The following is a 139,261-nucleotide window of genomic DNA, read 5'->3' on the forward strand; positions in this document are numbered from 1 at the left end:
TTAACGACTGCTCACTTTTTAAAAGTTAAAAGAAAAAGCTTAAAATCCCCCCCCCCCCCCCACACACACCCAAGGATCTTGTAAGATCTTTTGGTGTTAATTTCATAGGCTCAAGGACCTGAGATGCCTCCTTGTGGCCCTCTTTATTTTTCTTTGCCCTTTTGGGTGCCTCACCTAGCACAGTGTCCGGGATTCACACACACATTTATTTATTTGACAGAGAGAGACACAGCGAGAGAGGGAACACAAGCAGGGGGAGTGGAAGAGGGAGAAGCAGGCCTCCCACCGAGCAGAGAGCCTGATGCGGGGCTAGATCCCAGGACCCTGGGATCATGACCCGAGCGGAAGGCAGACGCTTAACGACTGAGCCACCCAGGTGCCCCCAAACACAACAAATATTTATTGAGCACCTCCCCTGTGTCAGGCACTGTGCTATATGCTGAGAAAACGGTGGTAAACAAGATGGATAATGTCTCCCTCCTTTTGGAGTTCACAGTATAGTGGAGAAGACAAGGAATAAACAACCTAGTATGTCCTATTGAGGACAAGTAAGAGAACCTGTCTTGGGAATGGTCAGGGAGGGAGTCCTTGAGGTAGTGATTTTGAGCTGGGATCTGAAGGCTGATGAGTTACCTAAGTAGGGAGAGCATATCAGGCAGCAGGATCCACGAGTTCAAGGGTCCTGAGAAGAGAGGAAGTACAACGTGTGAAGAAGATCACTGTAATTACAGCCCAGAAAGAGAAGAGGGCCCTAAGGTAAGTCTAGAGTTTTGGCAAGGGCAAGACCTTTATCTTAAGAGCAATATGAACCATCAAACACTTTTAAATAGGGGAGAGACGTGGTAAACTTTCTGACTTAGAAACATTACTCTGACAGCAGGGAGGAAAGATTGAAGGGGAGCCAGGGAGGATGTGAAAAGTCCTTGGATCACTACTGCAGCAGTCCAAGCACACCGTGTAAGCTCAATGGAATGAAAGGACTACAGACTTCTTTCCTTAGATGACACTAGTATGCCTGACCAGTATGCAATCCGTTTACAATACACTGGCTCATCTTCTATCTAACGTGATGCTCTTGACAGACTCTATAACTCCCATTTTACAGATGGAAAAGCTGAGGTTCAGAGACAGAGAAAGTTACCTAGCAATCAGGAGTGAAAGCCAGTTCTGAACCCAGGCCTATATGAGAAATATCAATTCCAGTGCTGGGGAGGCGTCCCTACATTTGGGGAAGGAGAGGAGCCACATTCCCTTAAGCTCGCTAGGATGATGGTGATGGGAAAAAGTAGAGAGGGACTTACAGGCAAATAATAAAAAAAAGGCTACCGGTTATCTTTATCACCATTAACGTTATTAGACTCTATGTGTCAGGCACTGTGCCAAGTGCTTTCCACGTCTTCCCTCATTTCGTCTCTGCAAACACTACTATTATCCCCATATTTCAGATACGTACACTGAGGCTTCAGAGGGCTCCTATAGGGCCGCGCACTGACTCCGAAGAGGAGCCAAGAGCTATTAATGATATTACAGCTCCAGAGACGGAGACTCTCCCAAAACCGACACTAAGCTCTGCGCCCAAATGAGCGGGCGCGCGCTCCGCCTCGCGCTCTCGGAGACGTTTGGCCACGTGATCAGGGCCCGCCCCCGCCCGCCCCGCCCCCTCCCGCGCTCCCACCCTCTCTCCCTCCCTCCCCCTCCCTCCCCGGCCCGGTCCGGCCCATCCCCCTCCCCACCGGCTCCCTGAGGCCCTGCCGGGTCGGGCTGCGGGCGGCCGGGCGACGGCCGGACTGACGGACGCACGCGAGGACTGACTGACGGACACACGGAGGGCGGCGGGCACGCACGGCCCGGGCCGCTGCTCCAAGGCCCGCCCGGGAGGGCTGGGGCCGCGCTCAGGTGAGGTGACGGCGACGCGGGCCCGTAAGGGGTGGGCCCGCCGGGCGTCTGGGGTCCCGGCCCCGCTGGCTCCGCGGGAAGGAGGCGCCGCCCGGGCCCGGCGCGGGAAAATGGCGCCGGCCGGCAGTGGAACACGGCTCCTGTGCGGGCCCGGCCCGGAGCCGCCCCGCCCGCCGCGCTCGTGTCCCCGTCGCCATGTTGGGGAGCGGGCCCCGGGCCTGCGGGCGGGGGTGCTGGAGGGAGCGGGGGCCGGCCGGGGTTAGGGAGGGTGCGAGACGCGGGGTCTGGGGCGTTGAGGGAGTGCAGGGCCGGCCGGGGTCTGCACAGGGTGGCGCTCCAGGCCCGAGGAACCGGCGGGAGCCGACCGTAGGGTCGTGGCCGGGGGTCGAGAAGGGACACTGAGTCCAAACGGAACTGGGGTCAGGGTCCGTGAGACTGGAGGCCGGGACTGGAGTTTGGTTAGGCTATTCGTGTTCAGGACCCCAGGGCAGTCAGGACCCGGAGGGCATGGGGTCTAAGCTCAGGCTGTCAGAGCCGAGACAGTTCTTTGTAGAGGGTGGGGGGATGGGGGGAGGCTATTGATTAGAAATATTAGAAATGGGGGCTCTTTGGATGCAGGAGCGAGTATCAGATTGGGCAGTTCTCAGAGTCGCGGCGCCGAATTGCAAAGCCTTATAATTCCGCAGAGACTGAGGGCATATGTTCCCCTAGCATATTCTACTCCCTATTGGGAAGAGCAACAGAAAATAAGAAGATTTTGATGAGAAGGTGGGAAAAGGGGGACCGAAGTTTGGGTGCCGGAGCTGGCCAGCAAATGGGATGTATGGAGTGGAACTGGTTGGCAAGAAGAAAGAACCTCCATCAACTTAGGGAGTTTGTGTGTATCTTTAAAAGGAGGGACCGGGCTGTTTGTGGGCGGTGACCCAAGGTGTCTTCCCAGGAAGGGGACAGCCCACTGTTTTAAGAGCGGGGTCACCTGGGGAGGTCATCAGAAAGGCGTTTTTTGAAGCCAGTAAGAATGGTGAAGAGAAATGAATGTGTAAAAACTACAAGGGTCTTAGAGATCATGTAACAATTTCAGATCATGTAGTGATTTTAGCTGAGACATAGAAAGATAAAGATGACTCCTCAAGATCTCACACGTTCCTGGCTAAGGAGGTCCTCTGCCTCCTCATTCAACACACTGCCTTAGAGGAATTTGTTAGCTGTGAGAAAAGTGTTAAAGTGAGCTCCGCAGCATATATCAATGAACTGTTAATTAATCTCTTTTGTTTTGGTAATTGGTTTGTCAGTAGAAAAACTGAAGGGGGATACCAAAAAAGTGCAAGTAACCAGCTATTTGATCATTTCCAGCCTACCTCCATTTGTGCAAAGAAGTTATCTTCAGGACCCTCTTGACTTCTAACTTCCTAGAGTTTTAAGAGGTGCTCCTTCTGTTTTAGGTGTTTACTGTACAGCAAGGGGACACAGAAAGCCAAAAAAGATAACTGTGAACAGTGAATGGTACACACCCAGGATCTCTATCATGACCAAACTTCAGTTAAAAGTTTGATCAAGATAGGGAAGAGTTTGGGGTGCCTGGGTGGCTCAGCGGGTCACCATCTCAGGGTCCTGGGAGGCTCTTTGCTCAGCAGGGAGCCTGCTTCTCCCTCCCCCTCTGCCTGCCTCTCTGCCTTCTTGTGATCTCTCTCACTCTCTGTCAAATAAATAAATAAAATCTTTAAAAAAAAATAGGGAAGAGTGCAAAGTTCATATGGGTTATGGAAGAATTCTGAGGGAAACTATGCAAATCAATCATGAAATGGTAGTTCCAGGGCTCCCATAAAAGCAACAAGGACTTTCAACAAAAGGTTATGAAGATGCCCATAGCAAGTAAGATTTTCTGTGTATCTTCGATGCGTATATACCACACATACATATATAAGGCATCAAGATTCATTTGTTCTGGGATAATGCTGGAAGGCCTTTGTGCAGTGGGCCCCTCTGGCATCTAGTGAAGCTGCTCAGAAAAATAGTAACCCCTCTCAGAATAACATTTTTAATTGAGTAAAACAAAATACTGTGTTATAGAGAAAACCATTATATTGAAATACCAAAATACACAAATTATAAAATAGCAATATAGATACTTTATCAATATATTAAGAAATCAGATCTCGTGATGGGTCTGATAATTACAGTTTTGAACACATGAACATAAGTAATACTTTTAGATATCAGTAACAACTGTAATATGATGTAAAGATATCTGTGATAACTGTGACAGTCACAGATAACCACCAATACTAGAGTGGTTTGTTGCCTATAACTCATATTTGAAGAAAATGGTAACTTTCAGTTAGAGGTTAGTGAATATAAAGAGATAGTTTTGTTCTGGTTTTTTCCTATCCAAGTTCATAGACCCCTCTGAATTCTATCTGTGGATTTCCATCTGTGAACCCCAGGTTAAGAAACCCTACTTCTACCATCAAGCATGTCTTCCATTCAGCGGATATTTACTGTGCGCTAAGATATGTCAAGCATTATGCCGGGCTATGAGGATTCAAAGGTCTTTAAGACAGGGTCTTTTCACATTAGATATTCAGTCTCATAAGAGAAATGAGCATATTAGCAATGATAGTTCAGGATGAATACCAAAGCAGTATCAAAGGTTGAAAAAACACAGAAGTGGGCACAACTCAGGTCTAGGAGTCAGGAAAGGTTTTGTGAAAGGGTGATACTTGAGACATGTCCTGAAAGGTGGAGGAGTTTGCCAGATGGAGAGTTGGAGAAAAGAGCTTTACCGGTAAAGGCATGCACTTTCAGGAGATACAGTTGAATGTGGCGGGAGCATAATATGTGTGCAGAAAAAATGGTCAGAGATGAGCTGGAACTGTTGTTCAGAACCTGGCTGCAAAGGACTTTGCTAAGGAGTTTGGACTGAGTCTTTAGCTGATAGGGAGGCATGCTGTCCAAGGAAGAAGAGTGTATGATTTGGTTTAATTTTTAGGAAATAAATGGATGTTCTTTGAATGGAGGGTGGACTGGAGAGCAGGGAAGGAGTAATGAAGGCCTAGTCAAGACAGAGGCTGTGAGCTTTGAACAAAGTTAGAATTTCAGATGTTGATAATTGACATTGCACGTGGTAAGAGAAAAGGAATATTTTAGATTATTGATTTGGGATGGTGGCTGTCAAAGAGGTTATAAAACAGGTGAAAGGAAAATGAAGCGATAATTGTCACAAATCAGGGAGAAGTGTTTTGGGTTTAGAGTAGTAGACTTGGAAACCATTCCAAAGCTGTCAAGCATGGTGTAGTTTTCACTTAAGGAAATCAGAGGTAAGTGTCAGCAGATATAAAAAGCAGGGAAAGGGGTGCCCGGTTGGCTCAGTAGTTTAAGAGATTAAACGTCTGCCTTTGACTCAGGTCATGATCTCAGGGTCCTGGGATTGTGCCCCATGCCAGCTCCCTGCTCAGTGGGAGTATGCTTCTCCCTCTCCTCCTGCTTGTGCTCACTCTCACTTACTCTCTCTCAAATAAATAAAATCTTTAAAAAAAGAAAATTTCCAATTAAAAAAATAAAAAGTAGGGGAAGTAGGGAATGTAGAAAAATTACAGCTATCTGTGTCAGAGGTCAGCAAACTCTGGGCCATGTCAAATTTGGCCCACCACCTATTCAGGTAAAAAAAGTTTTATTGCAACATAGGCACAGTTACTCATTTATGTATTGTCTTTAGCTGCTTTCACACCATCAGTGGCAGAGTTGAGTAGTTTTAGAGAGAAGATATACAGTCCACAAAGCTGAAAATATTTACTGTCTGGCCCTTTACTAAAGATGCTTGCCAATCTGATCAGTGTCTGAGGATTAGATGTTCAGCTTCTGGTTTGCCATCTAGTTCCTATAAAATGGAGAATAAGCATCTTGGCTTTGTCCTTCTGGCTGGGTCCCCCATGCTCTGTGTATCTGCAGTATGACATAGAGCCCTGAATATTTTATATTGGTCAGCGATGCCAGGGTCTGTTCTGGGGTCTGCTGTGTGGCAGCTGTGGTAGTAACAGGTTTTCGCAGCTTAGACCATGCTGGGGCTTTTTTTTTTTTTTGCCATTTTTCTGTTGAGTTGTCTTTTTCAAAAGATGTCCTTATGTTTTCTGATTTGTAATCCTTTGTTGGTTATGTGTATTATAGATATAATTTCCCAGGTTGTTAATCTTTTAAATCTCTTTTTCTCTTGCTAAAAGAAGTTGTGAATTTTAACAAAGTCAAATCTATCAATCTTTTCCTCCCCCAAGATTTTGCAATTATTCTTACCTTCTTGAATCTCTACTGTTCTGCCTTTGATGTTTAGATCTCTAATTAATATGTCATGTGAGGTATGGTCCAGTTTCATTTTCTTCGTGTGTATAACCAATTATCCCAGCACCGTTTATTGAATGGCACTTTGTTTTCAAATTATGTGCTCTTTTGGTGGAGTCTGACTAGGGTCCTAATTCTAGCTCTGCTGCTTGCTAATTATGTGACCTGGGACAACTGTGGAACCTCTTTGTGGCTCAGGTTCCTTGGCTTTTATTTTATGTATGTATGTATGTATGAATATATGTATTATGTACCTGTGTATGTATGTATGTAGTTAGCTCGCCAGCCAGCCCAACATGGGACTTGAACTCACCACTACAAGATCAAGAGTCGCATGCTCTACCTACTGAGACAGCCAGATGTCCCAGGTTTCCTCAGCTTTTAAAATAAGGATAATAGTATTTATCTCATAGGGTTGTGAGGAGTAAGTGAGTTAATTCATGTTACGTGTCGAACAGTGTGGCACCTAGGAGATGCTGAATGCTGTTAGCTTATATTTAGCACTATTGTTCATTTCCGATATCCAGCACCTGGCACAGTGTAGGGGCTCGACATACTCAACACAATTGTCTGTTTAATTTGGTTTTCAGATCAAAACAGAATGGTTGCGAGAGCTAAACTGAGTGTTGCAGGAGGTGCTTCCAGTTGCTGCAGTTTTAGCTGCTGCTTCAGGCTTTCTGCTGGAATGGAACTCCTCTTACCCCATCACTTCTTTTGCAGAGAACTTCTGTAACAGAGGCTGCAAACCAGCAGTCTGTGGTTGGATTTGTTCTTTTTATTTTTTTTGAAGATTTTATTTATTTATTTGTCAGAGAGAGAGAGCGCACGAGAGCGAGCACAGGCAGACAGAGTGGCAGGCAGAGACAGAGAGAGAAGCAGGCTCCCTGCCGAGCAAGGAGCCCGATGTGGGACTCGATCCCAGGACCCTGGGATTGTGACCTGAGCCGAAGGCAGCCACTTAACCAACTGAGCCACCCAGGCATCCCTGTGGTTGGATTTGACCTGCAGACATGTTTTGTTTGGCTCAAATGTCCACAGATTTCTGACTTACCTTGAAAATTTGGAAGATCTATCAACACCAAACTCATATTCTCTCATAGCAACAGAGTAAAAGCTAAAGCTTTTAGGTATGATGGGTGTTTGTTTCCTAATGCTCTGCGGTCCTCATTACTTTCTTGTTTTGCTCATTTACTTTTATTACTCTGTAGGCATTTGATTTTCTGGTTCTTACCTCACTGAGGTTTTAAATATTATTTCTTCTAAACCAACAAATGATATGTTGGGATAAGGGTCAGATTGGCAGAAATTGGCAGATGAGTTTGTGGGCAAGTAAAAACCAAAGGCTGTTTCTAAGGATGAGTCATTCTTGATCATAATGAATAAAATGATAATTGAAATTAAAAGATGAGATGAAATTCATTTCAAATCACTGAATATTTAGGCATCTACTATGTTCTGGGTACATTAGAAATTACCACATTGGTGGTAGAAAAGAAAACTAGCTGGCCAGCTTTATGAAACATTTCAGAAGAGATCTTTTTAATTGTGATGTGGAGCTGTTTTCCAAGAGAATGGTTGGATGAGAGGAAGGAAAAACAGGAATTCATTCATTTACGCAGCATTTATTGAGTGCTACCATGTGTATTAGGCTAGAACTCCCCAGGATACAAAGATGATTCTAGTTAAAGTGTCGTGTGGGATAGAGGTAATGTGTTATGGAGCTGAAATATCAGAGAATGGTACCTGAAAGAGGTGGCCTTTAGTGGAGCTGCCAAGAATGGTGTAGAGATGTGTATTTAGGAAATAGTAAAGAGTCTAGTTTGGCTGGAGAACAGGATTTTTACAGGGCTGTGGTTGGAGGTCAGGCTGGAAATGGAGATTGAACAACAATAGCAATAATGATAGTAGTAGCTCACATTTTTTTTGCATGTTTACTATTTGCCAGATAACTTCCCAAGCTTTTTTTTTTTTTTTAATTTTTTATTTCTTTATTTATTTGACACAGAGACAGCGAGTGAGGAAACACAAGCAGGGGAGTAGTAGAAGGAGAATCAGGCTTCCTGCTGAGCAGGGAGCCCGATATGGGGCTCAATCCCGAGACACTGGGATCATGACCTGAGCCGAAGGCAGATACTTAACAACTGAGCCACCCAGGCACCCTTTTCCAAGCATTTAATTAGTATTTCTTTTAATCCTCACAACAACCCTGTGAGATAGGGCACTAATTTTTATACCTTTTTACAGATAAACTGAGGAAAAGAGCTAACATTTGCTGGGGAAAGAATTTGAGTACATGCAGTCTAATTCCAAGGCCTGTATTAGTCTCTGTATGCTATACAAGTGAATCGGGGAAGGCTTTGAATCCTTTTCAGTTCCGGGCTGGGAAGTTTGGACTTGATCGACTAAGTAATGGGAGTCGTCAAAAGTTTTTAGCCATACAGTGGCATAATGAGATCTGTACCTTAAGAAAGTAAGCCTGCTGGTGAATGTAGGAACAGCATGAGGAGAAAGAAGAAATGTGGAACTAGTTTACTCTTTTCCTCCTCGCTAGATTTAGTGCTCCTTCAGAACTGACCCTGTGTCTGTTTGTCCCTCTCTTCCTTCAGCTCCATTATCTACCTATTGTGTTGTCTGGCACATTTATTTTAAAAAATGTAATCTTTTTCTACATCACTTTGTTCTGAAAAGGACTTGAAGTGGCTGCCTAGGAGCTCAGTATTTGCTAATCATTAATAAATCATTAGTAATCATTAATAAATGACTAGAGATATAGGTAGATGTGTACATTAAGGGAGTATTGTGACTTTGTTGGAGGGAGTAACATAGCCCTAGAATTTGGTGAAATGAAGGGGAAATGAAGATCTGATGGTCAAAGCATATAAACTTCCAGTTGTAAGATGAGTAACTTCTGGGGATCTAGAGTACAGGATGGTGACTATAGTTAACAATAATGTATTGAAGACTAGAAAGTTGCTGAAAGAGTAGATTAGATCTTAAATGTTCTTGCTACACACCCAAAAAGAAAAAAAAGTAATTATATGAAGTGATGGATGTGTTAACTAAATTTATTGTGGTGATTTTGCAGTATATATGTGTATCCATCTCATTGTACACTTTAAACTAACACAATGCTGTATGTTGATTATATCTCAATAAAGCCAGGGAAAAAATCTTTGTCGCTAATAATATTAATGATCACCAAATTCAGAGGGCATTCATACTTTAAATAGATATGTAAGTTTGTATTTAACATTAAGCAGCTACAGCCATCACCCCTGCCCCCTCCCAACCCAACATACACAGAAAGGCAACAAAAGCTTCTATTAGCTGGCACTTTTACCAGTATTGAACCTGTTGGATATTAGTTCTATAATACCATTATGTATATTTTCTAAAGACCAGATAGCAGCAGTTTCTCACAGGAGGAAATAGTTGCAAATTTGTGAATCAGATCCTGTTTTGGATTTTACAGAAGGAAATTGTTCATTAGATGAAGTCTCTTGTAATTTTAAATATTATGTGAAAGTAAGACTGTGTCCCTATTATAAAATACAGACTTTAAAAGCTCAAACACGGGGCCCCTGGGTGGCTCAGTCGGTTAAGCGTCTGCCTTCGGCTCAGGTCATGATCCCGGTGTCCTAGGATCGAGTCCCACATGGGGCTCCCTCTTCAGTGGGGAGCCTGCTTCCCCCTCTCCCTCTGCCTGCCTCTCTGCCTACTTGTGCTCTTTCTCCCTCTGTCAAATACATAAATAAAATCTTAAAAAAAAAAAAAAGTTCAAACACTTGGAGAAATCAAAGACATTGTGGTTAACCACCAAATTCTAGTATAGGTGAGAAGATTTTAGGTAAACCAGCATCTGACTAGGCTTAGTAAGAGACTAATCAATAGATCCAAATAATGGATTTGTTAAATAAATATTCTTTCCCATTGTGGATATTAAGTATAATATAAGCAGTATGTGCATCTACATGTATGCACATATCTGTGTGAAATACATTGGTATACCTGGTATAAGTCTGAATCTAGGAATGCTTCCTAAAAAGAATGAGCCTTCAGCTGAGTTCTTTTAGATTGTGTTCAACTCTTTAGTATGTGTGGAGATGACTCATTCAGGAGCATTGCAATCAGAATAATTAAGTGTGGAGGAAAATGTGATTATGATAGTATATATTGACTGCCTACCAGTGTTGAGGGGTATATCCAGTTGGTGAGTAATTAGTTTCTGCCTTCCAGGAAACTAATTCATCTGGGAAAGTGGTAGGAACATAAATGAAAAGGGGGTGGGGGAGCATAAATGTTTTAAATGTGCTGTAAATGCAATGGAAATTAAAGAGAGTTCTGCTACCAGTTGGAGGATCAGGGGAGGCTTCATGGAAATGCTGGTATATTTCCTAGGGCTGCTATAATAAACTACCACAAGCTGGGTGACTTAAAACAACAAAAATTTATTCTCTTAGAGTTATTGACACTGGAACCTAAATTCAGGGTATCAGCAGGGCCATGTTCTCTCTGAGACTTAGGGTAGAATCCTTTCCTTGCCTCTTCCTAGCTTCCATCAGTTCTTGATGTTTCTTTTCTTCTTCTTCTTCTTCTTTTTTTTTTTTTTTAAGATTTTCATTTATTTATTTGAGAGAGAGAGAGCGAGAGCGCACGAGCAGGGCGAGGGGCAGAGGGACAAGCAGACTCCCTGCTATGCGGGGAGAAATGAAGCCAGAGTAGTTTGTTGGGGCCCTAGATGCCAGATCTAGAACATTCAAATGTTGCTGAGTGGGTAGTATGTGGGAACAGGATGGCACTGCAGAATTTTGAAATAAGGTGGGTAACTGATTCAAGCTTTGGATAGCTAATTCAAGCTTTAAGGAGATTTTGTAATCTAGTGATCATGGATAAGTAGACACCCCGAAGAAAAACAGATGGTTGTTGATTTCACACAGTGAGCCTCCCTTATTTGCCAATGCCCGTAACTTTTCACCAGGACTGTCAGGGAATCCCTCTTGTGTAAAAAGCAGCACTTGCAAAAACACCACAACAACAAACTTTGAGGGTTCTTTAGCCTCTTGGTCTGTCATCCATGGACATTGAGATACATCAGTTTTTTAGGATCTCTATTCAGAAGCCTCTCCATGGATTTCAGTATTAATAGTCATGTTGCTCTTCATTTTTTTTCCAAATTTTTCTTCAAAATCACCTCTTTTCCATCCTTTTTTTATCTCTTGATTTTTCTCAGAACTCTCTTCAGTCTTTCCATATCTTTTCTAAACATCTGACTAATGGAAAGAATTGAGGAAGATTGTGTACTGTCCAAGCCAATGCTACACTTTTTTTCTATGTCCTTAAAAAAATTTTTATTTTAAAAAATTTTTCGTAGGCTCCATGTCTAGTATGGGGCTTGAGCTCACAGCCTTGAGATCAAAAACTGCATGCTCCACCAACTAAACCAGCCAGGTGCCCCTTTTCTTCGTCCTTTTAGTAATAGTTATGTTGACTTCTGTCCACAATAGGACTTTATTCAAATTGTGAATGCCCATTCAAACTCTGGTCAACAGTAGAGCTCAGGTGCTTTTTCTTATTTGTCTCTAGGCAGTTCTTCCTGATTGTGTATTTGCATTGTTCATATATTCTCTAAGAACGTGTATCCTCATGAAATTTTTAAAATTGTGTTTAAATATTACAAACAAAAAAACTTTCTAGTCATTAGCATATGGATACAGTCTTTACAAGTTTAATTCATAGTTTTTTTTTTAATAGTTTTTTTGTTTGGCAATATATTGAGGTACTTTTCCGCATGTTTATATACTTACTTTTATTGGATACACAATAACCAAAGTTTAAGTACTCTCTGTTTATTTGGCATTTGGGTGATTTCCATTTTGTTTTTATTTTTGGTTTGCAATTCTCAATTATACTGCTGTAACATGTTATTATAAATGTTTTTTCCCTCAACTTTTTTCTTAGAATATAGTCTCTAAAATGATACAGTTTGGTTTGAGGATAATCACTTTTTAGCTATCTTGTCAGCTTATTATTTAGAATAACTACCAGTTTATATTTCCACTAGCCACTAGTTATTATTGGATTTTTTATATTTTTTCTTCCAGTATAATATGTGGATTTTTAAAATATTTTAAATATTTTATTATGAAAAATTTCAAATATACAAAACAACCCTGAAACTGTAGAATAAACTCCTTTCTACCTACCACCTATATTTAATGTATAGTCATATGCTTAACAAAATACTTATTATGTTAAACCTTTTAAAAATAAAGACATCATGAAACTATGCTTTTAAGCATTTTACCATGCATTTCTTTCAAATACATTCTTCTGCATAATCACAGTACTGTTGTCACACCTAGCAAATTATCAGTAATTCCTTGATATTATCTAACATTAAGTCTTTATTTAAGTTTCCCTCACTGTCTCCAAAATGACTTTTATAGCTGACTTATTCAAGTGGAATCAAATTTAAGGACCGTGCATTGCATTTGCATGTTATTATTTATGTAGTTGTAGTCTTTTTAAAATCTGGAACAGTTCTCAGTCCTTGTCTGCTTTCTTACCTTCTAAAATTCTTTTCATGGGCATTGATTTGTTGAGACTAGAGCAGTTTTAATGTCCTACATTCTGGATTTATCTGATATTTTCTTAGTGATATTTATTTCTTTTTTACTTATATCTGCCTAAACTGGAAGGTTTATTTATTTTTTTTAAATATTTTATTTATTTGACAGAGAGAAATCACAACTAGGCAGAGAAGCAGGCAGAGAGAGAGGAGGAAGCAGGCTCCCTGCTGAGCAGAGAGCCCGATGCGGGGCTCGATCCCAGGACCCTGAGATCATGACCTGAGCCGAAGGCAGAGGCTTTAACCCACTGAGCCACCCAGGCGCCCTAAACTGGAAGGTTTAAAGACTTGATTAGATACTAGCTGAACATTTTGGCAAAAATACTTAAGTATTCCTCACATTACCTCATATCACAGGAACACAGATGTCTAGTTGTCCCACTATTGATGATAACTTTGATCACAGGTTTAAGGTTGTGACTTCTAGATCTGTTGTGAAGTTGCATTTTTTTCTTCTCTGACTAGCAAATATATTTTTTACTTTTATTAAGATGAGTATTTTTTAAATCTTCTTTGAGCTAGTTTTTCATGTAATTTGACCATTTGTTCAGTGTAGATTTGGTATTTTCCTTTTTGCATAGGGTGTTTAAAAATTTTATTTAGTGTAACAGAGCGTTGTTAAAATAGATAAATTTCAAGTTTCAAAATATAGCTGAAATCCAATATAATTTAACCAAAAAAGATATAGATTGTAAATATATAATAGGGGACATTTCTTTGACGAGATTTTGTGATGAGACATGTTTCCTTTTTAAAAAAACATTCTAGGGGCACCTGGGTGGTTCAGTGGGTTAAAGCCTCTGCCTTCAGCTCAGGTCATGATCCCAGGGTCCTGGGATTGAGCCCCGCATCAGGTTCTCTGCTCAGCAGAACCTGCTTCCCTTCCTCTCTCTCTGCCTGCTTCTCTGCCTACTTGTGATCTCTGTCAAATAAACAGATAAAACCTTAAAAAATAAAAAATAAAAAACATTCTAAGCAGAGAAACCTAAAAAACATAAGGCTCTTGTATCAACAATTTCTTTGATTTTTTTTTTTTTTGGAAATGGCGGTAAATCTCAAATTCATAAAAGTTGGATTTACATTTGTTTTACATACCCACCCCAAAAGCACCCAGAATGTATTTTATTTCTTCTTCTTTGAGTGTTTCATTTGGTTGCTTTTATATACCCCCCCTTTTTTTTAAAAAAGATTTTTATTTATTTATTTGACAGACAGAGATCACAAGTAGGCAGAGAGGCAGGCAGAGAGAGAGATTGATTTGGGGCTTGATCCCAGGACCCTGGGATCATGACCTGAGCTGAAGGCAGAGGCTTTAACCCACTGAGCCACCCAGGTGCCCCTGTATACCCATTTTTAAAATAAATTTTAAATAATTCCTTTTTCTGTCATTCCCATTACAGATTTTTTTTCTTATTCCATTTCTTTTCTGTTATCAATTAAGTAGGATTTTCCTTCCGAACCACAAAAGCAAGATAGGCATATTAAAACTATTTGAGCATCATCTGAAGTACATGAAGAAGCCAATCCTCTCCTCCTCTCCAGTGCCTGTCTTCCAACCTACCTAAGTATAATAGCCTAGTGTGGTTCTTTCATATTTTTCTCTATAGTCTTAGAAATAAATTACATACTGATTCATTTTCTCTCTTACAAGATTATCATGATGCCATACAGATTATTCTGCAAATTCTGGGTTTTTTACTTTATAGAATATACATTTCATTCTGTGTCATTAAACAGATATCTAATTTATTTTTTTCTAGCTCCATAATGTTTCATTTATGTAGGTTTCTTTCTTTCTTTCTTTCTTTTTAAGATTTTTGTTTATTTGAGAGAGAGAGCGAGAGCATGGGAGGGGAGAAGGTCAGAGGGAGAAGCAAGCTCCCCGAGGAGCTGGGAGCCGGTTGCATGACTCTATCCAAGGACTCTATCCCGAACTCTGGGATCATGACCTGAGCTGAAGGCAGTGGCTTAAGCAACTTAGCCACTCAGGTGCCCCATTTATGTAAGTTTCTGAAGGAGCATCAAGTTTTTTCTAATTTTATTTTCCCCATCACAAACAGTGGATATCCTTGTGCATATATCTTTAAGAAATGGAGTTTTTATTTCTGTAGGATAAATCCCCAAATATGGGGTAGTAAGCTTATAATGTAAGTATTATGAACTTCCAGGTTATTTTCCATAAAGGTTGCAGTTCTTACTCCCACTTGCACTCGATAACAGTTACCTTTTTAGTTTTTGCCAATCAGCTGAGAAGAGTTTTCTTATTTTTATTTTCATTTCCCGGACCATTAATAAGTTGTATACATTCACTGGACATTTGTATTCCCTATTCTGCAGATTGCCTTTACCAATTCTTTACTTATTTTTCTCTTGGGGTGTTAATTTTTTACTCTTTAATCAACTTGCAGGTGCTTTTGTGTATTTAGGATATTAATCCCTTTTTTGTCATATGGAACAAATATATTATTCCGAAAGTCTATCACATGGCTTTTGACTTTGCGGTTTCTTTTGACATATAGACTGTTTTTATTTTTACCTGATCATGTCTGTCAGTCTTTATTACTTCTGGGTTCATGTCTTGCTCATCATCACCCCACTAATGAGTTTTTATTTTATTTCTATATTTTTGTTTTATTGTTACTAATTTTTTACCTTAATTTTGTTTTCTCTTTTTTGCAGTTTGGGCAGATTTATTTCTTTGTGCTTTTTTTTAGTATAAATAAACTGTTTATCTTGCCATTGAATTTCCTCTTCTGATCAAAATATTCTTTTTATTGTTTGGCGATAAGCATAGTATAGATTTTCTAGTTTTTAAGTAATCTCTTTTGAACTTTGAAGAAATACTTTTTAAATTGTTCCAAGTCATTTTGAATCCTGTATCTTTGTTTGAAAATATTAGCAATAGTGTATTCACCTACTACAGTCTGCCTACAGGTTTCCTAAGTGGACTTATCTGGTTCATCAATAAGGATGAAATGGTAGCTATAGGATTTAAAAGCTGATCTTAGGACTTAAGTGTTTGATTTTAAAAGTGACAATTTTAAGAGCATAAAGCAAAAAAAAAAAGAAAGAAAAGTCTGATAACGCTGTCGTTGTGAATATAAGACAATGGAGAAGAAGAAACACTGGTAAACTCTTAGAATGATGGCCTAGGGACTTCTGTAACTTAGAGCCCAGATCTCATGATTTAACTGCGTTGGAAATTTAATGGAGAGAAAAAAAAAAGCCATTGTGCTTTTTAAAAAGATTTTATTTATTTGACAAAGAGAGAGAGAGCATAAGGAGGGGGAATGGGAGAGGGAGAAGCAGGCTTCCTGCTGACTGGGCTGGATCCCAGAACCCTGGGATCATGACCTGAGCTGAAGGCAGTTGCTTAACCAACTTAACCAACCTTTGAGCCATTGTTCTTTAAAGTTTTTTCCATCTTGTGGTAAGATAATATTTATTATTATTGTTATTATTATTATTAATTATACCATACTTTTCTAGTGCTTTTATTTTTTTTTATTATTTTTATTAACATATAATGCATTATTTGTCCCGTGGTACAGGTCTGTGAATCGTCAGGCTTACACATTTCACAGCACTCACCATATCACATACCCTCCCCAGTGTCCATAACCCAACCACCCTCTCCCCACTCCCCTCCCCCCAGCAATCCTCAGTTTGTTTTGTGAGATTAAGAGTCTCTTATGGTTTGTCTCGCTCCGGATCCCATCTTGTTTCTAGTGCTTTTAAAATGAATTCTTTTGTAAAGAGGTATCACATATGAAATGAAAGTCTTTCCTGCTAATAAGAAGCTTCAAATTATTCACTCAGGCCTCAATTTTTTTCATTAGGATATTAGACCAGATGATTGCCAAGGGCTCTGCTAAGATTCTCAATTTATTTTAGGGAATTTTTTAGTAGTTCTATATTGTAGGATTTGATCAACTTTTCAATGTTATATGTATTTCATATATTTCGAGCATGGATTAAAAGATTGGTACTCCAAACCTGTATTATTATTTTTATTTTTACTGTAGCTTTACACTTGATCTTAGCCAAAAGGCCGAGAAGTGATACTATAGCTTTATTAGGATTAAAAGAACACAGTGGTGTTCATAATTAGAACATGATGTATAAAGTTTTTTATAATACGTATAGTTTTTTCTAAATTTTACTTTACCCACTTTCATGGCATCTAACAATATGGGGAAAATCTCTTTGAGCCTCTGACTCATTTTGTTGGTTTATATTGTGCTTAGTTAAAGTAACTGCATTTGTGTTAGGATGAGTAGTTCTAGGAATCTCATAGTTCATGAATTTATCTTTTGTTTCTTATACTAAAATGTCAGAATTGAAATTTAAAAATTAATGTAATTATTCCCTAATCCCTTAAATTGTCTATTGTTCCTACCAGGAGCAAACCAGTTGTTGCTACAGGATTGAAATGCCAATCTCTCTGACAGGCATTTTGTGGATCCTTTCAGGGTACTAAGTTTCTTTGTTTTTGTTTTTTTTTTCAGGGTACTAAGTTTCTATGATTTGATTAGAGGTTTGCATAAATTTTCTCTTGGGAACCCTGAACTTAGGAACAGGAAGCATGTAATAGTTTTATAAGAGATTGACAAGGTGTAGGGAGGATGGGATTGGATCTTTAGTTGTGCCATGATTTTGACAGTTCTCATTTAACTGTTTATTCACCTTTTTTTTTTTAAAGATTTTATTTATTTATCTGATAGAGAGATAGACAGCACAAGTAGGCAGAGTGACAGGCAGAGGGAGAGGGAGAAGTGGGCTCCCTGCTGAGCAGGGAGCCCGATGTGGGGCTCAATCCGAGGACCCTGGGATCATGACCCGAGCCAAAGTCAGACGCTTAACGACTGAGCCACCCAGATGTCCCTGTTTATTCACTTTTTAAATGCCTTATAAATTATCCTGAAACTTTTAAGTCTATGTGGTTAACAGGCCAACTTATTTTAAGTATTTAAATACTTAAAGTACTTAAGTACTAAGTAATACTTTACTAGTACTTAGTAAGTACTAAATAATATCCAGATTTAGGCATTCATATAAATGTTATTTAAATTTCTCATTCTACAAAATTTTTGTTTCTTATATAGTAACTTCAGGAGCAGGAAAGTACCTGTCCTGCTTGGTACATAATAAGCAGTTGGTAAAGGGTAGTTGAATGAATGCATCCATTGAAAGTATTCTAATTCTGGATTAGAAATTATGAGGGACTTCTCTACACATAATCTCTATTTTTTTAAAAAAAGATGTTATTTATTTATTTAACAGAGAGAGATCGCAAGTAGGCAGAGAGGAAGGGAAGCAGGCTCCCTTCTGAGCAGAGAGCCTGATGTGAGGCTCAATCCCAGTCCCCTGGGATCATGACCTGAGCCGAAAGCAGAGGCTTAACCCACTGAACCACCCAGGCGCCCCCATAATTTTTTATTTAATAAATTAAATAAAATAATTAAATAATTAATATTTAAACAATAACTCATGAAGGTGCCTGGCTGGCTCAGTCGGTGGGGCATGTGACTCTTGATCTCCGGGTTGTGAGTTCAAGCCCCACACGTTGGGTATAGAGATTACTTAAAAATAAAGTCTTTAAAAAAAATAATAATTTATGGTCTGTAAGTTTGAAATGATTTTACTTGATCTTAGCCAAAAGGCTGAGAAGTGATTGAAATGATTTCAAAATATAAAGTTAAAAACTCATGTAGAAGAGTCTCTTGGTAAAGTATTAAGGAAATTATTACTAGCCATCTTTTTTTTTTTTTTTTTAAGATTTTATGTTTAAGTGATCTGTGTACCCAACATAAGGCTTGAACTTAAAACCCCAAGATCAAGAGTCACATGTTGTACTGACTGAGCCAGCCAGGCACTCCTATTACTAGCCATCTTTGAGAAGGAAAGGTTTTACACCCAGATAACAAATCTGGAAGACTTATATTTGGCACAAGCTAAAGATATGCTTTTATTTATGAGGGAGAATCCAGAAGAATTCTAGGATTCTTATTTTACAAAGTTGTTTATTTAAAGTATAGCTGTCACACTAGTGTGACTTTAGTTTCAGATGTACACCATAGTGATTTGACAAGTCTCGTCATTGTGCTGAGTTCACCATAAGTGGCATCTCTCACCCTAAAACTCTATTAGAATATCATTGACTATATTCCTTAAGCTGTACCTTTCATCCCCATGACTTACTCATTACATAACTGGAAGCCTGGGCCTACCTCCCACTCCCCTTTACCCATTTTGCCCATTCCCCACCCCCATTACAAATCTATTTAAAACATTTGAATAGAGATATTCATTGGTTAAAGTGAAAGCAGATAGAATAATAATTAAATTAGGCTTTTTAACTTCTTTATGTAGATAGTATAGCAGCTGCGATAGTGCACAGTTGTGAACGTAGGACATCTGTATTTTCTGTTTACTTGTTTGGTTTTTGCATTGTCATTTGTGATGAAAATTTTTTCAGAGGATAAGTAGGAGAATAAATGTTAAATTAAAAAGTATATTATTATCAGTGCATTTATAGTTTTACAACAGAAAGAGTAGGAAAGTGACAAGAAAAGATTTAGTCTGTAGCTGACTACATACACGATCTAGGGCAAATCATGTAATCTCTGTGCGACTGTTTCTGCTTCATACTTCATTGGAATTCTTCAGGATTTCTGCCCAAGACAGATTTATCTGTTTTTTAGTATTTGTTAACTAAAGTATAACACATACAATGCAAAGTACCCGAATGATACGGATAGTAAATTATAAAATGAACACACTTGTATGACGACTATTGATGTTTTTTAAAAAGCTTTCTTGATTATGAAAACTGTTCTTTTTAAGAAACACTGGATTTGAGACTATAAGTAATCTCATGTCTTTTAACAAGCCTTTTTAGAGTGAAATTAGCAGAAACAGTGGTAGAAAGAAGGAATTTGGCCAGTTACAAAAATTTACTTTGAATAGATTTATTTGGCTTATATATTTAGTCTTTTCTTCTGATGTTTCTCTTCTTCCTCTTTGCCCTTTTCCCTTTCTGTCTAGGTCCTGGATGGAATGGAGAGGGGTCCTACTGAACATCTATTATCTTTTCTGAGAGTGGTCAGAGAGTTCTTAAACAGGTCTGTTGTTTATATAGAATACAAATGCAATCTTGTTTTATTAAAAAAATGGATTTCAATTGGTAAGAAAAGGATTGAATTAGATAGAAAAAGAGTTTACTTTTTAAAAATAAGGCATTTTGTTCTTAGTGTCCATGGGGCATTTTAGTTTGGTAGGCTGCATTTGACATGTAAATGGGACCCAGAGCAACTGAATTAAATGAGATCTGCCTATTAGAAAAGCAGTTTCTTAACAGAAAAGCAAGTGAGCCTTATCTTTTTCAGTTATGTTGAATATATGTAACATGGCAGAATTCTTTATTGGTTTCATGAAAAGTACTAAGAAAAGATTAAAAGGTGAATATCTTATCTGTCTATGACTCTGGAGGGGAATGGAGGCCTGAGTAAATCCAAGAAGGAAAACATATGGCCCTCTTTCTTATGTTTTCAGAATTTATAACATTGGGAAAAAAGGTACTTTGCAATCTCTGATTCAGAGAAAGACAAGTATATATAGTTTTGGCATTGTTCCCCTCCCCCCATTTATCTATGTCTTACTCTGTCACCATGAATGAATTTTGTCATTATTCAATCAGATAGAAACCCTAGCATCAATAATTTGCCAAGTTCAAACTTGTCTTCACCTTGGACTCACCTGTTGAACTTGGCAAATTATTGATGCCTTTGCCTCCCTTCCTTCCCTACTCCTCACTCCTTTGTGATTTAATTGGCCTGGGGATATGACAAGGGTTTCGGAACTTTTTTTTTTTTTGTTTTGTTTTTTTAAGATTTTATTTATTTATTTGACAGAGAGAAAGATCACAAGCAGGCAGGGAGTCAGGCAGAGAGAGAGGAGGAAGTAGGCTCTCTGCTCTGCAGAGAGCCCGATGCGGGGCTCGATCCCAGGACCCTGGGATCATGACCTGAGAACTTTTAAGAGGTCCCCAGGTGATTCTAAAGTACAGACAATTTTGGGAACCACAACTTTAGCTAAAGCAGATCTGACCACTATTGCAGCTTGTGACTTTTTTTCCGTAAATAAGAGGAAAAATATTTTGATTTAAGAACTCCGTGCTTTAGAAATAAGTCAGTCAGAGAAAGACAATTATCATATGATCTCACTGCTATAGAGAATTTAAGAAACAAGGTAGAGGATCATAGGGAAAGAGAGGAAAAAATGAAACAAGATGAAACCAGAGAGGGAGGTAAACCATAGGAGACTCAAACTTAGGAAACAAATTGAGGGTTGCTGGAGGAAGCGGGTGGAGGGATGGGGTGGTTGAGTGATGGACATTGGGGAGGGTATGTGTTGTGGTCCGCGCTGGGTATTATGTAAGACTGACAAATCACAGACCTGTACCCCTGAAACAACATTACATGTTAATTAAAAAAAAAAAAAAAGGAACCCATGCTTTAAACCGAAATTCTTACTAGAATGTAAGCCCTGTAAAAGCAGATACTGTGTCTATATTATTTTTCATCATTGTATCTTTAGCATTTAGAACAATATCTGGCATATACTGCGTGCCTAAATATTTGTTGAATGAGTGAATCGTGCCTAAATATTTGTTGAATGAGTGAATGAACCTGTCAGTCTCCAGTGAGGTGAGAGTATGCTTTTAGTGAATACTCCAGGGGTCTGAGCGAGTGGAGTAGAGAGACCAGCCTCTAGATAGAACCAGACTGCCTGGACTTGAATAATGGCTCTGTCACTTACTAGCAGTATGGTTATAAGCAGGTTATTTCTCTGTGCCTAAGTTCCCTCATTTGAAAAAAAAAGGGGGGTTAATAGAATCTGTTTCATGGGATTGTTGGGCGTACTAATTGAGTTCATAATGCAGAGTGCTTAGAACAGTGCCTGATATATAATAGTGTTCTGTAAGTTGTAGCTACTGAAAAATTCAAAACACCCTGGATTCTCTGCCTTTTGGATAATTTATCTGTAGAATACTGTTTGAAGGCTAAGGCAGAATAATGGAAACAGTTGCATTAGATATAGTTAAGGTTTGACGAAGGTGTTGGGTTTTGTTTTTTTTTTTTTTGTCAACTTAATGAGGTGTAATTTACACACAGGTTATCCATTTTATTTATTTTTTTTTACTTGCATCCTTTTTTTTCTTTTTTTTTCTTTTCTTTTTTTAAAGATTTTACTTATCTATCTGACAGAAAGAGCACACAAGCAGGGGGAGCAGCAGGCAGAAGAAGAGGGAGAAGCAGGCTCCCCGATGAGTTGGGAACCCGATGGGGGGCTCGATCCCAGGATCCTGGGATCATGACCTGAGCCAAAGGCAGTAACTTAACCAACTGAGCCTCCTAGGCACCCCCTGCATCGATTTTAAAGTGAAACATGTTTCGGTGGGTTTTGACAGATGTATTTATTAGTTTATACTGTTTATTATGAAACAACCACTACAACCAAGATACAGAAAATTTCCAACTCCCTGAAGTTTCCTTATACTCTTTTGCAGTCTCTCCATCCCAGCACCCCCACCAATATATTGCTTTGCACTTTCAAGAGTTCTAGAAATTCATACATTATGTTCTCTTTCGTGTCTAGCTTCTTTGCCTCAGCATAGTTTTGATATGTATCCATGTTGTTGGATCTATCAGTAGTTCATTCTTTTTTTAATGCCGAGTAATATCTTGTTGTATGGATATAACATGTTTATCCATTTATCTTTGATGGACATTTGGGTTGGTTCCAGATTGATGATTGTGCATAAAGCTGCTGTAAGCATTTTTACACAAGTCTTTGTGTAGACATATTTTCATTTATTGTTGGGTAAATCCCTAGCAATAGAATTTCTGGGTTGTATGGTATATCTAACTTTTTAAGAAGCTGCCAGTTTTATTTATTTTTAATTTTTAAAAAAGATTTTATTTATTTATTTGACAGAGAGAGAGAGAGATCACAAGTAGACAGAGAGTCAGGCAGTGGCGGGGGGGATGGGGAGCAGGGTCCCTGCCAAACAGAGAGCCTGATGTGGGGCTTGATCCCAAGACCCTGAGATCATGACCTGAGCTGAAGGCAGAGGCCCAACCCACTGAGCCACCCAGGCACCCCTGCCAAACAGTTTTAAAGGAGTGAATGTTCAGCAGGATATCTGTCCATTAGTTATCTATTGTTGCATATAATCAATTACCACAAATTTAACAGCTTAGAACAACACATATTTATGGTGGCAGAATTTCCATGGGTGAGGAATCTGGGTATAGCTTAGGTGAGTCCTCTGTGTTGGAGTCTCTCAGAGGCAGTAGTTAAGCTGTCAGGCAGGGCTGGAGTCTCATTTTAGTGCTTGAATGAGGAAGGAACTGCTTCTGAGATCATTTGGTTGTTGGGAGAATTTACTTCTCAAGGAATGTTGAATTAAGGGCTTTCATTTCTCACTGGCTATCAGCTGGAGGCTACTTACTGTTGGTTCCTTGCCTTGTGGCTTCTCTAGTTTGGCATGCTGAGAAGGCAATAATTAAGGTCTTCTAGGGAAATAGAAGTCACCATCTTTTATAATCTAATCATGGAAGTGACATCCCATCATCAACATCTGTTGGTTATAAGCAAGTCACTAGGCTAGCCCACACTCATGGGGAGGAGATTACACAAGGATGTGAATATGGAATAAATTAGTGGCCATCTTAGAAATACTCCTCCCAAAGAAGGCATGGCTTAATGCCTGGCTAGGTCTAGATAGGACTGGGGGGAAAATAACTTGTGAAATTTTCTTTACCTTTCCTTTGTCAAACTGTATGCCTTTCTTCCTTCTGTCTTTCACATCGGCCTCTCCCCACTTCAAGAACAGAGACATTAAGGTCACACTCACAGTGAGATTTTTATCTTGGGTGTTCTTGTTTTTGAGAGATTCAACTAAGACCTCTTCCTGAATCGTTTAGTGTTTATATATTATTATTTATTAATTTATTTTAAAGATTTTATTTATTTATTTATTTATTTGACAGACAGAGATCACAAGCAGGCAGAGAGGCAGAAAGAGAGAGAGGAAGGGAAGCAGGCTCCCTGCTGAGCAGAGAGCCTGATGCGGGGCTCGATCCCAGGACCCTGGGATCATGACCTGAGCCGAAGGCAGAGGCTTTAACCCACTGAGCCACCCAGGTGCCCCACTGTTTATATATTATTTAAAAAAAAACATTTTATTATGGAAATTGAGACAGATACAAAAGTAGAATACTATTATGAACCTCTATGTACTTTTACCCACCTTCAACAATTTGGTTTTTTTTTAACCAATCTTTTATGTGTAATTTACATATAATAACATGCACTTATTTTATTTTGTATCTACTTTGTATTTTGTCAAATGTATGTATCCTACCAATCAAACTATAGAACATTTTCACTCCAAGTTACCTTGTGCCCCTGTTTAATTAATTTCCACCCCAGTCCCAGGCCAAGTACCCATCTGGTTTCTATTGCTGTTCATTTTGCCTGTTCTAAAATGTCATAGAAATGTTTGCACTCTTTTGATAATCAGTAAGTTTTGAGATTCACCCATATTGCACATACCAATAGTTCAGAGTTTTTCCAGCCTTGGCACTATGGACATATTGGGCTGGATAATTTGTTTTTCAGACTGCCATGTGTCTTGTAGAATATTAGCATCCCTGACGTCTGTCCACTATATGCCAGTAGTACTCCCCTCCCGTCCTTTGATTGTAGCAATCAAAAATGTCTCCACATTGCCACTTGTTGGGGACAAAAATCCCCTTCTTTTACTGGTAGATAATCCTTACGATAGTGTTGCTCCTTTTTATTGTTGGGCAGTATTCCACTGTATGGGTGTACTACAGTTTATCCATTACTAATTGATAGATATTTGGGCTGTGTCCAGTTTACTTTCAGTTTCAGGCTCATATGGATAAAGTTGCTAGTAACTTTCTTAAGAAGTCTTTGTATAGACATGTTTTTATTTATTTGGGATAAATATCTAGGAGTGAGATTGCTGGGTCCTGTGATAAGTAAGTGCTTAACTTTATAAGAAACTGCCAAATTGTTTGTACATTTTTATGTTCCCACCAGTATGAGAGTTCCAGTTGCTCTAGATCCTTGTCAACATTTGATATTATCATTCTTTTAATTTAAGGCATTATTTTAGGTGTGTTATTTCTATGTAGCTTTAATTTCCATTTTCCTGATAACTGATGATGTTGAGCATCTTTTTATGTGCTTGTTATAAAGTGTTCAAATCTTTTGCCTGTTTTTCATTGCGTTGTTTGTCTTATTATGGAGTTTCCTTTGTCTTTGCCCTTATGTGTGCATAAACGTACACAATTAGGGAGTGCCTGGGTGGCTCAGTCATTAAGCATCTGCCTTCGGCTCAGGTCATGATGCCAGGATCTTGGGATCGAGTTGTGCATCAGGCTCCTTGCTCAGCAGGGAGCCGGCTTCTCCCTCTGCTTGCCACTCCCCCTGCTTGTGCACTGCCCCCGCCAATGAATAAATAAAATCTTTAAAAAATAAACATACACAAGTAAGAAAATTGAAATAATATAGTTTTATGTACTTTCATATTTAAGACATTTAAAACATTTCTCATGATGTTAAATATTTTCTTAAGATTTAAGCAGGCTCCCCACTGAGCAAGGAGCCTGATGTGGGACTCGATTCCAGGACCCTGGAATGACGACCTGAGCCAAAGGCAGATGCTTAACTGACTGAGCCACCCAGGCATCCCTCATGGTGTTAAATATTTCTGAAAAGATGAATCTTAATGGAGAAGCAATATCTGGGAGAGGGTCTTCACGAGAATACCACTATGTTGGCACAATTTTCTTGAACTTGTCAGCCTCCAGAGAACTGGGAGAGATAAATTTCTGTTGTTTATAAGCCACCCAGTGTGTGGTACTTAGTTACAGCAGCTCAAACAGACTCAGACAAGTGTGAAATGAGCATTTAATAAATTTTTTTTCCAAATATTTGACCAGTTTGTCCCAAACTACAAAATTATCCTCCCCCACAAAGAAATGTGACACAAAATTCATCAATGAACAATCACAAGTAAGTAAAGAGTCACTAACAGCAACCCACAAAGTGTAAGACAATGTTTGCAATTCATATATCTGATAAGGGATTTGTATATAAATTATATCAAGAACTCAGTGTAACCAGAGACAGAGAAGGAAAGAAGGACACTACATAATCATAAAGGGAACAATCCAACAAGATTGCATCAATAGATAGACCATCTAACCCGAAAATCAACAAGGAAACAGCGGCTTTGAATGACACATTGGACCAGATGGATCCAGCGGATATATTCAGACCATTTCATCCTAAAACAGCCAAATATATAGTCTTTTCAATAGCACAAGGAACATTCTCCAAAATAGATGACATGTCAGGCCACAGAACGAGTCTCAACAAATTAAAAAATGTTGAAGTCATACAGTGCATCTTTTCTGATCACAATGCTATGAAACTAGAAATCAGTCATAAGAAAAAATTGTAGAAAGAACACAAATAATGGAGGTTAAATAACATGGTACTAAACGATGAATGGGTCCACCAAGATACCAAAGAGGAAATAAAAGAAAACATGGAGAGAAATAAAAATGAAAACCCCAAAGTCTTTGGGATGCAGCAAAAGCTGTTCTAAGAGGGAAGTTTATAACAATATAGGCCAGCTGCAAGAAGCAAGAAAAATCTAAAATAAGCAACCTAACCTTACCTCTGAAGGAGCTAGCAAAAGAACAAGTAAAACTCTGGATGAGTAGGAGGAAGGAAATAATAAAGAATAAACAGAAATAAATGAAATAGAAACTGAAAAAAACAATAAAACCAATTAACAAACCAGAGCTGCCTCTTTGAAAAGATCAACAAAATTGATAAACCTTTAGCCAGACTCACAAAGAGAGAGAGAGAACTCAAATAAAATCGGGGATAAAAGAGGAGAAATAACTGACGCCACAGGAACACAAAAGGTTATAAGAGAATATTATGAAAAATTATATGCCAACAGATTGGACATCCTAGAAGAAATGCATAAATTCCTAGAAACATAACCCCCGAAAACTGAATCAGGAAGAAATAGAAAATTTGAACAGAATGATTAACAGCAATAAGTTGAATCAGTAATCAGATAACTCCCAACAAATAAAAGTCTAGGACCCAATGGCTTCACAGGTGAATTTTACTAAACATTTAAAGAAGCGTTAATACCTATTCTTCTCAAACTATTTGAAAACATATAAGAGGAAGAAAAACTTCGAAATTCATTCTATAAAGCCAGCATTACCCTCACCCTAAAACCAGATAAAGACACCACAAAAAAAAGAGGCCAACTACGGGCCAGTATCTCTGATGAACATAATGCAAAGTCCTCTACGGAATATTAGCAGGGATGCCTGGATGGCTCAGTCAGAAGAGCATGTGACTCTTAATCTCAGGGTTGCAGGTTCAAACACCACTTTGGGTGTAGAAATTACTTAAAAATATATTAGCAAAAAAAATTAACAAACCAAATCCAACAATATATTTAAAGAATGATTCACTATGATAAGTGAGATTTATTCCTGGGATGCAAGAGTGACTCAGTATTTGCAAATCAATCAATGTAATACATCACATCAGTAAGAGAAATAATAATGATATATGATCATTTCAGTAGATGCAGAAAAAGCATTTGACAAAGTACAACATCCATTCTTGATAAATACCTTCAACAAAGTGGGATTAGAGGGATTATACCTCAACATTATAAAGGCCATATATGCAGCTAATTCCATAATGGTAAAACTGAGAGCTTTTCCCCTAAGATCAGGAATAAGGCAAAGATGTCTACTCTTACCACTTTTATTCAGCATAGTACTGGAAGTCCTAGCCACAGCAATCAGACTAAGAAAAAGAAATAAAAGGCATCCGTATTGGTAAGGAAGAAGTAAAACTGTCACTATGTGACAGTTTTATATATATTTAAGAAATATATATAAATAAATTTATATATATTTAAGAAAAAGAAATAAAAGGCATCCGTATTGGTAAGGAAGAAGTAAAACTGTCACTATGTGACAGTTTTATATATATTTATGTTTTATATTATATTATATTTATATATATATTTATATATTTTTTTAATATATATGTCATGATATATATAGAAAACCCTGGGATACCTGGCTGCTCAGTCTGTAGAGCATGGGACTCATGCCCCATATTAGGCATGGAGCCTACTTAAAAAGAAACAAAAATAACCCCAAAGACTCCACCAAAAAATGACTAGAACTGAAAAATGAGTTCAGTAAGATTGCAGGATATAAAACTAATATATGGAAATCCATTGCATTTTTAAACACAAATAATGAAGTAGCAGAAAGAGAAATTAAGAAAACAATCCCACTCACAGTTGTACCAAAAAGGATAAAATACCTAGGAGTAAACTTAACCAAGAAGGTGAAAGACCTGTATTCTGAAAACCAGAAAACACTGACGAAAGAAATTGAAGATGACACAAATGGAAAGATATTCTGTGCTCATGTATTGGGAGAACCAGTGTTAAAATGTCCATACTACCCAAAGCAATATACAGTTTTCGTGCATCCCTAGCAAAACAGCACCATTTTTCACAGAACTAGAACAAATAATCCTAAAATGTGTATGGAACTACAAAAGTCTCCAAAGAGCCAAAGCAGTCTTGAAAAAGAAGAATAAAACTTGAGGTATCACAATCCAGATTTCAAGATATACTGTGAAGCTATAGTAATCAAAATAGTGTGGTACTGGCAGAAAAGTAGACACATAAAATAATAGAACAGAATAGAGAGCCCATAAATAAACTCACACTTATGTGGTCAATTATCTATGGCATAGGAGGCAAGAATATGTGATGGAAAAAAGTCCCTTCAACAAATTGTGGTAGGAAGACTGGATAGCTATATGCAAAAGAATGAAACCGGACCACTTTCTTTCACCATACACAAGAATAAACTCAAAATGGATTAAAGACCTAACTGTGAGGGGCGCCTGGGTGACTCAGTGGGTTAAAGCCTCTGCCTTCTGCTCAGGTCATGATCCCAGGGTCCTGGGATCAAGTCCTGCATCCGGCTCTCTGCTCAGCGGGGAGCCTGCTTCCCCTTCTCTCTCTCTGCCTGCCTCTCTGCCTCCTTGTGATAAATAAAATCTTAAAAAAAAAAGAAACAAAAGAACCCCTACATTAAAAAAAAAAGACCTAACTGTGAGACCTGAAACCAAAAAAATGCTAGAAGAGAGTACAGGCAGTAATTTCTTTGACATCAGCTGTGGCAGTGTTTTCCTAGATAATGTCTCCTGAGGCAAGGGAAACAAAAGCAAAAATAAACTATTAGGGTAAATTATTATCAAAAATAAACTATTAGGATAAACTATTATCAAAATAAAAAGCTTCTGCACAGCGAAGGAAAAAATTAACAAAACAAAAAGACAGCCACTGAATGGGAGAAGATAATACAAACAACATATCTGATAAGAGGTTAGTATCCAAAATGTATAAAGAATTTACACAACTCAACACAAAAAAACCCCCAAATAATCCAGTTTAAATAAGGGCAGAAGACATGAACAGACATTTCTGCAAAGAAGACATCCCCATGGCCAACAGACACATGAAAAGATGCTCAACATCACTCATTATCAGGCAAACACAAATCAAAACCACAATGAGATACCACCTCTCACCAGTCAGAATGGCTAAAAACAAAACACAAGAAACAGCAAGTATTGGCAAGGATGTGGAGAAAAAGGAACCCTCTTGCACTAATGGTGAAAATGCAAACTGGTGCAGCCATCTCGGAAAATTAAAAACAGAATTAGTATATGATCTAGTAATGCCACTACCGGGTATTTACCAAATATGAAAACACTAATTCTATAAGATATGTGCACCCCTGTGTTTGTTGTAGCATTATTTACAATAGCTAGATTATGGAAGCAGCCCAAGTATCCATCAATAGATGAATGGATTGGGGCACCTAGGTTACACAGTCTATTAAAGCCTTTGACTCTTGGTTTCGACTCAGGTCATGATCTCAGGGTCATGAGATCGAGCCCTGTGTCGGGCTCTGCTTGGCGTAGAGTCTGCTTAAGAATCTCTCTCCCTCTCCCTGTTGCCCATCCCCTTGGCTTTCTCGCTCTCTTTGTTTTTCTCTCTCAAATAAATCTTTTAAAAAAGTAGATGAATGGGTAAAGGAGATGTGATCTATATACACAACGGAATATTTTCCATAAAAAATGAAATTTTGACATTTGCAACAATATGGATGGATCTAGAGGGTGCAGTGCTAAGTGAAATAAGTCAGTCAGAGAAAAACAAATACCATATGGTTTCACTCAAATGTGGAATTTAAGAAACAAAACAAATGAACAAAGGAAAAAGACAAATAGACTCTTAAATGTAGAGAATATACTGGTAGTCATGGGAATGGGGTCGGGGGATGGATAGATGGCTGAAATAAGTGAAGGGAATTAAGAATACACTTATTTTGATGAGCACTGAGTAATGTATAGAATTAGTGAATCACTATATTGTACACTTGAAACTAATGTAACATTGTATGTTAATTGTACTGGGATAAAAATAAAAGAATGATAAAAAGTTAAAGATTAGGAAAAATATATATCAAGAACTCATATATGGGACTCCTGGGTGGCTCAGTCGGTTAAGCTGCTGCCTTCGGCTCAGGTCATGATCCCAGGATCCTGGGATCGAGTCCCACATGGGGCTCCTTGCTCGGTTGGGAACCTGCTTCTCTCTCTGCCTGCTTGTGCGCGCTCTCTCTCACTCTCTCTCTCTGACAAATAAATAAATAAATAAAATCTTAAAAAGAACATATAACTCAATAATAGTCAAATATCCCAATTTTAAAAAGTTGGCAAAGAATTTGAATAGCTATTTCTCCCAAACAAATCATGCCAGTGTCAAATAAATATGAAAATATGCTCAACACCATTTGGCACTAGGGAAATGTAAATCAAAATCACAGTGAGATACTATTTCATACCCACCAGTATGGCTATAATCAGAAAGGTAATAACAAGTGTTGGTGAGGATGCAGAGAAATTGGAACCCTTGTACACTGCTGGTCAGAATGTAAAATGGTGTAACTGCTTTTGTAAAACAGTTTGGCAATTCCTCCAAAGGTTAAACATAGAACATATGACCCAGTAGTTTCACTCCTAGGGGTGTGTGTGTGTGTGTATATATACATACATACCCAAGAGAAATGAAAACATCCACACAAAAACTTGTATATGGGGGCACCTCGGTGGCTCTGCTGGGTAAGTGGCTGCCTTCGGCTTGGGTCATGATCCTAAGGTCCTGGGATCGAGCCCCATGTCAGGCTCCCTGCTCAGTGGGGAGTCTGCTTCTACCTTTGCCTCTGCCTGCTGCTCCCCCTGCTTGGGCTCTCTCTGTCAAATAAATAAATAAAATCTTTTAAAAAAAAACCATCTTGTATACAAATATTCATAGCAACATTATTCATAATAGTGAAAAGTGGAGGCAAACCAAATGTCTATCAATGAATGAATGGAAATGAATGAATGAATGGAAATGGAAATCTGATATTTTTTGGTGAGGAGTATTGTTTGGTAACTTAAGTAACTGTTACTTACTACAACACTTGAAAATACTATTGCTAAGTGAAAGAAGCTAGTCACAAAATACCAGTTATTATATGGTTTCTATTTTATGAGATATCTAGAACAGACACATGCACCTCGACCCTAGACTAAAACTCTTTACCCTATTATAGGTGGATTTATCCCATTAAATTAACAGCAGAATTGCTGAGCATATTAACATATTAGTTGATAGTACGCAGATGAAGATGATGATTAGTAATAGTTCATCTTTATTTCATATTTTATAGATCTTTTCAATAATTATTTTATAAAAAGTAGCATTTATTCAGTACTATTTATTCAGTAAAAAAGCAACATTGAATAAATTAAAAAGTAATATGGAAAGAAAAAAATTAATCACAATACCAAGTAATTGGTATAGTTAATTGTCAAGGATAAGGAGCATAATATTCCATTCCTTAATAAGGTGATTAAGATAGTATTAGGGTTATGAGTTAGGGATAGGGTTAGTGTTAACCATCGTGCAAAATGGCTGTGAGGGAGTAGACGTGGTAAGTGGCCAATCTCTGATGACTATGTAATGAGAGTAGGAATGATCTTGTACCTTTATAGACACTTCCTGAGTGTTGGGTATCAAAGGCCCAGAATTCACACTCTTTATTTGTGCTCAGAGCTTATCTTCCTATGGAGGCTATGAAGCTGAGTAGGAAAAATACATTTAGCCCTGTGGTTAGAAGGGAATTGAAGGCTGTTAAGTACCTGAACATTTGATAGACTTTTTTGAAATAGAATGGAAGGCAGTAAGAGGTAGCAGAATTCTACCTAAACAATTAGAAGTTTACTGTATGATTAAAAAAAATAGCATTGGTGCTAATCATATTTATAACAATTTTTTAGACTTAGCCCTATGTTTAATCCCTTCTCAAGGTTTTTGCTTTTGGTTATCATTCAGATAATATTTTTATGAAAAGTACTCGATGAAAGTATCTTTATATTAATTTCACACTGAATGATGTCTTGGTCAGGGAGAGGGCAGAATTACTATGTCACATTATTTTCCACTTCTTTGCTATTTTGCCATTGTCTTCTGGTCTTACAAAGAAATCTAAGGCCAACCTGATTTCTGGTTCTCTATGACTTCTCTTTTTCTTTGTCAGTTAATTGTGGGGTGCTTTCTTTATCCTCGAAATCTAAAAGTTTCACCAGAAAAAATCTAGTTGTCACTATCTTTTCAGTAATTTTGCCTGTTTTTTTTTTTTAATTCAATTAGCCAGTATATAGCACCTCATTAGTTTCTGATGTAGTGTTCAGTTATTCATTAGTTGCCTGGTATTTTGTGAGCTCTTTTGAGCGAGAGATGCAGAACATTCTTTGACTTAGGAAAGTATTCATTTTCCTTTTTAAAAATCTTTGATTATTGGGGCTCCTGGCTGGCTCAGTGGGTAGAGCATGCGACTCCACTCGATCGATCGCAGGTTGTGAGTTCAGACCCCATGCTGGGCATGGAGCCTACTTAACAAAAACAACAACAACAACAAAACCAACAACTGTGATTATGGTTTCTGTTCATTTGTTTCAGAGATAACTATTAGTTGAAAGTTATTTCTCTCTTCTCTCCTTATCAGTCTTCTCTCATAGTTTCCATTACTTTGTCCTTTCCATCTCTACTATGGAAATTTTCAAATTTGTCATCCCCATACACTTAATTAAGTATTCTACTCTTCACAACTTCTAGGAAAGATTTGAAATCTGAGTTGGCATATTTACTTTTTAAATTATTTTTCCTTTGCTTTTTTCCTCTCTCTTACTTCCACTTTTGCATTTCAACTACTTCTTTTCATTCCTGTCCATGGACTTTGATTTCTCACTTCAATGTTTTATCAGATTTGTTGAGAATAATGTAGTTGATGTCTAAAATTTAACCTGTTTCTCCTTACATATTCACTTTCTGAATTACAAATGCAGAGTTTCCCTTATGCTGTGGAATGTCACATCCCCTCAGTTATTCTTCTTGAAAAAGGAAAGGGCTATATAGGTCTAGCACCTACCAAATAAACAGGATAGATAGGTACCTCACTGGCTACTTGTTGGTACTGTAAATTGTTCTTTCAGATGTTAAGCTAAAGGACTAATTGGTGCCCATAGTTTTGGAATCCTTGTTGTATCTAGCAGTCATTAATGTGCCTCCTACTTGATTGAGGGGACAGGGCCAAAGGGGGACAGGGGGCCACAAGCATGGGTAATTTGACTTTGGAAAAGAATTTGTTTTTGATAATTTGAAGCCTAAGTTACAAATACCTGTGGTTCCTGAATGTAATGCTCCTAGGGCTTATGCTTGCTCACGTCTTCTGTGTCTGTCTTCAAATTCCAAGATGTGTGTACTACTTTGTGTATTATAGAACCTGAAATAGAGAGGGGAAGCCATGGGCATGTAATAGTGCTGACTATTCTAAGTGGGTCTGTCATGGTAGGGTGGTACATATCACCTCTGCCATTGCTGGCTCTGGGGAGAGCTTTTTTTTTTTTTTTTTTTAAAGAGATTTATTTATTTGAGAGCCAGAGAGAGTGAGCACAGGGGGCAGGGTGGGGCAGAGGGAGAGGGAGGGAGAGAATCCCAAGCGGATTCTGTGCTGAGCAAGGAGCAGATGCAGGGCTCCATCTCACGACCCTGAGATTAGGACCTGAGCTGAAACCAAGAGTCAGACACTCAACTAACTGAGCCACCTAGGTACCTCTGGAGAAAGCTGTTTTTTAGAGCACGTAGTTGGAGGAGGTGGTGCCACATGTGGGGGTTAGAAATCTGTTACCTGCCTACCTAGCTCTTTTGTTGTATTTCAAGCCCCATTCCTGCTTTGGGCAGGAAAATAATGTTTGAGTCCAACAGTTCTTTGAGCTGTACAGTCCTAATTTCCAGCATTGTTAGTATCTTTGACTCTCTCTGTTTCCTTAAGTACAGCAGTGAAAATACCAATGAAAAATTAGGGTGGAGGCAATGATAGAGATGAACCAGGTGTTGTTAGGTAGCCTCTGTTTTAATTTACAGCTTGGATTAAATTTTTGAAAGGAGGAAGCTGAGAGAATAGTGCAGAAAACAGCCACTCATGGAAGAATAAAGAGTTAGAGATCTTGACCAAATGATTTCCAGTTCCTCAGGAAAGTATGATTAATGCTGAAGTCAAATAGCCAAGGATTAAAATAATCATAGTGTCCCTAGATCTGGAAAATGTTGGGCCATTGTTTTCTAAATGACAACATGGAAGCTAAGAAGGGTTTAAGTGACTCCAGGGCCATAGAAAGGACATAGAAAAGGGACTCCAAGGACATAGAAAAAAGCCGAGATGGAATACAGGGTGGTATAGTTCACTTTTAGATTCTATTTAGTGTTTTATTTGATTTTCTCATAAATAATTTGGTCTGTATTATATTAAAAAACAAATTTAAAGAAAATCAAATTTTATAATAAGCAAAAGAAGGAAAAGCTTTCATTTCATCACTTTCTTGGAGCAAATTCTTAAGCTACATTCCCCACCTGACTCGGTTTCTTCATATAAGGTAAATTAAATAATGTCTGAAAAGTGTGGTTCTACACTTTGGCCTCATATTAAAATCACCTGGGTAGTGTTTCAGTGCCCAGAGCTCAGGCCACAGTGCAGACCTAGTATGACTAAGGCATTATTTTTTAAAGTTTCCCAAATAATTATAATGTGTAGCCAAAGTTGAGAACTACTCAAGTTCTTTCAAAGCATATGTTCATTTGATCTCAGATATTCTGAGTTCAGTCATTTTAGAGTAGTTGAGACACTTCTAATTAGTGAGTATTGTCCTGAAATAAATGAGATCACTTGGTTCTGATATTTCTGCCAGTTGTGCACTGTGAGTAGGGTAGAGTAGCCCTGGTAAGAAGAGAGTTTGGTATATGGTGGAAGAAACACTGAACTTGAGGTTGAAAGACAAGACTCATGGCGCTGGATCCCAGGACCTGAGATCATGACCTGAGCCAAAGTCAGATGCTTAACCAACTGAGCCACACAGGCACCCCCATTTTTGTTTTTTAAGATTTTTTTTTAGCATTGTTTGCTCCAGCTCTTTGAAAAATGCCAGTGGAATTTTGATCAGAATGGCATTGAAAGAAAGTATAGATTGCTCTAGGCAGTATAGACATTTTAAAAATGTTTATTTTTCTGATCCATGAGCATGGAATGGTCTTCCCATCTTTTTGTATCTTCTTTGATTTCTTTCATGAGTGTTCTGTAGTTCCTCGAGTATATTCCCAGGTGTGTTATGGTTCTTGGTGCTATAGTAAATGGAATCAATTCTCTAATTTCCCTTTCTGTATTTTCATTGTTAGTGTATAAGAAAGCAACTGATTTCTGTACATTGACTTTGTATCCTGCCACATTACTGAATTGCTGTATGAGTTCTAGTAGTTTGGGGGTGGAGTCTTTTGGGTTTTCCATATAAAGTATCATGTCATCTGCGAAGAGAGAGAGTTTGACTTCTTCATTGCCAATTTGAATACCTTTTATTTCTCTTTGGTGTCTGATTGCTGTTGCTAGGCCTTCTAATACTATGTTGAACAAGAGTGGTGAGAGTGGGCATCCTTCTCAATGGGAAGGCTATGAGCTTTTTCCCATTGAGGGTGATATTTGCTGTGGGTTTTTTGTAGATAGATTTTATGAAGTTGAGGAATGTTCCCTCTGTCCCTATACCGTGAAGCATTTTAATCATGAACAGATGCTGGATTTTGTCAAATGATTTTTCTGCATCAATTGAAAGGACCAAGTGGTTCTTCTCTCTTTTCTTATTGATTTGTTCTGTCACATTGATTGATTTGCCAATGTTGAACCATCCTTGAAACCCAGGGATGAATCCCACCTGGTCATGGTGGATAATCTTTTTAATGTGCTGTTGGATCCTATTAGCTAGGATCTTGTTGAGAATCTTAGCATCCATAGTCATCAGGGATATTGGTCTGAAATTCTCCTTTTTGGTGTCGTCTTTGCCTGGTTTGGGGATCAGGGTAATGCTGGCTTCATAAAAAGAGCCTGGAAGTTTTCCTTCTGCTTCAATTTTTTGAAATAGCCTCAGGAGAATAGGTGTTATTTCTTCTTTGAAAGTTTGGTTGAATTCCCCAGGGAATCCGTCAGGTCCTGGGCTCTTGTTTTTTTGTTTGTTTGTTTTGTTTTTTGTTTTTTTTTTAAATATTTTATTTATTTGACAGAAATCACAACTAGGCAGAGAGGCAGGCAGAGAGAGAGGAGGAAGCAGGCTTCCCGCAGAGCAGAGAGCCCGATGCGGGGCTCAATCCCAGGACCCTGGGATCATGACCTGAGCCGAAGGCTTTAACCCACTGAGCCACCCAGGCGCCCCATGGGCTCTTGTTTTTGGGGAGGTTTTTGATCACTGCTTCAATCTCGTTACTAGATATCGGTCTTTTCAGATTGTCAGTTTCTTTCTCGTTCAATTTTGGAAGTTTATAGTTTTCCAGGAATGCATCCATTTCATCTAGGTTGCTAACTTATTGGCATATAACTGTTGATAATAATGTCTGATGATTGTTTCTGTTTCCTTGGTGTTAGTTGTGATCTCTCCCTTTTCATTCATAATTTTATTAATTTGGGCCTTCTCTCTTTTCTTTTGGATTAGTTTGGCCAATGGTTTATCGATCTTACTGGTTCTTTCAAAAAAAACCAGCTTCTAGTTTCATTGATGCATTCTATAATATCTCTAGTTTCTATCTCATTGATCTCTGCTCTAATCTTGATTATTTCCCTTCTTGTGTGTAGAGTTGGCTTAATTTGTTGTTGATTCTCCAGTTCTTTAAGGTGTAGAGATAGCTGGTGTATTTTGGATTTTTCAGTTTTTTTGAGGGAGGCTTGGATGGCTATGTATTTCCCCCTTAGGACTGCCTTTGCCATATCCCATAGGTTTTGGACCAAAGTGTCTTCATTCTCATTGGTTTCCGTGAATTGTTTAAGTTCTTCTTTGATTTCCTGGTTGATCCAAGCATTCTTAAGCAAGGTGGTCTTTAGCTTCCAGGTGTTTGAATTCCTTCCAAACTTTTCCTTGTGGTTGAGCTCCAGTTTCAAAGCATTGTGATCTGAGAATATGCAGGGGAAAATCTCAGTCTTTTGGTATCATTTGAGCCCTGATTTGTGACCCAGTATGTAGTCTTTTCTGGAGAAGGTTCCATGTGCACTCGAGGAGTATGAGTATTCTGTTGTTTTAGGGTGGAATTTTCTGTACATATCTATGAGGTCCATCTGGTCCAATGTGTCATTCAATGGTCTTGTTTCTTTATTAATTTTCTGCTTGGATGATGATCTGTCTGTTAGGGAGAGTGGCGTGTTAAGATCTCCTACTATTAATGTATTCATATCAGTATGACTCGTTATCTTGATTAACAGTTTTCTTATGTAATTGGCTGCTCCCATATTGGGGGCATAAATATTTACAATTGTTAGATCTTCTTGGTGTATAGTCCCTTTAAGAATTATGTAGTGTCCTGGGACGCCTGGGTGGCTCAGTTGGTTAAGCGGCTGCCTTCGGCTCGGGTCATGATCCCAGCGTCCTGGGATCGAGTCCCACATCGGGCTCCTTGCTCTGCAGGGAGCCTGCTTCTCCCTCTGCCACTCTGTCTGCCTGTGCTCGCACTCTCTCTCTCTCTCTCTCTCTGACAAATAAATAAATAAAAAAAAAAAAAAAAAAAAAAAAGAATTATGTAGTGTCCTTCTGTATCTCTGACTACAGTCTTTAGTTTAAAATCTAATTTATCTGATATGAGAATCACTACCCCAGCCTTCTTTTGAGGCCCATTGGCATGAAAGATGCTTCTCCATCCCTTCACTTTCAGTCTGGATGTATCCTTAGGTTCAAAATGGGTCTCTAATAGACAACATATGGATGGGTCCTGTTATTTTATCCAATCTGCAACCCTGTGTCGTTTTATGGGCGCATTTAGGCCATTCACATTGAGAGTGATTATTGAGAGATATGTTTTTATTGACATTGTGTTACCTGTGAAGTCTTTTGTTTCTATAGATTGTCTCCGTATATTTCTGTTCAATGATATTCTTGGGTTTTTTCCTCTTTTATAGAACTCCCCTTAATATTTCTTGCAGTGGGGCACCTGGGTGGCTCAGTGGGTTAAGCCTCTGCTTTCGGCTTGGGTCGTGATCTCCAGGTCCTGGGATCGAGCCCTGCATCGGGCTCTCTGCTCAGCGGGGAGCCTGCTTCCTCCTCTCTCTCTCTGCCTGCCTCTCTGCGTACTTGTGATCTCTGTCTGTCAAATAAATAAATAAAATCTTTTTTTTTTTTTAAGATTTTATTTATTTATTTGACAGAGAGAGATCACAAGTAGGCAGAGAGGCAGGCAGAGAGAGTGAGAGGGAAGCAGGCTCCCTGCTGAGCAGAGAGCCCGATGCAGGACTTGGTCCCAGGACCCTGAGATCACGACCCGAGCCAAAGGCAGTGGCTTAACCCACTGAGCCACCCAGGCGCCCCCTAAATAAATAAAATCTTTAAAAAAAATGTGATTATTGTTCATTATTGTTCCCATAAAAAAAAAAAAATGTTACTTGCAGTGCCGGCTTGGTGGTCACATACTCTTTTAAACCTTGCCGACCTTGGAAGCTCTTTGTCTGTCCATCCATTTTGAATGTCAGTCTTGCTGGATAAAGTATTCTTGGCTGCATGTTCTTCTCATTTAGTGCCCTGAATACATCTTGCCAGTCATTTCTGGCTTGCCAGGTTTCTGTGGACAGGTCTGACGTTATTCTGATGGGCTTTCCTCTGTATGTAAGGAATTTCTTCCCCCTAGCTGCTCTCAAGAGCTCCTGTCTAAAATTATGATTCATCATTTTCACAATCAGATGTCTCGAGGTCTTTCTAGAGTCTATGCTCTTGGGGGGAGACCTTTCTGCCTCCAGTACACGAACACTGGTTCCATTCGCCAGACTGGGAAAATTTTCATGGAGAATTTGTTCAACTATATCTTCTAGTCCTCTTTCTTTCTCCTCCCCCTCAGGGGTTCCAATAATTATATATTAGCGCCCACATGCACGTGCCCATGTGGGGGAAGGGGCAGAGGAAGAGAATCTCAACCAGACTCCGGGCCAAGTGGGGAGCCCAACAAGGGGAGCCTAACAGGGCGAGCCCAACAGGGGGCTCAATCTTTTGACCCTGAGATCATGATCTGAGCCAAAACCAAGAGCTGGAGGCTAAACCCATCTGAGCCACCCAGGCTCCTCACACCCAAGGATGTTTTTAAGAATATTTTAATATCTTCTAGTACTTCACATTCAGTTTTTCCCACTATCTAAAAAAAGATTTTATGGTTGTTTTCTTCAAAGTGGGTCTAAGTAACATTCATGGATTGTATTTGGTGGTTACATTTCTGAAGTCTTTTAATTGAGAACTGTATCTTCCCCCTCTCTCTTCCCTTAAGATTTTGGGTTTTGAAGAGACCAGATCAGTTTGGTTGTAGCAAGTCCCACATTCTAGATCTGGTTATTTCTTCATGTAATAGAATCCTTCTTGCAATTGTTCTCGTTGCTCTTTCTCCTGAATTTTCTGTAAAGGAGAAATTAGGTTTAAAGATGTGTTTAGACCTAGGTTAGGCATTTTGGGTAATGATACATTGTAGATGATGACTGGCACTTCAGTTACATCACATTAGGAGGCATAAATAAAAGGTCTCACTCTAATTGTTACTGAGTTTGATCACCAGGTTAAGCTGGTGACTGTCGTATCTTTCTTTCCATTGTAAAGTCTTGTTTTCCCTTTGCAATTAGGAAGTAATCTGTGGAATAATCCTTTAGCATCATGGGAATCTTCTGTTTCCCAACAATTTTCACAAGATGATTTTTAGCACCCCTTGATCATCCTTGCCTGAATGAATCACTTATTTCATTGGAGGTTGCACAATGATGATTTAAAAAATTTTTTCCTTCTGCATTTATTAACTAGCATTCTTATGTAAAGAAGAGCTTTCCCTTTCTACCAAGGATTAACCTTTCTTAAAAAAAGTAAATTCTTTGCTTCCTTCTTTTTCTTTATCAGTCTTCAGAGTAAGGAGTTGATGTCATAGTTACTCCTAATGGTGACTTCCTGAGAATTTTTTTTTTAATTCTTTGAGCTATCTATTACTATGTATTTGTGGATTTTTGTTTATTCATGATATTATCATGATTTTTAGTCATTATTCTTTTTAGTTCTCAAATTATCTCAAATTTCCTGGTAGAAACCCCTTAAAACTGGCTTCTGGGTCCTTGTGACATGCTCCCCATTGGTCTGAGTGCTTCTTTGCTTTCTGGTACAATGTGATTTTTAAAAATTTACCATGAAGATAATATTTTCTATTTTTTTAAAATATGTCTTTCTAGCTTATTTTTTTTTAAGGATTTTATTCATTTGTGAGAAAGAGAGAACACAAGCAGAGGGAGGGATAGAGGGAGAAGCAGGCTTACCATTCAGCAAGGAGCCCAATGTGGGACTTGACCCAGCACCCTGGGATCATGATCTGAGCCAAAGGCAGACGCTTAACCTACTGAACTACCCAGGCATCCCTAGAGTATTTTGTTTTGATACTAACATATAAAAAATATTTTTCTCCTCTTTTCTTGCCAGAAGTAGCATACTATAATCAATGTTTTACTCCTTGTTTTTTCTTCTCTCAACAATGTATCTTGGAGATTATTCCATATCAGTGCATAGAGAGCATCCTTATTCATGCTGCATTTCCTTTTTATTAGATGTACTATAATTTAATCAGGTGGACATTTGGGTAATTTCCTATCTTGCTATTGCAAACAATGCTTTAGTAAATAACCTTATATATATGTCATCTACTGTGGGAACAGGTGTACCTGTTGGATTGGATCACTACCCAGAAGTGAGATTGTTGTGTTATGGTATATATAATTATAATGTTGATAGATAATACCTATTTGCTGATGTTAGACTACCACTAGCAATGAATGAGAGTGTCTGTTTTCCTATAACCTTGTCAGAAGAGTGCATTATTAGGTTTTTAGATTTTTGTAATCTGGTGAGTGAAAAAAAATTTTCTTATGTGTGAGGTTGAATATTTTTTCATATGTTTAAAGTTCATTTGTATTTCCTTTTCTGTGAATTTTATGATCATATTCTGTGTCCATTTTTGGACACAATACTTTGTCCAAATTACTTTTCTCTTTATTTTATATATCTATATATGCGCATGTGCACACGCACACACACAAACACACAAACCTATGTTTTTTTCTAAAGTATGTTTATATATGGGAGATTTGTTCTTCAGTGATACAATTGCTAATATATTTTTCTTACTTTGTCATTTTGTTTGTTGGGGTTTTGCTTTGCTTATGGTGTTTTTTGCTCTGCAGAATTCTTTGATTTCTATGTATTCCAATTTATCAGTATTTTTAATGGCTTTGAATTTTGAGTCATGGTTAGAAAATCCTTACCAACTCCAAGGTTATAAAGATTTCTTCTGTATTTTCTTCTAATACTTGTAGGGTTTATTACATTGAAGTTTTGGGTCCATTTGAAGTTCTCTTGATATGAGGTGTAGCTCTAATTTTGTTTTTTCCCTAGGTGGCTACCCGCTCCCATTTAGTGAAAAAATCAAATTTTTACACCTTCATGAGACATTAAAATTCCATGTCCATTTTCATCATTTTGGGGGATTTTAGTCTTCTTTTGGTCTCCCATTAGTTTATCTGCCAATACTACAGAGTTTTAATTATTGAGGCATTGTGTTTTGATATCTGATAGGATTTACCCTTTCACTACTATTATTTTTCAGAGTTTTTTTTTTTTTTTTTTACTCTTTTTCTTTCCATATGAATTTTAAAGTCAACTTGTCCATTAAAAGAAATAAGTTAGCGGGGCATCTGGGTGGCTCAATGGGTTAAGCCTCTGCCTTTGGCTCAGGTCATGATCTCAGGGTCCTGAGATCGAGCCCCGCATCGGTCTCTCTGCTCAGCAGGGAGCCTGCTTCCCCCCTCTCTCTGCCTGCCTCTCTGCCTGCTTGTGATCTCTGTCTGTCAAATAAATAAATAAAATCTTTAAAAAAATAGTAAGTTAGCATTTTTTATTGGGATTATTAAATTCTAAATTATGGTGAATTGCTGTTTAGAAGTCTTTTTTTCTAGGAATTTGGTATGTCATTCCATTTGTTCAGGTCTTTTTTATATTTGGATCTTTCATTAGTGTGTTAAAAATTTCATCTTGTAGTGGCGCCTGGGTGGCTCAGTGGGTTAAAGTCTCTGCTTTCGGCTCAGGTCATGATCCCAGGGTCCTGGGATCGAGCCCTGTATTGGGCTCTCTGCTCATCAGGGAGCCTGCTTCCTCCTCTCTCTCTCTGCCTGCCTCTCCGCCTACTTGTGATATCTCTCTCTCTGTCACATAAATAAATAAAATCTTTAAAAAAAATTTCATCTTGTAGTTCTGCATTTTCTTTTTAGTTTATTCCTAAATATTTTATTTTTTGTTGCTGTTATTAATTAGATTTTCCCCCACCTACTGGTTATTGATTGCATATGTAATAAAAACTGTTGCTTTCTGTATATTTTGTACCATTCTACTTTACTGAATTTTCTTATTTTTCTTGGTTGATTTTCTAAGATGTTCGAGAATACAAATATATATCATCTGCTAATAGTGATAGTTCTATACTCTTCTTCCCATTTTTTTACTATTATTAGTCTTGTTTCATTTCACTGATTTTATACTTTTGGCATAGTGTTTAATAACACATAATGGATATCTATCTTCCCAACTTTTCCCCATTAAGCAAGCTGCTGACTTCAGGGCTAAAAAGATATTTTGTCATGCTAAGGAAGTATTTGTATATTCCTATTTGATTTCTTTAAAAAAAATTTGTTTTAGAGAGAGTGAGCATGTATGTGATCTGGGGGAAGGGGCAGAGGGATAAGGAGGAAGAATCCTCTAGCAGACTCCCTGCTGACCGTGGAGCCGGACACAGGGCTCATTCCCAGGACCCTGAGATCATAACCTGAGCCAAAATCAAGAGCTAGCCACCCAACCAGCTGAGCCACCCAGGTGCCCCTATTTGATTTTTTCTTTTTTTAAATCAGGAAGTGTTGAATTTTGTCAGGTGGCTTTTAATATCTGTGGAGATGATCATATGCCTTTTCCCCTTAGTTTCCTCATAGTGATCCTTCCTTGCATTCCTAGACCAAATTCCACATAATTTTGATGCATTATTCTTCTAATGTATTATTGTATTCTATTTAAAGTTTGATTTAGAATCTTGCATCAATATAAGAGAGATTGATCTATAGCTTTCTGCCTGCAGTTGTATCAGCTTTTTATTTTTTGAAGATTTTATTTATTTATCTGAGAGAAAGAGGGTGCGTGAGCAGGGAACCTGACATGGGGCTCCATCCCAGGACCCTGGGATCACAACCTGAGCAGAAAGCAGACACTTAACTGACTGACCCACTCAGGCACCCAGTATCAGCTTTTGATACTCATGTTATATTTGCTTCATAAAAAGATTTAGGAAGTTTTCTTTTCTTTTCTTTTCTTTTTTTTTTTTGCATGCTCTGGAATAGTTTCAGATCACTAGACTTACCTGCTCTTTAAAGGGTTAATATTTCCATTAAATCTGTGTGTGGTGCTTTTGGGGGGCATACCATATTTATATAGATAAATTGAGCAAAAGCTTGAAGAAAATAGTTTCTAAGGTCCTTTTAATTTCCTTTGTTTTTGTAGTTACTTATCTCATATATTTGGACTTTCTCCCTTTTTACTTACAAGATTAGCTAGTGGTTTAATTATTTTATTGATTTTCCTCCAATGTACCAGTTGTTGGATTGATTTATTCTGCTGTTTTTCTATTTTCTGCTTTTATCTGTGTTTAATTCCTTCATTTTTTTTTAAAGATTTTATTTATTTATTTGACAGACAGAGATCACAAGTAGGCAGAGAGGCAGGCAGAGAGAGAGGAAGGGAAGCAGGCTCCCCACTCAGTAGAGAGCCCAGTGCGGGGCTGGATCCCAGGACCCCAGGATCATGACCCGAGCCAAAGGCAGAGGCTTTAACCCACTGAGCCACCCAGGCGCCCTAATTCCTTCATTTTGATTTCTTTCAGTTCGCCTTCCTGGTTATTTCCCTGTCTTTTTGAGTCAGATATGGAGTCAGATTTCTTTCTTTCTTTTTTTTTTCCCGTTTTCCCTGATGCGTAGGTATTTATGGCTGTGAATTTTCTTCTTTACTGGTTCAGCTATATTCTTTAGGTTCTAATATGTCACATTTTCCTTATTTAGGCATTTTCTAGAAATGTTGCAGTATTGGTTTCGTTTTTAACCAAAGTCCAAGGGTTTTGTTGTTGTTTTAAAGGCCTTCATTGCTTTATTTTATTTTAAGTTTATAATTTCATTAAGTGCATTGTCATCAGGATATTATCCCACTGTTACTTTTGGACTTATCAAGGTTTTTTTTTTTTTTAATTCTGGTATAGTTAACATACAGTGTTATATTTGTTTCAGGTATATAATGTAGTGGTTCAGCAATTCCATGTTATTACTCAGTGCTCATCAAGATAAGTGTACTTTTAATCCCCTACTCTATAGGGATTTTCTTTAGCCTCTCTTAAGGTCAGTTTTTGTTAACGTTCCATGAAGACTTAAAAAGATGGCTTTTTCTTAAAATAAAAAATAATTAAGGCATAGTTTTTTTCTCTAATAATTATTAATATGTAATACATATATCCATCTAAAATTTTGAGATTATAAAGTCAATATTTGGTGATAATGTAAAACCATAACAGCCAAGCCGAGGATGTTGTAGACTGATAATATCTTAAGTGAGAAATTTTTCTGAAGCATGACAAAGTTAGGCAGTATCCATGCAAAATTCTTATGTATACCATAAAGAATACTTAGAAAAACAAAATTTAATGAAAAATATAATGTATCTTATGTATAAAATAGGAAAAAAACTTAAATCTATACTTAGTGGAGTTTAAGATGAATTTTGAAATTATGTTAGAACAAGTGAGTCTTATATTTAGTGTGTATACAAAATATTTTGGTTTTGGCTCCAAGTAGCTGCAAAACAGTGTGACAGATGCTATCAATTCATTTTAATTTGACAGATATAAAAATGGAAGTAAGAGGAGGAGGGCTCTAAGGCTTTGTGTCCCAGTTTCATAATTCTTAAGTGAAGTTGGTATATGTCCTTGAGTTCTGCTTCCATACTCTTTGAGATGCTTGTTGAATAGTGGTTTAATCTCAGAAAAAAGATATATTTTGTAGACTTAATGAAAACTCTGTTTTACTATCCTCTGAAGATGTGTAAGTTGACTTGATGATAACTTGTGATATTTGTATTGACTTCTGTTACAAAGATGTCACTTCTGAAATTTCTAATTTCTATGTAATACTGAAACTTTATTTTCTGTCTCTCACTCTTTTTTAGAATTTTTATTTGGCTGCTGCCTTGAAATACCAACCCTAAAAATGCCAGCTTGTTTGGACTTAGAAGATGACATGGATAAATGATAAAAATTAAAGACCTTTTGGTGAGTGAAATCTTATGTAAAAGAGTGGTTAAGGTTCAGCTTATTCCCATACAACAGAATGACTCTACCAACATTACACTACAAATAAAAAACCTGTTTTCTTCATCGTCTGGCATTTTGTCAAAGGAGAAAATGGTCCTTCAGCCACTTAATAGGCGGCATCTTCATGTTTAATGAAGCCCAAAATTCACTAAGTTTGAGGTTTGAGTACCTTCTGTTCCTCTGGGGTTGAGACCTTGATCTCTTTTTCTTTCTCTTAGAGAGCCCACAGACTTCTCAGGAGGCACATCAAAAATTTTTTTTAAAAGATTATTTATGGGGCACCTGGGTGGCTCAGTGGGTTAAGCCTCTGCTTTCCACTCAGGTCATGATCTCAGGGTCCTGGGATCGAGCCCCGCATCGGGCTCTCTGCTCAGCAGGGAGCCTGCTTCCCCCTTTCTGTCTACTTGTGATCTCTCTCTCTCTGTCAAATAAATGGATAAAATCTTTAAAAAAAAATAAAATAAAAGATTATTTATTTGTGAGTGAGAGAGCACAAGTGGGTAGGGCAGAGGGAGAGAGAATCTCAAGCAAACCCCACACTGAGTGAGGAGTCCCATGCAGGGCTCGATCTCCTGACCCTGAGATCGTGACCTGAGGCAAAATCAAGAGTCAGACACTACTGATGGAGCCACCCAGGCATCCTGGCACATCACAACATGTAAATGCATTTTAAATATCTGGTCTCCTTTAGCACTATACCAAACCCAGCATAGTTTACCCAGACCTAGTGTTGGACTAGTCAGTTATGTGAGTCATAGAAATTGAAAAGTGGTGCCCGAGCCTTATACAGTTAAAATGTTTCATTTAGCCTGCAGAGTATTTTCCAAAAATGTAAAACTGTTTTAAGATCTGGAGACTTCACTGAATAGATTTTAGTCTTTTCCTAAAATTCAGAACATCTGCTAGTGCTGGGCCTGGCACAACGCCTCCCAATCTTCCAAAAAGAAAGTAATAAGCTGGAGCAGAGCAGTGACTACTTAGCATAGATGGTATGTGAATTTTCTGTTGCCCAAATCATTCATACAGTATGTGCAAATGCATTTAATATCCAGTGTTCTTCTCTTATTTTATCTGCCTGACCCTGTGAGTATGTGAGTTTGTGATTTCTGATATAGATCATCTTTTGTTCAGATGACAGCCAAGTTGATAATCTGAATGGCGTGTCACAGTCTTTTCTCATTATTCAACTACCTACACCAGTCCTTTCTCTTCAGATTTAAACGTAAATCTGGTGCATATTAGCTGGTTATATGTGTAATATATATGATATATAAATTTACATACTTACAAGTAAATATAAACTTATACCTTTACAAATATATATGTTTAAATATATTTATTTATTTTTAATCCTACTGTGATTTGGAAGATGTTCTTAAGTAAGCTTCTAAGCCTTCCCGATGTCTGGTAGAGTTTTACCTTGGAGCAGTACTGTATTGCTGGTACGCTTGCTTTTTTCTTTTCTTTCTTTCTTTTTTTTTTTTTAATTTTTATTATGAACAATTTCAAACATTTTATAAAATTATATTACAAACAAAAGTATAAGGAACATCTGTATACCCATCATCTATACTTAACCTTTATTAACCTTTTGCCATATTTGCTTAATCTATTTTTCCCCTCAATTTTTTTTTTAAGATTTTATTTATTTGAGAGAGAAAGAGTGAGAGTGAATGAGAGAGCAGGAGGAGGAGCAGAGGGACAGGGACAAGCAGGCTCCCTGCTAAACATGGATCCAGACATGGGGCTCCATCCAGGACCCTGAGATCATGACCCGAGCTGAAGTCAGACATGTAACTGATGGAGCCACCCAGATGCCCCCCCTCAATTATTTTAAAGTAAATTATAAGCATATGACAAATTACCCCCCAGAGTGCTTCAGTATGCATCTCTTAAACAGTAAAAACATTGTCCATAACACCATTATTGTCACACCTAACAAAATTAGCAGTAATTCCCCAGGGTATCTGGGTGGCTGTGTCAGTTAAGTATCTGAGTCTTGATTTCAGCTCAGGTCATAATCTCAGGGTTGAGAGATTGAGCCCTTTGTCAGGCACTGTGCTCAGTGGGGAATGTACTTGAGATTCTTTCTCTTTCCCTTTCCCTTTGCCACTCCTCCTGCGCTTGCATGCGCTCTTTCCCTCTCTCTCTCAAAGTGAATGAATGGATGGATGGATGGATGGATGGATGAATCTTTTTGATTTTTATTTATTTTTTTTTAAAGATTTTTATTTATTTATTTGACAGAGAGATCACAAGTAGGCAGAGAGGCAGGCAGAGAGAAAGGAAGGGAAGCAGGCTCCCTACTGAGCAGAGAGCCCAATGTGGGGCTGGATTCCAGGACCCTGGGGTCATGACCTGAGCCGAAGGCAGAGACTTTAACCCACTGAGCCACCCAGGCAATCGCAGGACCTCGAGACCAGACCCAAGCTAAAGGCAGAGGCTCAACCCACTGAGCCACCCAGACGTCCCAACATCTTTTTTTTTCAAACCAAAACCTAATAAAGGACCATACACTGCTTTTGATTCTTAAGTCTTTTAAATCTCTTTTAACATAGAATAATTTCACCCACCTTTTTCTTCTTTCATGACCACTTACTTACTGAAGAGGCCAAGCCCATTATGCTCTAGAAATCCTACCCTCTAGATTTGTCTGAATACTTCTTCACAGTGTTATTTAAGTTATTGTCTCTCTCCTGTATAAAGACTTGTTAGAGTCAGGTTAAACATTTTTGGCAGGAATATTTCTTTCTTTTTTTTTTTTTTTTAGATTTTATTTATTTGAGAGAGAGTGAGCATGGGGGGCTGGTCAGAGGGAGAAGCAGACTCTCCGCTGAGCAAAGAGCCTGATGTGAGACTCAATCCTGGGACTCCAGGATCATGACCTGAGCCCAAGGCAGTTGCTTAACCAGCTGAGCCTCCCAGGTGCCCCTGCAGGAATATTTCATAGGTAATACTGTGCAATTAATATTGTACATAGTTTCTGGGTTTTTTTCTGTTAGTGATGTGGTTTGGTCATTGTGTTTAGGTGATGACAGCCAGAGCCTCCCACTGTGAAGTTAGTTTTCCCTTTGCCAAGCAGCAAATCTCTAGAATGATACTTTGACATCATGTGTATATCCAGTTCTCTGTCAACTTTTCACATGTTGTTTTTACTCTTAATTAATGATCCTTTTCTGAATTACTTTATTAGGGATCACAAAATTGTGATTTTTCTAATGCCATTTTTATATTTAAGTTAGCATTCTTTTATAAAAAAGAGCTTTTCTTTATCAACTGGAGCTGTTTGGCTATCCTGAAATATTACCCTGAAATGATTTTTGGGAATCTACTTCATTCTGCCTTGGAAAGGTAGAATAAATAATATGCTTGCTTTTTAAATTTCTCCTGGATATCACATTTATTCTTATGTTCTTTATAAAAGATTAAAAGACCTCCAGTTAGAAATGAAACCAGTAGATAATCTGGAAATCTGTTATGTGGCAAGTGAGCAAATTCACTGGTGGTTAATCTTAACAAACCCAGAGAGGTAGCACACGGCTCTCTTGTAAGTGAGCAAATGAGTTTCAAACTAGTCAACTATAATCTGTTTTCTCTCCCAAGAGCAGGGCACTGAACTGAACTGCATTTTACTTGAAGGTTGGTTAATTATTTTGATTATAAATCTTTTGTTAAAGTCTAGATTTTAAGTGGACAGTATGTCAGTGAATATGTTATCTGGAAGACGCTTCTTTAAAAAGTTTTTGGAGGGGTGCCTGGGTGGCTCAGTGGGTTAAGGCCTCTGCCTTCGGCTCAGGTCATGATCCCAGGGTTATGGGATCTAGCCCCGCATCAGGCTCCCTGCTCTGTGATCGGGCTCCCTGCTCTGTGGGAAGCCTGCTTCTCCCTCTCCCCACCCCCCACCTTGTGTTCCCTCTCTCGCTGTCTCTCTCTCTGTCAAATAAATAAATAAATCTTTAAAAAAAAAAGATTTTATTTATTTATTTGACAGAGAGAGACATAGCGAGAGAGGGAACACAAGCAGGGGAAGTGGGAAAGGGAGAAAGCAAGCTTCCTGCCTGATGTGGGGCTCAATCCCAGGACCCTGGGATCATGACCTGAGCTGAAGGCAGACACTTAATGACTGAGCCACCCAGGCTCCCCTTAAAGTTATTTTAAAGGGTCCTCAAGACTTTAGGATTTTAGGTAGTCCTCTGGATGTTTTTAGTTGGATCAGGTTGTGCTTTTCAGATTAGAGAAAGAGAATGGTTCTAAAAACATTGGCTCCACTGAAACTTTTGTCAGGACAGGAATAAGGAGAGTCTTGGGGAGCCCCTTGATCTCTGGGGTCAGTTAAAAGTTTATATAAATTAATTCTTGGGGTGCCTGGGTGGCTCAGACCGTTATGCATCTGCCTTTGGCTCAGGTCATGATCTCAGGGTCCTGGAATCGAGCCTAGCTTCAGCCTCCCTGCTCAGCTGCGAATCTGCTTCTCTCTCCCCACTTCTGCTCTCTCTCTCTCCATCTCTCACTCTCTCAAATAACTAAATAAAATCTTTTTTAAAAATTGTCAAAATATAACTTGTTTTATTTTCTTGTGATCTCTTGTTCCCTCCTCCTCATATTATAGGCCTACCAAGTGGTAACCTATGACATAATAGACATAAACATTATAATAAAAAGAACTTTCTTTAAAACTGCTAAATTTTTATTTCAGGTATTTCTTTAAAGATTATTTATTTATTTATTTATTTTTGAGAGAGAAGGAGAGAGAGCAAGCACAAGCAGGGGTGAGGGCAGAGGGAGAAGCAGACTCTCTGCTGAGTAGGCGCCCTATTTTTAAGAGTTAATTATTATAGAATATCTTAGTTTATCCTCTCTGTAATTTCTTTATTTATTTTTTTTTAAGATTTTATTTATTTATTTGACAGACAGATCACAAGTAGGCAGAGAGGCAGGCAGAGAGAGAAGGGAGGAAGCAGGCTCCCCGCCGAGCAGAGAGCCCGATGCGGGGCTCGATCCCAGGACGCTGGGATCATGACCTGAGCCGAAGGCAGCGGCTTTAACCCACTGAGCCACCCAGGTGCCCCAATTTCTTTATTTTTTATATGTGCTTTCTTATTACTTGGCAAATAAATTACAGTTTTCACAGAACAGTGGATTATACATTGTTGATTCTATGATTATGTATTGTAATGACCTTTTTCTATCTTCTTTTTTTAAAGGTTTTCTTATTCTCCATTTGGCATATGCTACTGGAATAATATTCACCATGGTTTTGGATGACCTTCCAAACTTAGAAGACATCTATACTTCCTTGTGTTCATCAACAATGGAAGACTCAGAGATGGATTTTGACTCTGGATTAGAAGATGATGACACAAAAAGTGATAGTATTTTGGAGGATTCCACAATCTTTGTGGCCTTCAAAGGAAATATAGATGATAAAGACTTCAAATGGAAATTGGACACAATATTGGAGAATGTGCCCAATTTGTTACACATGGGTAATTTGCTTTATTATTTTCTTCTTTTTGTTATTCTTTTTTAAAAGTGTTTGCTCCTCCATGATTATCTTGAGTCTTATGGAGTAAAACTGCTATACTGGATTGAAAAGCTGATTTTAAGTGCAGGATTTTAAGTAACATATAACATTATATTAGTTTCAGATATACAACATACCATTCCATATTTGTATGTATTATGAAATGATCGCCACAATAAATCTACTAACATCTGTCACCATACATAGTTATAATTTTGTTTTCTTGTGATGAGAACTTTTAAGATATACTCTCTTAGCAATTTACAAATATGGAATAAAGTAACAATAAAGTATTGTTAATCATAGTCACTATGCTGTACATTACATCCCTGTGACAATAACTGGAACTTTGTACCTTTTGACCCCCTTCACCCATTTTACCCACTCCCCTCGCGTCCCCCGACCTCTGTCAACCACCAGTCTGTTCCCTGTATCTATGAGCTTGGTGTTTTTTGTTTTTGTTTTGTTTTGTTTTTTAAGATTCCACATGTTAGTGAGATCATGTTGTATTTGTCTTTGTCTGCTTATTTCACTTAGCATAATGCCCTGAGGGTCCATCCATGTTTGTTTTAAATGGCAATATTCTTATTTATGGCTGAATAATAGTCCATTTTCTATATATACACCACATTTTCTTTGTTCATTGATCCACCCACAGACACTTAAGTTGTTTCCATATCTTTGTTTTTATAAATAATGCTGTAGTGAACATGGGGGTGCAGATGTCTTTTTGAGTTATTGTTTTTGTTTTCTTCAGATAAATATTCAGAAGTAGAATTGCTGGATCATGTGATAGTTTTATTTTTAATTTTTTGAGGAACTTCCATACTGTTTTCCAGAGTAGCAGCACCAGTTTGCATTCTCACCAAAACTCTTTCTCTTCAACCTCACCAACACTTGTTTTGTTTGTTGGTCACTAATAGCCATTCCAACAGATATGAGGTGATATTTCATTGTGGTTTTGATTTGCATTTCCCTAATGATAAGTGATGTTGGTCACCTTCCCTGTACCTGTTAGTTATCTGTATGTATTCTTTGGGAAAAAAGTCTATTCAAATCTTCTGCCCATTTTGTAATTGGATTCTTTGGGGTTTTGCTGTCAAGTTGCCTGATTTCTTTAAATATTTTGGATATTAATTCCTTATCAGATACATGATTTGCTAATATTTTCTCCCATTCAGTAGGTTGTCTTTTCATTTTGTTAATGGTTTTCTTTGCTCTGTGGAAGCTTTTTAGTTTGATGTGGTTCCACTTGTTAGTTTTTGGTTTTATTTCCTTTGCTTTTTTGTGTGCCATTGAAAAAAATTGCCACGACCAATGTCAAGGAACTTACCACCTATGTTTTCTTCTAGTTTAATGTTTCAGATTTTATATCAAGTCTTTAATCCATTTTGAGTTAACTTTTGTGTATGGTGTAAAGGTAGTGGTCCAGTTTCATTCCTTTGCAAATGGCTGTCTAGTTTTCCCAGCAATACTTATTGAAGAGACTGTCCTTTCCCCATTGTGTATTCTTGGCTCCTTTGTTGTAAATTAATTGACCATATACATGTGGGTTTATTTCTGGGCTCTCTGTTTTGTCCCATTGATCTGTGTGTTTTTATGCCAATACTATACCATTTTGATTACTATAACTTTGTAATATAGCTTGAAATCAGAGAGCTAGAATTTTTTTTTTTTTAACAGAAATGCTATTGTGTTTCTTTTAACTACATGGAGAAACTGAACATGGTAAGATACTGCTTAACGTAGTGATCCTTAAATTATCTGCTCTAGTGGATAGGAGTTAATTCTCAAGACTCATATTTATTGTTTTTCCACTCTCTGATCTTCAGTTTCCCTTCCTTCCTTCAATACTGGATCTTGAAGGATCTTAAAGCTTAGAAAGATCTTTTACTTTGTGTTTCTACTTAAAATGTATGTGAAATATGTTTTCTTAAATTTTAGATCAGAGGTTACCAGTTGGCAGGATCCAGCCTGCAACCATGCGTTATGGCTCTACCTTAGTTTCTGTTTGTTTAATGTTTGAATTTCATTACAAGTGCTTTTTAAATTGAAATATTTTACATACAAATATAGACAACTTTGGATTTAGCTCCCAAATGGAAAGATCTGATAACATTGAACTCTCTTTCCCTGATGGTGATGAGGAGCAGCTCCTGTTTGGGGCAGGCCCTCAACTCACACTGCTCCCCTCTGGCCTCTTCATACATTTAGATTACCTGTCTTGGTCTGGTGGGCATTCGTGTTTTTTAATTTTGGTTTAGATATTCTGCATCATTTTGGTTAGCACAGTTTAACCCACTCTCATCAGACATAGTACAAAGTCTAGATTTTATTCCTTCCTTCCTTCCTTTCTCTTTCTTTTGTGTGAGAGAGAGAGAGAGAAGCATGGAAGGTGAGGGAGAGGAAGAAAGGATCTCAAGCAGACTACACCCAGCATAGAACCCAACATGGGGCTCAGTCTCACCACCCTGAGATCACCACCTGCACTGAAACCAAAAGCTGGACACTTAACTTACTCCACCACCAGGCACCCCTGGATTTTATCCTTTTATCACAAATCCTGATGTGATCAAGTGCTGATTAGCTTTTTTAGGCTTGGTGGTGTTTTTTTTCTTCCTTTGAGATTTGATGTCAGGAGGAAGGCTGTCATTTTCTCAACAGCTTTTTTTTTTCCTGTGTGAAGCGTAGTATTAGAGAATTTAATGTGTTAAAAGTTGCAGTTATCCCCATCATTGTCATCATAATCATGGTCACAATATAATATAAGAGCTTTTCCAGGCTACAACAACATACATGTAATTAAATCTATATTATAATCATAATATATCATATTACACAGAGATAAAAAAGTGTCAATGAGCATGAATTTGTTCTTTGCTCTTAATAACCCACATTTTTTCTTGGCTTAGATTGCTGAATCAGGGGCTCTTGGCTAGCTCAGTTGATCTCTGGGTTAAGAGTTCAAGCCCCACAGTGGGGCTTTAATTTTACATTAAAAAAAATAAAATAAAACATACATAGCTAGATAGCTGAATCAGTTTATGGCTTTCAAATAAATTACCAAACCCAGATTTATGGTGTTATCACCATATATAAGATCGTATTCTTGGTCCAAAAATATTTTAAGTCAAATCTTTTCAAATATGATGGAAGTCTAAAAAACGTCTGATAAAATATAACCACGTTATGGGCAAGGAGTTTTTTTGGTAACCATATCACAAATAGATAATACCATAAGCAAATTTGATGTTTGTCTGGACTTTGTATTAGATTCTAGTACTCCTTAGATTGGGAGGAAGCCCTATAGCATCTGTACTCTGTGTAACCAGGATCCCTAGCTTCCTGTGTTTTGCTATTTGGAGGCATAAGTGTTATGGAAAGGAAATTGACATGAGAATCAGGGGTGGATGTTAATGCCATCTCTGATGCTGCTAGGTAACCACAGGATTCGAGGCAGCTCATTTAGCCTTGCTTGACCTGTTTCCTCACCTGTAAAATAGACTTGAACTAAATATTGCCTAATCCTTTCTAAATTTCTTTGTATTCTCTAACTGCTCTTAGCAAGTTGTCTCTTTTTTACACATTAGAACAAGTGAACTTCATGTTTCAGTAAGTTAGAACTTTCAATGTCAGCCACTTTCATAGTGATTTTGGAGCTGGAAGGGGCTTTAAGCAACATATAGGCACTTTCTTCTATCTGTAGATACATCTGATTTTGACAACACATAAACCTGTGTGACCCATTTTCTTTATATTGTAATGTATATCTGAGTAGAGGATACCAAAGACTTCCATTTAGCCAAGTTCATAACAAAAGAGAAAATTACTTTGTCTGGGTTGTTGAAAAAAAGGTTTTTTTATCAGCTAACTGGGCCTACGATTTACTTTCCATCTGTAAAACACAATTACAAGCAACTTTAACCTCCTCAATTAATTTTTCTCTCTTCTTTTAAAAACATGTCCTGAAGTTTGCATTGACTTTTTAGACTTGGTGAAATACAGTGTTTTCATATCCTAACTGAAGCTTTGTTATCAAATTACATTGTTTTTCCCTTCAGTTCAGTATGCTTCAGTGAAAATTATACTCTTATTTAAAGCAGGAAAAACATTTAAAATCAAAGATAAAAATTTAAATTGAAGAACTTAAATTAGAAGAAATGATTTCTCCCTGTCTTTATGAATGTCTTGCACAGATATACTTGTTAATATTTAAAAATGAGTATGAACTGGCATAATCTGCATCCCATATTTTTTATAGAATTTCATTGAAATTTGAGACTTAAATGTTCTCATGATGCCAGTTCACATGCATTGAACTGAATCCAGAAATAGACCTAAGTCTATTCATTTAAACTTATCTCTCTCTTCTCTCTTATATTCCCTACTCCATCTTACTGCTTTCCATGTATTCAGTGCATGATCAGGTCCTGTGCTAGGTTTTTGGCATATATGTTCTCATATAGTACTCACAATGTCATATTGGTTTTAAAGAAGAGAAGGGTTACTTTCAAAAAGGTTTAATAATTTGTTCATAACCACCCAGGTGCTAAGTGGTAAAGCTGGGATTAGATTTGAAATCTAGCTAATGCCAAAGACTAAGCTCTCACAGCTACTCCAAGCCAATGCTCTGTCTTGTTCTTTTATTTTTGGTTTGTTTGTTGTATGTGGTGTGTGTTTGTCCCATTTCTGATGGCGAAAAGACTACTAATATTAATCGCTTTCTTTCATGACCAAGAATCCAGCAAGCTAAAGGTACAGAAGGTGGAGCCCTGGAACAGTGTACGAGTGACATTCAACATCCCCCGGGAAGCAGCGGAGCGGCTCCGGATCCTGGCTCAGAGCAACAACCAGCAGCTTCGGGATCTGGGGATTCTCTCCGTCCAGATTGAAGGTGCCCTTCTGGACCCAAATCATAACAACAGCAGAACGTAGCATGATTTTCTGTGCTGCCTTGTCGGTTCCTCTCATGTTTCAGAATGCCAAGTAACTCATGTAACCTGCACTTCACATTGCAACACCTTAGGATAAAGAGAAATTGAGGCTTTGTCTGGGTCCTGATGCTTCAGCATCCACAGCCTCAGACTCCATTCTCTTGTCTGATTTTGTCTGTCGGTCCGTCAGATTAGGATTTTACTGGCACCCTGACCAGTAACTGATTGGTCTTTTAAAGAATATCTAATTTCATTTGCTTCCTTCTACCAAATAAGCTTTAGTATTTATTTCTTTATTCATCTAACAGAGATTAGAAGGATTTGAATGGTCCTTTTGTAGCAGTATTCATTTTTCAAATATTTTGCCAGAGTGGTCTTTTCAAAATGAAAATATGCTACACACACACACACCCCACCCCACCCCCTCTATGGCTTGCTCTTGTTTACAGAATGAGGACCCCCCCCACACACACACACACATACATGCACCGCACCCCCCGCTATGTCTTGCTCTTGTTTACAGAATGAGGACTAGACTTCTTACCATGAGTGATCTCATGGCCTTGTGTGGACTGACCTCTACCCTTCTTATCCAGTCTTAACTCATACAACTCTCCTCCTTGCTCTCTGTTCATGCCTCTGCAGCTTTCTTCTGGTTCCTTGAAAATGCATTTCTTCCTCCTGCCGCAGGCCCTTTGCATTTATGTTCTCCATATGGAATGTTGTCCCTTAACATTTCCCCTTCCCTTAGTTAACACCTACTCAGCCTTCAAGTGTCAGCTTAAATCTTCTTGAGGATATATTTTCTGAATTCCTTGATGAAGTCAGTGTCCTTTATGTGCTCTCACAAAAGTCTGTTTTTTTCTTTTAGATCATTTATATAATGCTTTCATCAGAAAAATTATTTGACTGTTGTTTTATTCTCCCCTAGACTGCAAGCTCCAGTAGGGCAGAGACCACGTCTGGTTGTTCACTGTTGTAGCTCTGCTTGCCTGGAAGATGTTAGGTTCCTTAGTAAACAGATGTTGAATGAAAACAAGGGAAGCACACACAGAATAGCACCACTTTGCTTGAGCACTTGGCATACCATGATAAGTATAATATGGTCCTTGCTGTTATGAACTCAAAAGAAGCTCCTAACCTTGGTGAGGGAGACAGACCGTGAGAGATACAAGTACCAGGTATGGGGGAGCAGAGAGGAGGTTAGAAAGGATTATGTGTATTTTGAAAAATGGGGTAAATCCCATCATTTGATAAACAAGGGTACAGTGGTTTAAAGAACAATAAGTCTATTGTGGAAGATGTTGGATTATTTAAAAGGACCCAGGAAAGTAAAATTAATCCACGGCAATCTAAAGGATGTAAGATGAACTTAGTAAAGCAATTTTTGGCTCCAGTAAAACTATAGAGGCTGTTTATGTTTTATGGAACACATAGTTGTTTCTTAAAAACTCTAAATTTTTTTTTAAGATTTTATTTATTTATTTGACAGAGAGATAGAGATTACAAGTAAGCAGACGGAGGGAGAGGGAGAAGCAGGCTCCCTGCTGAGCAAGGAGCCTGATGCGGGGCTTGATCCCAGGACCCTGAGACTGACCTGAGCTGAAGGCAGAGGCTTAACCCACTGAGCCACCCAGGCGCCCCCTAAATTTTTTTTTTTTAAGAATTTATTTATTTAGAGGCACCTGGGTGGCTCAGTCATTTAAGCATCTGCCTTACTCAGAGGGCTCCCTCTGCCTGCTGCTCCTTCTGTTTGTACTTGTGTGCTCTCTCTCTCTCTCTGTCAAATAAATAAAATCTTTACAAAAAAAAAAAGAATTTATTTGAGAGAGAGAGAGAGAGCATGGGGGAGGGAGGGGAGATAGGAGAAGCAGAGGGAGAAGCAGACTCCCCACTGAGCAGGGGAGCCCCATGCGGGGCTCAGTCCCAGCATCCTGGGATCATGACCTGAGCTGAAGGCAGATGCTTAACTGACTGAGCCACCCAGGTGCCCCAAAACTCTAAATGTTTTATAGTCTCTCTTACCTTTTTATGTGAGTTAAAAGGGCTTTGGGACTTTATGTTGTAGTGTTTTCTAATGGAGAAAGGAAACACCAGTTTCTTCTTTTAATCAGAGCTATTTCCTGTGAGTTCTTTTTAGAAGGATAAGAGGCTGGCCTTTATTGTTATAGCCATAAATTAAAGCATAAGTACCATCAAGGAAGTAAAATATTTCAAGAAATTATGAAATTCATATATGGCAATGATTATCACATTACAGAAGAGAGTTCTTTAACTTTTAGGATACACATGTGTATCCCAGGTGATCTCCTTTTCTCCACACTCCCTCCAAATTTAGGCAGGATTGAAAGTGGTGGCAGCAGCTTTGCCTTTGTGAAACTGGTAACAAGCTTAGGTCGTAAGAGGAGATGTTGCCACTGCCACGGTGTCTGCTGCAGGGCTTCAGGGACAGGTTGTTCCCCAACAGCCCATTTTCCATTGAAGAATACTCTCTGTACCCTTCTTTCTTGAGTTTTGGCCAGGGAGTTGGGAAGACATCATTTTTGAGGACATTTTGTGATGCCTCTATTCATTCATGGTGATTTAAAGCAGAGTCTGCAAACTTTTTCTGTAAAAGGCCAGAGAATAAATTTTTTTGACTTTGTGGGCCCTAAGATCTCTGTCACAACAATTCCAGTCTATTTGTGGTGCAACACAGCCATAAGCATATGTAAGTGAATAAACATGGATGTGTTCTGGTAACACTTTATTTAATTATATAGGCAGCAGGCTGGGTTGGGCTCATAGGCCATGGTTTGCTGACCCCTATTCAGCAAGCTTGGGAGCCTGCAGTGAACTTCACGTGTGTTTCTTTGATACCAGTTAGCTTATATGCAGTTGGCAAATAGGGGAATGATAGCACTATAATGTGGAAATTGTGTCTATTCATATAAAGAAGGCAAGGGAAGCTGAAATAGTGGAAACAGGATGATTATCAGGAAGAAAACAACAGACAAGCTTAGCTGCTGCATAGGTGGGAGTCCTTTCAGCTCCATTTTAAGATAATTAAGAATCAGAATTGACACTCAGATGCCTTTCTTCAGAGGTGCACCCCCAGACTAGCATGGCTCTTGGCTTGTGACAAGTTTCACTTCCTCCTGTGCCTGCTTTAATGGCAGCCCCACTGGCTCCGAGCTCTTTTGCATCTGCATTATCTCAGCACCTGTGACCAGGCATTGCCACTGTAAATGTTTATGGATATGTTGTCTCCACCACTTACTGTTTTTATTAGAAAAGCCACATAGGTTTTGAGTTTGTTCCAACAACACTGTTTTTTCCTGTAAAATCTGTTATTTTCAGTGTGAGAGTTTACAGAATGTGGGATTTTCCAGGAATGCATTCATCATATAGAAAAATGCGTGTAATTCTTTATAAGGTTATAAGATGACAATTCATAATATATTCAATAAATAGCTAATGAGTATCAGACACTGTTCTGTGTCTTAAGGATATAATTAGGGTGGCCATACAATTTATCATCTAAATTGACACTTTTGAGAGTAAAAAGGGTGCTATTAATAACTCTCCTGGAATAACCAGTATAAAGGAACTAGGGCAGATTTGTGGTTACCCTTGTATGGGGATGGAGAAAACAGACAAGAAATCAAGTGAATGAGTAAGTGATTACATGGATGTGCTCTGAAGAAATAACAAGATGTTCTGATAAGGGTGACCTACCCTTGGATAAGACAATTGGGGAAGGTCTTTAGGGGCCCGTGACACTTAATTAAATTTACATGAAAATTGAGAAGTTGGCTTATGTGAAGACATCAGGAGAACTGTTGTAAGCAGAGGGACAACATATGCAAAGGCCCTGAGGTGAGAAGCGGCTTAATGTGCTGTGCCTAAGAAACTAAAAAAACTAAAGAAACTAAAAAAAGGTCACTGAGGCTGAATCCTTATTATTGAAGGAGAAAATAGTGTAGTTGAGATTAGAGAGGTAGGCAAGGGCCGCATCTGGGCTGTTAAATATGGTAGCTACCAGCCATATGTGGCTGTTGAGCACTGGATGTGTGGCTAGTTCAAACTGACATGTGCTGTAAGTAAAATACATGGTGAATTTGGAATACTTAGCACTCCCAGAAAAGAACGTAAAATATTTCATTAACTTCTTGTATTAGTTACATGTTGAAATAATAGATGTACCGAGTTAAATAAAATATAATTAATTTCACCTGTGTTTCTTAACCTTTTTACTGCGGCTTCTAGAAAATTTAAAATTATATGTGTAGCTCATATTGTATTTCTGTTGAACAGCAGTGGACTAGGTAGATCATTTAAGGCCTTTATATCCTGTGTGGAGGAGTTTGGCTTTTATTTTTACAACAGTAGGAAGCAATGGAGCAATTTGAAGCAGAGAACTGACATGATATGATGTCCATTTCAAGAATAATACTCTTTCTGGGCACCTGGGTGGCTAAGTGGGTTAGGCCTCTGCCTTCAGCTCAGGTCATGATCTCAGGGTCCTGGGATCGAGTCCTGCATCGGGCTCTCTGCTCGACAGGGAGCCTGCTTCCTCCTCTCTCTCTCTCTCTCTCTCTCTCTCTCTGCTTGCCTCTCTGCCTACTTGTGATCTCTCTCTATCAAATAAATAAATAAAATCTTAAAAAAAAAAAGAATAATACTCTTTCTGCTTACAGTGTCTTAGCAAATTTGGTATATTAATAGTTCCTTCTATTTGTTGGAAACCACCAAGATCTGTAGTCTCTTTTTCTTTCATTCCTGTCTCCCATAGGCAATTTAGAGTATCGTATAGCCCCTGGAAATTGGTCTCTTAGTAGGATGTTTGTGCCCTATGTCCAATACACCTACCTGGTTGAATTGTGAATGCTTGTGCCCTATGTCCAATCTACCTGTCTATTGAGTATAAATACTCAATACAAAAAGGTGACTTTATCAGTGACAAGACAGAGGAAACTACTGTGTCCTCATTAGTTTCCTGCTTTATCATCTGGCTCAAACCAGGACCCTACAGTATGGGATGATGCTGGAAAGATGCCAGTCAGTGCAATGCTGCCTTTCACCTCCTTAGCCACTGGCTAGCTATACTTCTATCTATCCACAAGGTGGTGCTGTCATCCAGAGTAACAATAGTCAAAATTTTTGGATTAAGTGCAGGAAGTATCCTGAAATTTCTTTTTATCACTAAACCAAGTAAAATTTATGTTATCTCTAAGTTTAGAGTTACCTCTAATTAATTGGAACAGTTCTAGTGATGTTACCTACTGGGATATTATGAGGTTCAAATGAGATAAAATCTTGTAAGCATTAAAAACTCTACAGGCATGCCTGGGTGGTCCATCATTTAAAAGTCTCCCTTCAGCTCAGATCATGATCAGGCTCCCTGATCATCATCAGGGAGTCTGCTTCTCCCTCTTCCTTCTACTACCCCCAGGTCCCCCACCCCTGGCAGTTGTGTGCTCTTTCTCTCTCTTTCACTTTCTCCCAAATAAATAAAATCTTGAGAAAATAAAAATAGGGTCATCTGGGTGGCTCAGTCAATTAAGCTTCTGCCTTCGACTCAGGTCATGATCTCAGGGTCCTGGGATCGAGCCTTGCATCAGGCTCCCTGCTCAGCAGAGAGTGCTCTCCCTCTCCCTCTGCAGCTCCCCCTGCTTGTGTTCTCTTACTCTCTTTCTCTCTCTGTGTCAAATAAATAAGTAAACTCTTTAAAAAAATAATAAAAATTAAAACTCTATACAAATATTTGTCTTATCATTAGAGGCTGTAAAAGTTGCAATCTATCTACTCTTCATTGTATTACTATCTCTAATGGATATCTCTTTATATTATAGTTTTTGAAAGGGAAATGGTATTTTGCTCACAAATACTACATTGTCCCTGTACCATCTCTACCATCATGTGTTCTTTCTCCATTTAACCTGCTTCTGTCTCTACCCTCTGATTATAAATTCCCAGAAGGTAATCTAGGATTTTGAGAATTTTTGAGAACATTTTCTTCCTTCTCACACACATAGACATACATGCACACATGCACATACTGTGAGCTAGTTGAAAATACACATTCAGAGTTACAAGCTGTCTCCTAACACCATACATGATTAGTGATTACCCATCTGCTGTAATGTAAGGATTGATTATGTTCTCCTTGTGCGTCCTGCAAGTAAACCTGCTCAGGTGAAGTTGAAGGAAGATCTATATCATATTGCACTTACCCTTTCTCTGAAGGTAAACTTACGTAATTCTTCAAAAACACAGAAAACTGAAGTCTTGTATACCTATTTTAAAGCCACATTTGCATCTTATCCTGACGGTTTCCTTTTTATAACCTGTCATTTTCAGGGGAAGGTGCTATCAACCTAGCTTTGGCTCAGAACCGAAGCCAAGATGTGAGAATGAATGGACCCATGGGAGCAGGAAATTCAGTTAGGATGGAGGCTGCATTTCCTATGGCAGGTGGTCCAGGTGAGATCTCCCACTCAATTATATGACATTTTACTGGTTTGCTTTTTTCCCTTTATTTGCTAATGTATGATCATTTGGGTCCTGCAAAATAGATGGGGGTTTCTGGTACATCTCTGTTTTCTGGTTTAGGAAAGCAAGATTTAAATCACTCTTAGGAGGGTAGAGTCAGAGCATGGGCTCATGCTTAAAGGTAGATAGATGAGCACTGAGCTGTGCAGCAAACTTTTATTGTGTTCCTTTTATAGGACATGACCTCTGCTTAGTGTTGGAGATAGAAATGAATAAAATATTTTCTGCCCTCAGAATGTTTATAGCATAGTGGAGAATGTAGCTTTTCATCTCCCACTTTCTCTGAGGCTGAGAATCTGTGAGCTGAGTTCTTGTGTGCTTATGTGGAATCTGAAGAAATATGTGGAAGAATATGTGTTTTTAGGTACTTAGAATTTGAGAGAGCTATAAATTATTTGCTAACCTTTCCAGTAAAACTGAAATTTCTTCTTTAGAGATTGAACTCAATAGTCTGTGAATCACAAAATATTAGGATTGAGTTGGTTCTTGGGGCACCTGGGTGTTTCAGTCAGTTAAGCATCTGACTCTTGATTTTAGCTCAGGTCATGATCTCAAGGTTGTGAGATCAAACACCGTGCATCGGGCTCTGCACTGGGCATGGAGCCTGCTTGGGATTCTCTCTGCCTCTGCCCTCCCTTCCCAAAAAAGAAAAGGAATTAAGTTGGCTCTCATTTATTTTATTTTTTATTTTTCTGGTGAGTCCCAAGCTTTATTTTTTAAAAAAAAATTTACTGATTTTTCAAGTTCAGTTAATTAAAATATAATGTATTACTAGTTTTGGAGGTAGAGATCAGTGATTCATCAGTCTTATATAATACCCAGTGCTCATTATTTCATGTGCCCTCTTTACTGTCCATCACCCAGTTACCTCCTCCCCTCCAGCAACCTTTCTATCCCCCTCTCCTCCAGCAACCCTCAATTTGTTTCCTATGATTAAGAGTCTCTTATGGTTTGTCTACCTCTCTAATTTCGTCTTTATTTTTCCCTTTCTTACCCTATGACCCTCTGTTTTGTTTCTTAAATTCCACATATGAGTGAGATCATGTAATATTTGTCTTTCTCTGACTTATTTTGGTTAGCATAATACCCTCTAGTTCCATCCATGTTGTTGCAAATGGCAAGATTTCATTTTTTGATGGCTGAATAGTATTCCACTGTATATATAACACCACATCTTCTTTATCCATTCATCTGTCAATGGGCTCTTTCCATAGTTTTGCAATCGTGAACATTGCTGCTCTAGACATTGGGGAGTTTTGGTAGTTTATACATCTCTAGGAATGCATTCATTTCTTCCAGATTGCTAATTTGTTGGCAAACAGTTGCTTATAATGTGTTTTTATAATTGTTTGTATTTCTTCAGTGTTGGTTATGATTTGTCCTCTTTCATTCATTTTATTTTTTGGGGTCCTTTCTCTTTTCTTTTTGATAAATCTGGCCAGGAGTTTATCAATCTTATTAATTCTTTCAGAGAACCAGCTCCTAGTACTGCCTCTTGTTCTCTTTTTTGAGGTGAGTTTTTCCGTCTTGTCATTCTTGCAGAAAGTGGTTGCTTTTCTATTTGTAGAGTTATAGCTATCCTTTTCTTAAATCTCCAGTTGAGTTCACAAGTGTACAGAATGATTTGACAGCTATCTAGCTGAATTCCTGGGACCAAACAAAACTAAGGTCACCTTCTCCTCCCCCATCTTGGATTCCCAGTCCCAAACTTTAAATCTGCCTCAGGACTTGCTATTCCCTCCCTTTCCACCTCTCGAGTTGGCTCTCATTTAAAGCTGAGGGAACCTCATGGGTGCCTGGGTGGCTCAGTCAGTTAAGCATGACCTTCGGCTCACATCATGATCCCAGGGTCCTGGGATGGAACCTTGTGTTGAGCCCCCTGCTCGGCGGGGAGTCTGCCCCTCCCCCATGCATGCACATGCTCTCTCACTTTTTCTCTTGAATAAATAAATCGTTAAAAAAAAAAAAAAAAAAAGCAAGGAAACTCTGGAGCTCACAGAAAGGAAGCAGTTTGCCCAGGGTCAAGTAGCAGTGGCTTAGTATCACAGACCTAACGCTCAGTCCAATACTCTTTTCACTATAGTAGTGGCTTTAAAACTTTTTCTGCTACAGGACCTTCTATTCAGCTAAACCAGAAAAGTGCAGCCACTTTGGTTGAAGCATAGTAACCACCTGAAACTATACGCAGTCATTCACCTCCCCACGTACCATAGTAGCTCTTGAAGAAATATAGAAGAATGGAGAGCATCGATTTATAAAGCCGTTGTTCTGAACTGTAGCTGAAGACTTGGCTGTATAAAATTGAGACTATAAGTTTTATCCTAGCAGTGCCATTTCCTGGTTACTTCAAGCTAGTCTCTGTACCTCTCCAAGCAGCAGTTCTTCACCTAAACAAGTGAGATAATAATGCCTTCAGTCTTTTGAGCTCATGCTTGAAGGTGGATCTGCCCTGAGCCCTGAAGCTTATATTTGCAGAGTTCCTATTATATATCAGGACGTGTGCTATTGGGCTGTTACGGAATGCCACATAGAAGATGTACAGTACCAGCTTGGTACCTATAGTAGGGGGTCAGTAGTTAGAGTTCTCCACTGAAGTCTGAGCATTTGGTATTGTGGTAGCTTGATGAGAGATAATAATGATGCTATTGCTAGTACTAAAGAACCAGAGTGGGAAGAGTCTGGCCAAGTTGCATATAGGTAGTGAAAGAATAGATCTAGGGTTAAGAGGACCAATAGAAATGGCTGAAATTTTTCCAAAATTGGTGAAAGATGTGAATCCTCAGAAATCCTGAGCAATGTAAATAAAAATAAATCCATGTTTGACACAAAATTGTAAAAGTGTAGAGCATGAAAAAAGCTAAGAGAATGTTAAAAGCAACTCAAAATAAAAGACCAATTTTTTACAAACGAAAAGCTATCAGATCACAGCTGATTTCTCAGCAGCAACACTGAAAACCAGGAAACATTGGAACAGTATTTTCAAAGTGATGAGAGAGTAATTGACAGCCTAGAATTTTAAGCCTACCTATACTATAAAGAGTATTATAAAATAAAGACATTTTTGAAGACACTGAGTGAAGGTACCATTAACAGACTCTTGCTAAATGAACTGCTCAAGAATCTACGTCAGGAAGAAGAAAATTGAACCTAAGATGGAAGAAATAAGATCTAAGAAGGAGTGGTGAGCTAAATGGTAAACATTGGGTAAATCTAATAAGTATTGGCTCATTTAGCAATAATGATCACATGTTTAGACTTTTTAAGTCAAGTATGTCTGTTGACAAAAGATATTAAAATAATAGAGGCGTGCCTGGGTGGCTCAGTCAGTTAAGTGTCTGCATTTGGCTCAGGTCATGATCTTGGGGTCCTGGGATCAAGCCCCATATCACATCACATAGGGCTTCCTGCTCAGTGGGGTGTCTGCTTCTCCCTCTGCCCCTCCCCCTGCTGGTGTGTGCTGACTCGCACTCTCAAATAAATAAAATCTCTAAAAATAAAAATAAAATAATAAAAATAAAATGTATAACTTCTAAGCTAGTAGTAGAGGGGTAGAAAGGAAGGGTATGTTGGGAAAAAATCCAATAAAAATCAGGCAAATTAGGAAAACAGCATAGAAAAAATAGGAAAACACCGTAGAAAAAGAAAGAGTAAAAAGCAGGGGTATCAAAAGAAAGAAGGGAAGTCAAAATATATCAGCAGTTAATAGTAAAGGTAAATATATTGTGAATACTGATAAAGAGACAGTGATTAATCAGATTGAATAATCTCAGATTTAGTTACGTGCTCCTACAGGAAACACGTAAAACATGAGGATTTGACTCATAGTTAAAAGAATGGAATAAAAGATAATCCAGGTAAATATTAACCAAGAAAAGGGGTATAATGGTATTTTTATCAGATAAAACAGCAAGATAAAAATCATTACTGAGGATAAATAGGGCCACTTTATGATGTAAAAGGAAATAATCCGGGAGACAGCTAAACTTTTATTACATACTTAATAATCTAGTCTCAAAATATGTGAGGCAAAAGTGGACAGGATTATATGGTGATATCACATCTTAGGGAGGATATTAACACACTTGTGTTATTAATTGATGTATTGAGCTGATTTTGAAAATTAGTAAGGATAATGCTTGAATAACCTAAGTAGAATAGTTTGATATAATGGAGGAGATACATAGAAACCATGCACTAATAATTCAAAAATTCTTAGTCTTTTCAAGCATAAATGGAATATTTATACAAATTGACTATATTTTGCTAAAATCAAGTTTCAGTAAATACTAGATATCGGTATCACACAGATCATGTTCTCTGACCATAGTACAATTAAGTCATTGGCAAACAAAAAAACAGCTAACCAAAAATACACTGTATTTTTGGAAAATTTAAAATACATTCTGAATATCCCTGGTTTTTAAAAAAGCAGTCATGATGGACAGCAAAAAAATGTCTAAAATGGAATATTGAAAATAGTATGTATCAAAATTTGTGAGATGTAGCCAATACAGCACGTGGAAGAAAATTTAAGCCCTCAGAAAACTGTGTCAGAGGAGAACATGGATTGAAAATTAAGTTAATTAAGTGTCTGACCTAAAAATTGGGAAAAAGAATAGCAGAGTAATAATAATTTAGGAGGAAGGAAATAATTAAGATAAGAGCAGAGATAAGTAAAGTATTAAAAACAAAACAAAATGGAACAAAGTAGGAAAACCAAAGATGTTTCTTTGAAAAAAAAAAAATTAAAAAAAGAAAAGAAAAAAAACAATTAAAACTGATGAACATAGTGAAAAAAAGAGAAGGAAGGCATAAGCAATGTAAAGAAGGAAAGTGTGTACTTCAAAAGGGTGAATTTTATAATATATGAATTATATTTTTTAAAATGGGAAAAGTTGTAAATAACTTCATGCTAATAAATTTTAAAGCATCAGCAAATTAATAATTTTCTTGAAAATATAATTTAACCAAAACTGATGTAAGGAAACTTCAAAAATCTGTAATTATTTAAGAAATTAAAATAATTAAAAATTTGTCTCCCTGTAAATCAATTAGTATAACTCACAGGCCCAGATAGTTTTCTAGGTGAGTTTACTAAACAGTTAAAGAATAGATACAGATAATTCTTCCAGAGCATAGACAAAGAAGAAAGATGCTCTCCAGCTATTTTTTCAAGTTATTTTAATCTTGATGCCAAAAATCAAAGAGACATGAAGAGATGATCATGTATTTTCACTTATTAATATGGATGCTAAATCCCAAGAGATCTAATAGTATGGAAGTTAGAAGGATATGGAACAAGAGTAGTTCTCAGACTGCCAGTTGGAACATAAATTCACATAATCGCTTTTTTCCCCACTCTTTTTTAAGTTTATTTATTTTTAAAAAATCTCTGCACCCACCCCATGGAGCTTGAACTCACAACCCCGAGATCTGGAATCTCACACTCTTCCCACTGAGCCAGCCAGGCATCCCTGGTGTAACCCTTTTTGAGAGCAGTTTGCCAATATCTAGTAAAATGGAAGATGGTTATACTTAAAACCTAGGAATTCGGAGTATATAGTCTAAAGACATGTCCACAAGAATACATGACATTGCAGAATTGTAAGAATGAAAATTGGGGCGGGGGAGGGAGAACCTTAACTCTTCATTAGCAGAATGAATGTATGGGTTCCATAAAATGGGTCACTATTATAGCAGTCACGATGGATGGATCTCAAAACGTAATATTAAGGGGAAAAGGAAACTGAAGAAGACAGAGTATGATGCCACTTATACAGAGATTAAAAGCATACCAAAAAATGCTGTGCAGTTTACCTACATATGTAATAAAGATAAACATGCCTGGAACTATTAATCCCAATTAAAAGGTAAGAGAGGGAATGGAATGAGATTGGGAAGAGGTAGGGGGCTTCTGCTGTATCTACTTATGTATCTGAAGGGAATGGGCGAGATTTTAACGAAGTAGATGATGGGTACAGAAATTTTCTATATCTTTTTACATTCTTGAAATATTTTATTTAAAAACAAATGTTGTACCAATTCCAGTACTCTATTCTAGGGATTTTCTTTTTCCTTCAGGATTAATAAGGATGACCAGCCCTGCCACTGTAATGATACCACAGAGTGTAAATGTGTCATCTTCCATGATGGCACCAGGCCCCAATTCAGAGCTGCAGCCCAGGACTCCTCGCCCTGCTTCTCAGTCAGGTAATGACCTCCAGTCTTTGTGGTTTGAAGAGGCTGGAACTCTTTGCAGAGATCATTACAAAATTCAACTGTCTTGGATATCAAGTTCTTAACTGCCCAGCTTAAATGCCACCTTCTTTATAAAAGCTCCCCTATGTCTTCAAGCTAAAAGTCATCATTTCCTCTAAAAATTTCTCATTCTCTTATCAATTATAACCCAACATTCCTAAAAATGCATTCCTTCGGCTACATAGTCCTGCAGGATACTTCATGGCAGAGAATTCTGTAATAAATTTGGTAAACGCTTCATGCTTTATCCTTCCTCTTAGGGATTCACAATTTACCTTTTGGAGACGCTAAAAGTCCTGCAGTGAAGAAACCCTTCTAAGCTGGTTAGGTTCAATTGTTTCCCAAACCTAACTGACTATGTTTTATTTTGTTTTCTTGTAACACTAATGACTGAAGAAGTTCCCCAGGATATGCTTTGGAAAATAACTGCTCTCCACATTTTATTTTTGGCTCTTTTACCCACTTTTGAACCATAAGCTCTTTCTAGACAATACTTATCTTTCTGTCATCTTGTTATGTTGCTTTGCATATGGAAGGTGCTCACAAGCATCTCGTTGAAGGAACCAGGGGATTTACTACTGCTGTAGGATCTAGGTTGCAGTAATTTAATTATTGCTTTGTTAACTGTCTTTAAACAGATGCAATGGATCCACTCCTCTCTGGGCTCCATATACAGCCGCAGAATCACCCCTCAGGATCTTTAGCTCCCCCGCACCACCCAATGCAGCCTGTCCCTGTGAACAGACAAATGAACCCAGCTAATTTTCCCCAGCTGCAGCAGCAGCAGCAGCAGCAGCAACAGCAGCAGCAACAGCAGCAGCAGCAGCAGCAGCAGCAGCTACAGGCAAGACCCCCACAGCAACATCAGCAGCAACAGCCACAGGGAATTCGACCCCAGTTTACTGCCCCAACTCAGGTGCCTGTTCCTCCAGGCTGGAACCAGCTGCCTTCTGGAGCCCTTCAGCCTCCTCCAGCCCAGGGTTCTCTGGGCACAATGACTGCAAGCCAAGGGTGGAAGAAGGCTCCCTTGCCTGGCCCAATGCAACAGCAACTCCAGGCAAGACCATCCTTAGCCACGGTACAGACACCTTCCCACCCTCCCCCTCCATATCCCTTTGGCAGCCAGCAGGCCTCACAAGCCCATACAAACTTTCCTCAGATGAGCAACCCAGGCCAGTTCACAGCTCCTCAGATGAAGAGCTTGCAGGGAGGGCCCTCCAGGGTCCCAACCCCCCTGCAGCAGCCCCATCTCACCAACAAGTCTCCTGCCTCCTCACCCTCCTCCTTCCAGCAGGGATCCCCTGCATCCTCCCCAACGGTTAACCAAACTCAGCAGCAGATGGGACCAAGGCCACCTCAAAATAACCCACTTCCCCAGGGATTTCAGCAGCCTGTCAGCTCTCCCGGTCGGAATCCTATGGTTCAACAGGGAAATGTGCCACCTAACTTCATGGTGATGCAGCAGCAACCACCAAACCAGGGGCCACAGAGTTTACATCCAGGCCTAGGAGGTGAGGAACACTGAAGCTATTTGTGTTGGTAAATTTACTGGAGATAGATCTTAATAGAACTTCAATTTTTAGAGTTAATGGAGGGAGGATGTAATTTTTTGGCTTTGTGGATAGAGTGGTGACACTTAATATAACTTAGTTAACTTGATACATTATGCAGCATCTTACTGGTTACATTTAAGCTAGCCCTCTGGATAAAAATGCAGGTAAAATTCAATAGAGATTTCCATTTTGTTTTTCAAATTATTTTTGCTTGATCTTGGACTAATAAATTAAGATGTCCAGAAGAAACATGCATTGTATTAACTTAAACTGCTCAGCTGTTGAAAAAGAAGTAAGATTATGCAGTAGAGCAAAAATGAAAAAATAAATACAGGGTCTTTTGGGGAAAAGTCCCTTCAAGTTTCCAATTTTGATAATCTTAGTAAAGTAGTAAGCATGGTATTTGTTAAATTTGATTAAAGTGTTAAAGGGGAATAAGTTCAGAAATCATTGACTTTTATAATTTTATAATGCCAATGCCTGCTCCTTAGAGAGGGAATTCCACCAGTTATACCTAAAGGAGATTTATTTATTTATTTTGTAAGGTGCCTCTTGTATGAAGAAAAAGCAATGGAACTTAATGTGTGAGAGGTAAAACGATTACAGTAAAACTTATCCATCTCCATGTTTATTATTTATTCTTATTAATCATTGATCTAGTGCACATGAATGTGCTTGGAGCTTTTCAGTAAGGTATAGAGAGTGTCAGTAATACTGTCATCTGATAAACATGTCCCCACCAAAAGACACCCATTGCCTATCCAGAAAAAACCCCTTGCATCTTTAGTGCAACATAGCAAAGGCATGTTCTCATGGTTTCTGGTGAAATTAAGTTGCTCATCAGTCTTTTCACTCTCTTGTAATTAATTTTGCTGACTTGCAGGCTATAATATTTGAATCCTAAGAAGTTTTTAGAAAATGCAAGAATGTTTCAGCTCCAAACTTCACTGTTCTGGGCATCTAGCTCTGGATCAGTGGAAGCGGGGTAGTCCCTCCTACAAATGTGATTACTGATTTAATTACAGTGGAAGCATGCAAATGGAGACTTGTCACTGCTAAGGAAAGGACAAGTGCATATTTGTTTACACAGTGTTTTTCAGGACATTGAAATTTGGTCCTTAAAAATAAATGGACTAATACAAAATTTTTTAAGTGAGCTTTAGGTCTTGATGCTTTCATAGAGCAGATGATGTGCTCACCTAGGTGATCTGGCCACATCAAGGCCTGTGTTATAAACAATGAGTGGGTTCTGAGATCCTCCTTACAGATATGTTTTCTGAAATTAAACTTTCCTCTAAGAGGAAGTAATATGTTCATAAGATTCCATTAGAGCATGTCTTTTGGTACCATAGCTGTCGGAATTACAGCAAACCTTAAAAGGGGAAGGCGTGATGATAATTTAATATAGCCTCACTTTGAAGCTCCAATGGATTGTTTCTAATTTCCTATCTCTTCCCAAGAGATAAGCACAATATTCGGGGAAATTTCCACAAAATGTCCTTCAGTGGAAAAAAAATCACCTGTCATTAGTATCAGGACCCAGCTCTTTGTTTTATAGCATCTCTGATCAATTTGTTTGAATATGAGAGAATTTAGCATATTCGTTTGGTGCCTATGTTAAAGTATGTAAAGTTTTGGGGTCTGTTGTATTATAGTGAAAAGTGAGCCCTAAACCTTGCTGTGATGTGGCCTCAGATCACATTTAGGGAGCAGATTGCCATCTCTTCCTTGGCATGTTCTAAGTGTAAATTTTTTAGTATTTCTTTTTCATTTTGACAATGCTCATGTAAGAGATTGTGTTGATTTTTTTAACCATCTTTCCCAACCTTATTATTAAAGATCCTACCAGTGTGACAGAGAAAGCTAAGCCAGTGGAGACTTCATGCAGCTCATCCTTCCTTATTCATTCCACATCTAAGCAAGAGTATAAATTTGCTAGGTAACTGCCTTACTCATTGTTTTCTATTAAGGAATGCCTAAACGCCTCCCACCTGGCTTCTCAGCAGGACAGGCCAATCCGAACTTTATGCAAGGTCAGGTGCCTTCGACCACAGCAACCACCCCTGGGAATTCAGGAGCCCCTCAGCTGCAAGCAAATCAAAATGTCCAGCATGCAGGTTTGTTTTCTGTGCTTTATTCAGCCAGCATTTATTGAGCACTGTGTGCTAGATAACCGTGATAGGCAGTAAGAATATATGGATAAGTATAAATCCTGGCCCTTTCCCTTAATCTCAAACCAAAATTATTCTTGAAGGGCAATAACTGATACGGCAAATGTAGGTACAGTGTCTTGGGAACCTAAAAGCACCTACGGAAAGAAAATGGAACTTGAGGGGCACCTGGGTGGTGCAGTCGGTTAAGCATCTGCCTTCAGCTCAGGTCATGATCCCAGGGTCCTGGGATGGAGCCCCGCATTGGGCTCCCTGCTCTGTGGAAAGCCTATTGATCCTTCTCCCTGACTTGTGCTCTCTAGCTCTCTCTCCGTATCTTTCCAATAAATAAATAAAATCTTTAAAAAAAGAAGAAGAAGAAAAGAAAAATGAAACTTGAGTTTGAGCAGGGATCAGCGTTTTTTTTTTCTGTGAAGGACTCCAGATAGTAAATATTTTAGTCTTTCCAGATTATATGGTCACTATTGCAACTACTTAACTCTGCTGTCATAGCACAAAAGTAGCCATTAACAATATGACAAATGAGCATGGCAGTGTTCCAAACACTGTTTATTTAGAAACTGGCAGTTGATTTGGCCCACAGGCCATAGTTTTCCAGCTCCCAAGTTAATAAAAGGGCAAAAGACATTTCTGGCAAAGGAAACTATAGGTATAGAAGCACAGAGGCACATGGCATTTTGGGGGAACTGCAACTTTTTAAATCTCTCTGTAGTACATATTAGCTTTGTTTATGCAGAATGTTTAAATTCTGGTTTACAATGTAGTGTTTGAAGACCAGACTTCAATCAGTATAAATTTAATGCCAACAGTGTATTGTATATAAGTAGTTTTGGAGAGGAAATAGGATGGAACAGAATGGCTAAAAATGGCTAAAGAAGAATTTGTAATGGCTAAAAAGAATTTGTAAAGCAGTGTTATATATGCCCAGCCTTCGTGTTCCTGGTTACTTAGGTACCACATGACTAATCTTATCCTTTCTCGGTTTGGATTGAGGTAGCATAAATAGTTTCTGTGAAGAACTCTCCAACCCCACTTGGAATTAATTTAGTTACATGGTTCCAACTTTAACTGTAAATCACTAAGGAGCAAGAAAGTTCTAACTTAATTTTTTTTTTTAAAGTTCAAATTCCCTCTTAAAGGGTGAGAGAAGTATAGGCAAACTACTTGACTTTCCTATCTGCTAATGGCAAAACTGCATTCCTGAGTTATGTGAATTCATGAGTTTTGTAGAAGGTTATAAAACAGTGATAAAATCATTCATAATTCTTCCACCCAAGCCAGCTATTTTGTCTTTTTATGTGGTGCCTTCTACATGCACATATTTTTCCGATTTCCCCATTTATCCTAAGCTAGTTCTACTCCTGTCTCTTACCCTACTTTATTTCTCTTATTAGCTTTTACTTCTTCCTGAAAAAATGCTTGTCTGTGTTACTGTCTCTTGCCAACTCCAAGGAATCAGGGATGTGATTTATCTTGTTACTGATATTACTTTAGCACCAGAATTATCTTGTACATATCAGGTGCTCAATAAATAAATATTGATCAAATGACTGTACACTGGTATTTTCAGTGTGTATGGTATATACAGTGGTCATGGGGTTCAAGTTAAGAGTTTATAAGGCTAGGGGCACTTGGGTGGCTCAGTCAGTTAAACACACAACTCTTGATTTTGCTTGCATTGTGGGATTGAGCCCCATGTCCGGCTCCGTGCTGAACGTGGAGCCTGCTTGGGATTCTCTCCCTCCCTCTCTACCTACTGCCATTCTCTCTCTCTCAAAAATAAAAATAAAACAATTTTAAAAAAGAGTTTACAAGGCTCGTTTAGAAAATCTTCTTTGGGATTCAGAAAAACTCTAGGTAATGTGAACAAGGTATAGTTTGTCCCATGTCTCCCTGGCTGGTGCATGGACTGGTCTCATAACTTCATATGGCTGCCACTTTCTAGTCCACACTTAAAAGTTACAAAGAAAAGAGAGAGAAAACACTCAAGAGGGTTATTCAGTAAAAAGGGGGATACATTGCAGGCAACTATAGGAAGATCCCAAAGACTCAGCAATAAGTAAACACTGCAGCAAGTCGGCTGCAGTGTCCTTGTCTAAATAAGAAATAACCAAGACGACTAGGACATGTCCCATATGATCCATCAGGGACTGCCACAGGGGAGGGTCAGTGAAGTTTTAATATCCCTTGTTAATTTTTCTCTGTCTGCAGCTTCTGGGTTGTCTGTCAGTTGAGTCCCAGCTTCCAGATCAGGATTAAATAATTTTTACCTGGGGCACCTGGGTGGCTCAGTGGGTTAAGCCTCTGTCTTTGGCTTGGGTCATGATCTCAGGGTCCTGGGATAAAGCCCTGCATCGGGCTCCCTGCTCAGTGGAAGCCTGCTTCTCCTCCTCCTCCCCATTCCTGCTCTGTCAGTCTCTCTCTTTCAAATAAATAACTAAAATCTTAAAAAAATATTACCACATTGGGGCAGAGAAGATCTGTCCTTGAGGAGTTATTAAGTGTTCTTTCTTTTCATGTACAGCATCCAGATACGACACACATAATCTTTGAGAGTCATTCATTTTCCAAGAAGCATTTTTAAAATATCTTCTCAATATTGTCAAGATTTTCCCAAGAGAATGCATCACATTTGTTGTTTCCTGGACTTCTCTAAAGCAGAGCTTATTTCACTAGCCTACAGTGCTTTTCATTAAATTTTTTTTCATCTTAAAGTAGCTACATGTCATTTTTAAATAATGAGAAGCTGCCTTTCTCTTTAATCTGAAACAGAGTAAACTATTGATCTTCAAAATCTTATCTTTATAGGAGTAAAGAAACAATTTCCCCTTCTCTTTTATGGTCATTGGGAATGTAAACAATCATTCCAAAGTCATAGCTCCATACTTAGAAAAGCCACAGAAGGGGCTGTGGTGGCTCAGTTCGTTGAGCATCCGACTTTTGATTACAGCTTAGGTAATGATCTCAGGGTCCTGGAATTGAGCCCCACGTTGGGTTCTGAGGTCAGCAGGGAGTCTGCTTGAGATTCTCTCTCCCTCTCTCACTGCCCCTCCCTCTTGCCATCTCTCTCCCTCCCTCTCTCTCTCAAATAAATGAATCTCACTCACTAAATTAAAAAAAAATAAAAGCCACAGAAAATATGTGAAGCCCAGCATATTTGGTTTTTTTGGTCAGTGGACATGTGGGTGATCAGTGTTTTTCCAATTAATAATTTGAGTATCTTAATATCAAGAAGATAAGACTCTTTTTGAAACTGTCCTTTCTTTTTCTCTTTTTAGGTGGGCAAGGAGCTGGTCCTCCTCAAAACCAGATGCAGGTGTCCCACGGGCCACCCAATCTGATGCAGCCCAGCCTCATGGGAATTCATGGCAACATGAACAGCCAGCAGGCTGGTAGTTCTGGGGTTCCTCAGGTGAACCTGGGCAACATGCAAGGCCAGCCTCAACAGGGCCCACCATCTCAGCTGATGAGCATGCACCAGCAGATTGTGCCCTCCCAGGGCCAGATGGTCCAGCAACAAGGAACCTTGAACCCTCAGAACCCTATGATCCTTTCAAGGGCCCAGCTTATGCCTCAGGGCCAGATGATGGTGAACCCTCAAAGCCAAAATCTTGGGCCCTCACCCCAAAGGATGACCCCACCCAAGCAGATTCTTCCCCAGCAGGGCCCACAAATGATGGCACCACATAACCAGATGATGGGGCCTCAGGGCCAAGTTTTACTCCAACAGAACCCAATGATAGAGCAGATAATGACCAATCAGATGCAGGGGAATAAGCAACAGTTTAACACTCAGAACCAATCCAATGTCATGCCGGGACCAGCACAGATAATGAGGGGACCAACTCCAAACATGCAAGGAAACATGGTGCAGTTTACGGGACAGATATCAGGACAGATGCTGCCACAGCAAGGGCCCGTGAACAACAGTCCATCTCAGGTTATGGGGATTCAGGGGCAGGTCTTGCGACCACCAGGACCCAGCCCACATTTGGCCCAGCAGCATGGTGATCCTGCTACTACAGCAAACAACGATGTCAGTTTGTCTCAGATGATGCCTGATGTTAGCATGCAACAAAGCAACATGGTTCCCCCCCACGTGCAGGCCATGCAGGGAAACAGTGCCTCGGGAAACCACTTCTCAGGCCATGGGATGCCTTTCAATGCACCTTTCAGTGGAGCACCCAACGGAAATCAGATGTCCTGTGGTCAGAATCCAGGCTTCCCAGTCAATAAGGATGTCACACTAACAAGCCCATTGTTGGTCAACTTACTGCAGAGTGACATCTCTGCGGGCCATTTTGGGGTAAACAATAAGCAAAATAATACCAACGCAAATAAACCGAAGAAGAAGAAACCCCCTCGGAAGAAGAAAAATAGTCAGCAAGATCTAAAGTAGGTTGTGGTAGTTTCACCTCGAATCTTATTTATTTCTATGTGGACTTATTTGATGGAAAATTTTTAACATATATAAAATTAGAACAATATGAAATCCCTCTGCTTCAACAATTATCAATTCATAGTCTATCTTGCCTTCATTTCCCCATCACCTTTTTGATTTGACTGTAAATATTTCAATACTATGTATCTCTGAAAGATAAGGATGGTTGGTTTTGTTTTTTGTTTTTTGTTTTAAATGAATACACTATATCATTAACATGTAGAAAAACCAGTACTTCATATTCTCACATATTTGGACAATGTTCAAATTTCTCTATCTTAATTCTTTTTTTATAGTTTGTTCATATAAGGATTCAGACATGGTTTATATATTGCAATTGACTGATAAATGTCTCTTAAGTCTATAGTCTTAGGGGGATTGTGGCACATAGACACTGAAAAGTAGCCAGTGCTACCATATTGTACCTCCACAAAGCAGTTCAGGCTATTAATGGCTGTTGGGGAGCCAGAAAGTCCAAGTGTGTTTTAGAGATATAAACAATTTATGGAGATTCCTCGCTGTCTCAAATAGAAATAGTTTTTCGGGGGTGCATGGGTGGCTCAGTCATTTAAGCATCTGATTCTTGATCTCAACTCAGGTCTTGATTTCAGGGTTGTGAGTTCAAGCCTCGTGTTGGGCTCTGTGCTGAGCATGGAGCCTACTGTAAGAAAAAGAAAAAAAAAAGATAGTTTTTCTGTACAAATGCCTTTCCTTAAAAGGCTTTCCATCATCCATAGAAGCTTAAAACCTTGTTTTACGTTGGTTGGACCTTTTAAATTTGTTACCCTTTAAGTAAAGTTTCTCCAGGTGAGTTATTTCACAAGATCACAGCAGGAAGAAAAATTAATTTGTATGGCATGTCTTGAAACTAAGTTAATAATCACGTTTTTGGCTTTGACAAAATGTTTCCAGAAGGAGTATTGATTAAACTGGGTTTTCTGCCTTAAATCATAAAATTAGAATTCAGAGACATTTGTTAATAGGGAATAGTGACTAACAGTTATAAAAATTGGTTAATCAAAACAAATTGCTAGAACTGTAGAATAGGCAAGTTTTAGTTAAATAGCCATAAATGTTCAAAATAAAACAGACTGTCTCCATACCTTCCCACAATATTTCTTTGATTTTACTCTAATATTATACCATGCTCACTTGCTACTACTTAAATCTTCTTAAAGTCTCTAATTGTATACTAACAAACTATATTTTCCTGAATTCAGACCTAATAAGACCTGCAATTATCTAATTTTTCCAGTAACTCTAAGTTAAATTCTTTACGGCTATCAACCTGCTATACTGGGAGGGTATTTATTCCTCCCAGTAGTCTAGGAGTAAAATTGCAAGGTTATTTGGTTGCCTTTAGTATGCATTCTTGCTGTCTTCATCAGCCCCGAGGGATTGCTAATTCTTGAAGCCAGAAATTGTGAAAAGGCCCTTATATAGCATCAGGGCTTCTAGGAAAGGGAGTCAGTATGTATAATAGGAAGAGCACCTGCTCCTAACTCTACCAGTAGCTCACTGTGGAACCATGGACCTCTTACACCTCTCTGGGCCTTTGTTTCTCGTCCATAACATGAGGTGGCTGGACCAGATATCTGATAATTTTTTTTAGCAGTGCAGTTGCATGTAAGTAAGAGACCTACAGAATCCTTAGAATATGAAGTGAGGGAGAAGTCATAGAAGAAACAAATTGATACAGCCATCTGGATGTGCTAAGGACCTGCTTCACATTCTAAATTTCCATGTTCTAGGACTTTTTAAAATGAATTTAAGGTAAGGCTTAGAAACTACACAGAATATAATGAGATCAAATACTGTCTAAAAGTGGTGACTGACATCAGGGCAAAGGGAAGCTAAAGATAAGGAAGAAAGGTGCAGCTAGGAATAAGATTCCAAACCAAATGGATATGAGCTGCCGGTTCTTTGGGAATTTGGGTGTTGGTAATAACATTTTTTTCATTTCTTTTTCCCCACTAGAAATTCCGAGTTAGAACCAGATAAAAACGAAAGCATCCCAAAGCCAATGGGGATGTCTGCAAATACTCATTTAGCAGAATTAATTAGCTTTGTTCTAGTATTCTCCATTTTTCTTTATTCTCCAAATACCATTTTTATCAGCCAGCCTACAACTTCTTGCAAGGTGTTATGAATTATCCACACAAAAATAATCTGGACTCCCCAACTGACCTTGATAACTACACCAAAGACAGTGTGGTTTCCCAAAAATAGTACTTTATAATGTTGATAGTGCAAACTATGATCAGGTCTTAAAACATCTTGAAGGATGGATGATTACATGAAAATCATGTCAGAAATTTGAAGAAGGCGCTTCGAATAAATGGCCATACTATTAGGTTAAGTAGATTTTATGTAATGAAATTGCTGGATTATTTTTCTGCCAAATATTGACTATTTTATCAGACTAGAGAGATGTAAGTACTGATAAGGATGATAATGCAAACAGATATTAGTTCTTCAGAAATAGGGGAGAGGTTAAGCTAGTTTCATGGTATAAACTATGCAACTTACTGTCAAATGTGTAATTTATTTTTTAGTACCCCAGATACTCGCCCAACTGGGCTGGAAGAGGCCGATCAGCAGCCATTGCCAGGAGAACAAGGAATTAACTTGGACAACTCGGGCCCTAAACTGACAGAGTTTTCAAACCGACCACCAGGTGATAAAATGTTAGCTAAAGATTATATACTTTTCATCATTTATATAGCAGTACAAAGTTTCTTTTCAAGGAAACAATAGTATTTTATTTTGTCTCCTAAAATAGGCTTCTTTAGAGATAAAATGTATCTAATATTTGGAAACTTTGCCTTGATAGTGAGAATTTCAAACATAACTTCTGAAGTTGTGTATATATGTGGTATATACAGTTGACCCTGAAGCAACATGTTTGAAATGGATGGGTCTACTTACATAGAAATTTTTTCAATAAATACAGTACTGTAAATGTATTCTCTCTTTCTTACTTTCTTACTAACATTTTTTCTCTAGCTGACTTTACTGTAAGAATACAGTATATAATACATATAACACAAAATACATGTTAATGGATTATTTATGTTATCAGTAAGGCTTCCAGTCAGCAGGTAGGCTATTAGTATTTAAGTTTTGGGGGATTCAAAAGTTATATGTGGATTTTGAATTGCATGGGGTGGTTAGTGTTCTAACCCCCACATTGTTCAAGGGTCAACTGTATATATACTGCTTAGATTAGTCTTCATTATTTTAAGTCCTCATAAAATCAGACTGAAATGTCAAGTGCCTCTTTATTCTTGTCAGTATCAAGGTTCTAGTTGGCATCAAAACAGACTTAAGATTAAATGGAAAGATGTTTTCACTCTAATCCTGCTTGCCTCCCTTTCTTGCAGCCTTTCCTGCTAGGGTTTTCTTGAAGCAAAGAACAGGTTTACAATAAGATTTTTTTATAGCAGTTTTATTAAGAATCTTTAAGCATAAAATCTATATGAGAGTAATTAAAAAAGACGCTCATGTACCTACCACCCAACTGAATAATAAATAGGGTCAGTATTATTGAAGCCCTCTGTGTTATTCCCCTTTCTGACTATAAAATAATATTATCCTCTAAATGTTGAAAAAAAAAAAGCTCCTAAATTCATTTATTCCAACTTAGGTGTTATAGAAGAACTAAGGCCAGCTGCCACAGTATCTCTATACTTGTTACTGTTGGCCTGAGCAGTGATTTGTAACCATATTCCCCTGTGACCCAGTTAAAGACAAACAAGCCTGTTATACTTAGGTCACTCTCCCCTGTGTATACAAAGGATTATGTTTTGTTTTTTCCTCACTAGTTATTACACCATTTTGGCATGTAAGTAAGAATGACATTATTTGGGGGATAACCTTCAATCTACCCTTAATTTATGTATTTTAAAAGTGAATCAAAAAAAAGAAAAAAAAAGGAAGTAAATACATCATGATGTCATTACTTCGTGGTATTTATTACAAATTGTATAGGCACACCACACTTCCAGTCAGTGAGTTGCAGCAGCACAGTTGAGGTGGGGAGGTCACCTGTCTTGACAGGTGTATCCAGAAGGCATTATGAAGAGGAAGGTCCTTTCTTCCCTCAGACACATCTGAGTTCTTCTCATGTGAATCCCAGGGATCCTTACACTCATATTGCTTCTTTTCCATAGTTTGTAAACTAGAAACTTATAGGCTAAATTTGACCTATAATGTGTTTGAATTGTCATGCAGTGTCTTAAACCAAACAAAAGCCCGAATTGAAATGCCTTTAGACAAAATATCCGTTCTGATCAGTTTGGATCTGTCCACAGGACTACTAGTGTCTTACACCACACCACTTCTCTTCTTCACTACTGGCCTAGTGCCTAAAGGCATATGAGTTTGCATCCCTTGACTAATAAATAGGGCATTTGGTTATGTTATAGATACCATGTGTGCTCTGGCTTTCCTTCTCCACCATTCTGTCATGGCAGCCCCAGTCTGTCTTAGCATTAGTGCCCTTTGGACTGTTGCCTCCAGCTTCTGGAACCTTTATAACAGCCATACCCTCAGCTATTACTTTTGAGAGGCTGCTGTATTACCTGTTCTGCTCTCTTTGGTATTCACTGTGCTGCCTAGTGGGCTGATTGAAAGATAAAAGACATTTGTGTCATAGCCCAACAAAAATGGACTTCTACAGAAATGACAATTTTAATATGGGAACCCAAGTTAAACCTGCAGAAATGCCATATATTATTGGCTCTATAAATGTAAAAAAGTAACTTGGGCCTAAAATAGAAAAGGATTTTTTAAAAAATCTTCAAAACTGAATTCAGCACATCTTATTCATTGGTGCCATGGAAATCTTTGGCCTGAAGACATTAATTAGGTATGGACCACAGGGTCTGACCCTGTGGATCAGCAGCATTTGATAGCTGCTCTGTGAAAATCCTGAATCATCGTTTCTGCCGACTGCGAGAGCCAAATGTTCTTATTCCTGCACCTTCTTAAAACTTTCCGTATGTATTTTTCATGCAACAATGGAATAAATCTAGTTTTTAAAATTGTATCCCAGCTATATCCTCATTTTTCCCATGGAATCACCTTTATTCCTGGTTAATGGTTTTTCTTTTCTGTTGATTGTGTAAGGCTTTGGTTCTAAAATGCCGAGTGAAATCTTCATAAAAGAATTATTTGACCTCTTGCCTTCTGGAAATTTATAAGGCATTATCCCCCAGATTCTTTTCCCGAAATTATTTTTTATTCCTGAGGGCAATGCTTCTGGCTTGCTTATTCTCCCATTGTACATTCATAGAAAATATTTCTCCAAATAGAGTTTTAACATGTAAGAAAGTAAATGGAAATTAATATCCACTTAAAACACTTTGATGCCCTCAATTGATTTTCAGCTTCCGTGAGCTCCTACTACTTATTAAACTGATTTACTTCGGAAGGGCACTTAAATTCAGTTGGGTTCCCCAAAGGATTGAGCCTGAAGGATGCAGCATGGTGTATGGAGAAGCCAGTAGATAGGAGTAATTTTAAATCCCTCTTAAGGAATTGAATCCTTACATTTTCTGTTTTACTTCTGTTGAAAGAATAAAAAGACTCTTTTTGGTGCTGGTGTTTTCACAAAATCTAGCCTTAAAAAAATTAGTCAGTGATAACAGAAAAAGTGAATCCTAAATGCCTTGGCTCATTCACGAGGACAGTGGCATATTTATTATGCCCACGTGAGAGCCCAGTGCTGAGTGCTCAGCTCCTTGCTGTTGATGGGAATTGTTCTCATTTCCTCCAAATGAGTGGCTGGGACAGACTCGGCCACTTTGAGCACACAGCACCCAGTGTCTGTCTTTTAGAGTCATGGTGCAGTAGTACCTCATTCACACCCTGAAGACTAAGGAGCTGCAGGTTCTTGATGCTTCGCTTTTTGTTTCCTTCAGCAGTGTGCCCCTTTGCTATGTCAGATAATGAGGGGCTGCCCCCCACCCTGGGAGTGGGCCTGCCTGAGCTGTTGGTGCACGGTCCGGGCCGCCTAAACAAGCAGTGCCTGGCGGTACTCTACAGGTAGCAGAGCTTTTCTTGCCGAAAATCTAACTTCCCTGATTTTGGGGGCTTGTTTTAGGTTATCCTTCTCAACCAGTTGAACAGAGGCCACTTCAGCAGATGCCTCCTCAGCTCATGCAGCATGTGGCAGCCCCACCACAGCCACCACAGCAGCAGCCACAGCCACAGCTGCCGCCGCCGCCACAGCAGCCACCGCCTCCCAGTCAGCCGCAGTCGCAGCAGCAGCAGCAGCAGCAGCAGCAGCAGATGATGATGATGCTCATGATGCAGCAGGACCCCAAATCAGTTAGGCTTCCAGTCTCCCAGAGTGTCCACCCGCCACGGGGCCCCCTGAACCCAGACTCCCAGAGAATGCCCATGCAGCAGAGTGGCAGTATGCCTGTTATGGTCAGTCTGCAAGGACCTGCTTCCGTGCCACCGTCACCTGATAAACAGAGAATGCCAATGCCTGTGAATACTCCTTTGGGAAGCAGTTCAAGGAAAATGGTATACCAGGAGAACCCCCAGAATCCTTCTAGCTCACCACTGGGAGAGATGTCCTCACTTCCTGAAGCAAGTGGCAATGAAGTACCATCTGTCTCAGGAGGCCCAAACAACATGCCTTCACATTTAGTAGTTTCTCAAAATCAGTTAATGATGACAGGGCCAAAACCTGGGCCATCGCCCCTTTCAGCAACTCAAGGAGCAACTCCCCAGCAACCCCCTGTAAATTCCCTGCCCAGCTCCCATGGCCACCATTTTCCAAATGTGGCTGCTCCAACCCAGACATCTAGGCCTAAAACACCAAACAGAGCCAGCCCCAGACCCTACTATCCTCAGACACCCAACAATCGCCCTCCCAGCACAGAACCTTCAGAAATCAGTCTGTCACCAGAAAGACTCAATGCCTCCATAGCAGGACTCTTCCCCCCACAGATTAATATTCCTTTACCTCCTAGGCCAAATTTAAACAGGGGCTTTGATCAACAGGGCCTAAATCCAACAACTTTAAAGGCCATTGGGCAGGCACCTTCAAATCTTACCATGAATAATCCTTCCAATTTTGCTGCCCCCCAAACTCACAAATTAGAGTCTGTGGTGGTGAATTCTGGAAAGCAGTCTAATTCTGGAGCAACAAAACGGGCTAGTCCAAGCAACAGCCGCAGGTCTAGCCCTGGGTCCAGTAGGAAAACCACCCCAAGTCCTGGGAGACAAAATTCAAAAACCCCTAAACTTACTCTGGCCTCTCAAACAAACACAACCCTGTTGCAAAATGTGGAGTTGCCAAGAAACGTATTGGCCAGTCCCACTCCTTTGGCCAATGCCCCTGTGCCTGGGAGCTTCCCTAACAACAGCGGGCTGAATCCTCAGAATCCTACCATGCCTGTGGCTGCAGTGGCGGGTGTTCTCGAGGATAACAAGGAGAGCTTGAATGTGCCTCAGGACAGCGATTGCCAGAATTCCCAGGGTAGGAAGGAGCAGGTAAACATTGAGCTCAAAGCAGTCCCTGCCCAAGAAGTTAAAATGGTTGTCCCTGAAGATCAATCTAAAAAGGATGGGCAACCTCCGGATCCTAACAAACTTCCCAGTGTTGAAGAGAACAAAAATTTGGTGTCTCCTGCTATGAGGGAAGCACCGACATCGTTAAGTCAACTTCTTGACAACTCTGGAGCTCCTAACGTGACCATTAAACCCCCTGGGCTTACAGATCTGGAAGTAACACCTCCAGTAGTTTCTGGGGAGGACCTGAAAAAAGCATCTGTCATTCCCACACTGCAGGATCCGTCTTCTTCTAAAGAACCCTCTAATTCCCTAAATTTACCTCATACTAATGAGCCGTGTTCAACCCTTGTGCATCCAGAATTGAGTGAGGTCAGTTCTAATGTTGCACCAAGCATCCCTCCAGTAATGTCAAGATCTGTCAGCTCTTCCTCCATCTCTGCTCCCTTGCCCCCAAATCAGATAACTGTTTTTGTAACTTCCAATCCTATCACAACTTCAGCTAACACATCAGCAGCTCTGCCAACTCACCTGCAGTCTGCACTGATGTCAACAGTTGTCACAATGCCCAATGTGGGCAGCAAGGTTATGGTTTCTGAGGGACAGTCAGCTGCTCAGTCCAATGCCCGGCCTCAGTTCATCACACCTGTCTTTATCAATTCATCCTCAATAATTCAGGTTATGAAAGGATCACAGCCAAGCACAATTCCTGCAGCCCCATTGACAACCAACTCCGGCTTGATGCCTCCCTCCGTTGCAGTTGTTGGCCCTTTACACATACCTCAGAACATAAAATTTTCGTCTGCTCCTGTACCGCCTAATGCCCCCTCCAGTAGTTCTGCTCCCAGTATACAGACTGGTCGACCCTTAGTCCTTAACTCACGAGCCACCCCCGTTCAGCTTCCTTCCCCGCCTTGTACCACTTCTCCGGTTGTCCCTCCTCACCCCCCTGTCCAGCAAGTGAAAGAATTGAATCCAGATGAGGCTAGTCCTCAGGTGAGCACCTCAGCAGATCAGAGCACTCTGCCCTCTTCACAGTCAACCGCAATGGTTTCTCCCCTTTTGACCAATAGTCCAGGCTCCTCTGTCAACCGGCGAAGCCCAGTCTCATCTGGTAAGGGCAAAGGAAAAGTGGACAAAATCGGCCAGATATTGCTTACCAAGGCATGTAAGAAAGTTACAGGCTCTCTTGAGAAAGGGGAAGAGCAATATGGTGCAGATGGAGAGACTGAAGGCCAAGGGCTAGAGACCACAACTCCAGGGCTCATGGGAACAGAGCAGTTATCCACAGAGCTGGACAGTAAAACCCCAACACCCCCAGCACCCACTCTGCTAAAAATGACCTCTAGCCCTGTGGGCCCGGGCTCCACCTCAGCAGGACCCAGCTTACCTGGCGGTACTCTCCCCACCAGTGTACGCTCAATAGTAACCACTTTGGTACCCTCTGAGCTCATCTCTGCGGCGCCGGCCACAAAAAACAATCATGTTGGCGTAACACCTGAGCCACTTGCAGGTGGCCTAGTGGAGGAGAAGGTGGGATCCCATCCAGAGCTTCTGCCCAGCATAGGTATGTACTTGGGGCCTGGCATCATCTCCTCGTGTCAATTTTTTGATGACCTATCCCACAAAAGAAAGCATGGCTTCTTTTTACTTGGAGGAAGAAGGATGGGCTAGATGGCAATAGTGGGAGTTTTATTTATTGGAAGTACATTGGGGAACATACTTTAAGACCCATGTTAAGTTTACATTCGTCAACATGGTTCTCTCTCAACTCCTGAAATAGTGATAGGCCTTTCATTTGCATAAAGTTTGCATTTTACGAGGAAGAGTCTTTACACACGTTATCTCACATCATCTTCATACCAATCATGTCAGGAGCCCTAACCCCATTCCGTGGGTGAGAAGCTTGAAGCTCAGAGTTCAGTATCTGTTCAGAGTCTATCCTGTGAACCTTCAGTTCAACATTGTCCCTTAAAGGTGAATAGCAGCTTCTGCAAGTTCACCTTACTGTGATAATGACTGCTCTGGACAGTTTCAGAGCAGGGTTCTCATGGCCCCTTCCTCATTGTGCTCTGTCCCAGAGACTGTTCCCTTCTGACTGGCTACTCCAGAGGAGAGCTTTACAAAAACCCAGGTTTCGTGATTATTAATAGACAAAGGAGACGCAAAGTGGTTGAGAGACAGGCTTGAGTTAGTATCACAGCGCCTGCATTTACCAGCTCTGTGGGTTTAGGCAAGTTACTTGACTACTCCAAACTTGAGTTTTCTTCTTTGTAATATGGAGACAATAGTTGTAAGAATTCAGTGAGATAATATAATATGCTTAGCACAGAATATAGTAATCAATAAATGTAAATAATTGTTATTACTGATTTCTCTTTGATGCAGTCTCTTTGTAAATTAGACCATTCCAATTTGTGTATATTTAGATTATTTCTTATGTACTGTTAAGGTTGGCATATGATGGGAGCATTGGTGTCCTTATACCTCCCCTCCTCCCTTCATACCCTGTCTCTCACATATACATGTTCCTTCTTCTGTGAGGCCTAAACGGTATAGAAACTCTATTTCCACAGAGTGGAGCCAATCACACACTGCCAAAGCTGAGAAGGACCTTTACTTATATCCTAGGCCAGCAAATAGTGCCTGTCTTATTTAATGCAGCTAAAAATTTTTGAGTGGTAAGCACCTACATGGAGAGGCAGAAAGAACACAAGCTTCAGGGTGTGATCAGAGTTCAAAGTCTAGTCCCACTGGTTACCAATCACAGTTGGATAAATTCCTTAACCTCTTGTAAGCCTGTAAAATGGAGGCTATAATTCCTACTCCCCAAATTTATACAGATACAAGGAAAGGACTTAGCATAAAGTGGCCAGCACGCCACCTCACTGAGAGCTTTGGAAAGGTTAATTCCCCTTCTCTCTGCCTCTTTACTTCAATGCTGGAGATAGATGCAAGGAGGGATAAAGGCCTTTGAGTTCACTGCCCTTACAGGAGACAGAGACAGGTCTGGGGGTTCTAGGTTTCTGGTTCTAGTTCTGTGGGGGTAGGTAACCCCTAAGATTGAAGAAACCTGGTGTGACTTAAACATACTCTCTGCTATTAAATGTTTCTATTGTACTTCCTTTCAGGGAACTTTCCTCCCACATATCAAGAGAATAATGGTGAAGTGATTAAAAATATGTTTTTCTGGATCATATATAATCTTAGAGGACTATATGAGCTTTGGGTAGATGAACCTGTAGTTGGAAAAAAAAATCTCAATTTTAGTTGATTGTTCCCATTCTTTTTCAAGAGCCTTCTGGGTTTTTATCGTGAAAATGTGAGAAACCAATACTAGATTTAAAAGTAGAAGTTAAGGTATATAGTTTTAAGCTTTATGAGATAAGCATCCAAAATAAATTCTTAACACAAATGCATTATTGACTAAGCAGGCAGAGAAATACACAAAATTGACAATTTCCACAATCGGGTAAAACTTACTGTTACAGGGTTTATCTAGGATATTAGGCTGAAATGTCAAGATGGGAGGACATAATCCTTGAGTGACTATGGTGTATCTGTGCCCTTAATCTTTACTGTATGATCCAGTAAGCTCCCATTCTAGAGTACATTGTGTATCCTGTTCCATTCCTCTTCAAGGACCTAAGTACTCTCTGTCCTCTGAAGCATAATTCAGATGTTTATCCCTCTAATGTACCATCAGTTTTCTCAATCTAGAATTGATCTCCCTTCCTTCTGATTCCCATAACACTTTAGACTTTTTGAATCATCTTCATATAACATCCCAGTGCACTCCATTGTACCACATGTGTGTATCTTATCTTTGATGATGGACTGTGTTCCTGATGGGCAGAAAGAATAATTGGTCTTGAAAGGTGCCTGGCACAGTCCTTTGCCCCTAATGAGTTCTTGGTAACTGTTTGTTAGACAAGTAAATGACATATGAAATGATTCATTCATCAAATGTGAATTGAACATCTGCTTTGTGACCATCACACTCTGCCAGGTGCTGTAGAAAAGTATAAAAGAAATAGTATGATTCATTTCAGGTCTCAAGGTGGGTAATCTTTACAGGGATGAGACAAGTTTTTAAATGCTAAGGTGAATGGTATAATTGTTCCTCTGAAAGTGGTTTGGGTTGCCTACTAAGGTATGCTTTGGAGATTTTTTTTAAGAGTACTGGATAAAACATGACCCTAAGAAGCAAAAATCGTGTGTGCTCTTGTCCTCATGACCACCTCCTTCCTTGATCTTTGTACACACAAAAGGGAAAAACAAATACCCTGCTGGTGGTCTGTGGTACCATGTGGTATAGTAGCTAATTTTTTAAGTAGGTTTTGAAATGTCCTTTCAAGGCAATTGAAATTTCCTCCAAGAGGATATGTATTTTAGCAGTTACTTAGCTATTGATTTAGTCAGTGCTTTCTATTTTGTTGAGAAAAGAAACTAAAAGGCCTGTATTTTTTTTTCCTTGCCTTAGCCCCTTCACCGAGTTTAATCTCAAAGGAAACTCCAGCCACAACACTGCAGGGGTCTGTTGCCAGACCAGGTAAGGCATGCTTTGGAAAATCTTCTCCAAGTGGAATGGATTACATGTGAAGGAACTGCTTCTGCCCTCAAGGTGTCAAGAAGTGGCTGAAACTTTCTTACCTACTGACTTCAGGCAGAATTCAGCCGAGTGGCAGAGCTTGTGCAGCACTCTTTGATGTTATTTTTCCTGGACCAGCTTGCTGTCTTATACATTCCCGGTGTCATCCGGGGAACTCAAGAAGGACTTTGCGGTGCCCATTGTCTGCCTGCCAACCAGCTATTGGGTTTCCATTGCACGGTTTGCCCTGTCTCGTGACCCTGGCCCCCATAGCTGGCAACTGACTGACTGGCATATGGCAGTTCGCTGGGGTGGCAAGCATTACTGCACTAAGCTAGTAACTGCCCTTTCGTGACAGGAGTGGAGGCTTGTTCTGAGGACCTCTGCTACAGGGAGGCAGCCATTCCCCAGGGAGTCAGTCATTTCAGTCATCTCTGGATGGCATTATGTTTCTCCCCATGACCAAGAAATTGCAAATAGCACTAGGGATGGTGTTTCTGGAAGGTGGAGTCCATGGTAATCTGACAAATAATTGTTGTGGAATGCTGTGTCAGCTCTGAACACATGAGGATCTTAATGGCAATAACAGCACTGCCTTTGTAGGCAAATAAATATGCCAAAGCAGATAAATATCATAAATATGTTACAGTTTATTCTTGCCTGGCCCTCTGTCACTGAAGGTATTGAGGGATACCAAAATAAATTTAAAAATAAAATGAAGTATGACCTTTCTACAAAGAGGTTAGAATCTTGTTTACAGTATAGTTCATACTTGACAAAATTTGTAAGCAAAAAACAAACAAACAAACAAACAAAACTACCATGTTTAGTTTTGTGGGCCTAAGCCAGTGAAGTTAAGGTATAACTTGTGATTTTTTTTTAATATTTTTTTAAGGCATCTCTGTACCCCGTGTGGGGCTTGAACCCACAACCCTGAGATCAGGAGTCACATGCTCCACCCACTGAGCCAGTCAGGTGCCTTACAGTTATTTTAAAATGGGCTTTCAGGTGCTATGTCCTTTGCTATGTTGTGTTGCACACTCAGAGCAAAATCAGGCCTCCGAAACGAATGGATGAGCTGAAAACATTTCAGCCACCCAGATTCTTCCTTTGCTACCAACTGCCCACATGATTTTGCTAGGCACCTGAGACGGGGAGGAGTGGAGTGAATTATTCACAGAGGGGCTTAGATAGTAAAATTCATTTTTGGTGAGAAAAGAAGCAGCTAGGAAGAAGAAGGGAATTCCATTTCCTGCCTCAGTTCTTTACTCCAGAAAAATGTGTTTTTTCATATCCTACATCTAAGAATAACTGGCCAAAGAATCCTGTTCCTTTTAAAAGTTTCTCTTAAATGAATCTCCTTAAAATGCCCCCAGAGTCACTAACTGCCTTCACCAAATTCCTTTGGTCTGTACTTATGTGAATTAGCTGTGATAGTGTTAAAAATTCTCAAAAGCACTGAATTTTGTTTCAGATTAACAAACTAATCAAAATTTTTATGTAATCCACCTCTTTCGGGCTGTTTTCATTTTTGAGCACATGTTAAACTGAGTTTGTTCGCTCCAGTGAAGCCAACAAGGCAGCAGAGTACTCGGTGAGGTGGTATCTGTTTCATGTGGTGTGGTATCCAAGGTTTATGGGTTAGATATGGGGTGCTAAGTAGCAAATGGGAAGCAGGGATTCCCTCGTCTTCCATTGAAAGCAGAGTATTCTAGCCTCCTCACATTAACGCTGCATCAACATGAGCATCATAGCAAAAATAATAGTAGTAGCTAATATTACTACTAAGAGCCAAGTGCTGTACTAAATTTTTGTCTATTATCTCATTTAATCTTCTTAACTTTGAGGTGGGTAAAGTGATTGTCCCCTTTTTCCAGATGAAGCATTGAGCACAGAGAAGTCAAGTAATTTGCTCGGAGTTACATGGCTAATAAGCAGCGGGGTCAGAATTTTAACCCATGCACTCTTGACTTTGCTACCTTCAGGAAGGTTAACATGTAATCAGTGGGATAGATGAGGCCTGCACTGAGTTTGCGGTGCTAAATTTTCTAAAAGGGGGGATGGGCAGAGCTGTGCAAGTCCAAAAGCAGGAGAGATCACTGCTCTCTGGTGCTCAGCAAAGTCTTTTGGAAAGATGGAACTACCTAGAGGCATATAGTGGAGGAAGATATTTTTCTGCTGATGCTAAGAAAGAAGTGCCTGGTAAACCCAAGAATGCTCATTTAAGCAAAACCCTGCTAGACAAATTACTGAGGTTTTCCTTTCTTGGAGGGCATTTCTGGGAAGTTGAGGAAGAGAGGAAAATGATGGAGTCTGTGGGTGTTATCTCAAAGCAAAGCAATCTGCCCTCTAAAACTCAGTGAGGAAGCCCTTTGGAAGAGAATGCATTCTGAATAGATATTTAAGACATATTTGAAGATTGCTGTCTTTAAAAACAAGTGTCAGGAGGGTGGAGATATTTTAAGAATGAAAACAATCTCTTCTACATGGGAGGAAGAGGCTTATTTTACTAACCTAGTTATAGCTGGGTGAAATAGGAACCAGGCAGTGTGAATTTAGTTCTATTGATCCAAACAGGATTATTTCACAGTGTGGAGTGGAAGTAAAAATAGACCAAGTAAGTGTCTTATGCCCCAGACAACTGAGTTGTGTCCCTGCCAACTCTGTACCATGTAGGGGTGAAAATCCTGCTGGGCACAGAGACATGTTAGCCTAAATAGGGCATTCAGAATTTTCATAGACACCTCACTTCTCCCAGTGGACATAGACAACAGGAGCTCCCACATCTCATTTCTGTGCTTTGTATTTTTCACAGAACTGGAGGCAAATGCTGCCATAGTCTCTGGACAAAGGTAAGGTGATCATTCTGCAGACTCAGCATGAAAACGGCATAAGCCTCTTTGAAGGGTATCCGCTTTCTCATCCTTTAAAGCTCTCTTCACCTTGGCCTTTTCCTTCACTCTTTGTACCAGTCTGTTTTCCCTACGAAACCAGGGGAGCTGTCATGAGTCCTCATCCCTCAGAAATAACATTTCTCTTAATAAAACTTGGTGGCTAAATTTCTCCCTTTTTTGGTTGTTTTGAAAACTGAATGAGAGAGCATGTTCAGCACTCACCATACTGAGTAAACAGTAAATGTTCAATAAGTAGGAGCTTTTGATACCTTGTCATTAATAGTAGTCCTTGTAACACCTTCTGAAGTATAGCTGTTTTTCCTCCAAGCATAAGAGAGTCAGGAGGGGTCTGATCCCAAAACTCATGCTTTTTCTGTTAAGCCCCACAACCTAACAAAATGAAATACACCTGTGGCTTCAACCTCACTAACCCCATGGAGAAAAGTATTACTATTTTTTCAAAAGTCTTTCCTTTTTTAGTGTACTAATACATTGGATGACATTTTAGAGAATTTATCATATTTGTACAACTTAGTTTGTAAAACACCTTCACAGTCATTTTCTCATGCAATCCTCCTATCAGCCCTGTGAGGTGGTCATAAGAGCCAACATTTATGTGAATACATTCCATGCCGTACACTGGGCTACAAGCCCTCCAAGGGTATTATCTCACTTAATTTTCACAATATCTATTAGGAAGGTAAAATTCTGTCTTAAAGATAAGGAACCTAAAGCTCAAAGAAGTTAAGTAAATTACCCAAGGCCACAGATTTAGTAAGTGGTGCAACTGAGATTCAAACTCGGGCACTCTGACCCCAGTACCCTCACACTTACTGTATTGCAGCAGACAAAATGGGGATTTATAGATCAGGAATGTGAAGCATAGAGAAAGTTAAATAAATGGGCAATAAATATATAGGTAAGACTTGACCCCTGTTCCTCTACTTCCAAGCTTATTGATACTCCTCCTACATCATTCTGCCTGTATTTTTATTTGGATTGGGCTAATACTTGAATTCATTAGCCTTTCTCAAGCATACACCAGAAAGTGGCTATAGAAAGAAGATAATCAGACCAAAAAAATCCTGTGGGTGTTTGTTTTCGGAACTGTCTGAGCACTGGCCGTATAAATACCAGGACAGTACTACTGTGACTTTTGTTTTGCCAGGAGAAGGAGGCACCTCTATTAGGAATCTTTCTTCCTCAGAGGCTTGGACCATTTTCTGGGCATCTAGCCAGAAAGCCATCCGGAACATCTCTAAAAGGATATGTAAATACCCCTTGACTTATAATTCCACCCCGGCTCCAGCCTCGCTGCTTCTTCACTTACCTTGGCTTGTGGGGCAGTGGTTAGGTATAAAGCAAGGTAGCGAACAGTATGGCCAAATTCCCAGCCATAGTGCTACTAGTGAAGGATCCTCAGGCAGGAGTGAAAACGCAGGGGTAGGGATAGTTGATAGGCCATGGTTCATGCCTCTTAAGGAGCTCCTGATCTAGTGGGAGGCAGAAGATATTAAAAGAAAATATGCTGTATAATCTGATGGGTGCTCTAGAATGCCAGAAACAGACTGTGAACCAAAAAGACAGAAGAGACAACTTTACTTGGGAATTGAGGTCATGGAAGACTTCCCAAAGAGGCATCCCTTTGACCAGCTTCTTTTGTTTTCTCTGTTGTACTACTTTTGTTTCAGTTCTATGCCTTATAAGCAGATTTATCAGCTTTTTTTCCCCTAATGATTCTGCCATGCATTTTTTTGAACCATGAAAGCTGTAAAAAGTTTATTAAAGAACATTTGAAATTCAGATCAGAGAATTAAAAAGAAGAAAATTACCAGTAAACAGGATTCCTGTGACTCAAACAATACTCACTGTGTATATTTTAGTTCATCTTCCTCTGCTTCTCTTCAGAGTATGTCTACACATAGGGAGTATTTTATATATAAACACTATATCTAATATATATATCTACTATATAGTGTTTTATATATATATAAGCATTGTACATCATGCACAAACACAATGTATCTCACATTCATTTATATGTGGTTACGTATATATACTCAACATGTGTTATGATGAAAATGGGATTATACTATTCATAATATTGGTAACTTTTTCCCCACAATAATGTATCACAGTTTTTATCATTAAATAAACTTACAATATGATTTTTCATGACTGAATATGGATGTGCCATGTTTTAGTTTTATAATCTATTGTAAAGCATTTAGGTCTTCTGTCTTCATTAGTATAAATAAAATGGTTTGACATCCTTGTGTGTAATTAGAGCGTTGTAAAAAGATTTGTTTCCTTAGGCACCTAGAAGTGGAATTGCTGAGCCAGGGGATTACACCAGCGTTTCTCAGCCTGAGTGTTATTGACAGTTTTGATCAGATAATTCTCTGCCCTGGGGCAGGAGTGGGGGTGGGGTGAGTGGGGTTGCACGGAAGAGCTGTCTTATGCATTATAGAATGTTCAGTGGCATGTCTGGCCTCTGCCCAAAAGAAGCCAGTAGCATCCCTGCCTCAGTCAAGACAGTCATCTTAACAATCAGCGATGTCTCCAGATACTGCAAAATGCCTCCTAGGAGGGAAAAACGCCCCCTGTTGAGAACTATGGGCTTACATAATTTATATCCAGAGTTTCATTCCCCATACCCTTAGTAGTACTGCATATTACCAATTTTAAATCTCTGTATACTAAAAAAGGGAGATTGAGGTAGGGGCAGTCAGTATACCCAGCAGTGTACTGTGAATATATCCTCATGTATATTCTGTAATGTGACTTATAACATGCCATTATCTGACTATACCAGACTCATGGGAAATACCAGTATGTATTATTAATTTCCTAGATTTTAGATACTATTATTTTTTGAAAGGGAATATTGTTATTTAAGAAAAATGGGTGAAGATGTTTGGCCATTTTTGTTGCAAGTTCTTAATTTCTTTTACCTGTTTTCCCACAATTTATATACTTTAGTATTTTATACTTTAGTATTTTATTTTTAATAGTGTAACAAACTAGACTCACTCTTAAATTGTCAGTAATATAGAAGGTAATTGTGTTCATTGTCCCAGGGTGGAATATTTTCTCTTCAGAATGACTGTATAGTTCTTAATCTCCTGCCTTACAAATGAAACTCTGAAGAAACCTGAAGAACCCTTTTTTGTGTGTGACTTGATTCCCTCACCTCCTTGGAAACTTTGTGCTTCCCTTTGTCAGCAGTGAGCCCAAAGAGATCATTGAAAAGTCCAAAACCCCAAGCAGAAGAAACTCCCGAACTGAAGAGCCAACTGTGGCTTCTGAAAGTGTGGAAAATGGACATCGCAAGCGATCCTCTCGGCCTGCTTCAGCCTCCAGCTCTACTAAAGGTTAGCACTGGGGGGTTGGTGCCATTATGGGTCACATAGAAGAATGGGGTCTTTATCACCACAGCAGAGGACTTTGTCTTTCATCTTTGCTTCTTTTACTTTGACTTCTACTCTTTGTCCTTCCTTAGTTCATTTACCTATGTGTTTTCTGTGTGTATACATCGCAGCAAGCACCATTGGGGAAGGAAAGGAACATAACAGGGCAGATTGATTCATGATCACCACTTCAGATATATCCTCAGTATGGCCCAGCCGTCTTTCTGTGGTCAGCTCTCTTTTCCACTCCTCGGGACTCTACTTTCTCTCCCTACTTTATATCCCTGCCAGCAGAGATTCTCACCTCTTCACAGAGAAGGTAAAACTGCTTCAGCTCTTGCTTCCAAGACGTAAATCTACCAGGATCCTCCTCTTCTCCTACCATAATAGAGCAGCTGTCCCTCCTCAAGTCTAAGGCCAGTTCCTCCACATGCCTCTTTGATACCATCTTCTCTGACCTTGTCGAGAACCTAACACTATCAGTTTTCTCTCCTGTATTGACTGATGTCTCCTTTTTGAATTCACTGTCCTTGGCTTCTCTGACCTAGAGCTCTTGATAGTTTTCTCTCTACCTCTCTGACTTTTCCTTCTCAACCTCAGTACACAGATATTAGATGTTGGCTTTCCTCATACTTCAATCCTGAGTCACCCTTTGTCTTCAGCTCTTCTCTCCCTAACTGATCTCACTCATGCCTCACTTTCTTAGTTACAGCTTTTCACAGACAACTCATGAATTTGTATTTCTAGTACAGACCTCTAGAACTCTTAGACAACTGCATGTACAACCTTAACAGGACTTCAGATATTCAGTCCGATTTCACCCACAATGTCATGTTATTTGCCAGTGTTCCCCACCTTAGGGAATGGCACCACCATCTGTCCATTGGGCACCTCCTCCTTGGCACCTCTCCCTCATCCTCACATCCCTCATATCATCACAGAAAGCTGCTGATTTTATCTCAAGTGGCCCAAATTCATCCACTTTGCCCCATCTTCATTGCCACTGTAGCTTAAAACCCTTCAGTGATTCACATTGTAATTAGGATTAAAGTCTAAAAGCACCAATAAGGTTCTGTGTGGTCTGGTCCCTGTCAGCATCTCCCAGCCTCATTTGAGTTCCCTCAGCAACTCAGACATGAGTCAAAAGGGTTTTGGCCCTTGTCAAAAGCCTGTGTGTATGTTACACCCATTGCAGGGAATGTTCTTCCCTCTTCCTTCTCTTCTCATGAACTTCCTACTCTTTCTACCTAGCTCCCTGGTCACTGCTCTGAGAAGTCATAGCACCATGTTCTCCTTCATAACATCACGGTTGTTAACTTTATGTCTATTTACATGACAGGTAATTAATCTATGCACTCTGCTGGGATAGGAGTTGTCTGTCTTTGCTCATCATCGTATCCTTGATACCTAGTATGGTGCCTCATGCAAAGAGATATATAATCAATAATTATTAATAATTGTCTATCAAATATATATTAAGTACTTAACACATGCCAGGCCCTGGGGATATAATAGTGAAAAGACAGAGTCTCTGTCTTCATCATATCAGTTATTTGCTAGCCAGAAAGACTAATAGTGTGTGTTAAATGTTAAATGTTGTGATAGCAAAATTACATGGTACTGTAGGAGCATATAGCTGGGATGCTATGCTCCTCTGCCAAATCAGAGAAGGCTTTCTGGAGAAAATGATGTTTAAGCTGAGAGCTAAAGAGTGAGGAGGCATTATGCAGGCTATGGGAGTTAAATGAAATATTCTAGGCAAAAGGAACAGCATGTGCAAAGGCCCAGATCTGAGGAAGGTTATGATACTTCATCTCCTCAGGAAATGTGCTGAGCTTAAGTAGCTCACGTTAGGCAAGAGCTGGGATCCTAGCCAAGTGCCTGATATCAGCAGGGGTGCTGAGAAACAGTCAAGTACTATTGGGATGCCAGCCTGAAGATGAGGGCAGGTTCTGTGCACCAACACCAGACACTGACCTGGGAACTCAGCTGCCATTGGCAGGTTGTGCTTCTGGGCAAGAATTTCACGAATCCTCACAAGAGCCCCTGGGAGTAGGCCATAGGTGCACAGATCACATATAGGTAGAGGTGTAGAAGTTACCTTATCTCAGCCCATCAGAGAGGAAGGGTCTTCTTTGCTTTTCAGGCATCCTGTATAAACCACAGGCAGGGTCCTCTTAGGTATCCCCACTTCAATGCAGAAAAGGAACCAGCTACTTTCTTCATTCTCCCTGGGAATCCTCTCCGAGGCAGAGATTTGTTTGGAAGGAAGCACTCCTTTCAGTATATTGAATACTAAATTTAGACCACCAAAGGGAAGATTCCTGGAGTTCTGTGGGAAAATCTGCTTCCCCTCAATTCTGTGTATTCTTTTGGCCCTTCACCTTCCCAAAGAATCAAGGTCTTCTAGGCTGTAGAATATGGTGTGTAATTACCTTTAAAGCAGGAAACAAGTCGGGGGCAGGGGGCAGGAAACAAGTGTTGGTCTTTAGAGAAGTCACATACCAGATTTTTTGAAACTTCACCTGAGCCCAGACCCTCAAGGTAATAAGGGTGTCATTTACAGTGCACCAGAAAGAATTAATCACAGGAGCAGCTGGGACAGTTTAAGAAGAGATGCCCAAATTAGAGCCAGTCTGTAGGGAACTGCCAGCCAAGGAAAGATGGAAAGCTGGAACCTGTTTTAGAAAGGGGTGGGAAATGGGCTTATACACTTAAACTGGACATTGTCCCAAGGTGGTGGTGGTCATGTTGTAATGCCTGCCCTATCCCTGCTCTGAGGCTTAATAAGTGGCTTAGGCAAAGCCCTAATGACTTGAAAGCTTTGTGATTTTGCTTAGGGGCAGGTAAGTGTCTCCTGAAAGGATGTCAGAGCTTTCCCCAAACCCCAGGAATCATAGCCATGTACAGATCTCCACATCAGCCTCAAGCCCTCAGGCTGTCAGTTCTTAACTATTAGAGTAAGTTACCTTTTAAATCCAAAATGAGTGCTATAGCTGTTTTGATTTTTAAGTGTTAGAGCTCTTGGATCCAGATTAAAGAATAAATATGTAGTATTATTTTCTATGCAATATGCTATGCTGTATCCGGAACTCTGAACCAGTCATAACTTTTCGTGATCATATTTGAACCCATACCAGGGAGTGATCATAAAATATCAAGGTGGTTTCCAAAATCTACGCAAATCAAATTTAGAGACATAGTAGTGCTGGGTACCTAAACATCTTTCTGCAGCATCAATACTTGTTAAAGTTTTGAGGCGAGAAAAAGGTTTGCCTTTTTGCGTTCATACAGTTTGGGTTATATATGCACAGACAAAATCAGAAACAGTCTGTTTTTCATGAGCATCTTGAAAGCGGAGAAATATGAGTTTATAATGAAAAGTATTGGTACATTTGTATTGTCAGTGAAGCAGTGACATTAACCATGCTCCTGCTGTGAGAACAGAGTTTGCTTACGTCATGCTGGCCAAGGCCTACTATACTGCCAGATTGGAGCAGGTGGGACAGATTATTTCTGGGCAAGTCCAGGGAGGCCCACATGGTTGATAGGTCACTCTCTGTTGTTTTGGTTTTGGTTGTTGGGTTCCCCCTACCCCACTTTTAATTACAGACACAAAAATTGGCTCCCACCAATCAGTGAGCATCTTTTTAAAACTGGACTTAATCAGGTGTGTTGTTATAAAAATGCAAATGAGTAGTTCTACTTCCTGACATGATGTGTTCCCTATTAACACAGAAATGGTTTGTCTCGCTTCTCTTATCATTCTTTATTTACTCTTCTGTTTATGATAGGTTTTAGGTTATATTTTCAACTGGGAAAAAATATCAGTAGTTAAAAATGGGGTTCAATGCCTAAGTTTGAAACCAGGGAAAATATGCTAATGTGAAGGAAGTTCAGAGCAACCTATAGCAGAGCAGAGCAGCAGCGGTGGGTGTCCCTGGAGTGCCTTAAGATGCCTCTGACAGCAAAGTGGGGTGATAACCCTGCCATACTCTCAGCCTGTGACATGAGAAGCAACGATCTAAAAAAACAGACATTCTTAAAATGGAAGTGTTAATATGGAAATACAAATAAGCATAATATGGGAGAAAACCCTGAACAGTAACTGCCTGAGACTATACTCTTGTAGCATCATCGTTCGGAAACCAGCCGTGAAAATTTTGAAAGATGTCCAGAATTTTTTTTGCAAAAAATAGAAATCTTGACTAGAAGTAGTACAGTAAAAAACATAATGAAGTGAGCAAGGCCAGGGTCATTTTCTAAAACTCCTTGAAAGATAAAGGTAAACTCCAAATAACAGAAGATTTAGTAGACCCTTGCACTATTGGTTTGGCCAAATTTACTTACAGTCAAAATGAGGCAACCAGGGGGAGAAAATGCCCATTTCAAATTATAAATGTAAATGTTCTCCAAGGATATGTATGGACAGCCATCTGAAAGACTGTTACTGACCCAATTCTTTACCATGTAGTTGGTTCAAAATATTAATATAAAGGGTGTTACTATTAGCTTTTGAACTACTTTTATCTGTGAAGACACTAATTTGTAAAATCTTTGATGGTTTAAAAAATAGGATTTTTCAACAATGTACATAATTTTTATTTTGCTTGTATGGTATTGGTTATGGGGTCTTGGGAGTGGGATTATGCAGAGTCAGATAAGTTAGGCATCCTTAGGAACAGACCTGATGTATACCCTACATGTACCATCAGCCACTTCATTACTTCCCTAGAATTCCTTACCTTAAAGAGTTTACCTCTGGATTCTCTTACTGTATTCAGTGGAGTAATAAAAGTGGTAATGTTTTGGAGGAAGTATAAAATTGAACTACAGAAACAAAAAAACTCACCTTTTCAGACAGATTTTTTATAAAGACATCAAAAGTGACATTGCCCTATGACCCAGATTGCCTAGATTTATCCAGGGAAGGTGTTAAGAGGCTTCAGTATCAGGCCGATGCATTTTTTTTTCCTTCATGGAAGTATAAAAGTACACCCTACACCATCTTTCCCACCTCTAACCCTGGTATCTAAAAGATTATTTCTCTGAAGTTTCTAACACAAATCTCTTGTTTACTTGTGGTCCCACTCATTGATTGGTCCGCAGAAGAATAGTCAGTCAGTCAGTCTGCCAGATCATCGGGTGCTATGAAGCAGTGACAGATGGGAGAAAGCAAGCAAAGAGGAGGAGGAGGGAGAGCCTAAGGTTACTTCTCCACCCTCCCCCTTCTCACCTATTTTCCCAGCCACAGAGGTGTTTCTCAGACACAGCACTTGATCCTTCATATCACAACAAAGAAGAAGCTCCCAAAGTTGGCCTAATTAACAGATACCTCTCTAAGGATGAACACTCAGGACAGAATTGCAGAGAGGCCCCTGTGTGGCTCAGTTGGCTGAGTTCCTACTCTTGGTCTCAGCTCAGATCTTGATCTCAGGGTTGTGAGTTCAAGCCCTGCATTGGGCTCTGTACTGGGTGTGGAGCCTACTTAAAAAAAAAAAAAAAAAAAAAAGACACAACTCTATATATTTTTACTCAAATGATAAATTTACTACAGTGAAAATGAAACTTGAGAGTTGGACTAGCGAGTTGATCATAGGGAACTTTGGGGTGTGTGAAACTCTTAGTTTATTTATATGGAATTAAAGAACACCTTTATCCACATGCTGTCAGACTGTCGTCTGATTAGCAAAAGACTAAGGAATAAAGCAGAGAGCGACTGATTCCTTTACCACATGGCACAAGCAACATGACCTTCCAGCAAGAAGATATACATACTGAAATTTATACCAATAGAAGCCCAAAAATATTGCACTGGTCGCTTCTTCGAAAGTCATTGAGACCTTCTTAGCAATTAGTATAGCTAATAGTAACATTTTTGCTTTTTGCTTCTACATCATAAGTTTGGACTTTCAAAATATGATACAAAAGAGAAAAGAAAGATTGCTTAGAACACTGAACCTAACATGCAGCATCAGAAAATTTAGCCTTGTTTCCAGAAACCAATAAAACTGATTCATCTTACATATTACCGTGTTAGAAAATATTTTCTCTCTGACAGGAAGTAATTTTAAAACTTTGATTTCATATTAAAGCCAAAAGATCTATGGAGCAGCTTGAAGAATGAGAGTGAATTTTTAACATCAATAGAACATTTTTTGTTTAAAGATTTTATTTGTTAGAGTAAGAGAGAGTACAGACAGGGGGAGCAGTAGGTGGGCGGGGCAGGGGGAGCAAACTCCCCACCAAGCAAGGAGCCTGATTCAGATCTCGATCCCAAAACCCTGGGATCATGACCCAAGTCGAAGGAAGACACTTAACTGACAGAGACACCTAGGCGTCCCAAGATCAATAGAAGATTTTAAAGAAATGTTTACATTTGGAGAGCTTCAAGCTACTCACTGTACCCCTGCTATAGAAGACTTTTGTGAGGAAGGTTTTCTTTTTCAAGGTTTATTTCTTTTAGAGAGAGAGTACAGGGGGGCGGAGGGGCAGAGGGAGAGGGAGAGAGAAACTCAAGCAGACCTCGTGCCTAATGTGGAGCCAGACACGGGGCTCTATCTTAAGACCCCAAGATCATGACCTGAGCCAAAAGCAAGAATCAGATGCTCAACTGACTGCACCACCCAGGTGCCCCATGTGAAAACATGGTTTAAATACATTATAAGATTGAGTTGATTGAAGACACTATGGTAAGAGGAAGTAAAGGAATTAAAACACACTTGTTCCATTTATGCCACTGTTATTCTGCATGTAAGTTACTCAGTTCCCCACCTCTTCCATGAAGCCCACAGGCTCACCTGGGCTCATAGCAGGCTGTGGCTTGCTCTGAATTGTTTGTATGCCTATATGTATCAACAGCCTTGATATTCCTGGCTAGGCCACAATAGATACTTGTTGACCACAGGTCATGGTCATGTTATTTAGAGGCTTGACTATAGTAAGGCAAAAAGAGTCGCTTACTGCAAAACGATGGCTTGATTCCAAAAGGTCCAGAGGCCGTTTTTTTGCACTCTGGCACAATTTACTCACTTACCTGTAGTAAGACTCATTGATTTCTCACAAAAGTACTCCGTCTATCTGTCATTTCACTGGGTGATAAGAACTGGTGATGGAGGTTGTAGGGTTAATTGCCCAGCTCAAGATGCTCTCCCTACCCTGCCACTTTTTCCAACTGGGTATGTGTGCTTCATCTCCCACCACCTGTATCAGACTTCCCCGATTGCCAGGCCCTAGTATACAGAGCCAGGCCCTCTTTCCATAGAAGTCTGAGACCCTCTCCGCACTGAGTGCTCCCTTTGAGGCCCTTTGATTTATTCAGAGTCCAGCAGGGCCCCAGTTAGGCCAGCCCTGCTTCTTTTTTTTTTTTTTTAAGATTTTTTTTTAAAGATTTTATTTATTTATTTGACAGACAGAGATCACAAGTAGGCAGAGAGGCAGGCAGAGAGAGAGGAAGGGAAGCAGGCTCCCCGCTGAGCAGAGAGGCTGATGCGGGGCTCGATCCCAGGACCCTGGGATCATGACCTGAGCTGAAGGCAGAGGCTTTAACCCACTGAGCCACCCAGGCGCCCCCAGCCCTGCTTCTTGTGGACTGCCTAAAACATCACTGCCATAAAGAGTTGCCTCAGCTGAGCATGTCCTTCCTTCCCCCCACAGACATAACCAGCGCGGTGCAATCCAAGCGGAGAAAATCCAAGTAAACAAGCTGGACGGCGACTTGATCCTTGTAAATGTGTGTGAATTTTACAAAAAGCAATTTTGAGCTGTGACTTTTTAAAATCCATTTCTGTACAGCTAGTCATTTTAATAATGTGGCCCTTTTCCTAGTCCTTGCAACCTGTTTTGTAAAGTGCAATGGGGTAAGCAGAGTTATTGAACCCTTTTGGTGTTACAAGATGAAGTTCAAGGTTTCTAAAATGTTGCCATGTATTGAGAGGAGCTAATGCGATTATGTTATTAGTTTTCATATTTCCTAAGCAGCCTAGAGTACAGGGTGAGCATTTTTAGATATTCTAATGATGTATTGTGCTGTGGAAGTTATGTGTGTGAATAGCAGTAGTGGGAGCTAAAGGAATCTTTTCATTTGGAAATGTTGTAAATAATTTTATTATATAGTGTTTTGGATGTATTTGTTGTAGAAATGGACCAGTGAATAAAGAGAATCTAAGGGTTTGTACAATGTGAAATACTGAATGTGTTAAATAAATGTCATTGTCTTAGAACATAAATGTATGTTATTGGTAAGGGATTATTGGGTGAGCATGCTCTTTCTTTAGACCATAAATGAATAGGATCAGCCTTCTTTGTGAATTAGAATCCCACCTTGTCCTTACTATACCTGCTTTGAAGAAACTAGCCCTTTCAGCACTGTACCTGGCACTTCGATAAATGTTGGTCATATTTGTTTTGGTTGCAAATAACAGAATCAACTTGGGATCAAAGACCACCCAGGATTTTCTAGGGACAGGAAGCCATCAGTAACCCAGATGTACTTTGTCTCCACCTTGTACATCTGTTTCTCTGTGCACAAAATGTTAACAGTCTTCTCCATTCGAGAGATAAGCCCAGACTGACCAGCCAGATTCTTTGTAACAGCATCAAGTATCTTGCCCACTTTAGGTCAGCTTTCCACTTTCAGTCCAATTCTATGGTTAGATCAGGCAGTTCCCACATAGAAGTGGTCATTTGTGTTATATACTTTATATAATTCAAAGATGCCCACTACTTTCTACCTTTTGGGTACGCTATTTCTCTTCTGTATCAGGCTTGGGGCTGGTTTCTCATCAACATGCCTGGGTTTTCCCCTTCCTTGCTCAATTCCTACCTAAAAATTATAGTCTCTAAACCTGCTGCTTCTGCCCCCACCCTACTCCCAACCTTCAGGAGACTCCGATGCTTGGGGCTCTGTCCTTGTCTTGGTCTGGGCCTCAGCCTCAGCTGTATCTTCTACAGCTAGACACAGAGCCGTCCCTTCCCCTGCAGGGTCTTCTTGACCTTGCCAGAACCTAATACCTGAGACCAAAAGGATTAGTAAGTGACTCTGTCATGCTCTCATTCTCATCTATGTTCCAGCTGCCTTTATGTATGTCTTGGGTTATAAGGATCCTCTAAAAGTAGTTACTGATGAGTCAGACCTCACAATTGTCTGGCTCTATTCCCAACAAGCTTATCTTCCCTATTCTTTCCGTGTCTGTATGACACACAAGCACAACCAAAGCCAGCCTAATAATAATCCCTGTGCCAATACTATGCTTGAGATTGCAAAGTGCTTCTCCTATGTTAGCTCTACTCAGACAGAAAGCATAATGTGCTTTAAATAGATTTTTATTTATTTTTCTTTATATTAATTTTTTTCTCCCATAGAGGAATAACATTAAAACCTAACAATCAAAATCCTGTTATACACATACACAGGCATGCCACATGACTGGATTGAGGTGGTTATGTCCTTGAGTCTGTCAACATGTCACAACATGGTCAACCACAGTCTTCTCATTTCAGTGAGTCTCAACACAAAACACCTAAGAGGGATACACTCAGCTTGTTGGTTCCATGTGGAACTAGGTGTCAGGGCAAGAGGGAAGATACAAGGGGCTCCGGTGTGTCTGCATTCAGTCCCCTCACATAAAGCCACATGGATCTGAGAAGACATCCAAGAGCTCTAGTGGGGTCCTTGTTGCACCTAAGACATTATAGGTCAGAACAAATTGATCAGGGTTCCAGGTGGGGGTTAGGGAGCAGGCATACCCCAAAACAGCAGCAAACTGCATTCATACACACTTGGTACCCTGTTGGGGCCAAACTGGCAAAAGCTGGAAAGTGACAGCCAGCTTGAAGGGAGCACACAGACATATTGGGGAATTACTGTAAGTCGCCCTTTGACGTCTTGGGTCTCACTCTAGAAACAGGGGTCCCTCTGACATACTCAGTTTTGGCAAAGTGCTGGTAGTATTGACATCAATTAATACAAACTACTCCACAGTCTCTGAAAATATCAGTCAAGACAGACTCTCTCACCCCCTCCTGTCTAAAGTTGCATAGGACTTTGTGAATTCAGGTTCCCTCATGTATTCAAGTTCTGTGGTTTAAAAAAAAGAAAATCCTGAAGCATGCTCAAGGTGAAAGGCACATACACAGTCAATACAGTATGACGAGGTCTGATGCTTCAGGAGTCAGACTAGCAGGAGACTGAGTAGATTGGTTCTTAGAAATCTATACACTCAAATGCTACAGAATCTATAGGAAAGTACAAAAACACATGAGCCTTACAACCAGCCAGGTGGTGAGATTGCAGGGTTCTAGAACTACAGGTGCCTCCAGAAATACATGTAAGGGAGGGGCCTTTTGAAATCTGAACCAAATGCCCTATAACTCACTCTTCTCCCCTCCCAGAAGGATCATGGGGACTGCCCAGGACTGAGCCTATGCCCCAGCTGGCAGCAGAGGAGTAGGCAGGAAGAGTGGGAGGGAGGTTCAGCTCTCCGAAGTGCTGAAGACCCTAACTGGCTGTGAAGTGACCACGGGGTAGCTGGAAGAATAAAACCAACCAGGCTGTAACTGCAGGAGAACCTTGGCCAGAGGAGCAAGGTTATCAACTACTGGGGCACTAGTGGCCTGGTGCAGGGACTTTGATCTGCCTTTACTGTAGATTTGGTTTACTCCCTTGAATAGGAGACCCCAACAGGAACTTCCTCCGTCCCCATCCCAGCAACCATGGGGCTACCCGGCTCCTTTATCCATATACCCAACCTGAGGCTTGGGGCTATAGGATCAGGGAGGGCAACTACCTTAACCCTCATGGGATCGCAGTTTTCCAACCAAGCCTCAGCTTGGCGGTGAGGCCAAGTAACCTGGAACTGGAGTGAGGGGGAAGACCGATGTTAGTATGTAACAGGAAATCTTAAAAGTTTCAAGAGAGAAAGAGCACACACTAGAAGAGGACAGTTAGAGGAAAAGGGAAGCAACTCGGGGTATCCCAAGAAGCTGTTGCTGGTGTCTGAGCCCAAAATTCACTCCCACCACAAGAAGGGCAACACTGTCTGCCTGTGTCCCCTCTTGTCTCACCCAGGAATTCAGGTTCCCTCCTCCAGCTACTTACTGGAGGAGAGGGCAAGGGGAACCATAGGGCACCCATTTCTCCCCATCAGACTAGAAAGGAAGAGCCCTGGGGGAGGAAATGAGAGGCTCCCCAGAGGCCCCAACCCTGGACAGGAACTATTTGGGAGTTGGGCCAGTGGGGCTCCTGGCTTCCTACCCAGGAGTGTTTTTATTAGTCATCCTAGGTAGAGTGTGAAATACAAGGCCAGAGGCAACATGAAGGCTGAGCTGTTAGTCTTGGGATGGCTTCACCCCACAGCTTGTCCTCCCCAGTATTGTTCTGCTTTCTTACTCTGGGGTGTGCACTTTCCCTGCCTAGAAGCCCTCTGGCATGCATCTCTCCTAAACTAGTTCTAGCACCTTGGGCATGTGAACAGATGGTCAGGATGGCAGGGCCTTGCCCAACCTCTACTCCTGGGGTGACATGTTGAAGGTAGGGCAACAAGGTACTAAGCCCTTCAGACTCAGGGGAGTGCAGCGGGGTGGATTTCTGGAAGAGATTTGGGAAGTGGGATTCTAGGCAAGGGAAGTGGGGGCAGACTTCAGGCTCAAACCCAAGAGGAGGGCTTGGCCTCTCAGAGCAAGCACAGTGCCAGTTCCCATGGTGCAGTGCCCTGCTCCCTACAGCTTCTTAACCTGTATGTCCTGTCTACATTTCCAGTAGGCTGCCTCTTTCCCTCAGTTCCCTCCACCTTCTCCCTCTAACTCACACCTCACAGTCCTGTTCCACATACTTTACCTTTCCAGGCCTAAAAAACTCCAAGGGGAGAGGGAAGGAGGAGACTAAAGGCAGAACCCTTTGGTCTCAGCATCCACTCCCCCATCCATTTGGGAAGGAATTACTGGGAATGAATAAGGGAGCAGGAGTGAGCATAGTGCCAAACATGAGATAGGGTGAGGCTTGTAAAGTGGGGCTTGAAGGCGGGTTAAAGAGCTAGATGTGGGAGAAGAGGCTAGCGGAAGAAGGAGTGGGCCAGAGGACCGGAGGGCAAGGATGAAGGGGAATGTCAAGGCAGAGATGGGGGCAGGGACCAGAGAAGGAAGGAAAGATGGAGTGTCAAGGGGGAAGGAAATGGAGGATTAGATGCCAGGTATGGGGTCGTAGGGTGAAGGACAGGAGGGGGTTCAGAGGCGGATCAGAGGTGGGAAAATCGAGGTGGGGGGAGAGGGGCTAGCACCCCACCTCACTTGAGGAGGAGGGAGGTTGTAGTGTCCAACCCAGGTGGGCTGCAGGCGCTCCTCGAGCAACACACTGGCTGCGGCAGAGGGGCCCGACAGGGGTCGGGAGTCGGCGAGGGGTCTGTGGCTCGGCCGGAGGACCCTCAGTAGTTGAACTGGCGCTGGCACGGCTGGTAGACAAAGCTGCCCTGGTGCTTGGGCCGGCGCGAACGGCTCTCGCGGGCGCGGTTCTGCCGCTGCACCACCTTGGCGCTCAGCGCGTGGCGCTCGGCCCGCTGCCGGGCCCGCTGCAGCCGCCGCGCCTGGCCCGCCTTCTCCAGCAGCGCAGCCCGCGCCGGCAGAGGGGCGGCGGCGGCGTGGTGCAGGGCCCGGGCCTCGCGACGGGCGGGCGCCAACTCCCTGCGGGGACAGAGCAGGGCTCGGTCAGGGCCGGACACTCCGCCCACCCAGTCCCCGCACCCTAGCCCTGGCGCAATGCTGTCTCTGCTCTTAGGGCGCCCAGTGCCCTTCCTGTGGGCTTGTGGCCCCGCCCTTCTTCCGAGCCAACCTGGAGATGCCTCCTTAGTTCTAACCCCCGTGACAGGTAAACCGAACTCCAGGGAAGGCTCGGCCCCCACTTCCAATTCGGTTCTAACCTTCCGTGCCGGCCTCTGAAAGCCCCACCCCTTTGGCGCTCCGCCTAGCCCCTCGGCCAAACCCGCCCCAAGCCTCCGAGCTCGGTCTCTCCCAGGCTCCGCCCGGGCCACGAAGCCAGGCCTCGCCCCCTCTTAAGGCTCCGCCCCTTTACCCTCAGGCCCGCCCCGAGCCTTGTCCTCGCCCCCGGCCACGAAGACACGCCTCTAAAGGCTCCGCCCCTTCCGTATGGGGAGGGCTCCTGGGCTTGCTCCCCAGTCTCTAGGTCTGCAGGCCACGTCCCCGGCCAGCTCACCCTTCGCTAAGGTCGCCGTCAGGCAGGGCAGCGTCGGGGTGCGGGGAAGGGGGCCCAGGCTCCAGCACTATGGTGCTGCCGGTGACGTAAACGGACATGCTGGGGTGCTCGATGAGGAGATCCTCCAGGGGGCTGCTCTGGAGGCGGGCGGGCCCGAGTCCGGGCCCCTCTGCAGTAAAACAGGCGGGAGGGGTAACAAACCAGCTCTCGTCCATCAAGGAGGGCGCGGGCGGGGGGCGGCCTGCGGGGGCAGCGGCGGCCCCGGGGCTGGGTGGAGCCGCGTAGCTGTCTACGGGGCGCGGGAGGGGGAGCCATGCGGAGGAGGGGGCGCAGCGGGGAGGGACACACACACACCGGACACAGTGGGGCGGGGAGAGAAAGGGCATCGTTAGTCAGACCCGCAGCCCCGCCCGTCGCGCCCACGGGGCACCCACGGGCCAGGAGTCTCGACCAGCTGCCCTAGGACACGTGAGGTGTGGGCCCCAACGCTGCGCTGCCAGGAGACCGCCCGGGCTTGGCATGGGATGGGGCCCTGTTCCCCTGTCTTCAGTGTCACTGTCTAGACCCCATTTGCCCAGTAGGCCGGGGGAACTCCCCAGTCCCTTAGCAGCTCCCCTCCCCTCCGCAGCTCGGCCGCCTGCCACAGGCCCAGGAATCAGAGTCCTGACCCAGGCCTCACCCGGCAGGTCAATGATGAGCCAGCCGTCCACTTCATCTTCCTCGGAGACGAAGGCTCGGGGGCATTCGGGGTCCTCGGGGGGAGGGGGAGTACTGAAGAAGAGGCTGGTGAGGCGCTGGAACATGGCCTAGGATGAAACGGCCTCAGGTGGGGGCGTCCTCCGGCAGTGTAGAAACCTGGGAGGTGCACAGAAGCAGTCAAGAGCCCCCACTGACTTTAGTCGACTACCCCCGACTCCCAGCTCTGCTCGGGATCCCACCCAGTGCAAGGGATTTGTGGGGAAGCTCTGCGGTGTGTGCATGTTCTGGTAAGTCCGTCTGCTTTCAGGCTTTTTCTGTTTTCTGTGTGATCTTAGCAAATTATTTAACTTCTCTGTGCTTTAGTTTTCTCATCTGTCAAATGTCAATGCTAAAATACCTTCCTCTGGGCCCTTACAGGAATTCCATGAGCTAATAATAGTATCCTCCTCTGGGCTCTAATAATAAGAATTAAATGAACCAAACACAAAGTTCTTCCAGCCATACTCAGGCACAGAGTAAGCATTCAGTAAACTAATCTACTAGTTATTATTAAAATTATTGCCCCCTCTAGGGACATGGAAGGAGTGATATATATGACCAGATTCTATCAGGAAAGGTCTCCAGAGGGCTGGACATCCAGGCTGGACCTCAAAGTTCTCTAAGCAAGGAAGAAACTGTCCAGTACTGCAATTACTTATTATCATTGTCACTATAGCTAACATTCATGTGCTAGGTATTGTACTAAGCACTTTACCTGTATCACCACAGGTATTTCTCATAACAACTCCAGGAAGTGGGTCTAATTCTTACCCCTTTTTTACAGGTAAAGAAACTGAGGCTCCAGGAGGTAAGGTAACTTGCACAAAGTCTCACAGCTAATAAGACACAGAGGCTGGATTTAAACCCATGCAGTCAGATTCCAGAGGCAGCACCCATAACCACTATACTCCATTGCCTTTGCTGGATTAGACATTAGCCTAGATTAGGCATTTTTAATTTGGAGGCCAAAGTATTTTTCTGGGAAGAAGTTTCTCTTTTTTCTTTTTCTTAAGATTTAATTTATTTATTTGACAGAAGAGACACAGCGAGAGAGGGAACACAAGCAGGGGGAGTGGGAGTGGGAGAAGGAGAAGCAGGCTTCCCGCTGAACAGGGAGCCCCATGTGGGGCTTGATCCCAGGACCCTGAGACCACAATTTGGGCTGAAGGCAGACACTTAACTACCGAGCCACCCAGGCTCCCCTGGGAAGAAGTTTTCATCCTGATTTCCTAACATCACTCCTTGACCCCAAAGATTAAGAGCACCTACTTGAGCCTGTGTGGCCTGAAGAGTGTTAGCTGGCAGAAATCCCACAGAACTGCTACCATGTGATTCCACAGCTCTCATTGTGTCTGTCTGACAAGGTTCTAAGATCCTATTCCCTTGGGCCCTCCCCCTTCTCACCCTCTATACCTAAGCTCCTGCTCAAGGGCAGCATTCCTGGCTAGGAGGAAGATCAGGTTGCTGGCCCCAGAGAAACAGCAGGTCAGTGGGAGGTGATGATGAAGGGAGGGCCTATCAGACCTCAGGAGCCCTTAAGGATGAGCACTGAGGATTGGACCAGGACCCAGCTCCTCAAATCAGTCCTTCCCTGGATGAAAATGAGGAAGGAGACCCCTGCTCCAGGAATGGAGACACCAAGGAAGCGGCTAGAGATCTGCCCTTCTCCCCACTTCAGTCTACCTTAGGACTAGGCCTGACTGGGAGTCCCCTGGATGTCCCAAAACTTGAGCCTCCACATCTGTCCCCTGAAGACGGGCAACCATTTTGCCACTGAGACACTTGTCACCATCTTCTAGGGATGATTCCACACTTCCTGTAGAACTCCCTGGGGGCATGTCCACCCTTCCATTCCCTGGAGGCATCCTACACTTATTGCTAATCCTCCTGAGGTGTTTTGTTTTTTTTTTTTAAGATTTTTTTTACTTATTTGTGATAGAGAGAGCACAAGCAGCGGCAGGGAGAGGGAGAAGCAGGCTCCCCACTGAGCAAGGATCGGATATAGGACTTGATGCCAGGACCCTGGGATCATGACCTGAGTCAAAGGCAGATGTTTAACTGACTGAGCCACCCAGGTGTCCCCCACCCGAGGTATTCTTATGCTTGTTGCTACCTCTCCCATTCCTTGGGTATGTTTTCACACTTCCCACCAGAATCATCCAACCTCTATAAACAGAGTATTTTCCACATTTGCAGACCTACACTGGGCTCCAGAAGGAAGTGTTCCCTGGGTGCTGGCTTCTCTGGTGGGTGGGTGGGAGACCTACAGAGATTATAAAAGGTTGGGCACCCCCAACTAGTGTCTGCCCAGCACAAGCCACATATCCCCACCCATCTGTTAGCCACAGAGAATTAGTGACTCAGTTACCAGAAATCCCGAAAGTTCCGCCCCTCCTGAAGGAAGGGAAGATTGGAGCCTTGATGAGGCACACCCTCCTTGCAACGACCTACCACTTCAGTGAGAAGATGAAAGGGAAGTTGAGAGCTGTTGCAGGCCCATCATAATCACCTGGCCCATTTTACAACCTGAGAATCCAAGGAAATAAGTCTATCCAAAGACATAGAGGTAGGTGGTGGCCAGGCAGGTGGAGCCCCGGGGCATGAAACATCCAGTCCAGAGAATACACAGTCAGGAAAGCCTCAGCAAACAAGCCCCAAAATGTAATGATGCAAGAGAGATTAGGGAGGTCAGAGAGGAGTCAGAACTTAATCAAGTCACTGCTAACCTCAGAACCCCTCTGTCCAGCTGTAAAAAGGCTTGGAGTTCCTGACACCAAGATTCACCAGGCATTTGCCAGAGCAGCCACTGTGCAGCAGAACCTGCTGTGGGTCTCCTCTGATTACACCCAGATCGAGGTAAAAGCGGCCCGGTAGGGGGAAGCTCCCTGCCTGAAGTCACACAGCAATTAAGTGACAGAGCCAAGAGTGACAGCAGCACCAGCCAGCCAGTGCCCGCCCCCTCTCATGACCACAGTGGGGGGAGCCTCCCGGATTTTCTTTCCCATCTTTGCCAGCTTCCTGATTCTCACATTCCCAGCCCTGCTCCAGGGAGAACCATTCCCTTTAATAACTACAGCAGCTGTGCCCAGAATAGCACTTGAGCTCCAAGCCGTCTCTACCCCACCCCATCTTTTAGCTGGGATGAGACTCTTGGCCCAGGCTCTGGGGCCCATCCACTTGGAAAGCTAGAAGCTCTCCTTCTCCTACTTTTTTCTCCTGCCCCTCTCTGTCAGCAGAGAGAGGGGCAGCATAAGCCTCATCATCACCAGCACTAGGCCAGGTCATGTCCTTCTTAGCTGACAATGCTGGGGGTTGGGAAGGTAAGAAAGGGCCAAACAGAGGGAACCTTCACCCTCCATCCCACCCCTACATCAGCCCTGGAGACACCCTGATGCAGCCAATGACTCACCTTTCTGTGGTCAAAACAGCTGGGAGGCAGCAATTTTATTGGGCTCTGGGACTCCAAGGTACAGAGTGAGGGTCAAGGCCACAAAAGGGGACCCTATCTCCAGAGACCTCCTGGAAAAAGATCCAGGAATGAGGGGACCTAAGAGCCCCATCGAATTCGGATGGTACTGAGCCTAAGGTAGAGGCAATGCCCAGTGTTCGGAGGATGACTAACTTGTTACTTGTACTGAGTTCCAACCAGGCATGTGCCGTGGCGGATATATTTGTCATTCACTCAGTAGGCATGACTCTAATTGGCTTCAGGACCTCCGGTAATCAACTTCCCCTCTCTGGGCCTCAGTTTCTCCTTCCATGAAAAGGAGTTTAAGACCCCTTGTTTGGGGGCTGGGAGTGACATCAGCTAAAGCTTGGCACAGAACAGGGATGAGGAAGATGTTAGGGTTGTCCTCGGGGGTGCAGAGCTTGGAGCTGGAGAGAGGGTATTCCGCCATCTGGCGCCGCCCCAACGACCTAGAGGGGAGTTCTGAGCTGCCCCCGAACTCTTGAGGACCGCCCCCCCTCCCCCACAGCCTAGACCCAGCAGCGCCGCGCAAAGGCAAGGAGAAAGTCCGGGATCGGAGGCCTGCCCCCAACACCTGGGTTAGCCTAGGAAACTGCAGAGGCCCCTCCGGTCCTGCTGCCTTTCTGCGTCCCTCACCCGTGGGCCCAGCCCCGACCCAGCGCCTACTGGGTCAGGGGAGGACAAGCGACCCGAGCCGGGGGGCGGTGCGGCCTTGGTGACGTCTCAATGTCATATGCAAATAGGGAGACGTCACGGTCTACCGGCCTGCGGCAGCCAACCGGGAGACGAGAATGCAGCCCGGCGGCCGCGGGCGGAAACAAAGACCCGGGAGCAGGGACCGCGGGGCGTGTCTCGGGACGCAGGACCCCCTTGGCCCAAGCCGGTGGGGACTCACCTGGGGGAGGGGGCGGTGCGGCGGGCGGGGTGGCTCTGAGGTAGTTGTACGGCGGAGAGTCCCGGCGTCGGCGCCGATCACAGGCCGGGCTTCATCGCGGGGGCTGGACTGGGAGGCGGCGGGGCTCCGTCTCGGAAGCTCGCAGCTGCTGCGCTCGCCCGCGGGGCTTTGAGACTGTGCGGCCGCTGCTGGGCTCACCGCACAAATTGGAACGTTCAAACAGCTGATTGTGACATCACAAAGGGGCCCGCCCGCCTCGCGTCACCAGCCGGCGGTGCGGTGGCCAATCCCAGGCTGCGGATACCCCCTCCCCACCCCCTCCACGATTCGCTGGATAGTGGCTCCTGCTCGCGAGCCCGACTCCGAGCCTCGGGGGGCCTCCCGGAGAGGCCACTGCTAGGAGCTTCGACTCCCTGCCGCAGGGCGACCCACGGACCTCTTATTGAGGAGAGCCCCCACTCCCTACGAGATCCCCATCTTTCTCATTCCCTCCGTACCCACTGTCCCCCGTATCCTTTCACCGGCATCCTCTATCCTTGTCCCCCAGTCCGTACCCTTTTGTCAACTCCACACCAACGTCCGTGCACCTCCATGCTCCCCACCAACCTCCTCCCTCCTCTCCCTCCCTCTTGTTTCTGTTTTTCCTCAGCCGGACAGGCTTGAGAGGTGGAGGACATCCCCTTCCCTGGTTCCGGGGGAGCACCCGGGAGTGTAGAGGAGTTGTCGAGGCTGACGGGCAATTTTGCCGAGTGGGACTCGGAGAGAAATTGCCCTGGGCTGAATAGCTCATCTAGAGAGCGTTCAAACTTTATTTAATCCACATTGCTACCAGGGATGGACAGAAGAATGACAAGGCAAGGTTTATTTGTCCCGATTTACACACCGGCTCGCACATCTCACTGTCACTTTGAGGATTCATTTTCAATAATGCATCCAGCAAACATTGTACCCACCATTGCCCGCTGCCAGACGGCTGCCTGACGTTTACTAAACACTGAGCGCCAGGCACCCTGCTCTAGCACTTTGTGTTTTCATCTCCACAACAACAACAGAGGTGAGTATTATCCCCATTTTCCAGTTGAGGACACAGACTCAGAGAGCCTAACTGACTCCTTACAGGTTGCAAAGCTATAATAAATAGCAGAATCAGGGTCTGAACCCATAGTTCCTGGCCCCAACCTCTTCACTCTCTACATGCATCTAACCCCCAGAGTGCTTCCTCCTCTCTAGGGAAACTAAGGCCCAGTCCTGACTGCCCCCAAACTTGCTGTGTGGCCTCAAGCAAAGGCATATTACCTCTGTGGGCCTCAGTTTCCTTTTCTGTCAGATATCCACACATATCCAAGCTTCTAGAGACTCAAACTCTCAACCCTCAGAATTCTGCCAATCCGGTATTTGAGACCCCACCTCTCCCAAAGCCCTGGGAAATAACCTGAAGAGAGACCACAAATACACTCCCTCCAGATCTCCAAGAGGAGAGGTTCTGGGTCCTCTTTCAGTACAGCAGCAGGGGTGGGGGTGCCCATCCGGCCCAGCAGGAGGCAGGGAGTAAGCTAGGCGGGACCTTCATGCTCTAGTGATAAATTCCTGTCCCAGCCTAGTCTGAAGTTCCAGAGGGACTCCTTAGCCTTAGCAACTAGGAGGAGGAGCCAGGAGATAATACCCAGAGGCTTCTGGGGTGGGGGAGGGGAGGAGAGAGCAGTGTTTTGGCCTTTGGAGTGATGTCCCCAAAGTGTCCTCCTCCTGTGCAACCCTGAGCCTTGGCTTTTTACCCCTACTTCCTGCTTGCTTCATATCCTCTCTTGACCTCCTCGCTGACTTAAACCAAATAATCCCTAACACGCCTCTCCCATCATACCGTTTGCCTGTTCTAAAAACTTCTGTGGCTCCCTAAGGATCACGCTCCTACACAGGATTTGTAGCCTTTCAGGGGCCAGCCCCGCCCTCTTCTGCTTCCTCCAGACTTCTCCTACCTGCAGCGCAGTGCTGGCGTGTCCCTCGTTGTCTCTTCAGCACTCTCCCACAGCCTGGAATGCCCTCTTAGGTCTTTCTGAATTCATGTATTTTCTGTCTTCAGGACTCTACTCACCCCTTCTTCCTCTAGGCAGTCTTTCCCACCCATATGTCCAGAGCTACTTTGATGGACAATAATTTATTTGTTTGATAAATAAGCAGTGGTGATGACTAACTGTGTGTGTGTGTGTGTGTGTATGTGTCTGTGTGTGTGCATGTGCACGTGTGTGCATATGTTTCTTCTCAAACAGATGGTTGGCAACCCAGGGGCGTAATCTCTGTCCATATACTACCCCTGCCCCACCTGGACCCTCTCCCCTGCTATAGCAAGCTTTCTGCTGGGCATAGGATTTGAGTTCCCCAAGCATATATTCTGATAGCCTAAGTGAACTGGATTCTGCTCCCAGCCTTAGCTGAACCCCATGTGCAGGCTATTAGGGCAGATCCCAGTCTTCCTTTTCTCTGTGGAGTTAGAGGGACCTGGGGAAGTAGGGGGCTTTAGCCCAGTGGAGTCCTCTCCTGGAACCCCAGGACCCATCATGCTCCACTGCAAGTTTATTATCAGGGCTGGTGGACACCCAGATCTTAATTCATCCAAACTCTTTATCTGATAGTGGAGAAACTGAGGTATAGAGAGGTCAAGGCATCTGCTTAAAATCATACAACAGCAGAGTCATCTACTGACCCTGGTGGGGGTGGGGGAGCTTAGTATTCTGGGATCCTGGTCTGGGCCTGAGAGCTGTGAAAAGAGGCAGTAGGCGCCATTCTAGGGGTAATCCTGGAGTCTCATTTCCAATTAGAGAGTGCCACTACTGGACAGACATGGAAGTCTGCACATACACATGAAGGCATCCGCGTACGAATATACACACATGTGCACACGAGCTCGCTCCCATGGAGTTAACAGATGCCCGCGCCTATCCAATCCCTGCTCAGATAGAAGCACCTGCCCGACTTCATGGGCTCCAGGACTGGAGGTCAAGAGGCCAACCTATTCCTGTCTGGGCCTGAGGCTTGCCCTCACCAAACCCTGGGGCCTCCCCAATGGCTTGGGGCCCCCCACTTCAAAAGCCAGAGATGAGTCAGCCTGGGTGTGTCCTTCACGAGACCTTGCGTGTACTTGAAGGTATGAGTCTTCTGGAGAACCACCTCACCTCTGGTCTCTCCCCATTTCCCCTCTCAGGTAGAGGGCAAGGCTGAGGCAAAGACCAGTGGGTAGTTTGGAATCTGAGTCAAAACCCAGAGCCCTGGGGCGCCTGCGTGGCTCAGTGGGTTAAAGCCTCTGCCTTTGGCTCAGGTCATGATCTCAGGATCCTGGGATCGAGCCCCACATTGGGCTCTCTGCTCAGCGGGGAGCCTGCTTCCCCTCTGTCTCTGCCTGCTGCTCTGCCTACTTGTGATCTCTCTCTCTGTGTCAAATAAATAAATAAAATCTTAAAAAAAAAAAAACACCAGAGCCCTGATCACTCTAGAAACAGAGCCTTCCCCCTGTCCCCCACTAGCCCCAGAACTACAGTTAAATGAAAATATTAATTATGATACTATAGGGATTTCTATGTGCCAGGTACTATTCAAAGTCCTTACCCCTGTTGATAATTAACTTAATCCTCACAACAACCCTCTCATGTAGATGATAATATTCTTTCCGTTTTACTGGTGAAGAAATGGAGACAGACGGGGGGAAAAATTTTAATTGGTAAAGCCAGCTAGGGTAGACATAATCCCCAATTCCCCGCCAACAAACTGGCCTGTATCTTAACCAGGGGCCATACCCCCAGAATTTCTATTCAGAGAGATTTATTATTCAACTCAGAGGTGTTTAAATTGAGGGTGGTGTGTGTGTGTGTGTGTGTGTGTGTGTGTGTGTGTGTGTGTGTGAACACCATGAAAAAACCTTGGCCGGATTATGAGTAAATTCGAATTTCAATCCTGGGTCTATGCTGGGCTCGCTGCCTGGCGCCCCGGGTGAGTCAGTTTTCCCATCTGCAAAGTGACTGGCTCCATGCTTCCTAAACGTTGCCTCCAGTCCCTTCTTTCAGGCAGCCATTTGTGTGTGTCTGTCCTCCCTGGAGGAGGGGATAATCAGGACAGGATTCATTTCAGGAACAGGAGGCAGGTGAGAGGAAGTGAAGTCCACCTGCCCAAAGTGTGAGGATGGGGTGACTTTGGGGTCCCTTGGGTGTGTTTGAGTGTGGAAAAATACCCAAGTAAGCTGCTCGGGTACGAATGCCCTACATGCATTCCCACATTTAGAACTTTTGAGGGAAATGGTTGCATCCCTCCAACTTTGAGGATGGGAAGGAGAAAGTAGACAGTGGGGTTCTCTCCTGCTGAGGCAGCCTCTCTTCTAGAAGCAGATGGGCCCCCTGCAGCTCAGACCACTGCCCTTTTCTGCTCCCAACTCTTCCTTGGCTCCCTATGATCTGGACCAAGCCATGCTCTCATGGTACCCGGTACCCAGTAAACATTCAGTAAGTACTAACTGGAGGGGTGAGTACAGCTGCCCTTACCAGCTCATTTAGCCTTCTCTGTCAACACACACACACACACACACACACACACACACACACACACCCTATGCAAATGACCTACTCTGAATCACCACTAGCTTTCCTGCTTCTAGGATTTTGTTCTTGCAGTTTCCTTGGCCTAGGGACCCCTCCTTCTCCCCCAACTGAATCTCCTTGGGTCAAGACCCTCTCTATTCTTCAGGATTAACGTAATTAACAGCTTATATTTATTGAGCATTTACTGTATGCCTGTAACTCTCCAAGAGGGACACTGTTGTTATCCCCATTTTCCAAGTGAGGAAGTTGAGGCTCAGACTCCTGAGGCCCAAGATCATGTTTCTTTTTTTTTTTTTTAAGATTTTATTTATTTATTTGACAGGCAAAGATCGCAAGTAGGCAGAGAAGCAGGCAGAGAGAGAGGAGGAAGCAGGCTCCCCGCTGAGCAGAGAACCCGATGCGGGACTCGATCCCAGGACCCTGAGATCATGACCTGAGCCGAAGGCAGAGGCTTTAACCCACTGAGCCACCCAGGCACCCCCAAGATCATGTTTCTGTATATGCAACTGTGTATAGAAATATTCTAAGTACATATATGTACACACAATAATAAACAGCATAAAAATTATAAAGCCTATGTGTGAAAAATAGACAGCATTTTTCCCCTATCATAAAATCATTTTCTTGAGGAGGAAACACTCCTGTGTTGGCCTTCAAGGAGCAAACCACCATGTTGTGGAGATGGTCACAGGACAAGGACCCAAGAGGGGCCTCTAGAAGCTGAGAGTGTCCCCTGAATAACAGATAGCAAGAAAATGGGGATCTCGGGGCACCTGGGTGGCTCAGTGGGTTAAAGCTTCTGCCTTCGGCTCAGGTCAGGATCCCAGGGTCCTGGGATCAAGCCCCACATCGGGCTCTCTGCTCAGCAGGGAGTCTGCTTCCCTTCCTCTCTCTCTGCCTGCTTCTCTGTCTACTTGTAATCTCTGTCTGTCAAATAAATAAATAAATACAATCTTTAAAAAAAGAAAAAGAAAAAGAAAATGGGGATCTCGATAATATGGGGTACAAGATAGTGAATTCTGGCAGCAACCTGAGGGAGCCTGGAAGCCAAGCTTTGTCTGTTTGAGCCTTCAGATAAGGACATAGCAGGTCAACACCTTGATTTCCCCTTGTGGGCCCCAGAGCAGAGAACCCAGATGGGCTGTGCCTGGACTTCTGACTTACAGAACTGTAACTAATACATGGTGTTGTCTTGAGCCCCTATGTTTGTAGAGGTTCGTAACACAACTATAGAAGACTGCTACGTGTGTTGAAAAGGTTTTTTACGTGAAAATGAAAAGGTAGCTTGAGTTACTAATCTTACACTAGTACATTTTGTTTTGGGGCAAATATTTTTGTGAAACTCATAATAGGGTTATAAATGGGGGCAATCATTTTTTCTATCTTTTTTATAAAGATTTTATTTATTTATTTATTTGATAGAGCGAGAGTAAAAGCGAGAATGAGAGAGAGAGAGAGAGCAAGCACAAGCAGGGGGAGCAGCAGAGGGAGAGGGAGAAGCAGTCTCCCCACTGAGCGAGGGAGCTGAACATAGGGCACATAGGGCTCGACCCCAGGACCCCAGGATCACAATCTGAGCAAAAGGTAGATACTTAACTGACTAAGCCACCCAGTACCCAGGCACCCCTCTATCTTTTTTTTTTTTTTTTGGTCAAAGTCATGTAGTTGAAATTGAGTAACTTGAATTTATGGGATGCAACTCCAGGATGTGTATCAGCCAAATGACACTTCTTCTGTGAAGTTTTCCAAGATCTCTTTGGAAAGGTGTAACCTCTCCTTGCTCAGAACCCCCAAAACACATTGTCTGCCTGTCTCTTAGAGCATTACACACTTTCTAATTCACCACATTCAGGAATACCTAGTTACTCTCTCTGAGTGACAGACACCTTTTCTATACTTGAGAATCTCCTTCAATGTAAACAGAAGAGAGAGAGGGATTCAAGGAAGCCTACTGGGAAGAGAGGGCATCTGAGGTAGGCTTTGAAGGATGAGTAGAAGCCTGCATTGGGGCAAATGGGTTGAATGGTCTGGAATATGATTTCAAATTAGGAGCCCGGCACCCTTGTCTTGACTCTGCTTCTGACTTGCTATGTAACTTTGGGTAACTCTCTGTCCCTCTGTGGGACTCTGTACAATGGAGCTTTAATGGGGGAATTCCTTTGCCTACTCACCAGGAGCTTTGGGCAGAAAAGCCGGGGATGGAGACTCTAAATAGACTGTAAATATTTATTAATCAATTCCTGAACTTGCCTGTGGCCTCCCTGCTTATTTTCCATCTGCTTGTCTGGTTTTCTGTGAATTTTGCTCTCCCTTTCTGCCAAAGGAATTGTCTGGGTCTCTGTGGGGGTGAGGGGTGGGGCAGGACCTTACTTGTGAGCCTTAAAAAAAAAAGTGCCTTCTTGTGGGAGAAGCCCTTCCACCTTGAATGGAGGTGCATGGAATGGTTATTTATTTATTATTTTTTTAAATATTTTATTTATTTATTTGACACAGAGAGATCACAAGTAGGTAGAGAGGCAGGCAGAGAGAGGAGGAGGAGGCAGGCTCCCTGCCGAGCAGAGAGTCCTATGCGGGACTCGATCCCAGGACCCTGAGATCATGACCTGAGCCAAAGGCAGAGGCTTAACCCACTGAGCCACCCAGGCACCCTGGAATGGTTATTTAGAGATCATCTAGCGTAGTAAGTTTACAGATGAGGAAACAAGCACAGATGAGGGAGAGGTGCTTACCCGGGGTAATGGAATGAGCAAGTCGAAGGGACACAGGACAGATGCTTGAGCCTTCTTCCAGTTTTTACCTCCTCACCCCCTTCTTCAAGACTTCAAACTCTGCCAACCTTTATTCTCTCAAAATCTAGTATATAAAGGTAACAGAATCATGGTATATTGTACAATGGACAACTACTCGGCAATAGAAAGGAGTAAACTGTGACACCTGCAAAAAATACAGAAGAGCCTTGAACTAGGATGCTGAACGGATGAAACCAGATGCCAGTGAGGACATATCATATGATTCCATTAGTACGAACTTCTAGACCAGGCAAAAGTAGTATTTATAATATATACTGACAGAAAGCAGATCAGTAGTTACATGTGCATGGATGGGAGGACTGACTGCAAAGGGGAGCAAAGGAACTTTATGGAGCAGTAGAAGTGTGCTGCGTTTTGACTGTGGGAGTAGTTATGTGGTGTCAAAATTCATTACACCTCAACAAAGCTGGTTTAAAAAGAAAAAAAAAAAGAAGTAACATTGAAACAGACTTACTCAATTTATTTAAGAAAATACAGGGGCACCTGGGTGGCTCAGTTGGTTAAGGCACTGTTTTCACACAAAAAGATGGAAGACCATTCCATGCTCTTGGATGGGAAGAATAAACATCGTTAAAATGTCTATACTGCCCAGAGCAATCTATATTTTTAATGCCATTCCAATCAAAATTCCACCAGTATTTTTCAAAGAGCTGGAGCAAATAATACTAAAATTCGTATGGAATCAGAAGAGACCCCGAATTGCTAAGGAAATGTTGAAAAACAAAAATAAAACTGGTGGCATCACGTTACCTGATTTCAAGCTTTACTACAAAGCTGTGATCACCAAGACAGCATGGTACTGGCATAAAAACAGACACATGGACCAGTGGAACAGAGTAGAGAGCCCAGATATGGATCCTCAACTCTATGGTCAAATAATCTTTGACAAAACAGGAAAAAATATCCAGTGGAAAAAAGACAGTCTCTTCAATAAATGGTGCTGGGAAAACTGGACAGCTATATGTAGAAGAATGAAACTTGACCATTCTCTTACACCGTACACAAAGATAAACTCGAAATGGATAAAAGACCTCAACGTGAGACAGGAATCCATCAGAATCCTCGAGGAGAACATAGGGAGTAACCTCTTTGATATCAGCCACAGCAACTTCTTTCAAGATATGTCTCCAAAGGCGAAGGAAACAAAGGCAAAGATGAACTTCTGGGACTTCATCAAGATAAAAAGCTTCTGCACAGCAAAAGAAACAGTCATCAAAACAAAGAGGCAACCCACGGAATGGGAGAAGATATTTGCAAATGACAGTACAGATAAAAGGTTGATATCCAGGATCTATAAAGAACTCCTCAAACTCAACACACACAAAACAGATAATCATATTAAAAAATGGGCAGAAGATATGAACAGACACTTCTCCAATGAAGACATACAAATGGCTACCAGACACATGAAAAAATGTTCATCATCACTAGCCATCAGGGAGATTCAAATCAAAACCACATTGAGATACCACCTTACACCAGTTAGAATGGCCAAAATTAGCAAGACAGGAAACAACGTGTGTTGGAGAGGATGTGGAGAAAGGGGAACCCTCTTACACTGTTGGTGGGAATGCAAACTGGTGCAGCCACTTTGGAGAACAGTGTGGAGATTCCTCAGGAAATTAAAAATAGATCTTCCCTATGACCCTGCAATTGCACTGCTGGGTATTTACCCCAAAGATACAGATGTAGTGAAAAGAAGGGCCATCTGTACCCCAATGTTTATAGCAGCAATGGCCACGGTCGCCAAACTGTGGAAAGAACCAAGATGCCCTTCAACGGATGAATGGATAAGGAAGATGTGGTCCATATACACTATGGAGTATTATGCCTCCATCAGAAAGGACGAATACCCAACTTTTGTAGCAACATGGACAGGACTGGAAGAGATTATGCTGAGTGAAATAAGTCAAACAGAGAAAGTCAAGTATCATATGGTTTCACTTATTGGTGGAGCATAACAAATAATATAGAGGACAAGGGTAGATGGAGAGGAGAAGGGAGTTGAGGGAAATTGGAAGGGGAGGTGAACCATGAGAGACTATGGACTCTGAAAAACAACCTGAGGATTTTGAAGGGGCGGGGTGGGAGGGTGGGGGAACCAGGTGGTGGGTATTAGGGAGGGCACAGATTGCATGGAGCACTGGGTGTGGTGAAAAAACAATGAATACTGTTACGCTGAAAATAAATAAAAAATTTAAAAAAAAAAAAAAGGCACTGTTTTCAGCTCAGGTCATGATCCCAGGATCATGGAGTCCCAGGATTAGGCTCCCTGATCAGCAGGGAGTCTGCGTCTCCCTCTGACCCTCTCCCCTCTCATGCTATCTCTCTCTCTCTCTCAAGGAAATAAATAAAATCTTTATTTAAGAAAATACAAATGTGGGGCGCCTGGGTGGCTCAGTGGGTTAAAGCCTCTGCTTTCAGCTCAGGTCATGATCCCAGGGTCCTGGGATCCAGCCCCACATTGGGCTCTCTGCGCAGCGGGGAGCCTGCTTCTCCCTCTCTGCCTGTCTCTCTGCCTACTTGTGATCTCTGTCTATCAAATAAATAAATAAAATCTTTAAAAAAAATACAAATGTGACTGCTGGCCTACATGCACAAAATCAACATTGACCAACTCATTTGAGACTGGCCAGTTTAGCCGCTGGTAACTCTCAGGCCAGATATTTCCATCTTTGAAATGAAGTTGTCACAGATTTTGGTCAGAACATCATTTTCCTTAGACTTGTGTTCAAGAACTTGCAGTCTCCTAACAATCATTCCTGACTTGGGATAGATTTTATTTTTTACTTATTTTTAAATTTATTTTTAAAAGATTATTTATTTATTTGACAGAGAGAGAAATCACAAGTAGGCATAAGTAGGCAGAGAGGCAGGCAGATAGAGAAGGAGAAGCAGGATCCCTGCTGAGCAGAGAGCCTGATGTTGGGGCTCCATCCCAGGACCCTGAGATCATGACCTGAGCCGATTTAACCCACTGAGCCACCCAGGTGCCCCAAGACATGGGACGGATTTTAAAAAGCTAGTGACTAGGGACACCTGGGTGGCTCAGTTAGTTTAGCTGTGGCCTTGGACTCAGGTCATGATCTCTGGGGCTTGGGGTCCTGGGATCAAGCCCCAGGTTGGGCTCCCTGCTCAGCCAGGAGTCTGCTCCTCCCTCTCCCTCTGTCCCTCTGCCTCTCTCCCCCACTCATGCTCTCTCTCTCTCTTTCTCCCTCTTAAATAAATAAATAAAATCTTAAAAGAAAAAAAGAAAAAGAAAAAGCTAGTGACTAATACCTCTTTGCTCTATATCTGGGTGATTTATTGGCAAAAGCTAGTGACTAATACCTCTTTGCTCTATATCTGGGTGATTTATTGGCTCGACAGATTTAATTTTTCTTTTCTTTTTTTTAAAGATTTTATTTATTTGACAGAGAGCGAGCGATCACAAGTAGGGAGAGAGGCAGGCAGAGAGAGAGGGGAAAGCAGGCTCCCTGCCGAGCAGAGAGCCTGATGCGGGGCTCGATCCCAGGACCTGAGCTGAAGGCAGAGGCTTAACCCACTGAGCCACCCAGGCGCCCCAGATTTAATTTTTCTCTTGCAGGGCCATCAAAGCTTTTCAGTTCTGTCTTCAAGAAAGAAAAACTATTTGTACAAGTAATAACAATCATGGCTAACATTTATTGACTGTTAATGTTCCTGGTGGTAATATAAAAGTTTTTCATGTAATCTTTCTTTCTTTTATTTTTTTAAAGAAAGTCTGTGTTTTATTTTATTTTTTATTTTAATTAATTTATTTTTTTAGGGAGGGAGGTGGGGGAAGGGGCCGAGGGAGCGGGAGACAGAGAATCTCAAGCAGACTCTCTACACAATGCTGGGCCTGATGTGAGTCCAATACTTCCCGATCCATCCCAGGACCCTGAGATCGTGACCTGAGTTGGAATCAAGAGTCTGCTGCCCAAATGACTGAGCCACCTGGGTGCCCCGAGCCTATCTAGCTCTTAAGCACTATATAGCATTGACAATCAACATGACTCAAGAGTGATAGCGAAGCCCTTTTGCCTCAGATTCCCTTCCTCACTGGTACCAGAAATGCCACCATTATCACTTCTTCCCTCACAGTTAAGCGTTGCCCTCTTTAGATGCCTCCTAAAATACAACTAGTTGGGGTGCCTGGGTGGCTCAATCTGTTAAGTGTCTGGTTCTTGATCTCAGCTCAGGTCTTGATCTCAGGTTCATGAGTTCAAGCCCCACATTGGGCTCCATGCTGCACCTGGAGCCTACTTAAAAAAACAAAAAACAAAAACCCTAAAGCTAGTTAAGCGAGCAGGAACTAAATCCCTACACATCTGATCAAATGGGTTTTTCACTGCACAGTCCACTGAATGGACTGAAAGAGAAACACAGATTGGGAGGTGGGGAATGCAGGGGCAGGACGTTGAAGGGGATGAACAGGGAGGTAAGAGGTTGGAGCCAGATGTCCCAATTTTCCTGGGCTGGCCCTGCTCGACCTCAGATCAATGGGGCCCTCTGGAAATACAACCCTATGGCCAACTGGCTCTGGTTCTCAGCCCAGAACTCTAGAGACAGGGAGCCAAGTGGGTGAGAGGTGACAGGAGAGGCTTTTTGGAATGATGCTGGGAGTAACTCAGGTGCCTTCTTAAGAGCCAAGGTATCCTTAGGGAAAGGCAGGTGGGACAAAGGGCATGACATGAATCCTTTTCTGAGAAGGAGAGTCAGCCTTACTCTTTGGCCTTGGGGTGGTTGTCTTCTATCCACTTGAAGTCCATTTTTTAAAATTACAATGTAGGGGCACCTGGGTGGCTCAGGGGGTTAAAGCCTCTGCCTTCAGCTCAGGTCATGATCCCAGGGTCCTGGGATCGAGCCCCGCATCAGGCTCTCTGCTCGGCGGGGAGCCTGCTTCCTCCTCTCTCTCTCTGCCTGCCTCTCTGCCTACTTGTGATCTCTGTCTGTCAAATAAATAAATAAAATAAAATAAAATTACAATGCATTTTAAATGATGAAGCAATTTACATAAACACTGTATAAAATCCAAATTTTGTAATTAAAAAATTATAAATATAAAATTCAAACAATCAAGATAAAGTCAAGGTCCCCTGACCATCTCTTGTCTAATTCAGGAGACCTTCCACCATGCCCTTAATTTGGAGTATATCCTTTCTTTCTCTTACACAACATGTATATATACATATAGGAAATGTTTTGTTTCATAGGGCTTGTATTACTTCTGGTTTTAGAATTATGCTTTATATTTTTTGTTTACTTACTTAATTATAGGGACATAGTTCAAATTCCAAATTCCAAAGGTTCAATAGCGAATACAGTGAAAAGCAGGTGTCCTTCCCTCCCCTGTTCCCAACCATCTGGTCTCCTCCCTGAAGGCAACCACCAATTCTAGTTTCCTGTTATTCCATCCAGAGGCGCTCTATGAAGTTAAAATTCAATGCATATATATATAAACACACACACAAATACATATATTACATTATATATGTATTACATTACATAATGCATATTTGTGTATATATATAATGTTATATATAATTGTGTGTGTATATATACACATATATTACATTATATATTGTACATTATATTTAATATATTGATATATATACATGTATTTTTCACACAAATGGAGACACTGTTCTGCACCTTTTTTCACCTTAAAGTATATCTTGCAGACCTTTCCTTATCAGTATGCAGAGCAGCCTCATTCTTTCTTACCCATGCATAGCATCCCATTGTATGTATACCTGATATTTCTCTAGTCCCCTATGGAAAGAAAGGTTGTTCTCAATATTTTATTATTACAAACAATGATGCAATTGATATTTTTATCCATTAATTTGCATATTTATTTGTAAGATGAATATTCTTTTTTTTTTAAAGATTTTATTTATTTATTTGACAGACATAGATCACAAGTAGGCAGAGAATCAGGCAGAGAGAGAGAGGAAGGGAAGCAGGCTCCCCGCCGAGCAGAGAGCCCGATGCGGGGCTCGATCCCAGGATGCTGGGATCATGACCTGAGCCGAAGGCAGAGGCTTTAACCCACTGAGCCACCCAGGTGCCCCAAGATGAATATTCTTTTTTTTTTTTTTTTTAAAGATTTTATTTATTCATTTGACAGATAGGGATCACAAATAGGCAGAGAGGCAGGCAGAGAGAGGAGGAAGCAGGCTCCCTGCCGAGCAGAGAGCCAGATGCGGGGCTTGATCCCAGGACCCTGGGATCATGACCTGAGCCGAAGGCAGCGGCTTTAACCCACTGAGCCACCCAGGCGCCCCAGATGAATATTCTTTTGAGAGAGAGAAAGATAGCAAGCCCATAATGGGGGGACAGGAGGGACAGAGGGAGAGGGAGAGAATCCCAAGCAGACTCCCCATTGAGCATGGAGCCTGATGCGGGGCTCAATCTCATGACCCTGAGATCATGACCCTAGCCAAAATCAAGAGTCAGATGCCCCAACAGTTGAGCCACCCAGATGCCCCAAGGTGAATATCTACTACTGGGGATTAGTAAGGTGAGGTTATTTTAGAAGTTTAACTAGTACTTTAAGTGTTGATTGATATGACCAAATAGCTTCCAGGATGTACTGATTTTTACTGCTTATAGGTTTGTTTTTTCATTTCTACATAAATATGTTATATACTCGGTCTTGAACACTCAACAATTTTCACTCAGCAATATGATTTGGAGTTTTACTTATGCAAATGCACATAGACACATAGACCTACCTCATTAAAAAAAGTACTATCTTACTGTTTCTTGTTTTATGGATTTAGATAGATTATTTAATTGTAGATAGCTTATCGATGGATGTTTTGATGGTTTTCAGGTTTTGCTGCCACAAACGATGCTACAATGACTATTCTTGTGTGAATAAAAATGGATTCAGAGAAATGTCTTGTAAGACTGATAGTTACACATATTTTAAATTTCAATAGATGCTGACAAGTTTTTCTCCCAAAAATGTGCCAGTTTAGATTTCCACCAATATTGTGTGAGAGCTTTAGGTTTACATCTAGAAGTGGCCTATGTGCTTCCTCCTGAATCAAAGCTTAAAGTCCCAGTTTAAGGGTTCACTGGGATCCTAAGGGATGGTCACTGGGATCATCCAGGCCCTGAGCTCCCCTCCTCAGTATGTGAGTGGACAAGCTGAGTGTTGGGAAGGATGAACACAGACTAGGGTCAGTCTGTCCCACCATGAGCCAGCTGGTCACCCAGGTAACACAACCCTCTCCAAAGAAAAGACAAGACTACTTTGGGAGGGAGTGAGCTCCTCATCACTAGAAGTGTCCGAGTGGAGGTTTGGTATCAACAAATGCTTTGAGCATTTATTCTGTGCCAAATTTGGGGCTGGGTGTCTTGACTCAGAGATGTGTCAGACCCATTTCCTGCCTTCCCAGAGCTTGATAATCATGGAGAAAATACACAAGTAAACCGTGATAATTCTGTCTACTAAGTATTTAGTTGGACTTCCTTTTCTGACAATATCTGGTACTTCCTGCTACATAAAACATGGAAATGCCAGAAAGAAAAACAACAAACATCCTTTTAAATGCACAAGTGAACCTGCAAAAGTTCGGGTTTTAACAGATCTTTGGGGAGGTGAAGACTTGGATTTACATGAAGTTTGGGGTTAGAACTGAGACCCTTTGAGTGCTACACTCACAGTGAAAGATTAGACTAGAAGAAAACAAACTTCTGACTACTAGCAAAGGAGACAAAAAGATATGTGTCCATCTTGACCTGGTCTTTGGGTGGGGGAAAGAAACTATCTCTCAAGAATTTGAGACCACATGCCTGCTCTCAGTGAGTCTGGGGCTCATATTTATATCACTTGCATGGCTGGGAATCCCCAAGGCTGAGAAATTAACATAAAAGGAGACCTACTCCAAAACCATCTCTCAGATGTCTAATAGAAAGAAATGGAAATCCTCTTTGGATCTCTCCCACACCCAATTGCAGGCTACACAGAATTCCTATATATGAAGCCCTTCCAAATATTAGCTAATAATCCACAAGGAGGCAATCCACCATGAGTAAGATCCAGTAGACACAACAAATCAGGTACCAGAATGATCAGATAGTGATTATTAAGTGCAGTTTAAAGACAGCTGTTAATGGGCGCCTGGGTGGCTCAGTGGGTTAAAGCCTCTGCCTTCGGCTCAGGTCATGATCCCAGGGTCCTGGGATAGAGCCCCGCATCGGGCTCTCTGCTCAGCAGGGAGCCTGCTTCCTCCCCTCTCTCTGCCTGCCTCTCTGCCTGCTTGTGATCTCTGTCTGTCAAATAAATAAATAAAATCTTAAAAAAAAAAAAAAGACAGCTGTTAAGTGCTTTGGGAGTATAGGAAAAGAACTGACTCCCAGTTACAACCAAAGTCTTCAAAGAGCTGGAAACTTGAAGAATGGGCCTTGAAAAATAAGTAGGACTTTCCCAAGTGTAGACAGGTGCTGTTGGGGTAGGCAGTGGGCTGTGCAGAGTAGAACATACCAGGGAAATGGCTATTGATTATTAGTTTCTCAAGCACAAATAGGGCAGAAAATTGTGGGATGAGGCAAGGGAGGTGGGTAGATGGATAGGTCATGCTGGCTCTTGCAAGCCATCCTAAGGAAAGCCAGTGAAGGGTTTTAAGTGAAGAGTTAGTGATATTCATTCCTTCCTTCATTCATTCATTCAACAATGGGCATCAGGCATAAAGAATGGATTGTAGTTTGGAGAGTAGAATGCAGTAGGGGATCAGTCAGGAGAGTTTAGCAGACATCTAGGTGAGATATGCTGGTGGCTTAGACCAGGGTGGTGGCGGTGATGACGGAGAAGAATAGGTTGATTTGACTGATGTTTAGGTCGAAGGTTGAAGGTGGATTGTCTACAAGGGATGGGGAAGTAGGAGGTGATTCCCACGTTTTTGGCTGAGCAACTGGAAGATGGGTGGTACCGTTAACAGAGATAAGGAATTCAGGAGGAAGAGTGAGTTGTTAAAGATCACGAGCTCAGTTTTAGATATTTGGAGTTTAAAGTGGCCTTATCTAGTTTGACACAAATGTCTGAGTATCAATAAGTAAAACCTGGGCCGGAAATAAAGATCTGAGAGTCACCAAAATATAAGAGGCAGTTAAAGCCACTTATATTTTTAGGAAATTTTTAAAAAAGATTTTACTTTTATCTTTTTCAGAGAGAGAGAGAGAGCACTAGCAGAGGGAGAAGTAAGCTCCCATCTGAACAAGGAGCCCAATGTGAAACTCGACCCCAGGACGGGGAGATCATGACCTGAGCTGAAGGCAGATGCTTAACCGACTGAGCCACCCAGGTATCCCTGGTTAAGAACTTTCCATTACAGGTATCTAAAGACCCAACTCAAATTGGATTAAACTAGAAAAGAAATTGGGTTGTATAGTTTAGCTATAATTGTCTTCAGGCAAGGCTTGATCCAGTGTCTCAAATAATGGAACTAAGATCCAGTCTTTTCTGATTTTTCCAAAACACTTCCTAGGAGTTGGCTTAATTCTTGACAGGCTCTCTCTTTGTGACCACATGCTAGTGTAGGGAAATGGCTCTGCCTTGGCACCCTGGTGACCTCGCATGTATTCATTCACATAGGCCACACAGGCAAAAGTTTAAAAAGCTTATCTGAGTCTTGGCAGACTGTGACCCTCCCAGAAGATGAGAAGATGTGAGGCTTGTAAGACTGAGGCCATCTTTTACTTGCTTCCCTCTCTCCCCTGAGAGTCTATCATGAGACAGTTTTCTTACCGCTTACCAGGTTCTGAAGAGTTAATGGAACTTTCTGCCCCACCCTACTCAGAAGGGAGCTGTAGAATATACAACTTGTTAATTGCAGTCTAGAACTGGCTCCTTGACAACAGGGTGCCCACAACTTGTGTTGTAATTGCCCAGCCTCTTTTGATTCAGTGTCATCCTTTTTGGTGTGTGGAACAAAGATCATTGGGAGCTGGCTAGTTAAATTGAAAAGTGGCTCATTGTATCTTTACCACTAGAATTAGTTAGGCCTTGGCCTTTGCCTTGGCCTTATCTTGTCTTGTCTTGTACCTGTAAACTGCCAGCTGCTTCTAGGTCTGGGTGCTTCCAAGCGCAAACCTGGCAGAAAAGAAAATTCCCATTTCCTTAAAGGGCTCAATGCAAAATTTCAGAATTGAAGAATTGTTGTTGTTTTGTTTGTTTGTTTGTTTGTTTGTTGCTTTTTAGCTCTTATTGACATGATTTGGGTCATATGCTCATCCCTGAACCAATCACTGTGGCTAGGGATTTGGAAGGTGTTGGTTAGTTTGAGCCATGGAGAGTCCAACCCTGGAAATGAGGTTGAGGTCAATGCCATTCAAACCACATGGCTGAGAATTCAGGGTCCTGTTAGGAAAGGAGAAAGGGGAGGTGGAATGGAGGCCAAGAAGCAGCAAGCAAAGCCCACTATCCCTGTTTGCTTTGCCAGTGCAGGGAAGTCAGGAAGGGCACAAGGGGTCTGAATGCATAGTTGCGGAGGGTATGGCTCCAGTGGTGGGAGAGGGATTCTGACATAGGAAGCTGAGCAAGAGGAAACTGATCTTTAGCCCTAAGGCTGTAGGTCTAGTTTATATCTTGGTCTTGTTTTCCTAACAGGATGGCTTTTGCAACAGTGGGCATTTGTGGGTAGGGGACAAAAAGGAAACTGAGAGAGCTGAAGACACAGAGTCCCGGAAATCTGTCTTCAGGGCATTATGAAGGCCAGATTTCTAATTCCTTTTGGGTCCTTACAACACTTGGGGGCAAGGGTTGAAGACGGAGCTGGTGTGGGTCTCCTTTTAGGTCTTACCAGACACCCCACCCAGGAACAAGGGGCAGCTGGTCTAGGAGACAGGCGATGAGTACCTCAGTTTCTGGACCCAGTGCCACCACCACTTGCTATGTGATCCTGGGGCAGGAGCTGCTCCTCTCTGAGACTTAGTTTCCCAGTCTGTACAATGAACTAGATCAGGCCTTCCCTACTTTTTCAATCTTAAGGATGCCTTCAGTTACTTTTCCCTACATGCCACTGCCTTCCATTCACCCTATTTATGAGTTGTTATTATTCATTTTTAAGTTTTTATATAGTTTGTTTTCTGATGAAATATCTACACAAACGTAAGCAAATCAGTGCTGTATCTTTAATTCTTCTTTTTGTTTTTATAACAATTCTGTTTTGTTTTTTGGTTTTTGTTTTTTTTTCCCACTCCATTCTTATGTGTCTTCTGCTGACTTTCCTGAGTTCTTTCCTTCTCATCCAGGGTGTATCTTGCAAATCTCTGTTTGGGTTGATTTCTCTTTTCATGATCCAAGGAATTATAAATTTAATCAAACTCTGTTTTGCTAGTGCCCAAATGGGTTTCAGTCTGAGGGCAAGGATAATTGTCTCATGTGTTCCTGTACATTTTGGTTAGTTTTTCTCGAATTTCTGGCTTAGGTACTATTTCCTTCCTAGGGTAATGGACCTCTGTGACCATTTGTTCCTGCAGGAACAGTTAGGATGTCATGAACGTCCTTGCCTGGTTGGTTATGTGTGTCATACATAATAGTGGCTGCTCATCAGGCCACCAGGAAGGAGAAAGTCCTCAGTCATGTTTAGATATTTTATATACTTGTTGATCTGAGATTGTTGCTCTACATTTCTGTCCCTCAAATTTGTGTTAATGAAAGCCTCATTGAACTGTCCTTCAGACTTTCGCAAGAGCCAGGGTCAGAGTGCCAGGGACAAGTTAGGGAGGGATTTAGGAAATGATTGATCATTTCCTAATACCTCTTGAATCCATTATCTTCTTTGCCCTGTTGGATGGCAGCACTCTCACTGCAAGGTCTCCTTGCTACCACCTTGACTTCTTCCAATCCATTCTTCACTCAGTGGTCAGAGGGGAATTTTTGAAATTTTAATTGTGATCATATGTCAATTCTACTTGAAACCCCATATCCAACTTAGCCTCATGGTTCACAAAGGCCGTTTGACCCTTGCATATTTTTCTAGTCTCACCTCTTGCTCATTTTACTCCACACTGGCCTCCTGTATTGCAAACCCAATCCCCTCCTCCCCATACACACCATTTACCATTGTCAGTTCTCTTCTCGTCTTTTAGGTCTCTGCTTAACTATTACTTCCTTGAACAGGCTTTCCTTGACTACCTCATCTAGTCAATAGTAGGTCCTCTGTTACTCATTGTCATTGGTCCTCATCTGTTGCCCTCATAGGTCTAATCATACCCTCTAATTATTTTGTCTGATTGCTTCTATTTTGTATGACTCCCTGCCAGACTATAAACTCGAATACAGGTAGGATTGTGTCTTTCTCACCACCATTTGCCTTTTTCTTCCCATTCAACATCCAATCACCTTCTGCCTTCACTCGAATGATCTCACCCAGCTGCCTTCAGGGTGTCCTGTCCTAAGACAAACATAGTAAATTCATCATCTGAATTCTCACAGATCCTTTTCTCTTGCGGTCCTACACACAGCCAAGAGGCAGGTATGGGACCTAATCTTAATCCACCTCATGTTCTTTCCAAGAACATTGAATCTTAAATGACGCAATGCAAGACCTTAAAAACTAGTTAACGTTCACTCATACCATTGGTGGTACCTAGCTGACCTGACAGGTGTCTCCGGCTACCTGGACCCTGTGTTGTTTACCTGGGTTTGACCATTCCAAGTCTGGTTCCCTAGTCTTCTCTTTGGTCCTGTGAGCTCCCTCAAAGCCTCCTAGTTAACGTCGTCAGTGTTGAAGATGGCCAGAATCAGTTTGCTGTTTGGAATCAAATAAATGTATTGTATAGACTGTATCTCCACAGACTAGCACAGGACCTGGCAAAGGTAGGTGTTCAATAAATGTACCCAGGTGTGTGGCTTAAAGCTGGTTGCTTAATATCACAGAGCCTTGATTTCTTCCTCCTGCCCACATATCATCTGGGATCTCTGGACAGAAATCATCTTGCTTGCTCCTTTATTGTCTCCTTCCTTTCAAGTCTCTATCCCTCCTTCTCAGCTACAACAACAAAACAACTCAACCCAACTCTACCCAAATTCCTCTCATTTTCTCAGGAAGAGCCACTTAACCACAATGTCTGGGCCTGATATTCAGATCCTGGTTATATTGTTTACTAGCTGTGTGACCTTAAACAAATTAATAAACTTCCTTTGCCTCAGTTTCCTCATGTGCAGGTGGTGATGGGAAATTATAGTAGCTGTAATAGTACATAGAGATAATGAGATAAAACATGTAAAACACTTAAAACAATGCTTAGCACATAGTAAGCACTGAATACTTGGTAGCTATTATTAGTATTTTCCTTTTTTAAAGATTTTATTTATTTATTTGAGAGAGACGGCATGAGGAGAGGGAGGGGCAGAGGGAGAGGGAGAAACAGGCTCCGTGCTGAGCAGGAAATCCAACTCCGGGCTTGATCCTGGGACCCTAGCTGAAGGTAGATGCTTAACCAAGTGAGCCACTATTTTCATCTTTTTGTTGCATAAGCGACTGGATACCTATACCTTCAGGGTAATGTTCTTTGAAGTACAGTTCCTGAACCACCAGCATCAGAATACACTGGAGAGATGAACAGTGCAGGTTCCTGGGCTCCTTCTTAGACCTAGCAAATCACAATTTTTAGGGCCGAACTAGGAAATTTACATTTGAAAAATGTATCTCCCAAATGATTGCTCATTTTTTAAAAAGATATTGAAACATAACACACATGCAATAAAATTCACCCATTTAACGTGTATGACTCAATGGTTTTGGTATATTTATAGAATGATACAATCTGACTTTAGAACATTTTCTACATCCTGAAAAGAAATCCTGTACTCATTAGCAGTCATTTCCTATTCCCTATCCCCTCAACCACCCCAACCTTAGACAACCACTAGTCTGCTTTCTGTCTTTATAGATTTGTCTATTCTGGAAATTTCACATAAATGGAATTATATAATATGTGATCTTTTGTGTTTGGCTTATTTTAGCATGTTTTCAAGGTTCATCTATGTTGTAACATGTATCAACACTTTTTTTTTTTTAACTAAGGTATAGCTCACTGAATAGATAGAGCATATTTTGTTTATCTATTCATAACAAACAGAATGGATATTTGTCTTGTTTCCACTTTTTAAGTATTATGAATAATAACTATGAGCAAGCAATGGACAGTCATGTACAAGGTTTTGAGTAGATATATGTTTCATTTCTCTTGGCTATTAACTAGGAGTTGAATTGCTGGGCCACATGGGAACTCTAGGTTTAACATTTTGAGGAACTACCAAACCATTTTCCATAGTGGCTACAGCATTTTTACATTCCCACCAGGAGGGTTCCAATTTCTCCGCTTCCTTCTCAATACTTGTTATTATCTGCCTTTTATTATGGCCACCCCCATGGGTAAGAAGTAATATCTCATTGCGGTTTTGATTTGTATTTCCCTAATGACTAATAACGTTGGGCATCTTTTCACATCCTTATTGGCCATTTGTGTCTCTTTTTGGAGCTATGTCTATTCCAATCCTTTGCCTATTTTTTTAAGCTTTTATTTTGAAGTAATCTCTACACCCAACCTGGGGCTCAAACTTACAACTCTGAGGTCAAGACTCACATGCTCCACTGACCAGGCACCCCAACCTTTGCCCATTTTTAGAATTTACTTATTTATTTATTTATGAGAGAGGGAGAGGGTCTGTGCGCACACATGAGCAAGGGTAAGGGCAGAAGGAAAGAGAAAAATCCTCAAGCAGACGCTCCCTGAGCACAGAACCTGACTCAGGGCTCTATCCAAGGACTCTGAGATCATGACCCAACTGGAAATCAAGAGTCAGCCGCTCTGGTGCGTCTGAGTGGCTGAGTGGGTTAAAGCCTTTGCCTTCCGCTCAGGTCATGATCCCAGGGTCCTAGGATTGAGCCCTCTGCTCAGTGGGGAGCCTGCTTCCCCTCCCCCTCTCCCTGCCTGCCTCTCTGCCCACTTGTGATCTCCATGTGTCAAATAAATACATAAATTAATTAAAAAAATAAAAAGAAAGAGTCAGCCGCTCAATCAACTGAACCACGTAGGTGTCCTCTTCCACCCATTTTTAATTGGATTCTTTATCTTCTATTATTGACTTATGAAAGTTCTTCATATATTCTGAATAAAAGTCCCTAATCAGATATGTGATTTGGAGATATTTTCTCCCATTCTGTGGGTTGTCTTTTTACTTCTTGATGGTTTCCTTTGGAGCACAAGTTTTTAATTTTGAAGAGACTCAATTTCTTTCTTTCTTTCTTTTGTTGTCTGTGCTTTTGGTGTTGAATCTAAAAAACCATTGCCCAACTCAATATCATGGAGATTCACTCCTAGGTTTTCTTCTAGGTGTCTCAGAGTTTTAGGTCTAATATTTAAGTCTATGATCCATGCAAACTCATATCTAGGAAGCACTAGTTTGGGTCTACCTATAATGGTTTTTCCCAAAGATAATCCTCACCCTTAAGAATTTTTTTTTAAGATTTTATTTATTTATTTGACAGAGACACAGCAAGAGGGGAACACAAGCAGAGGGAGTTGGAGAGGGAGAAGCAGGCTCTCCGCCGAGCAGGGAGCCGGATGCGGGGCTTGATCCCAGGACCCCAGGATCATGACCTGAGCCGAAGGCAGATGCTTAACGACTGAGCCACCCAGGTGCCCCACCCTTAAGAATTTTTAAAAAATATTCATTATAGCTTTATTCACAATGGCTAAAACCTAGAAACTTCACAAATATCCATTAATTCGTGAATGTGCAGACAGGATATATCCATACAGAGGAATACAACTTAGCAATAAAAAAGCCCGAACTGGTGATACACGTAGTAATCTGGAGAGATTTAAGAATCCTTATGCTGCACAAAGGAATGTAGGCGTTAAAGAGTTCCTTTAACGTTGTTAAAAATGCAAGCCCACCTATAGTGCCGGTGGTTGCCTTGGCTGAGGGTGGAGGCAGAGAGGGACCGCAAGGGGACCCAAGGGAAGTTGTGAGATAGTGGAAATGCGCTGTGTCTTGAATGGAGCATTAGTTTCATTTGTATGTATATCTGTGAAAATGCATTTAATTGTACAGCTTATTTTTTTTTTATTTTTATTTTTTGAGAAAGCACTCAGACTGCATCCCCTCCCGCTTACTCCTCCAAAGGAGGAGAAGAATGATCATCGATGGCAATTGGTACTTGTGGAAACAACACCTAAAGGCAGCTTCAAGCTCAGGAGAGAACACTGCACCTCCTCCTCCTCCTCGTGGCCTAAGGAGAATTTTTAAGCCTTCTGTTAGGATGATGTAAACAATAATGAAACAGTTAATGAACATATATCGAGCACATGGTATGTGCTAACCATTTTATGTTGCATAATCTTGTTCAATCTTCATTATGTAGTTTGTGTTAGAATCACCTCCACTTTTCATGATGTAATAGCTTCACTCTATGATGATGTAATACATAGATCTCCTTTTATGTAAAAGAGGAAGCAATACTTTTATCTTTAGGAAGGAAGGTGATGCGGACTAAAGACGTTCATGTGTGTTAAAAGTATGGCACAGTGTTTGGCAGAACAGGGCTCAAAGGATAGGGGGCCTCTTCCTATTCCTTCATGATTGCCTGTCCCACTGCAGACCTACCCCTCCCATTGGTTAAGAAAGCTATCAGCTTCAGGGCTCATTTTTGTATTCTCCTAGCATCCTGATCCCCCTTTTCCTTGTCACGTTATGATTTATGATCTTACTTTTATTTGTGTTATTCTTAAGACTATCACATCTCTTCAACTACTCTTCAAGTCTCACAAAGGCGGGTGGGGGGGCAATTTTGTCACTGCAATATTCCCCAACACCCAGTGTATAGCTGGGGATATAGTGATTTTTTTTTTTTTTTTGGAAAGAGAGACAGTGAGAGAGAGCATGAGAGGGGAGAAGGTCAGAAGGAGAAGCAGACTCCTCGCGGAGCTGGGAACCCAATGCGGGACTCAATTCAGGGACACTGGGATCATGACCTGAGCCAAAGGCAGCCACTTAACCAACTGAGCCACACAGGCACCCAATATAGTGATATTTTAAAAAAATATACGCTTGACTACATCACTTTAAGCACCATTGGAAGTTTAAAATCCTCCAATGGTATGTGGATTACACTTTGATAAAGTCGAAATTCCCAGCGGTGGCAAACAGGTCCCTACCGGATTGGCCACTATCTGCTTCTCCACCCACACCTTCTACTACTCTCTCCACTTGGAACATACTTGTTTTCTTTCCCAAACACATCTTGCTGTTTCCTGAATCAAAGTCTGTTTCTTCCAGTTGTCAGCTCTGATTAGTTTCTCACCCTTTGGGTCTCAGCTCAAATGTCACCTCTTCCCAGAGCCTTCCCTGACTGCCCCTGTCCAGTGTTACCAAGACACTTCTACCAAGTTATGCTTTTTAAAAAGATTTTATTTATTTATTTGAGAGAGTGAGTGAGCACACCTGGGGTAGAGGGAGAGGAAGAAGCAGGCTCCCGGCTGAGCAGGGAGCCCAAGACGGGGTTGCATCCCAGGACCCAAGGATTACAACCTGAGGGGAAGACAGCCACTTACCAATTGAGCCCCCCACCAACTTATTCTTGT

At 41.2% G+C, this 139,261-nt stretch overlaps 2 protein-coding genes across 7 annotated transcripts; one reads left to right on the top strand and one right to left on the bottom strand.

Annotated features, from left to right (window-relative positions):
• The first annotated feature begins 1,704 nt into the window (after positions 1 to 1,704).
• On the top strand, positions 1,705 to 104,202 carry NCOA6 (nuclear receptor coactivator 6). 4 transcript variants are annotated; one of them, XR_013967364.1, is made up of 17 exons: positions 1,705 to 1,896; positions 19,904 to 19,980; positions 45,974 to 46,076; positions 51,323 to 51,604; positions 56,381 to 56,536; positions 62,919 to 63,041; positions 69,192 to 69,320; positions 70,007 to 70,879; positions 72,892 to 73,038; positions 76,371 to 77,487; positions 80,089 to 80,210; positions 83,640 to 86,627; positions 89,544 to 89,612; positions 92,467 to 92,503; positions 95,771 to 95,919; positions 97,207 to 97,294; positions 103,612 to 103,652. XR_013967364.1 is itself a non-coding variant. In XM_080812824.1 (17 exons), exons 4-17 carry the CDS (start codon positions 51,370 to 51,372, stop codon positions 103,653 to 103,655), a joined length of 5,889 nt encoding a protein of 1,962 aa, XP_080668950.1. In that variant the 5' UTR covers positions 1,743 to 1,896; positions 19,904 to 19,980; positions 45,974 to 46,076; positions 51,323 to 51,369; the 3' UTR covers positions 103,656 to 104,202. The 4 variants fall into 4 exon arrangements, 3 of the variants coding, with proteins under 3 accessions (XP_080668948.1, XP_080668949.1, XP_080668950.1); XM_080812824.1 differs by lacking the exon at positions 97,207 to 97,294 and having other exon boundaries at positions 1,743 to 1,896; positions 70,007 to 70,446; positions 70,747 to 70,879; positions 103,612 to 104,202; XM_080812822.1 differs by lacking the exon at positions 97,207 to 97,294 and having other exon boundaries at positions 103,612 to 104,202.
• Positions 104,203 to 105,315: 1,113 nt separating this feature from the next.
• TP53INP2 (tumor protein p53 inducible nuclear protein 2) lies at positions 105,316 to 114,325 on the bottom strand. 3 transcript variants are annotated; one of them, XM_080812827.1, is made up of 4 exons: positions 114,262 to 114,325; positions 109,839 to 110,014; positions 109,160 to 109,328; positions 105,316 to 108,630 (listed from the first exon to the last, which is right to left on the bottom strand). In XM_080812827.1, the coding sequence occupies exons 2-4, from the start codon at positions 109,960 to 109,962 to the stop codon at positions 108,375 to 108,377; spliced, it is 549 nt and encodes a 182-aa protein (XP_080668953.1). In that variant the 5' UTR covers positions 109,963 to 110,014; positions 114,262 to 114,325; the 3' UTR covers positions 105,316 to 108,374. The 3 variants fall into 3 exon arrangements, with proteins under 3 accessions (XP_080668953.1, XP_080668951.1, XP_080668952.1); XM_080812825.1 differs by having other exon boundaries at positions 109,160 to 109,448; XM_080812826.1 differs by lacking the exon at positions 114,262 to 114,325 and adding an exon at positions 114,003 to 114,071 and having other exon boundaries at positions 109,160 to 109,448.
• Positions 114,326 to 139,261: the final 24,936 nt, after the last annotated feature.

This window comes from Martes martes, assembly GCF_963455335.1.
Source record: "Martes martes genome assembly, chromosome: 9".
Classification (NCBI taxonomy): Eukaryota; Metazoa; Chordata; class Mammalia; order Carnivora; family Mustelidae; genus Martes; species Martes martes.

What these genes read in the sequence shown, in the direction of transcription:
- NCOA6 (XM_080812822.1), top strand. Translation starts at nt 51,370, where the DNA reads ATGGTTTTGGATGACCTTCCAAACTTAGAAGACATCTATACTTCCTTG. An exon ending in TCCTATGGCAGGTGGTCCAG is followed by an intron (nt 63,042 to 69,191) that starts GTGAGATCTCCC and finishes TTTTTCCTTCAG; the next exon opens with GATTAATAAGGATGACCAGC. An exon ending in GGGGTCTGTTGCCAGACCAG is followed by an intron (nt 89,613 to 92,466) that starts GTAAGGCATGCT and finishes TATTTTTCACAG; the next exon opens with AACTGGAGGCAAATGCTGCC.
- TP53INP2 (XM_080812825.1), bottom strand. Translation starts at nt 109,962, where the DNA reads ATGTTCCAGCGCCTCACCAGCCTCTTCTTCAGTACTCCCCCTCCCCCC. An exon ending in GCTCATCATTGACCTGCCGG is followed by an intron (nt 109,449 to 109,838) that starts GTGAGGCCTGGG and finishes CGCGCCCCGTAG; the next exon opens with ACAGCTACGCGGCTCCACCC. An exon ending in GACGGCGACCTTAGCGAAGG is followed by an intron (nt 108,631 to 109,159) that starts GTGAGCTGGCCG and finishes CTGTCCCCGCAG; the next exon opens with GGAGTTGGCGCCCGCCCGTC.